Consider the following 144,179-nt stretch of genomic DNA (forward strand, 5'->3'; position numbering starts at 1 on the left):
TTTGTCAAGATGTTTCCTGACGCTTTTCTTAATGTTAAGACAATGTTGATGCCTTGCATTTGTTCTTCTCAAGGGGAATGATGAGATTCTCCATGGGTCTCCCCTTAGAGAGGCGGAGTGAAGGACAATGATTTCCCGACAAAGTTATCCATTCCTCCCCATGGCTGGACCAGCTATAAATTGCGGGGCAACTTCTGAGCAGGCAGGCACGGTCAAGTGTCATGGAAACCACTCCCTGATACTTGGGGGAAGTGCAAGTCCTGCTTGCGTCCCTCTCCACACAGGAGAAGCTGCATGCCCATGTCCTCGATATGGTGTGGGGAAGGCAGTATTGTCCTCCAGCCTGGCACATGCAGGCTCAATATCTGGGGCTGTGCAGGATAGCTCCGCATGGACTGTGCTATGTCAGTGCACTATGCGTTTTCAAAATGGCACTGGTTGCCGGGATGCTGGAGAAGTCCAGGCTCCCAGCTGAGTGGGGAGGTGTTCTGGGAATGGTGTACTGTAAGAAGTTTGGGGAAACCCAACGTGATTCTCACTGTGATGGCTCGTATCCTAATTAATGTGGTGACTTTCGTGAGACCAACTCAGCTTTCGGCTGGGGAGCTATTCCAAACTCAACTTGTTTAGCACTTTGTATTAAAAATGTAAGGTTAATCCATAAGAAGATAAGGAATACAAACAGTAGTATGCAATCTGGCCCCTCAAGCTCGCTCCGACCGTCAATGCAGTCATAACGGATCTTTTCATAGACTCAGATTCACTTCCCTGCCATCGCATCTGAACCTTCATTCCTTTGTCTTCCAAAATCTAACTTTGCCTTCAAAACATAGAGTGAAGTAGCCTCAACTATTTCACTCAGCAGGGAATTCCACACATTCCGGTGAAGATGTTCCTCCTCAAATCAGATCTCAATCTATTCCGCCTCATTTAAGCATATTGTACTTATTTTGATTTTCATCCATCAGTGGTAACATCCTCCCTGTTTCTATCTTCTCTTCATAATTTTATGTTTCTATAAGATCACCAATCATATTTCTAAACTCCAATGAGTATAGTCCCAGTCAAATTCTCATCTTCTCATGATTCCAAGTTCTCAAATCTAGAATCATCACGGTGAAACTCCTCTTCATGCACTACAGTGCCCTTCGATTTTTTCTCAATTAAAGAGACAAAAACTGAACACAGTACTCGAGGGGTGGTCTCACCTGCACCATATACAGCCCCAACATTACCTCCCTGATTTTAAATGCATCCCTTAAGCAATGAAGTATAATATTCCATTTGCCTTCTTAATTACCTGCAATACAACATTGTGTGATTCCTACACAAGGACTGCAGGTCCCTCTGCACAGATGGATGCTGCAATATTTCACCATTTTCACAGAGTGTGACATGAACGCCATACATCGTGAACCATTTACTGCAAAGAAAATGGCTTTGTGTCTGACAGCAGCAACAATGTGTTGGAGTCGCAGTTCGGACAATATGCAATGAGATTTCACCAGGTACAGGTTGGGAGAGGATGACATTGTTGTGTGATTTTACTCGGAGACGAAGAAAATATAATCTCCCGAGAAAGAACCGCCTATTGCACGGTCTCTCCTACCTTGTTCCTCATCACAGCAGTATATGCGAACTAAAAAACAAAATCGTCAGTCAACTTCACTACTCTTGTTTTATGCAATGACTACATGGTTGTGACAAGCTCCTCACCCAATAATCCACACCAACATTCTCAGATCCATTCCTCTACCTTATTCTTACCCCCAACCAATGCACCTAAACTAGGCGTCCCTGAACACTGTGAGCAATTTGGTATGGCACAATCCATCCAAACTACACATCTTTTGCCTGTCTGCGGAAGGTAAGCTGCGAGACTGCGTCTGCACCGTGTGGGGAGGGAACTACCCAGAGGGTGAAATATACTTGACCTCATCCTCACCAACATACCTTCTTCAGACACAAGCGGCTCTTCCTCACCACCAACCTGCTCACTGAACGTCAGTTTGGGCTTTGCCAGGGCCAATCATTCCGTGACCTCATGGAAGCCTTGGTATGAAGATGAACAACACTTTGTTTGATATTCAGCGGACGTCTAGAGGTGACACGAGAGTGACTGCGCTTAACATCATCATAACTTCATTTGACCAAGTGCAGTATCCTGGATTAATAGTAAAACTGGAGTAAATGGGAATCAGGGTAACCTCCACACTGGTTGAAGTTATAACTGGTGGAAAGGAAGATGCTTGGGATTGGTGGAGGGGAGCCTTGCAGCAATTCCCAGGAGTGTTGCTACTGGACAAGCCGATTGATCAGAAAAGCAAAGGTAAGGCACCATACTCCTTCGGGAAGATAGGGTTGGTCTCACGTTTGACAGAGACGGCTGGTGGTGGTTTAATTTCAAGTCATCATGTCTCAATTAAGGGAGAGGTTGAGTTAGACATTCCTTTACAGTCACCTCTTTCAGTGCTGGAATTGAGCCTACACTGTTGGCGTTAATCTGAAAAATAGCAGTTCATCTGAGTGTGTGAACCGAGACCTCGGTGAGTTCTTTCAGGGAAATATTTTAATACCATCCGTTCAGGTATTTTGTTCCATAATTCTGGAGCAGGAGGAAGTTGAAGCAAGCTTCTGAGCTCAGAGGAAATTACGCACGCAGTGAGTTAGAAGAGTGTTCTCTGTCGCAGGTTCAACAGTTTTCAGTCTCTTTGTAAATGGTAATCCCTCGATCGCAAAGTCACAAGTTGGGGTGTTTGCCAATGATTGGACCATGTTCAACACTATTCGTGATTACTCAGGCCTGACTTAATAATGACAACTAACATTTAAATTGCACACATTCCATGCAATGATAACTCGACCAATAGAGAATTGAACCATAATGTGCAACATTCAATGCCATCAACTTCACTGAACCTCGAACAACAAATATCCTGGGGATTGCCATTAAACAGAACTGGACTGACCATATAAATGCCTGTGAATGGAGTATGCCTAAAACGGTGTATCTTTTGTGCTTCGAACATTGCCTGAACTGCTGTGCTTTTCCAGCGCCACACATTTCTACCCATATAAATTCATTGAATAAAAGAATATTCAGGGGCCAGTAATCCTGCAGAAATAACTTACCTCATGATTCTCCGAAAGCATGTCCACCATCATGACGCATATTGAATGTGTGTGTGATGAAGACCCACCCCCACCCCATTTACCTGCCTGAGTGCAGCTTCACCACTCATCCACTGACACTCAGCAGCAGCAATGCCTGGCATGTACATGGTACTCTGCAGAAATTTGTCAAGGCTCATTACAAAGTACATCTGAAACCACAACCATCAAGAAGGAAAATGGCAACAGATACTTGTTCAAGTTCCATTCCAGCCTGAAAGTGGGGTGATTTGAAAAGACATTGCTATTCCTTTAGTTTCACTGTTTCAAGTTCCCTCCCTAATGCTGTTGTAAGTCTATCTACAACACATGGCAGACAGTGGCTCAATGTTTCAGCTCATCACCACCGCATAAAGAGCAACAACGGATGGGCAACAAATAATGACCCAATCACTTAATAAATTGCAACGAAACTTATTGTCCAAACTTGCCCAATGCTTGACTCTGAATTTTGCGCCTTGTGAGATCAGGCTGATTTGGTCCAGTCAGTAGCCTGCTTGCTATGAACAGCTGATGGTATATGCTGTTTCGAAAAATCTATCAGTCCTTCACAGGCATGGCCCACATTCATAGCATCACACTGACACTGACATTCACATTCCACATTACTGAACAGAGATAGACAGAAGCAATGGAAAATGTACTTAAATTTGACTGTAGAATGTTTAGACACGCAGTCGTGTTGGTGCCATGAACATGATTGAGTGTAAATATTAGCACACATTATTAGTACAAGGAAATATATTTGCATGTTTTCAAAGTCCTCACACTTCAAAATATTTGCTCATGGGTGTGGTATGAAGACTAATCATTTCAACGCCGCTTACTGTGATTCGTACGCTGTTTTCATCATATTCTTGTCATAACAGTGAATAAATCAGTGATTTTTATTTTTTTGGACAATCGAAAAGTTGGTATTGTTAAATGGTGTCGGAGCTTCAGTAAGGAGACATTGCTATTAATGTTTAGAACAATGCTGAAAACATTGACAGAGAAATTTCCAGCTGAAGTCACACATAAGGACGTTGTTCTGGGATTATACTGGCCATCTGTGTCACTGCACCATTCTGTTCGGATACTGACGTCGTGCAGTTGCCATAGACTGGATATGGTTTAAAAGGATTGCAATGTAAGGCGCAATGTGCTGGCAGGTTTCCATCACTTTTATAACATCATCATTCAGGATAGAGTCTAAGATGCAGAATTATAGACTTTAGGTGGCATACCAGAAGAGATAAACTTGCAAGACATGGTTGTTGGCAAATCATTTTTACAAATGTTGAGCAGTGCTGGACCAACAACGAGCCCTTGAACCATACATTTCACTGTTAACATATCGAAAACCGAAAAATACAGTGCAGAACATGCTTTTTGCCCTCTACGATTTGCCGACCTGTGACCAAATCTAAGACCATTTCCCTTAACAATTCGATCATCATCCATACGCTTATCTAAGGACTGTTTAAATGGCCCTCATCTGGCTGAGTGAGCTATATTGGCAGACATGGTATTACACGCCGTTATACCTCTTTGAGCAAATTATCTGCCTCGGAAATCTGTCTTAAATCTATCACCCCTCAATTTGCAGTTATGCCCCCTCGTACAAGCCGACGTTATCATCCCAGGAAAAATACTCTCACTGTCCAACCTATCTAATCCTCTGATAATCTTATATGTCTCTGTGCATCCACTCTTAGCCTTCTTCTCTCCAATGAGGACAGACTCACGTCACTCAGCCTTTCATCACAAGACCTTCACTCCAGAACATCCCGATAAATCTCCTCTGCACCTCTTTCAATGCTTCCACATCCTTCCTTTAATGGGGCGACCAGAATTGTACACAATATTCCAAATGAACCCGCACGAAACGTTTGTACAGTTGCTGCATGACATCACGGCTCCAGAACTCAATCCATCTAAGAATAAAACCGAACACAGTTTATGTCTTCTTAACGGCACTACAAATGTGGGAGGAAATTTTCAACGACTAATGCACCTGGACACCAAGATACCTCTGCACATCCACACTGTCAAGATTTTTCCCATTGACTCAGTGTTTTGCCTTCCCGCTATTCTTCCTATTGCAGCACACTTCTGCAATTTATCCAAGTCCTGCTGCAACCAGCAACATGCTTCCACACTGTCCGCCCCTCCAATGGCTTTAGTATCATCTGCAAACTTACTTATCTTTAAGATGTACAACTACGTGATCTTTGTAGTTATGTTCTGAAGTTTTCAAAGTTTAGCAATGTCTAAGAAGATCAATCTGCACCGATGAGTGGCGAGGGCAGGGAGGAGGTGGGTTCAAGTTAGCTAGTAGCGCAATAATTCTGATCCCATGATTTATATACAATGCTACTTCACTCGGTTACTCGGCTACAGAGATAGGAACGTGTGTAATTCCTGGGGATATTATACGAATATGGATTGTTCTCGGGTCTGAAGGAGATTGCAATGACAAGGACGGTTTTAAGTTTTATTTGAAATTAAAATGGACGTGGACCAGCCAGATCAACATTTTGGTGACAAGTGCCTTTTAGAGAGAAATTTTTCCAAAAACCTTGACGAAAATAATACCAAGACAGTTTATCACATTATATAGCCATACATCTCCCTGCACCAGAAAAAAAAACATATAGCAGGGACAGAGACAGGGGAGATGTCCCTGTAGATGGACCAATCAAATCTGTAGATGGAGCCCACACAGTGACAGGGCAAGTGTACTCGATATCTTCACAGATCATGGTCAATGATGCAAAATCAATTCACACCATTTGAAACGTGTTTTCCAATTGTAACATTTCAGGAAGTGAGAATATATTCGGAAATGAGGTTCTGTTGAGCTGAACACTGGTCAATAATTGATATCCAGGACGTGTTGTTGCAGGGAGTAATTTCTCTTGTAACTGTTTCACTTCAGAATCATATTGAGACACAAACACAGAATAGGTAAATATTTTCAGAACTGAAAAGGCACCAGAGTGTTAGCTATTTATATCATCTCACATCCGTTCTGCAAATCAGTTCAACAATGAGATCAGGAAGATCCCAGGCTCGGTATCTTGCCTGAACATGGTCAGCTGCGCATATCTGTCATGGAATTGAAGGCTAGCATCCCATCAGGAAGATGACAGATACTCTCCACAGTCTGTGCAGAGCAAAGGGCTTGTGCCCATTGCAGTCCCGAGTCTCACAGTCAGAACAGACAAATCCCATGTTCGATAATGAGCCTATGCATTTCCATCTCAGTCGCATTTTCTGTTTTGAAACTGACAGCCGATAAGGTAAATCCCAGAATCTTTCCTCTGTGCCGAAAAATTGTCAATCTCGGTAGCATCTTTTATGTTCGATAATCCTTCCCACTTCAGTAAATTCTGTCGTCTCGCCAAACATTAATGAATTTATAACATTCTCAAAACCGCAGAGTTGCCGTTTCAAAACCCCTTCCTCCTCATCCAGAAGGTCACAGCAGCAGGGCTGGGGATTGAGATGTTTGGAAGAGGTTTGAGATAGCAACGAATGTTCTGGGTGGAGTATGCTGAGATCGAGAGCTTGCAGAAAACAGAAAGAAAAGCTTTCATCGGTTCTGTGAAATTAATAAGAGGAGGTTTGCTGAAAAGGATTGGACGTCCGTTGGTCGGTTTTACAGAGGTAGAAAGGGATTAATCAGCTGCTGCAAGTTTCAGAGACTGGGAGATTTGAGGGTTAGAGATGTGTAGAGGGCTTTTTCATCTGGGAGAGATGACAGAGACAGCGAGGGTGGGAATGTTTCCACAGATAGTGAGGGATTTCTTTGGTGTAGTTTGCAGATATACTGAGCTGTGTTTGGGGAGAAGGTGGATATAGAATCTGGAACGCTACAGGGACTAGAGGATGTTAAACAGCTGGTTAGACATTGGAGGACGTGCAGGGGTGGAGAAAGTAAAGAGATGGGCAGAGGTACAGATGCTGGAATAAGTTGCAGACAGAACGAACATTGCAGTGGCAGGAGAATTTTATGCAGGTAACGCGATTTGTCGGAGCAGGTGGGTTTTTAAACACATTGTTGGTTTTGTGGATTGGAGGAGATTGCAAAGATTGGGAGGTTTGTAGAGATCAGAGCAGTTACAGAGAACGGAAGATCTGTAAGGACCCGAGAAAGATTTCTTCGAGATGGAAGATTGTGGGCTTTGGAGGAGATTCCAGAGAAAGAAGGTTTGTTATGTGCCTGGAGGAGTTACAAAGATAATGAAGGCTGCATTTGCCGACGGAGAGTGTCAAGATCGGAATGGATCATTATAGCATATTGCTGCATTCAGAGGACTCTCACGATATTACAGTGAACCACACTGAAGTCTTATGGCACAGAAGGATGCCATTTGTCCAGGCTTATTGACACCAGCTATTCAACTGAATCATTGCAGAGTAATGATCTCCTTCTTCCTCCACATCCTTACACATTATATTTCGTCCCAACAATCATCCAATTCCCTCGTGAATGGTTGCATTGAACATTCATGTACAACACTTCCAAGTGTAACTTACCCACTCACAGAAAACTCTTTCACGGTATAAGACCTCTTTCGTGAATCAAATCAGCTGTCTTCCCCTTTTAACAAGCTTACACTGAGGTGCCCACAGAGGATTCTGGGATTCTCTATGTTGGCTCTCAATTTTGCCATAATTGCCCCCTGCTCTACCACCTCCCCCATGAACTTTTAGCATTCGACCTGGTTCCCAATTCGATTCTGTATCTGACACCGATTCCATTGTTCTTCTCCCTCATACAGGAAGCGTTAGGGTGTTTTTTCTCCTGCCTTACCAATCTGAGGAACGTTGATTTCCTCGACCAAACCATCTCCTCTTTGAATGTAACCCATTGTCCAGTTTCTTGTTTTTCTGATCAACTTGGAGTTCCAGTCAAACCTTGCTCCCTTCATTCTTGCCACATGGACAGCTGATCTGAATCAACTAATTTTTCACACTCTAGATTTTTACATATCATTCTCAGCCATCATCCTGAACTTGAGAGTAAAATAGTCGCCGTGCCGCAAAACGTTCCTGTACTGACACTGGATCCATTTGCCCCACCTCTTTCGCAAGGAGTAGGTCCAACAGTATACGCTCTCTTGGGATGAAGGTATCCTCCTGCAGTAGGCTCTCCTCAATGCAATCCAGAACACTCACCCCTCATGACCTTGCACGACCATTATCCTCGTCTGTATATGAATAATTACAGTTTCTCGACATAATTACTCTGTAGTATTATCATGGCTATCACATGGCATGCATGTTTAATCTCTCCGTCCTTTCCAAGAATTGGTGTCTTACAGACTGTAACTCAGAGTGTAACTGTACACTTATTTTTCTGTAGCTCCCGACACATTCGTGCTGTCGTTGGAGATATCATTTGTTCCATCAGAATCAGGAACTAGCGTTATCCTCAACCAAAATTTCTACGCTTCAAACTTTCCCATCCCTCCTATCATATCGGAATAAGTTATATCCAGCAATATTCGACGCATATGCCTGCCAATGCTTGTATCAGCTGTCGGTTTTCGATGCATCCGCTTTCCACAGACGAATATGCATCTGTAACTGCCCAGAATCTGAGTATTCACGTCCATGCGGATTACCTAAGATTTAGACTTTCTCTCTTCTTCCAGCTTCCACTATTAAAGTTGTTGCTGCAAATTAGGACCAGCTGCATCGCCAAGTATTTTGTGGATCCTGGTCGTCCCCTCCACCATTCATTTTCTATCCTATGCACACGCCAAGTTAGTTTCATACCATCCCAAATACACCACAACGAATTCAGTCTTAGCTCTGTCACTTGGTGCCCGTCCAGCCTGAACAGTTGCAGCCTTCCACAGAACCAATCCTAATGTCTGAGGAATCTGAAGCCCTTTCTGCTGCATCATCGAGTCAGCAACGCTCACATTTACCTAAAACTCCGAGGTCTGTTCTGACTTGTACACTGCGCAGCGAGTTTTGCAGGGATTGCTACATTTGGGGTCCTGCTCTCTGAACATCCACATATCTCCCTATATCCTGATTCTCAGACCACTTCACCCTCCACACCTATGTCATTTGTCCCAACATGGATATGGCCTTTGGCTGCTCACTGGCTCCCAGAAGAATGTCTTGCACACACAGTGAGATTTTTGACCCCAGCATTCCGGAATTAAATTTACAGTCGCAGAAACGCTGAATGTCCTTCAACTTACTGAATCTCCTTGGCTGTTGCTCCTCCTTCTTTCTCCCTCCCCTCCCTCCCCTCCTGGACAGTTAGCCTGTGGGCGGTGACACAAATAAGGTTCTAATTGCATTCCCTGAGGAGGCAGCACCTTCGAAAAGTTACCAATCCCATCCACTTTCCAGGCCTGTATGTCTGATCCTCTCTCAGTATGTGTTATCCACCTGACTAAGCAACACATATGTCCCACAGGGTCTGCAGTCGCTGTCTGAGCTCCAAGACTCGATGTTCGTCTCGATCACCAGCAGGGGTTGTGACGCCCCAATGTAACAGTATAGACTTTCCACTTCACAAACACGTGCTGCCATCTCTTGAAACTGCAACATAACTAGTCTTCCTTAACTAATTCCGTAGTATAACGTTAACAGCCTGGAAATAACATTAATGTTAAGTCCCACATCCAACTGTACCTTCCTGAAATTATTTCATCACAGTGGCACAGACTTTCACTTAATACTTTTTTCTGAGATCAAGCAGTCTTTCAGAAGTTAGAAAGTAAATTTGCTAACTTGTATCAAATAGAGGCAGTGGCTAATAACGATTTGTTATCAGCCCATGAACTTATAACGTTTTCTATGATATCTCTTGCATTACCTTCAATCTCACTGCAGTCAGGTCCCAAGAACAAAAGGCGTACCTGTGATTCCCAGGTACAGAAAATCCTCCAGCTCCCAGTCCACTCTGCTTCGTCACATGGTCACCATCTCTCCAACTCTCAGATACGTGTAATCGCCCAGCTCCCTCACCAATCTGCTCACTCTCCACTCAGTTCCCTCGCAGCTTCATCGTCGCTGTGACTCCCGGGTACTGGTAATCCTCAAGCTTCCACTCCACTCTGAGCCCTCCTGGCGTCACCGTTTCTGTGACTCCCAGGTACGTATAATCTGCCAGCTCCCACACCAGTCTACACCCTCACATGGTCACCATCTGTGTGACTCCCAGGTACCACTAAGCCTAGATCCTCATTACTGATTTCTCTCCTCCCACTTTGCTGCCTTAATAACTCGCAGCTGTGCATTCGCCTTAAGTTCCTGCTACAAGTTGCTCCCTCACATTATCACTCCCTCTGTGACTCGGTACTGATTTAGAGTCTCCGGCTGTGCTACAACTCCAAGTCGGAGTAGGCCTTGATTGTCCTTGCTGATATATATTCTCCAAGTCTCTGTTGGACATTCTCGGTTTCTCTGCATTTGTGACTTCCAGGAAATAGAAGGCCTCGAAACTCAGCTGAGATCTACAACATCGCAATCCTCCTGCTCGCCAACAAGATCTCCTTGTGCCTGGAAGATAGTGGAAAAGAGGGGAATTAGAGGGGAAACGGGGTGTTACTGCGATTGACCGTGCTGTAGGTGATATGCCAGGTTATCTCTAGAGCTAGGCAGACCGGCAATCCCTAAAGCAGGTTTCTGGAAGAAAGAAAGAGAGTTGCAGGCATTGAAGAAGGCAAAGAAAATAGAGTGATGGTGGCGTGTTGGTGCCGGTGCTTTCTGGAGTCGTAAGTGCTTTTTATGAGCTGCTTACAGAGATATGAAGAATCGACAAATGCAAACTGATGTTGAGGAGTTTTGCAGTTACTGGAGACTGTTCGATGTTATAGAGTTGGAGGACGTGCAAGAATTGGGTGAATGTAGTTTTTAATTAGGTCATGTTCAAGGACCCTCAGGACATAAGGAGTTTCAAAGAATGGGAGCATTGCAAAATACTAAGATCGTTGGGCTGAAAGAGCTGAGATGGATAACGAGGGTGAAGTAACCAATTTAACACATCTAGCCTGTGTAATTCATTACATTTAAGGAGGGGAACCAGTGCTTTAATTGGATTAAGCGATATGGAGGTTTCATATACTGAGGGGATACACATTTAGAAAGGAAGAAGTTATAGATAATCAGAGGTTTAATCAAGATCAACTAAAATTCGAGATATTAACACAACAGAAATGAATGGAGGAGGTGAGATTATGTGAGGAACTGTAAGACTTGTAAGTAGAGAAGGATGTCATATATAAAAGGGAGAGTTGGACTCTAATAATGTTGTAGCGACAGCTGGAGGGTACACAGATAATAAAAGTTCAAAGGCTGGTGCAGTGGCTCAAGAAAAGACGTCAGCACGACCTTCTCAGCACAACTCAAATTCAAGAATAAATGCTGGCTCAGTCATTAATGTTCATGTCTATGAATGTTTGAATGAATGAGTGAATTAATGAATAAGTTAATAATCATGAGAAGAGATCACTGAGGTCACTCAGGAAGGCTCGTTCAACAGCACTTCACAAACCTGGAAAATCTATACTCTGGAAGGACAGAAACTTCAGTTGCACTGGAACACCATCATTTCCAAGGTTCCCTCCAAGCCACGCTCATCCTACAGCACTGTGTCTACCGCTACACCCAGATGGTTCAAGTGGGTCAGGAAGGCAGCTCACAACCACCTTCTCCAGGCAATTGCAGATGGGAAATGAATGATGGCCGAGACAGTGATGGCCATATCCAATCGATGAATTTTTCCAAAAATGCTAACTCACGGAATGTTCATATCCTGTTTGCTTACTCCAAACAACCCACATCACCATTTATTTTTGTGACATCAAAACGGGGGAATCGTTAGATTTTGCCCATCCATCTAATTATGTCGAATCCACTTTTGAATCGTTGTGACTCGAGCAGAAATCCATTTATTCCCTTTTAGTTTTCTGTCTGTTAAATAATTCAAAATCCATGCCAGTACATGCCCTTCAATATCATATGTGCCAATCACGCTCATCCCCCTCCTCCGTGGAACCTTGCTGAAAGGTTTCTGAAAATCCCAATATACCATTCCTAAATATTATCTACTCTGCTATTTACAGCCAGGCAAAAATCAAATCTAATATTGATAGTCAAATGAAATATCACTTTCATAACAACATGTTTGATATGAATAGAAGACTGGTTGATGGAGAAGACAGAGAGTTGGCATAAAGGAATCATTTTCATGATGGCAGCTGATGATGAGTTAACCCCAGCAGGGGTCAGTCTTGAGATCATACTGTATGTGGGATACGTGAACAGTCTGGACAAAGGATGGAACAGTGTTCGTGAAGGTTACAAATCTGTAGAAGCCTTCAGTCAGTTGACATCTAGAATGCTGTGAACAGATTTGGTACCATACCTGGAGGGAAATGTTCTTGCACCGCAGACAGTTCAGACAAGATTCACCAGACTGATCCTCAAAATGGAGGGATACATATGAGAAGTGGAGAAGATTGAACGTGAACTCATTAGAATTTAGAAAATGACGCAAATTTATTAATGCAATGAATATTTATTCCATTATTAATACAATGAAGATTTCCGTGTTCAAACAGAGTCACTACAGAGACATTCGTTCCCTGTATAAGGATCCATAAATGGAGAAAAGTGCGTATGAAGGCAGTAGTAAAGATTACAGGGAAAAGCAGGGTTGTAGCAACTGGAGGATATTACAGATTATGAGTAAATTTGAGGTGACCGAAATCGAGAGGGTTGCAGATACTGGAATATATCTCAAAGACAGTGATCTGTAGGGCTTGGGGAGTTACACGGACAGGATGCATCGAGGGACTGGAGGGTACTACAGTTATTGAAAATGCTGCAGGGTATCAATAACCTTATATCAATCAGGAGTATTGAAATGACTGGAGATAGAGAACGAGAAATGCCGTGACTGAAGAATATCACAGAGATGGGGTGTACCATATGAGCGAGAAGAGTTATAACATGAGACGAGTTATAATCAGTGGAGTCAGGGAAAATACAGGGAGGTTTAAAGGAACATCAAGTGATTAAAAAAAAGGGAAAGTCAGACTTCTCAGTGTCAGATGGGGTAATTTACAAAGACCGGATGTATTTTATGGAATTGTGCAATGTAGAGAGACCAAGAGAAATGTTTTGAATTGAGGAACTAACAGAGATATGAACGTCTGTCGTGAATGGAAACATTTTTTAATACTGTATGCTCAAGTTTCCGTCTGACCATTGAACTCACTGTACTGTTGCCGCTTTCATCCCAATTAGAAACTGACATAGATCGGTAGATACAGAGTTAGGGAGGAATGGAATGACTGGATGAGGTAACAGAGATAGGGAAGGATACAGTGACTAGGGAAACTTACAAAGAAAGTGATGGCTGGAGTGACTGGAGGGGTTTAGAGAGAAAGGGACGATTGCAGTGACTGGAAGAGGTTACAGGGATAGGGAGGAAAGGCGAGATAGGCAGAGGCAACAGAGGTAGTGAGACTTAGAGAAACTGGATGAGGTTACAGAGACAGGAAGAGTTGGAATGATTAGAGGAGCTTACAGAGATCGTGATGGTTAGAATGAACTGGGGGACGTTACAGACATAGGGAGGTTTGGTGTGGTTTTAGGAGGTTTCAGAAATCGGGAGAGTTGGAGGAAGTTGAGGAGTTTACAGATGTCTGGAGGGTTGGAGTGACTGGAGGAGGGAAAAGAAATAGATAGTGATGGAGTGACTTGAGGGTTTTGCAGTCACTGGAGGAAGTTACAAAGAAAGGGATGCTTGGAGTAACTGCAGAACAGGGAGGATTGGAACGGTTAGAAGAGGTGATAGAGATAGAGAGGCTTGGAGTGACTGGAGGGTAGTTACAGAGAGAGGGACTGTTCAAGTGACTGGAAGGGTTACAGATATAGGGACAGTTGGAGTGGCTGGAGGAGCTTACTGAGATATGTAGGACTGAAGTGAAGTTGGGAATGTTGCAGAGATTTGGAGGGAAGGGGTGATTGGAATAGGTTACCGAGGTTTGGAGGTTTTGAGTGACTGGGGAGGTTACAGAGAGTGTAAGGCTTAGAGAAACTAGAGGAGGTTGCAGGGATAGTGAAGATTGGCGTGACTGGAAGAGGTCACAGTGGTCGGGAGTGTTAGAGTGACTGGAGTGGGTTACAGAGATAAGGACGGTTGAAATGACTGGTGGACCTTACAGAGATAGCGATGTTTGGAGTGACACGAGGGACGTAACAGAGACAGGGAACGTTGGTATATTTCTAGTAGTTTTCAGAAATCGGGAGAGTTGAAGTAAGTGGATGGTTTTACAGATATTTGGAGGGTTAGAGTGCACGGAGAAGGTTCATGAAACAGAGAGGGATGGATTGACTAGAGATTTCAGAGATAGGGTGTGTTGCAGTGACTGTGGAGGTTCAAGAGGAAGGAAATGATTGGAGGACGTAACAAAGACATGGAGGGCTTAACCGACTGTGGGAGATTATAGAAATGGTGAGGATTTGTGTGATAATGAATGGCCTGGCAGTCAATGAAGATCCACATACATAAATCCCATTGTTCCACTATAAGCACATAATCCTGCAAGTTTCAGCAATGCAAGGGATTATCAAAATACCATACATGTTATATGAACGCTAATGATTCAAACGTTCATCCTATTAGTGAGTGAGTGTGAGGCTTTACATTCTTTTGCGTGTATGGTAGCTGATTGTAAATTGGCCCTCAGCAAGAAATGCAAAGAAGAGACCACTAGACCAAGGACCACAAGGATTTCAAGAGCTTCAAGTGCTGTTGGGAAGAGGCCCCAGCTGCACAAGAACTGCCCAAGGCAGGGGAGAGTGTCCTATGTGTTGTTCAGATGTGGCTCGAAGTGGCAACGTGAGTTGTTCAATTAATAAATTAAATAAAATTTGAGGAATAAACATATTTGTGTGTCTCTCTCTGTGCCTGTCCCTCTTTATTTAACGTCATACAATACCAACATCTGTTGTCCTCCCCATGTCGCTGTTCAAGAAGCAACTTTTCTTAGGGACGCTTTGCTCCTGTCTATGTTCATTACATTATTTGTGACAGTCCCATAATGACCTGAGTGACGCAAAAGCGCAAACGGCTGCGTGGTGACTTCACAAAAAGACGGCTGCGCCCAGAGGGAAGGGACTGACAATGAGGAAGTAGGAAGAGTCAAGAGGTTATCGTGCCCAGGGCCGTGACACGAAGCAGAGTTACTCCCTCTGGCGGACAGGGGAGGAAGCAGCAGTGACTGCGCAAATGAACGCAAATAGCTTTTTTGGAGAACTGGCTCATTTATTCGCCTCTCATTATTCTATAGCAAGGCTGCAGTCTCCCCCTGAAATACTTCAATACTGTAATGCAGGACATGTCTAACTTAGGAAACACAGAACGATGAAAAGGTTTTGCATTATTACTTGGACAACAGTTCAGCAAAGTGTCCTTGTTGTTTCCTGCTTCCTACCTCCCTCCATTTTCAAATAAGAAAGTTACATTAGTTGGTTCCGAGTCCAAAAGAAACTTCGCTGAATTTAATTAATGCAGAAAGCAAAAGACGTGGGATAGCAATAGTGATAAGGGGATTGCAATATAAGAGGATCAGGCAGATGTCTGTGACAGTGTCGATGTGACACCTGTAATATGCTGCCTCCCCAGATGCAGATTATTGGATGTCACTGAGTGGCTGAAGGATAGTCTGAAAGGGATACTATCCCATATAAGATGAGGCAACAAATGGAGCCTTGCAAACAGTATATAGGAAGCGTGAGATCAAGTGACAGCACAGGGTTAATTGCAAAGTAAAGCTCCCTCGATGATGCCTAAACAAACATTTTCAAGAGAGATATATCCTGAGAAGTGACAGAAATTTAACCCACTCTTAACTACCTCCACAGAAACACACACATGCATATACGTACATGCACACAAACACACACATGCACAGGCACAGGCACACACAGTTTTTCTCAATTTTCATCCAAGACGGTTAAAATTTTCAACGAAAATTGAACTATTCCAATCATTCAGCACCAAGTTCTTTATTCAATCGTTTCTACACAGTTTTGATTCCCAATTCGATTCCTGATTCGTAACATCCACATAGACAGTTGTCCTCATTCCATGTGCTATGTCCTGTTCCCAACCATTGCAGTTGATTCCAATATCGTATGTTGTTTGATACAACAACTTCTCAGTGTCTGAAGGGAGGGATTGAGTCTTGAGTCTGACCCAGGTATGTGAATGACCTCTTTATCTGACATCCAGGATTGTTAAATGAAGCTTTGATGTTTGGAAATACCAATTTTTTTGTCTGGAGTCCCTTTGAAGAATTGCATTTGCTTTGAGTACTTCTTTTGAGTACTTCTTTACTCGGGATCTTATTAAGTTATTCAACATCATTGTCTACAACCTTGTACACACATCACAGACAGTTAGTGATTGTGTCACCAAATGTTCGGATTGTTTTACGAATATTACCATGGCTTGGAACGAGGGAGGTGTGGAAGGCTTGCTGTGAACGTACACGGTACATGGATACCATGAAGCAACTCCAAAGGTTAACAGATGAATGTGGCAATTCACAGATATTCTAGGCAAGTAGAGAGAAGCAGGCAGACACACTGACTTAGGGACAGAGATTGAATGAATGATATTGGGATTTCCAATCGGCATCAGTTCAAGTTAGTCTTGATCTAAGAATTGAGTATATTATTGGTTAAACTAGTTTACAAGATAAATTGTGAAGTCGATGTAAGTTGCTCTCACACAGAGAGAGGTAGAGATGGTAAGTGAGTGGTTAAAGCATTGTCTGTTAGAGTATAAAGTGTAGAGTGTGATGATTGTCAGAAGAATCGACAAAGAGACTTTAAATTAAATGGGGAGATGTTGTAGGACTCTGATGTAGAAAGGGATCTGCATGTCCTGGAATATCAAATCACAGTTAGTTACTCGGCAAAGACAGCAAGGTATTAACAATGCTTTCGTTTGTTCGCTGGATGTGAGCATCACTGGCTGGACCCAACATTTATTACCCCATTTCCATCAGCCCTTGGGAAGATGGTAGCGAAATGCCTTATTGATCCACTGTACTACTTAAACTTTATTTTTGGAGAAACTGAATGTATCAGAAATCAAACTGCAGCTTTTTGTATTCCTACACTCAAATTTAAATTTAACCATTTGGTGGTGTGGTGGTTCAGTGGTTAGCACTGTTGCATCAAAGCACCAGGGACTGAGTTTGATTCCATCATTGGGCGACTGCCTGTATGTAGTTCATAAATTCTCTGCGTCGGTGTGCGCTTCCTCTCCATGCTCTGCTTTCCATTGACAGTCCAAAGATGTGCAGGTTAGGTAGTACTGCCCATAGTGTTCAGGGATATGTAGGTTAGGTGCATCAGTCAGGGAAATGTATAGTGATAGGGCATGGGAATGAGTCCTGGTGGGATACTCACTGGAATGTCGGTGCAGACTTGTTAGGCCAAATGGTCTGTTTCAACGCTGGGTATTCAACATGCATTTGCTTTAGACTGAGTTACAGACTGGAATTTCATGTATTCTCGGCATGCTGATATACAGCACAACAAAAACTGTAAGCTAATTAGGGAATCAATTTGTAGAGCAGAGAGAGAATGGGGAAAAATTAGAATTTGCTGAAAAAATCTCGGCAGGTTTGGCAGCATTTGCGAAGTTTCAGGTCTGGTTCTGAGAAAGGTTGACCGGGTCTGAAACATAAACACTGATTTCTTTACACAGATGCTGCCAGACCTGCTGAGATTTTCCAGCAACTTCTGGTTTTGTTTCTGGTTGACAGCATTTGAAGTTCTTTAAGACTGTATTTTGGTAGAGAATACGTTTAGGCGCAGAGTAAAGCTCTCTCTGCATGCAGCTCTTCAAACCCTACATGTTCACCGTGGGGTTATACAGTGACTAAATCAAGCCCTTTCCCCACACTGTCCCTATCAAACACACTTAGAAGAGTTATATCACTGACTTTGAGGCGGAGCGTGTGTCTTTGGACACTTTCTCCACCTAAACAAATGGAAAACAAATTGACTCACTTGTCCATGTCAAATTGAAGCTTTCTCCGTTCCTACACCCAGTTTAACATTGTGCCATTTATTTTTAATTGTATCTCCTCTAACATCCAAAATGTGTCTGTCCACATCTCGCTTTATTCCATCTACAAGAGGCCGAGAGATGATAATATACAAAGTGTAAGGTGTGTTTAATCTGCAAAACCAAGGCAAATGATGCCATAGGTTTCTGTCAAATAGCCATTTTATGTTTGTTCAAGGCAGCCATTTCATGTTAGCACAGCACTGACAGTGACATTGTGAACAGGGAAAGGCAAGAATAAGTGGGGACTTGGGAGTCCGCGTATAAATAACTGCCGTGTAGATTCACAGAATTACATCTGAATAGCACGTGTTCATTGATCAGTGAAATGACACAAGGCAAGGTCGGTGTCCCTGAAATTTAGAAGTATCTAAAATGATGAAATTTTAACAGTCAGACAGAATCTGCTGACTTCGATAGAGAAAAATAGTTTTTTTTTTGCTTCTGAAGTCTGTTACTAGGTTAATTGTGTAATATACCAACAATAGAGTGGAACATTTTGAAACTCTCAGGCCACGTTCAGCGTGAGGTTAGGTTTTGATTAACCTACCTGATACTGTCCCCATCAAATTCTCATAGAAAAGGGCTGCATAGGGTTAGGTACAGACCAAATCTCCCACTTCACTGTCCCCACCAACCACTCCAAGGGTAAGAGCAGCACGGAGTGATATAAAGAGTAAAGCTCCCTTTACATCGTCCCCATTAAACTCTCCCAGGTAAGGACAGCGTCAGATAAAAAAAACCTTCCTCCATATGACAGAAAATGCTTGTCTTCTATCTGCTGCTGACTTGCCTTGTGTGAGTCACTGATTGAGCTCAGAACCATCTCCACGACAATTTCATCCTGGATGCCGAATAATTTCAAAACAGTTCAAATATCTGAAAATATTTTCAGACATCTTCAGGTATAAAACAGAAAGTACTTCATAATTGTCCAGTCCTCCATTTAAAAGAGGATATTCAGTGTATTTTCTCTACATTTATATTGTCCGTAAATTGCAAAGGACATCACAATCCAGGGACCGTGAACAATCTGGAAGTTCCATGAAGTGTCGATCTTTATTGCATGCGGCTGGCCATCAACAGTAAGGAAGTCATCCTGTGACTGTTTCACTGAGACGACATAAGAAATCGTGTGAAAAGATTTGATCCTCGGACTGACTGTTCATCATCTCCACCAAGAAAAATCAAATTTTCTAGATGCAGGAATGTCTGAACGAAACCAGCTACTGATATGCTTCCCCAATGTAACATTGACTGTTTTCAGGGTGAGTTTTTCAGAACAACATTATGGAATGAGAAAGTAAACTGATAGTGGAGTCAATGAGCAGGAGGACTAATGATACATTATCAGTTATTTCCACCAACCCGGATAAGGAAAGCAGGAGGTCATGCTGATAATCTCTGTTGTTAGATTTCCATTTCATTGAAGATATCAATATCCTTTTGGATCCTCCATCACACAATCGCTCATTGACACATGCTACACACAGCATCACTGGTGGTCTCTCGTAATGAGGATGACTCCCTTCCACTCTGAGTGGATCGCTAGGTGGCTGTACAGACCAATGCTCCATATGGGAAAGCATTACTGAAAAAGGGAACGGAAACATGCTGGAGGTATTTACAGAGGTAGACGCTGTGCACACCCATTGATTATTCAGGGAAAGGCTGGGTGAAATCATTCACAGATTTGATACCAAGACCAATTTAAAACACAAATGTTGTTGGAGACAGCACAGTTCAGTTGAAAACCACATGGAGTTACAGAATGGATGGCAGTCATTTCGGCGACACGACACTTAATGACAATAAAATCATGGGAGATATGTTAGTCTGAGTTTGAAATGTCCACTAATGGTGTAAGAATAGGGTATAGGAAGATTTAAACAACATGTGAATTGATGAAGTAATTAAATGCAAGCAAACACACTTCCTGCTGAGAGCTTGTTCGAAGTTATCCAAAAGCTCTGACTTAAAACTAAGATTGGGACCTTTCTGAGACATATCCCGGGAAGGTGTGGAGTATGGGATTTATTGTTAAGTGATGATGTTGACCCCTGTGCTAAATGCAGACTCAGTTCCTGGAACTCTCTTCTGCTTTTCTTCCAATCCATTGGTCAGACGCCTTGGACTGAAATACTGAATGGCAGCAATCATCATGTTTAAAGATATAATCTGTCCAGATAAACAACAGATGTCATGAATGAAAAGAAAAGAGTGGTCTAACTTTTAGTGCATCCTTATCATGTGGAGGTGGCGAATTCTCTGACTGTATTATTCATCTGTGATGACTATTCTTCAGGGAATCATGGCTGCATATGTTGTAATTTCAACGTTGTAAATGTTACATGCTTTGTTGGGTATTTTTTATGACTGGTATCCTGAATTCCATCTGCTGGTGACCAGCTATTTGTTTCCTATTCAACCTGGAAATTGGCTAGTTACGGTTTTGCAACGTATGTCACAATTCTTTCTGAATGGCCTCTCAAATTTTAAACAGAATGTTTGTCTTGATTTTTTGTGCACCTTCATTACAGCTGTAACTTTGAATTCCTCACTCTGCTCGATGTCACTCTGCTTATGTCCTTTGTTGTTTTTCCATGTAACATTCGTTGCAAGGCAAACATTTGTTTTCCACAGTACATAGGTAAATGTGACAATGATAATAAATTAAATTAAATCCAATCAGAAAAAAAGGCAAACAGCAGAGATGATGGAAGAGTCACCCTGTCTGACGGCAGCGCCAGTCGAATACCTTGTGAGGCAAGATGCATTGCATGGTTTATATCGCTGAACTGTGTGAAGTGCCTGAAGTTGACTTGCTAAATGTTGGGGGGTTGCTGCAATTTCAAAGATATTGACAGGGAATGCTGCATCGCAGGATAAGTTGCTGAAATAGCAGATATGCTGCATCAATGGAAAATGCTCCGAAAAGTAACAGTAATTGTGATAGTTGCATTCAGGGTAATTGTTGGAGCCATTGGTCTTGAGGAAGTATTGGTTGAAATGACAATGGGCCAGGTGTAAGTTGGACAAGGTCTGGAAACAGAGAGGAGTAAAACACTGAAGCAAAAATGCACTTTGCCCAATACAATCCATGATGGTCAATTATAATTGCATCAGAATTATCACCCAGTTTTCCAGCATACGGTCCGTTCAACTGATCCATTAAAAGTGTACATTTAAAGCGTTCTATGCTATCAGGGGATCTGCTTTTACTCCCCTTACAGGAAATAAATTCCACATTGTCACAAAACTTCTGGTGGAAAACTGAAACTCATGTTTCTTTCCATCCATGCCCCTGTTAATTATCCTGCCCATACAGGAGAAAATATAGTTCCTTCCCTGCTCTCTATTCCCTTTGTAATAATATATTTTTAAATGATGTCCCCTATCAATGTCCACTGCTCCAAGGAAAATCACTCCAACCATTCAATCTCTCTTCGTTCCTAAAACTTTACAAACTTGGAGCCTTCCTGAAAGGTCTGCACCTTCTTCCGGGCAATCAAAGTACTCCAACATTCTATTTGTAGCCTAGCCAACATTTCATACTATGCCAACATATTTCCCAGATCTTAAACTCTATGTCTTGGCTTCTAAATGCAAAGACGTCCTATTACAATCTTAACATTCTTCAAAGCATCCCACTGCTCTGAAATGGATTTATTTAAATTCTCTGCCCGCTGTTCAATCACAACCAATCTTATTAAAGTCGGCTTTCCAGCAATTTAAATCATTAAGTTCACCGTCATCCCTGTCTTTTTTCCATGTTAATCATGAGTTATGCTTACTGCCTGCAAAATGCTTCCTCACTGAGAGGTCAGCCCAGCTTCATTACGTAAAAATGAATCAAGGATCGCTGTTAAAGCGGGGGAAGATGAAGGAACAGTCGGAGATTAGCCAGATGAAGCTACGGACAATGATGTCGTTAAAAGAGATTTAACAATACACTCCAGTTTATCCAGCAGACATGAACAGAAGGATAGGCGGTTACAACACCTGTTAAGTGGTCCAGAATCAGAGGGGAAAGAAGAATATCCAGAAAAGTGACGGATTATGGAATGGGAGAGCTATACTAATTAGAATGGCGAACAAGTGGAATCTCATAAATAACATCTAACCTGAATATTTGGAGGGAATATGTCGAACATCGTCGAGGATCATTTGATATAAAATGAATTGCTGGTCTCAGTGAAAAGTGTTGACCAAGTGTCCATTCCTGTGCTGCTCGATTAAAGAAGAACATTATTCCTCAAACATTCATCACTCCCATAATTAGAAAATTATTCTACAAATCGTCATCATTCCCATAATTGAAAAGTTAATCCTTGCATCTCAATGCTTACCCAAGCCGGTAGCTGATTCTGAACATCCTTAGATTACTTACACTGTGGATTCAGGCCCTTCGGCCCAACAACTCCACACCCACCCGCCGAAGCGCAACCCACTCAGACCCATTCCCCTATATTTACCCCTTCACCAAACGCTACGGGCAATTTAGGGGTGGGGGGCATTCACCTAACCTGCAAATTTTTGGATTGTGGGAGGAAACCGCAGTACACAGAGAAAACCCACGCAGACACGGAGAGAATGTGCAAAGTCCACATAGAGAATTGCCTAAGGCGAAAATTGAGCTCAGGTCTCTGGCACTGTGAGGCAGCATTGCGAACTACTGTGCCACCGTGTCGCCCACAGCATTCACACCTAACAATATCTGTGTAAAGTAGATTAACCAGTTCTAAACCATTTTACTGCAGTGCTCACTGAAGGGGGAAGGAGGAAATACGCTGCTCTCAATACAGCTGCACTAACATAGATACACTGGGTTTATGAGATCCTCTGCACCGAGTGACCAAGATCTATTGCAGTTCTATACTTGCTGACATTTCGAATCATTCCTTCACTGAAGGTAGCCTCCAGTCTAAGTTGCAATTCGGGAGTTCGTAATATTTGACGAAGTATAACGATATAGTAAATCAGAGAAACAACTTAATTTTGAAATATCTAACTAACTGCATGATGTAGCAACTTGGGAGTTGGTATAAATTTAAATATTGCATCAGAATGCAAATATCTTAATTAACAATGAAAAACAGGGGCGAGCGCATGTAAAAATTGAAAATAACTGTAGAGAATTATCAGGAACACCAATGACGGCAAAAATCATGTAGAAAGCTTTCCTAGCTAACTGAATGGCCAGATGCATTTTCAGTGGAGAGTGGTAATCCTTTCTTGATGCACATAAAAATGCAATCATTAAACTCTCTGGTGTTACATTCTCAGAGTTTTTCTTTTGCATTTTTTGTGATCTCCACTGGGAGAGTGGTGATGCAGGTGTGATGGTGACAAATTCATTATTCTCAGTTAGCAGAAGAAGCTTATCACTAAAATTAGACTGCGACAGGTAACAGATGATGCCTGGCCTGTTGTGTTTGTCCAGCACCACTGGTTCTCCAGCATCTGCAGTCTTCACTTCCTCCTATCAGACTGGAACCATCATGTCACAAACCAGAAGCCGCAAATCAGCCACAGCACAAGGAGAAGCAGATAGCATTGAACCAAATTGTGAGTGTAACAGCATGTAAACGCACTTGGTGCCCAGCACAACAGTGACAAAAATTAACTTGTTTCAGACTGGCAGATAAATCGGAATGTAAGGGTCAGCCTTTGCATGGCTCGGATTGAAAGCAAGTGTGGGCTTTCAAGATAAAGACACTGTCAACGGGGCATGTGTCATTCTGTTGACGTTTTACCTCTCAAACTACGAGACATAATGCACGACAATGTGTGTTCACATCAGCGAGAGACTGAGAACACCATTACATCACTTTTGTGCCAAATCTGTTGAATAGAACACTAACTCTGCTTAATTGGAAGCTGATATTATTATCAACCTGGCCAGAAAAGAACCTCAGCTGGTGGAGAAAATTGTCCTGATGTGGTGTTTTGAAATTGCCCAATTTCCTTCAGTTCCAACTTTGTCTGCAGGAACGGAGAACTTACAGCCCATTACAGCAGTTGAATGGATAGTGACGATTTGGAACAATCTATCATAATTTTGAATCATAGAATGCTACAAATTTATACTACTGAACAAAATAATACACACATTGTACATGTGAGGGCCTTCTGTATTGATAGCCTGTCTAATTTCACCACCTTCCTTTCATTAAATTCGTTCCAATCCCCGGTAATTTCCCACTTCATTTCCTTGAGTTAACTTGACTATACTAAGAAAGGAGAATAAAAAATGTCAGTATTTTACAAATGGAATGCAAATCCTATTTCCTCATTGACAATTTGCTCCATTGCCAGACATCACAACTCCGTCCTTAATTTACACCATGATCAATATAACCTGTCAGTTTCCCTTGTTGAACAAACTGCCAGATAGAGCTTGGGACGAGAAGATAGATGACAGCACGGAGATAATCCACATGGCGTTTCGTGTTTGTTTCGGTAAAATCCAATAAACGTTGTGCTCGAAGATTGCTTGAACCAGTTTAGATTGGAGGAGTAACGCTCTACTAACTGAGTTTCCAAGACAAGCAAATGCAACACGATTCCTATCATCCATTTTATCTCCATCACAAGCACAAGATCCATCATCAACATTTTTACCTTCAAAAGCATTGTCTCAAGTTGAGCAAGGTGCAACTTTCACTGAGCAGTCCATGCTGACTCTCCTGAATTAATCAGACACTGTTGAAATAACCATTTATACAATCTTTCAGAGATTTCCCAGCTTTGGAAATGTAACAGCAGCTAGTATTCCATCCTAAAACATTTGCAAATCCGCTGATAGATGAATCTCAAAGAGTTCAATTTGGGGGTTTCCATTGAAAATCGCTTCAAAAGGTGCCTCTGTGTGATGGCTGCGAACCTAACCGATACCAACTGCTGAGAAATCAGCCATGGTCCCCATTGTACCCCCATCACCCTGCCGGCTGTGTGCTCGCTATTCTCAAACATACTTAACAAGACCGAGAACATCACCAATTGGATTGGACTGAAATAAAAGCAGGTATATCTAACGAAGCTCAGCAAGACTGGCAACGTCAACATCAAAATTCCTCAGTTCTGAAGAGGAATCACTGAAGTTGAAAAGTTCGCTCTGCTTTCTCTCCACAGATATCTTAGGTCCTGCTGAGTTTCCCGGACAATCTCTGTTTTGAGTTTCAGCTGTACAGGATTTTTTGGACTTTATTTGTAATACCGGAGACGTTGACCCACAATAGGGAATATTGGTTCGAGTAATGGTCTACCTCATTCATTGAGGCAGACGTCAAGGAGCATCTTAAACCGAAGAGGAATCTGCAGAATTGGAACCGTTTGGAGAGCAAATGCAGAAGTTAAGACAACTCAGCTAAAAGCACGGCGCATAATTCTACCCCATTTAAAATTTTGAAGATGGCAGAGTAGCAGATGAGCTGAGCCAGTTGGGAGCTGGGCGAAATTGATGATGTGAAAGGACAGTGAGTGCATCTGGATTCACTGAAGCTGAAGGGTCACTGAACAGAGTGGACTGTCCCTGTTATTCTGTTCCGACTATCCAACTCCCACTCTGTTAGTGACCGCTCAGTATCCCGGAAAATGTGCTGTGTTAAATTTTGCTCGGCCTAAGGAATGTCATTCCTACATAACTCTTGTCTGAGGTAATAACTTTTAATTTGTACGTGTACTCTTCTCTATTCCACATCCGCCCTTGTTCAGGCCTGAGGGCACACTTATTGATAGACATTGAGGATGTTATGAAACAAACCAACCACCCTGAATTTATATTTGGAAAATGGCCCAGGCCTTTTTTTGTAAGGTATGGCAATTCAATAGTTCAAACTGTCAGGCTTGAATCAAAACACCCTTTACCCCACATTATCTGTGAATTACAAACATAAGAAAAAATATTGGAATAACTCTATTGGAAATCTTAACTGACTGGCAGAGTATTTAACTAGGAGACAGTGACGTCTGCAGATGCCAGAGATCAGAGTTGAGAATGTGTTGCTGGAAAAGCACAGCAGCTCAGGCCGCATCCGAGGAGCAGGAAAATCGACGTTTCTTGCCAGGGTTCTTCACCAGGAACTCAACAACAACTTTTCCAATTTCGTAACATACCGTAAAACAAGCTGGGCAAAGGTGAATCCAGGAAAGTAGGTTGTTTCACATGTAATTCTGGACAATCATTGTAACAGATAAGCTCAAATCATGTCTACCTTCAGTGTTCTTGTACCCGAACAATATGTTGCTTGAGGGGACCGTTCAAAACTCTCTGTGGTGTCATGTTGACCTGTCTGTAGAAAGGCTGACAAATTGGTAACAGGTAATCTCTTCCTGAATCTCACTATTCTCCATATTTTTGCCAAACTGGCCAGACGATGAACATTTACCCGCATTATACATATAACTCTAAAACTTAAATGATTATTTTTTTAAAGTATGCACTTGCATATAGTTCCTGCAATTCAAGATCAGTGAGATATACAAGGACATCAGGTGATTAAGAATGAAGAATAATTCAATAAAATCCAGAATTCCTTCATTGGACTCGAAACCCTAACTCTACTTTCTTCCCATAAGTGGGATCAGCCTGCTGAGTTTCTCCAGATTTTTCTGTTTTTGTTTGAGTCTTGTGGAAAGATTTTGAAGCCAACTTTCCAATCACACTAACATGAGTCTTCCCAGACCTTTCACTCTGGACCCATTGTACCTCTACCATGTCTCTTTCCCTTGGGTCTCATTGTTGATCATATCGCAACATATAGCCGGGGAAGTGGATCCAGATTACAGCACAGGAATGTGCTGCTTGTCTGGAACAGTGATATCAAGTGAACGCTTTGTAGAAACCACCATATCCAGATTAGATCTTCAGAATGACGGTATACCAACCTCACTACACTAGCCTGGCATTTTGGAGTAATCCTGTCATACAGTCTATCTACATCACAAGCGCTCCTCATATCAGTCATTGCCTTCCTTCAAAGAAAATCTGTACAGATCATCAGACACATATTCCCTTCATAAATCCATGCCAACTCTCTTGGTTAATCAATCAATCTTTAAACAGAAATACATGGTGTCTCAGAGTTTTCTACAATCGTTTTCCCAGCTGTGAGAATGTCATCGCAGGTCTTCCCACTCACAATTTTAACATGTATGGAAAATATCTTGGACTTGAAACTAATTCATTTCATGTTGCCGTTTCGCCCGTTTAACGTTGCTTTAAAATAGCTGCAGTGAGGATTGGAACCTGGATCAACTGCTCTGAAAGAGCTCTATTCAGAACGATGCCACAAGCGCTGTTTCAGAAATTGGCAAAGTATTCCCAAACATACTAAACAAGACCATGACTATAACCAAATGAATGCGGATGAAATAGGAACAGAAATTGCTGGTGAAACTCAGCCCCTCTGACAGCATCAACAACAGATCCCATCAGTTCTGAGAGCCATCACTGGACTCTACAGGTTCACTCGGATATTTCCCCGCAAATAACGTCACTCTTACTAAATTTCGCCAGATATTTCTGTGTTATCTGTCAGCTCTCCAGTATCCGCAGTCGATGTTTTAAATATAGTAGACGTTGACAAATCGAAGGGGATATTGGGACAAGTGATGATCAACCTCATTCATTGAGACAGATGACATGTGCATCTGAAACCGGAGAGGGATCTGGGGAAATTAGAGCCGTGTAGATAGTGATTAGAAACTAAGATAGCTCAGCTCAAAGCACGGCGCTCAATGCCGCCCCGATTAAAATATTGAAGATGGCAGAGGAACTGAGACAGGGATGGAGCTTTGTGATACTGTGTGGAAGGACAGTGTGTGCATCTGATGACAATCTGTCAGTCTGGCTAATAGCAGTCATTCTTGGCACTGGATTCACTGCGGGGTGAAGGGTCAGTGAACACAGTGGACTCTCCCTGTTGTGCTGTTGCCAACACTCCAGCTCCCGCTCTGTTAGTGACCTCTCAGTCTCCCGGGAAATATTTTGATCAAAGTATTCACGCATTCCTGGCCTTTATCCTTGACTGAGCTGACAGTTGATGGTCTGAGTAAGATCATTCCCAAAGGACGTCTGCCCAAGGTAACATTGATCAATTGTGTCTGCGTATTCTCCTCTAATTTGTAAACATCATCGATCAGGACTAAAGGAGCATGCAATGACTAAATTGTGGATGTTATGAACCAGACCAAACCCCTTGCTTTAAGAAGATATTAGAGATCCCGTTATCAAGGCAACGTTAAGACGTTGCAATTCGATTAGTCAAACTGCCAGGGTTGAATCAAAACACACTTTCCACACCTTATCGTTAAAATAAATAAAAGTAACCGAACGAAATATTGGACGAAACTAACTCTATTTGAAAACCTAACTGGTGGAATGATTGTTGGAATAGAAAACGCAACTGTTCCAATAAAGTAACGTTCCATAAAACACACATTTCTGGTCTCCCTGCTATTGGATGGATTATTGCGGAATTTGAAAGGATTCAGAAAGGATTTGTAAAAAGGTTTGTAAAACAAGGAGCTATGATTACTTTCAGACTGGAGTTTATTTTATCCTTGTACAGATTTGACACATCAGTCCTCCCTCGCCACCACTACAGAAGTTGTTGGAACTGTTCAGTTTTTTCCAGTGACTTCTGTCATTTTCTTCGATTCCTGTCGGTAGCAGTCTCTCACTTTTCGAACACCACAAAACCATCCTTATTTAACATTCAAGTAAGAAGTGGGAAGCAGCAGAGGGGAAAGCTTCTTAGATGCCGAACAATGCTGCCCGGTTCCACACGCAATTCAAAGAAACCATTGCCATTCAATGCAAAGATCAATCTGATAGACGCATTTACCTCAGAACGAAACGTTCATGTACTAGTTTTACCTCAGTAGCTTTCCATTACATGTCAGTTAACAAACCACAACATTGCGATGGCCGGGAATCAAACCCGGGACAACTGCTTGTAAGGCAGCTCAGCCCACCACTATACCACCATCACCCTGCTAGCAGCTCCTTCCCCATTCCCAAAAGCACTTAACATGGCCGTGATCATCACCAATAAGGATTGTGGCTAAAATCAAAACAAGGAATTGATTAGATTAGATTACTTACAGTGTGGAAACAGGCCGTTCGGCCCAACAAGTCCACACCGACCCGCGCAACCCACCCATACCCCAACCCCTTACATAACACTACGGGCAATTTAGCATGGCCAATTCACCTGACCCGCACATCTTTGGACTGTGGGAGGAAACCGGAGCACCCGGAGGAAACCCACGCAGACATGGGGAGAACGTGCAAACTCCACACAGTCAGTCGCCTGAGTCGGGAATCGAACCCAGGTCTCTGTCGCTGTGAGGCAGCAGTGCTAACCACTGTGCCACCGTGCCGAATTGCTCGTGAATCTCAGAAGGTGTGACAGCACCATAATCAGAAGCCTTCAGTACTGAAGAACAATCACTACATCTGAAAGGTTCAATCCCCACTGATGCTGCCAGACCTGTTGCAATTTCTGTGCTGTCTCTCAGATCTGCAACATTTGCAGTTCTTTGTTGGAATCAAAACAAAGGTTTACCCACCGAAGTGGATACTGGGTCAGGTGATAATCTACCTCATTCATCGAGGAAGATGGGAAGTACCATCGAAACCTTCCAGTGTGGATACCAGCAATTCGTCCTAAAATATACCCGACTCTATTCCTGTCACACCGCGTTTCCAATGTCGAAACAACCTAACATACACATCCTTGTTCACTATGGGAAATTTAGCATGGCCAATTCACCATAACCTGCAAATCTTTAGACTGTGGGAGGAAACTGGAGCACCCGGCGGAAATCCACACAGACATGGGGAATATGTGCAAACTCCACATAGACAGTCATCTATCATACTAGGAGCTGTGTAATTGGAGAAGTTTATAGAGGAAGTTCCGATGTTTCGACTGGCGTGTGAATGAAGGCCCGAACAGCCTGATTTCAGTGCTGTTAAAACTCGAGATTAACATGACTCCCGACATGCAGTATTCATCACAGTTTGCATTTAGTTTTAATCCTTCCTCTTATTGACCTTATTCTCAATGAAATATCTGGAGAGCGGTTGTTTGAGCATGCAGTCAGACCTCTGTACTGTTTGGTCAGATGCATCATACATAATAACAGCAGGAGGAGGGCGGATTGAATTCCCAACCATACAGATCCTATTGCAAAACGCCATTTCGTCTTGAATTTCAGTTGATGGAAAATGTTTGATTTTTAATAACATAACAATATATTGATGTCCTTCTGAGCATGTTATGAATTTGGACAGAGCGATATCTATTTTCTCTGTGAACGAAGGGAATATCAAGTAGTCGGATTGGAGAATGTATCCTCTCACAGAAACATTTACAGGGAGATGTCATTTCCTCTGAAATAAACGCAGACAATGCTGAGAAATCTGAGAAGGTCAGACAGCATCTATAGAGAGAATGGAAAAGTTAACCCATGCATTATGAGTTTGGGTGAATTCGGCAGAACGGAAGAAATTTAGAAAAGTAATGATTTGTGAGTAATTGGAATGGGGTAATGCTAACAAAAGAGTGAGATGGTTTGGAATACGGTGGAAGCTGCAGAGATTTAATTACAAACGGTTTCAAGGAAGGAAATCCAAACGGATTGGGAATTTGTACGGTAAACATCTATGAGTTCAGGAAATATGAGCATGAGGAGACAATATAGCCTGTTTAATCTGTTCAGTCTGTTCTGGCAGTCAATCCATTAAGAGCTGATTTTACATTTCAAATCCGGTTTCCTGTCCACTCCCCATATCCCGTGACTATCTGTAATACTGGCAATCTGTCTATTCCAACCTGAAATGTACTCTGTGAGTGACCATCTACAATTTTCAGGGAGGGAGAATATTAAAGACTCAGAGGCCTTTGACTCAAGCGCTATCTCTTCATCTCAGTCCCAAATAATCTGCTCGTTTCCTTAAGAGGATGTCAATAAAAACCGAGAGAACTGTGGATGATGTAATATTAATGCGGATTTCTCTTCACAAATGCTTCCAGACCGGGTCAGCTTTTCCAGCAATTCCTGAGACTGTGCTATCGTGTTTCACGTTCCCAGACCACAGGATTAATTTCTCAGCATCTGCACTCTCAATCCTCTTCAGAAGCTGATATATTCCTCTCAACTTGCCTTTCAATTTGGTAGAATATAGATCCAATTTATTCAGATACTTAGCACTGGAGCACGTGACACTAAATACTAAGCTCCTTTTTATGATTCATTAATGCATTTGGTTCATCACTGACTGGATCACCACATATTTCTCAGATATGATTACTCTGGTGAAGTTGAGGATGAGTTATCGTCTTGAACTGCTGGTATTTATTTTTTGCAGATAAACCCACAATGATGTAAGGGAGGAAGTTCCAGGATTTTCAAACAACGGGTACTTGTGGAACTGAGATGTTTTTCCAACCAAAGTGGGGAGTGGTTTGTTATGGAGTTGTCAACTGCTTGTGTTCCCTTGTATCTGCTGTGCTCAGCTTTCCACATATAATGTCGTGGGTCTAGAAGCTGTTCTGTAAGAATCCTTGGGGAATGTCTACAGTGCATCTTGTCTATAGTACACACTACTGCCACCGAATGTGGGTTTTAGAGACAGGGGATGATTGTGGTTGTGGTGCTGAGCAAGCTGCACTGCAAGTTAATTCTACCTAATTGTGGAGAACACAGCTACTCCCCATCATCATCAATGCATCGCACAGATGGACATCCAGCGATTACACGGATCTGTTGTGCGAGTGTGTTAATTGTACAAACGACTGGAGATTTTAAACAGATTCACTTCTTCCCTGACAATAGGCTGAGCGACATCACGCGACTGTTCAGCCTTCTCACCGACATTTCATCTGTAAAAGCTAAGAATGTGCTGATGGGACACAAAGTGTATTACCGATGGTTCAACGCTGGGCAATGCCAGTTACTGCACATTCTCTCAGTTTGCATGTTTCTAGGTGTCTATGTGCGTGTGTTTCTCTGAAAGTGGGTGTGCATATCCCTGTGTGCTTCTGTCTCTTGAAATCTTCGAATAGATTCTAGGTTGTAACTAGGTTGTAACACCCACGTACCTGTTGTTCCATATATAAACCACATTGTACTCATTCTGCGTGGAAAATGGAATGAGAATAAGAGTGAGAGTGCAGAAGTGTGTGTGTTTCTGCTGTGTCAAGGAGAGGGAGAGTCTGTGTGTGAAAATGTATGTGTGAGAGTGTGAACGCATCTGAGTATATCAGAATTTCCATGTGAGTATCTGTGTGTGTATGTGTGTGTGTGTGTGTGCGTGAGAGAGAGAGAGAGAGAGAGAGAGAGAGAGACAGAGAGAGAGAGAGAGTTAGGAATTCCATCATTGATGTTTTGGCACTTAAACTGTTCACTCAGATGGACACGCAAATACAAAGGCCTGGTCTCTCTCATTCACACAGATATACTCGCTCACATTCAAAAACGCAATCAGAGAAGACAGACAGGGAGAAATTTATCTGGGAGCCACACGGTACGCAGCAATATTCTGACACAGAATCTCAGCAATTTTCATCACGATCTGCCCACTCCTCCTGTCAGTGAGTTAAGGGTCAGATACAACAAGAACTGGACCATATCCAGGCTTATGTCGAAACGTAGCAAGTAACAATTCCGCCACAAAAATGCCAGACAATGACCATCACCAGTAAGCAACACTCTACTCACTGCCCCTTGAAATTCAACTGTATTACCATCCCTGAATCCCCCATTGTCAACATCCTTGGGGTATCCATTGACCAGAAACTGAACTGGACGCAACACAAAAATACGATAGCTGCAAGAGCAGGACAGAGACTACGGATACTGTGGCGAGTAACTCACCTCCTAACATCCCAAAGTCTATCACCATCGACAAGGCACAGGTCAGGATAGCGACAGAATACTCCCCACTTGCCTGGTTGTGTGCAACTCCAACAACAGTCAAGAAGCTTGACACCATCCAGGGCAGAGCAACCTTCTTGATTGGCACCACATCTACAAACATTCAAATAATCCACGACTGGTGCACCGTAGCAACAGTATGTCCTATCTACAAGATGCACTGCAGAAATTCACCAAAGGTCCTTGGACAGCACCTTCCAAACTCACAATCACTTCCACCTGGAAAAATAAGGGCAGCTGGTGCTTGGGAACACCATCGGTTGCACGTTCCACTTCAAGCTACTCACCATTCTCATTTGGATATATACTGCAGTTCCTTCACAGTTTTGGGGTCAAAATCATGGAACTGCCTCCCCACCGACATTGTGGGTCAACCCAAAACAAGTGGACTGCAGTAACTCAAGTAGGCATCTCACCACCACCTTCTCAAAAGTACATAGGGATGGCCTATCAATGCTAGCCAACCAAGATAGCCAAATCCGACAAGAAACTTTAAAAGTTTTAAAAAAGGAGAAACTGACATGTAAGTGTGTGACAGATGTTCAATATTTCGGACTGTATTGATGTTGCCAGCCTCTCTTACGTTTCCCTATTAATTAAGTCAATGTCAGTGGTGTGCTAACACAAAAAGGCTACCGGAACACACGTAAATTGTCTGACTGACTCCTTTGGATCTGGAATTCTGTCTGCAAGGGAGAGGGGGATGTTTCAAAAGACGTCTCCATGTGTCTATCCTGTGTAGCTACGCCCAATCCCAAAATGAAGTGTTCATCAAATCCCACTCTGACCGGCTACGAGATCAAATTGTGTGTTGTCTACAAGTAAAAGAAAACAATGCATCTACAAATAAACAAAGCTGTAGGACGTAACTTTGTGTGTTTGTTGGTGTCGTTGTACCTTTACAGGACTGAAGATAAGTGAGACAGTGTAAGGTAGACAACATTTAACCAATATGGTAGCGTCACTATAAAAATGATATTAATACCTTGTTTAAATTGAAAAACGGAGGGAAGAGAGTATTCAAAATAGGCAAGTGGGAAGTCACTAAAGTAGTGTAGTCTATAACTTCAAGACATAAAGGTTTATGCAAGTTTTGGAATTGTTTTCAGTAAAAGGAAACTGATCACAGATCAATTAGAATGTTTCAGTGCAGACAAACAATAACCTGATACCTTTTCCTCACTGTCCCACACCAATCCATGGTTATATCTTGGAACACATCATTGATTCGTCGAACGAGTAGGTTAACTTCCTGTGATTTGTCCTGTCTCCAGTTTCCTTTCCAAGCAGTCTCTGCTCTGTTAATGTTTAATTCTAACACTGTCCTGATCTGATGCCATTTTGAAATCCGAATCTCCTTCTGCCCCTTCTTGCCTGTTGCTCACGGTGTGATTGTCTGCCTGTTTCTCTTCCATATTTGAGAACACATGGAAGCCTTCATATAAAGCAATTGAATCATGTGTGATTCAGTTTATTGTTGTGTTTTTTCATGGTGCGTTGTCCCTCTTTTGATTTCTCCCCTTTCATCTCCAGTTGCTCTATATATAAATAACGCACTTCCCTTAATTCCAGTCTATAACACACTGTCGGGTTTCTGGTATTCTATGTATAAACCACGCTGACCACTTTGGTTAAATCCATTCTGTATCTCATTCTCGGGTCTCTATTATTCTCTGCATCAATCACCTCAAAACACTCAATTAGGTTCCAAATTGTAACTCAATCATGGATTTATGTTGTTCTATATACAAACCACACAGAATTCCTCAATAGGGTTCCAATATGTAACTCAATCTCACGTATCTTTGGCTTTTTACGTAGACCACCTCAAACCCCTTGACAAGATCCTAAAATGTAAATCATTTCTGGCTCTCAGTTATTCTCCATATAACCCACGTCAAAGCACACAATCAGATTTCAGTTTGCAATTCTCATTTGATTATCTGTTCTTTTTTAAAAAATAAATCTCCTGATCCATCAATTCCACTCCAACCTGTACCTCACAAGTGTTTATCTGTTATGCTAAATATAAACCAACCCAAACCCTTTGATTAGATTCTAGTCTGTAACTCACTTTTGAGTATCTGTTATGACTTCCATTAATCTACGACTCTGCACATAAACCACCTCAAACTCACTGTTACTCTGAATAAAAACCACGTTGAAACCTTCAATTCGATTCCAGTCTGTAACACAGTTCTGGGTATTTATCACTCTGTGTATAAACCAGCCGGATGCGCTCGATTGGATTCCTGCTTGCAACTCACTGTCAGGCATCAGTTCGTGTGGGTATAAATCAACCTTATACCGCGATTAGATTCCAGACTTTAACTGACTCCTTGGAATCTGTAATACTGTGTTTAAACCACCCTGATATATTAGCTTAGATTCCTCTCTGCAAACCACTCCAAGGCATCAGTTACTGGGTGTGAAAATTGCCCCCTACGTCTCTATTAGCTTCATGTCTGTAACTCATTCCCTGGTATCTGTTATTCTGTATACAAAGTCTACACCCTGAACCTCTTGATTAGTTTCCTGTGGGTAACTCTCTTCTGATTTTCTGTTAATTCATACATAAATCACCCTGAAATAAGTTAGATTCCTTTCTGTTACTGCATCCCTGGTACCTGTTTGTCTGAATGTAAATCCTCATAGAACCATCGATTAGGATCCATGCTGTAACTCACTCTCTGGTATCTGTTATTTGATACATAAACCTTCTGAACCCAAACTGAGTGGAGGGGTGAGTGAGAAGGAGTGAGAGAGCATAGGTGTGCGTGCATTTGAGTGTCTGAAAAAGTGTGCACATGAGAGCATGTGAGTGTATGAGCATGTACGTGTGAGTGATTCTGTGTTACTGTTTGTTCAGGTATGTGTTAGCATACGTGTGTACTTGTCATCTCGTGTTTGAGATTGCATCTGTGTGTGTGAGAGAGCTAGGGCTTCCATCATAGAATGATTGACACTCAAACTCTTTACACAGATGAGTACACACACGCAGATCTGGTCACTCTCACTCACACAGACATGCTTGCTCACAGTCTGAAATACAATCTCGCTCTCTCTATCTATCTATCTCTTACACACACACGCAGACTAAAATAGACACGTTTGTTCGAAATATAGAAAGAGAAGACAGGCAACGACAGTTACATCTGGGAGTTACACTGACAGCAGGAATACTCTAAGATAGAGCAATTGTCCCCACGATCTGCCCAGTCCTCTGTGTGTCGGTGTGTTCAGTGTCAGAGAATCTTACATGTTAGTGTGGGACCAATATTATATATTTTCAAACTGTATTGATGTTGTCAGTCCCTCTTGCTTTTCGCTATTTGTAAACTCATTGCTTGTGCTGTGCTAAATGAAATGGTGGCCGGAAACATTCCAGTTAGAATGTGTATGGGCGAGAGTGATAGTGACATTGAGTATGAGAGTGAGATTCTGGATATAGTTTTGCTCGTTGAGTTGGAAGGGTCGGTTTCAGAATTACGTCACCATATTAGGTCACATTATCAGTGAGCCACTGTATGAGGCACTAATAGTATGGTCCAAGTTTTATTTATACGTTTATGATTCCTTGGATGTTGCAACCACTTCTTCTGGTGACGCCATTTCGTGTGGTGATGTAATTTCCTGTTCTTTTTCTCAGGGGTTGGTAGATGGGTTCTAACTCGATGCGTTTGTTGATAGAGTTATGGTTGGAATGCCATGCTTAGAGGAGTTCTCACGCGTGTCTCTGTTTAACTTGTCCTAGGATGGATGAGTTGTCCCAGTCAAAGTGGTGTTCTTCGGCATCTGTATGTAAGGATTCTGTGATAGTGGGTCATATCTTGTTGCGGCTAGTTGATGTTCATGTCTCCTGGTGGCTAGTTTTTTTTTTACCTGTTTGTCCAATGTAGAGTTGTTACAGTTCTTGCAAGATATTTAGTGAATGACATTAGTTTTGCTTGTTGACTGTATAGGCTCCTTCAAGTTCATTAGCTGCTGTTTCAGTGGGTTGGTGGGTTTGTGGGCTACCATGATACCAAGGGATCTGAGTGGTCTGACAGTCATTTCCAAGATGCTAGCCTTTCTGGACCTGTTTTGTCTGCTTGTTTGGGTTTGTTGCTGAGAAGTCTGTGGACTGTGTTCATTGGATAACCGTTCTTTTTGAGGACATTGTAGAGGTGACATTTGTCTAATCTGTGTCGTTTCGCTTTGCTGCAGTGCGTGATCGCTCATTGAACTAATGTTCTAATGCAGCTTCCTTTGCAGATGTTGGGAGTATTACTTCTGTTCTTCAGTATTTAGATCATATCTGTTGTTTTCCTGTAGACGCTGGTGAAAATCTTCTCAAAATACGCTAAGAACGTGTGATTCTCTATGACAGATTTGGCAAGTTTGAGAATGAGAGAGAGTGAGTTTGTCTATGATAGTGTGGGCAAGATTGCGTGAGGGAGAGTGACATCGTGATGACAGAGAAATAGTGAGACTGTGCATGAGAGTGAGAAAGATTGTAAGATTGTATGTGAAAGAGTAAGATTGTGTTTGAGAGAGCAAGACATGGTGAGACCGTGTATGAGAGAGGAGAGGGAGACTGTTTCTGAGAGAGGGCGAGAAACTAGAATGATGTATGAGACTGATTATGAGGTTCTACATGACAGAGAGAGGAATACTGAGATTGTGCATGAGAGTGATTCTGGTTATCAGTTATATATATAAAACCACGATAAAGTTCAATCTGTATCTAACTTTCATTTCTCTGTTATTCTAAAAGTAAACTATCCCTATCATTTCCGTAAGATTCCAGTCAGTACCTGACTCCTGGGTAATTGGCATTACGTGATTAAACCTCCTCTAATCCTTCGAGTTGATTCTAGCTTGTCTTTCACTCTCAAGTTAGTGATGCGATATATAAACACCTCAAACTCTTCAATTAGATTGATCCCCCAGTATAGGTTAATCACACAGTATACCCCTCAACGATACTCTGATCTATAACTCATTCACTGGTGCCTGTTACTCCACGTAAAAAGTCCTCCAAACCACTCAATTAGATTTCAGACTGAAACTCACTCCCCATTGTGTGAGGAAATGCATAAGCTCTCTGAGACCACCAATGAAATTCCAGTCTCTAACTCAGTGTAAACGAAACGAATATTAAATTGGGAGCAGGAACAGAGAAAGCTGGAGTTTAATTTCGGATACATTCTCTTTCTCCAGAAACATTAATTTGATGGAGTGCAGCCGTTCAATAAGGCAGCTGACTCCCACCTTCTCAAGGGCTGAAGGGAATGCGGGATATATGCTGGGCCTCACCAGTGATGCTCACATCCAATGAACGGAGGAAAACAATAATCCATTTGCATTCCTGATCCTCAGTTCCCTAGTCCCATGCCCAGGTAATAATTAGCAAACCACATTAATATTTGATTACACCACCCAATTAGCGTTATGTGATTTGTGTACAACGATCCAGAAAATAATGTTTAATAGTTAATAAGCATTGGAGTACAGGAGTACCTGACCCATAAATTCAGGGCCCTGGTCTCCCACTCTCACACGCACACAAAGACACAAACACACACTATACACACGCAAAAACACAAACACATACACACACACACACACACACACACACACACACACACACACACACACACACACACACACACACACACACACACACACACACGTGCAAACACACTGGCAAGGAATGAGCATTTTCTAATATTAACGCTCCGTGAAACAGATCCAGGAGTGGTTGCTGGGGACAGTGTGGAGAGAGAGCTTGACCCTGTGTTTAACCCTGTGCTGGGTTAGAAGCGGTTGATGGAGATACAGTAAAGACAGCTTTGCTCTGTATGGAACTCCATCCTGTTCCCTGCCTGTGAGTGTTTGTTCGGGACAGTTTGTAACATAGGAACAGGAGGAGGCAATTCAGCCCCTCGACCCTCTTCCATCATTCAATGGGAACATGGCTTAGCTGTGGCCATCTCCACATTCCTTCCTGTGGTGCATATCCCTCAATATATTCACTTAACAAAAGGGATCGCTCTCTGACTTAACAACTGATGCTCTATCCACTACTTTTTGTCAAAGAGAGCTCAAAGCCTCTCCCACCCTTTATTTGTCAAAGTGCTTTCTAACATCTCTCCTGGGTCCCCATTCTCAATCTCTGCTCCCTCTTGTTCTCGATTCTCCAACCAGTGGGAATCGTTGATCTTCATCTCGCCCGTCTCATCCTGCTTATACTTCGAACTCTTTGATCAGATTATTCATTAAACTTCTGCATTCCAGAGGAAACATTTGTACAATTATTCCACAGAGTCTAGTCCCTGATGTCCAGGATCATTCTTCTAAACTTCCTTTTTGCTCCTTTTTTGGAGTCCAACCTGATAAACAAACACAGAACTCCTGATAGATTTGCCTATTCACCCAGGGTATCTATATCGCTTTGTAAATTTAATTTACAAATCCACATAGCCTACAATGCTGCCTAAATTTGAACTTATTTTTGTATCGTCCCTTCCTGTGCATGTTTGAGAGGAACAGTGCAGATTGATCTTTACTCTGTATCGAACCCTCTGCTGTGCCTGTCCTGGGAGTATTTGACGTGGACAGTATGGAGGGAGACTTGGACTGTATTTATCCCATAATGTCGCTGTTCGAAGTGGACAGTATGGACAGATCTTGACTCTGTATCTAACACCATTTTTCCAATCTATGGGAGATTCAAATGGAGAAATTGTCGAGAGGCACATAGTCTGTATCTAACCCAGTAACGGTACTGCCGTGAGGGAGTTTGATATAAACAGGATTTTGGGAAGTGGGAGATTTAATCAGTATCTAATGCCACGCTTTTCATGGTAATTTGAAACTCTGCGGTCCAGAGGGATGTTTATCTGTATCTAACTCCATTCCCTACCAACCCTAGAGATTTCAATTGGTTCAGATTAATGAGACCTTTACATTGTATGGAACCGTGCACTCCCTCTGCCCTGGGAGTTTTTTTTTCTGGAAACACTGTTTAACTTCTGCAATATGAATCCTATGCCGATTGATGGGAAACAGAGTTAATGTAATTGTAAGGGTCCAATTCCTTCACTTGGATGTGAAAAAGTCTCCACTTGTAATTGTGAGAAAAATGTACACCCGTGTGACTGAAGGGTCAGCGACAGAATGAAGACACCATTGGCTCAGAGACAGGAGAGAGGACAGAGAATAATGAGGGTTTCAGTCTGGAAGAAGCTACAGGCCACGTGCAAGTTGGAAACTGTTTTCAGTAAAAGTCAATGTATTTCAGTTCACTGTCGAGTGTAATACTTTGATGCTATTCCCTCAATATGTTCCCCCAATCTCTGGTAAGCTTGGTTCCCACACTATGGTCCATCCTAACTGTTGACTGCGTTAGGTACATTGATATGTTGAGGATGAGCGTGGTGCTGCAAACCCTGGGATCTAATTGTGTAGCTTGTCTTAAAAATGCTCTCGCTCTCCCTTTCGACAGTGAGAGAAAGAGATTGAGAGTAATTGAGTGAAAATTTGAGAGAACAGGGGAAAACAGAAGGAGGGAAGAGAGGGAGAGGCATTTTGAGATTGTGCAGTCGCTGTAATGATTGATTTAGTGGTCACAGGAAATAATTAAACTGAAGCAGCAACGCAAAAGGGAAAATGATTTGAGCAATTCGCTGCGCCTTCATTGTTGCATGTGGGATACTGCTGTGCACCAGCTGCCCAAATGCCAACACTGCACTCAGTGAGAATTTTAATCAACTAATCCATCCTTTCATAGATTTTTCCCAGGCTTTCGCATCAAAACTCAGTTGAGCGCCCAAAATATTTGTGTCTTGACCTTACTGAGAGATTGTGTCACTGAGAGAGCAAAACCTGGGATCTTGCTGTGCTCTGTCTCTGCAATGATATTCCTCCTCTACCTTTAAACTAATGCAGTCCCTTTCCTCCGAAGGGAGCTTGCTGCCCACCTACAGTCAGGATACCTTTGAACAAGAGCGTTCTTCAGAGGGGGACGTGGTCCTGAGGCCTGAGGCCTGGTCGACAGGCTGCACCCCATGGAAGCCCATTTGAGTTGTGTAATTATTTAAACCGATTTCTAATCTCATCTGGTGGACTCTGGGTATTAGTTGACTCTGGTAAACTGACTCCTGTCAGATTGTTGTGTGTTGTTTTTAAAACATATTTGAAGTCTAGAATTAAAATAAATGTGGCCCTGGGATTGACAAAAGCACATTCCCGATAAAGGACTCCTGCTCAAAACGTCGATTTTCCTGAAAGACATGAATCACCATGGGGAGAATTAAAACATACCTGGGTCATCAAATGAGATCATCGCACAAGTAAATATCTGGGCGGGATCTCTCTATCTCTCTCGCTCTGTCTCTCTCTGTCCCCTCCCGCTAACACTCATTTTCTTAAAACAAATAAAACTGTCCCACGTGCAACAATTTAACTCTTGGTTATTTGAAGTGTTGAAATATCTTACATTATAAGGTGATGTGTTTTATTTTATCGCTTTGTTTCATAAACAAAGATGCAGACAAAGGGAAATGGTGTGTGTGAGAGAAAAAGAGAACGACAGAGGAATATGATGTGTCTTTGTAACTGGGCTGGGAAAGGGAGACAGGATCTGGGAGAGGGTCTGTCCAATATCCCATCACCGTCCATCTCCAAACACTTTCTTCTGGAAAGTGTCATACACAAAACTAAATCCTGGGATGTACGGGGTGATTTTTCTTAAAAAGGAGCCCGAAAGAAATCCACAGTCTCTTTTTGGATAGTAAAGTGGGATTTGAGCAAATTCTGCAGCAGGAAGGGAGTACCCTGTGAGATCTCCCTGTGAATCAATGACCCACCGCATTGTTGGCAAGAGACTTCAGGGTAATAGTGCCCTGGTTTATAAAATAGAATATTGTCAAATATAAACGCGGCTGTCTTAAAAGTTTGGTAAAGATTACCCTGCACAAGATTAAATCAGAGAGAGAGAAAAAAATATTCGAGATGGAGAAGTGGTTTTTGAGATACACACACACATACTGAGAGAAAGTAAGCATAGAGAATAAAGAAAATGGGAAGTGGTTTGAAATTGTCAAACAGCAGGATCCGTGAACGCTTAACCAACCTCAGTGAAACACATAATCAATCTAAGGGTCAACTGTTACTTTTGAGATATTGCTGTGGCTCAAATCAACTGCAGACTCTCCCACATTGCAACAAGTGGCTCTGTGTCAAAATGTAGTTTTACAGAGGCTTGGATTTTACATTTCTCTCTCTCTCTCTCTCTCTCTCTCTCTCTCTCTCTCTCTCCCTCTCTCTCTTTCTCTTTCTCTCTCTCTCATTCTCTCTCTCTCACTCTCTCCAACACCTGCTCTCTGCATCTCTCCGATCTGGGTCTCTCTCCCTTTCTCGCTGTCCATTGTCTGGGTATTTCTTTGTACCTTCCTCTTTCTGTCTCTCGCTCCCACTCTCCATCATCATTCGTGAATCTGGGTCTGCCCCCTTACCACCTCAATCTCTCCAGACCATCCCATTTTTTTCAAATCTCAAGGCTGCAATGTCACGGGTCAGGTTTATGAAATGACGGGAGCGACCGCATTTCAGAGACAAGGCTGTAATTGGAGAGAGTGCGGGGAAAGCGAGATGGAGAGAGGGACGGGGGCGATCATGGAAAGGGAAGGATGGGAATGGGATCGGAGTACTAGAGCAGGGAGGAGGGTGGGTGTTGTAGGGGCAGTGAATACACATAAGTGCGGGGGCTAGTGAGTTGGGGGTCTCCACTGTTCAGACATAGGATATCGAAAGTGCAGGAGAAGTCGTTCTCAGCTCGTGAGAAAAGATGACAGTCTGGGATAGACAGAACGAGAGATGCAGAGAGATAGACACAGATGTGCAGCATCTCAAGCTTTGCAATCTTTGGGTTCTAACTGTGCATGTGTGATATGTTTCTATTGGAATGTAGTGAGACTGCATGTGGGAACTTGCAGTGCGCTGGTCCTTTCGTAATACGTTGAACACATTGTGGGGGGTTGTGTTGGAGTTGGGAAGGATGGGTAAGTCAGGAATCCTGAGCAAATTTGAGGATTTGTGGTCAGTGGAACGCCATATCTATGTTTGAGACAGGACCACCGGGCAATGAGGGTTTGATGGAAAGTGTAGGCGTCACTCGCTCGTAGCTTATTGAGGAGCTGACGGCGACGGGAGAGGGAAGGGGAGGGATGTATTTCCCTGCCTGTATGTCCATCCTCGAAATTGAAATGGGGGAAGTCAGCATTTATTGGTAACTCAACAAATATTTCCACATTGCAGTCTGTGGAATCTTGCTGTGCAAGCATACTTTGAAAATTCAGGCAGGATGGCGGGGGTGGTTCTGAAGGCGGACGGTGAAGGTACAGACATCCTCACAATTTCCCTCAGCGTGGGCTGATCGGAACGTGCTGTGCAGAATTCCAACGTCAGCCCCTGTCTCAGTGTGAGTAGGTGAGTGGATTGGCGTGCTCTGGAGACAGCGTCGCTCTGTGGACAGGATTCTGCCAGGGTGCACAGGGAATCCCCAGCGTTCCCGCATCTGGCTGCCTGTGGGATGTTGCTGAGCATGTTTTAGCCTGCGGGCTGTCCCTTACACATCACAAGAGTCTTTCTACACGGCCCGGACTCCCATTTGCTAATGGATTATTAGTTGGTGTGCTGTATCATCCCTCCTTTCCGCAGCACAATCTCCCCTACCTCTCCTCAACCTCCCCACACAATGTGATCATGACGGGGCTATTGTCTACAGGACAGGATGGGGAAATAGGAACACTCTTTAAATGGAAGAGAGGTAGGGCATTTCAATCAGAACTTTGAGGAATGGAGAAAGAGAGAGAGAGAGAGAGAGAGGGATAGAGAGAGAGAGAGAGACCAATACATACTCGAGAACAGGAGGAAGCTGAGCAGAGGGATGGAGAGGGAGATAGGGGCAAGGAGAGGAGGATAGGGTGAGATAGGGAGACAGAGAATGAGAGTGACCGAAGGAGACAGACAGTAGGAGACGGACAGAGAGGGAATAATGAGAGAAGGAGACAGAGAGAGAACAACAAGAGACAGAGTCAAAGAAAGAGTGAAAGAGAGAGAGGAGTGCGAGCGAGGGAATGAGTCAGACAGAGGGAAGAAATGCGAGTGAAGGAAGGATTAAACGGCAGAGGTGCCTGGACCAGTGGAATGGTCATTGTGAATATTTCATGGAGAAATTGCCCAAATCTTGTTTAATATTTTTGTTTCCGCTTGGTGTATCAGAAAGCCAGTTGGAGGGGGTGGGTTAATCACAGGGGGGAGAGGGTGGGGCAACAAACTGTATTTGGGAGTAACTCATTCCCATTGATTGACTGACCAGCCCCTCTCTCAGAAAATATACCGGAGAGGGGGAGTCAGAATGAATTTACTCCTGGGCCACAGTGAAATCTGCTCCCATTCTCTGGGTTTAAAACCAGGGCCAAGTACTAATAAAAAGAGGAGGTTTGAGAAGTCAGTCAGTGATGGGAATTTGTTTCCCTTTTTGATTCAAAAGATCATGGATTTGATTGAATTAATATCCATTTCTCTCTGTCTCTGTTCCTCTCTCTCTCTCTCTCTCTCTCTCTCTCTCTCTCTCTCTCTCTCTCTCTCTCTCTTCTCCTGCTGAGGGAAATATTTGAGGGACTGAAGCTTGGACCCAGACAGTGGGAGACACGCAGGCTCTGGGAATGTGAATGGAAAGATTCTAGAGTGTGTTCCAGCCTCTGGAGTGGATATCTAAGCCCCTCCCTCCAACGATAAACACTGGGAGACTTCTGAGGTAGTTTGAAACGTTCCTTTTCCCATCCCCGGGTTTAATGTCAGTGGCTGTGCTGGGAAATTGTGAGGTTGTGGAAGGCTGAGAGTGATGGGATAGTCCTGTGCTTTTCATGGTACAGTTTTGTTCTATTTTAGTTTATTTTTATTTCTCTAGCATTTTGTAACCCCCAGGGAGGAGTTGCAAAGCGGGAGCTGAAAATCCGATTATGTAAAGGTAGACAGAATCCAACAATTATGCTGTGAGGAATCACCAGACAAGAGCTGGAAGCATAGAGAGAGAATAATCGGAAAGCATCCTGTCTCCTGGTTTTTCATTTAGACACACACACACACACACACACACACACACACACACACACACACACACACACACACACACACACACACACACACACACACACACACACTCAGAGACACCCACACGGGGAAAAGAATTGTCGTGTTCATGCCGTCTTTGGGATTTTAATGACAATGGGCGAGTTCTTGGCTGGGTGATGGGGGCATCCATTCGTGTTGGTAGAAAAAGGAGCAAAAAGGATTGAGAGGGAGTAGATGCACATTCTGATCCCACAGACGGTCCTGCCTCACTCTCTCACTGCAGCTCCGATCTTCACTGCCGCATTCTCTCTCCCTCTCTCTCTCCCCCAACATATATTTGCTTCAATCGCCATCTCTCCCCATCCTTCCCATCTCCATCCTGTTCCCATTCCGCTGGCCATACTCTGAACACAATCTTTCCCAATCTCTCAACTCCCCGCACACCTCTCTCCACACCTTTCTCTCTCGAGGCTGTTGGATCTTGTTCCTGCCTGAGGATTATTCTACCCACCTTTAAACATCTCTCTTTCCCTCTCTCTCTCTCGCTCTCTCTCTCTCACACACACACTCAAACTGTGGATTATGGGGGTCAGAGATAAGCCACCTTTCTCATTGAGGTGAGGGAGGTGGGGCAGGGGTACTGGGATCTTGCTGTGCATGAAGACACACGCAGTCGATCAGAATCTGCACATAATTCTCATGCCCGAATCCCTCCAGCCCACGGCCTTAGATTCAGCGGTGGTGAGGTGATTTGCTCGGGAAGGCATTGAAATTGATGGAGACACTGAGGGTATTTTCATGTATCAATGGGAAGCATGATAGAGGGGCAATTTGGTTAGGGTGTAAACGAGGAAGAGCATTTAGATCTGCGGTGTTGGAATAGAGGGACGTTATGCGTGGTCTAGAAAATCCCCTGGAGGAGAATAAAACTCTGGGTCTGCTCACACATTTGCAGGGGAATGTGTTAAATGGGTATGAGGAAGCAAACAAAGGAGGAGCAGAAAATTGGGAAAGGGCCCAATATATTAGTTCTGGAAATCCAGTGGGTTTCTTTGGTGTGGGGATGACATTGAATTTATGGTAGATCGGGAATTTTGGGAAGTAACATAGTGTGGGGGGGCATAATATCCGGACTGGAGGCGGGGGATGAAAGCATTATTGGGGAAATTTGCATAAATCCCCTGCCTAGGGAGGTGAGGAAGGACCTAGGACCAAAGCCTAGGACTTTGTTGTGCAGTATGGCCGCCATTTACATGCTCATGAGTCTCTGTTGGCTCTCTGTGTCGCCTCACGCAGTGGGTTTGATGGGGGTTCGAGTGATATGAAGAAAAGACGTGGGCTGCCAGTTTGAGAAAAGCTGCAATGGTGGAGAGCTGAATACGTGGGAGAAGTACGGCAACATTTATGGTGGCTAAGTACATGGGGGAAAGAGCAAGACTTAAGGTAAGGGGCAAGAATGCGGGGTCAGGAATCGGGGGAATATAAAATCTGGGGTTGGGCCTCAAATTTGTTGATTGGGGAGTCATATAATTGGGGCAGGAGAAACCTTGGGGCGAAAGCGAACGGGATGTCACAAAATGAGGGCAATTATTTATACACACCACACTTTTAACGGTCTCTTCCAAACCCAGACTGCAACAAAATCAGGAGGCATAAGAGTGTAGGGAAGGCGTAAAACGTGCTGGGAGAGTATGATTTTGATGGAGGGTCAAAGTTGCGTGATGCTAAATAGTGGGCAATTTGGGGATGAGTATGGGGAGTTCAAAATGATTTGATAGTAGTCCTTCGGTGGGCAGTTTGTGGAGATGATTAAAGCCACACTGGGCGGTTGCAAGTAGACAGGTGGCCTGCGGGGGGAATTGTGAAGGGAGGGTTGCGACATTGGGGACAGCCATTAAAGTCCAGAGGTGAGCCCAAAACATGGGGTGTGGACATAATTAGGGGGCTTACTAGTGGCAAAAAGTGGAGCGGAGGTACCAGATAAAACCCCTTTCTCAGTGAGATTGGGAGGAGGGTGCTGTGGCAGTGAATGGCTGGAGAGTGGAATCTTACTGTGTCTCACTTCAGTCAGTCAAAAGTCCAGCCCATGTCAGCACATGTTCACTGTGTCGATCCACAGTAGGGTATCAGGAGTGGTCCCTGCCAGATTGGGGATAGAACAAGCGGCTGTACAGGGGAATTTACTGCATTGATGGTGGAGTGGGGGGAGTCACTAAACGTGGATTATATAGGATAAGGCGGGGGATACAGAGCGGCTTTAATGTTCCCGGTGTAAAATCGAGGGGTGGTTCAGGGACAGAAAGGAAACTGCACGGGGTTGGGGGCAAAGATTGGGAGATCAAACATCATGGAGAGAAAGTAGGTGGGCAATTTCTTGTGTGGGGCAAACGCGGGATGTAAAAGGTGGCGGTTAACGTCAGGAAAAAGAACGAGAGGGAGAGAAACGAGAGAGAAAGAAGGAGGGAGAGAAAGCGTAAGGAAGAGAGAGCGAAAGACAGTGACCAAGAGAATGAGAGATAGACTAGAAGCCTATATCCAGCATTTTGATGCAAGGATTGGTGTTGGGTCCACTGATTATTGTCATTGTGACGATGCTGCCCTTTTTACAAGAGTATGCTGTCCTTCCTTTTATTTCCAGAATGGCCATAAATGCAGAAGTGTTACTATAACAGATACTGCGTAATTCAACAATGCTCTTACAAAATCTGACACATATCTGATTCCACCTTCAGAAGACTATTGAAAAGATGGGACAAGCAACACAGACATTTAACTTTATTTGAACGAGTGAAAACAATTTCAGCTTTCATTACACCGAATCGACTGGAAAGTTATGCTACTTGTGTGAAGAATGAGCCAGTCACATTTCAAAGGCATTCATTTCTGGATTACGCAATTGTTTGTTTCACATCGATAGCCTGGTGATTTTTAGTCACACGGGGAAGGAGATTTATAAACTCACGAGGAGCATGGATCGGGTAAATTAGGTAAAGTCTTTTTTCCCTGCGTAGGAGAGTCCAAATTGCGAGGCCATTGTATAAAAGTGAGAAGGGCAAGATTTAAAAGGGACCTGAGGTGTAACCTTTTCTGACAGAGGGTGATACATATTTGGAATGAGCTACCAAATTGGGCTGGTATCTTTACAAGAATTGAACAGTATTTCTATTGGTATATATTTTAAAAATTCTTTGAGAGTTTGGGGCCAAGTGTTAACAGAAGCGTCTAAATTAATTTTGAGTATCTAGTTGGCAAGGTCGAGTACAGACAGAGTGTATGTTTCCATGATGTGAAATTGTACGATTATAAACATACCTTAAATTAACTTTATTGTGACAAATAGAGTTAATATGATATTAGTTGTGCAGACAATGACTTATTTAAAAGTATAAATTTTAAATTGGCTAAGGAACTGGAAAATCAGAACGAATTTGTGAGGGAGTCCATAAGTGGAGAGAACGCGGTGACACAAGACTGTCCCTGTTATGGACCAGACAAAACCCCTAGTAACCTATTAAGAAGGTAGTCCCAATACCACGTTTTTAGAAAGGCAGATGTGAAATGGACATGGCAGGAATCATGCAGGCGATCAAACTACTTGGCATGAAAAGTAAAACAGAATTTATTAAAACAGTACGGTTGAAACACGAACAAAAGATGCCAGAATTAAGAATAACCGAAGTAATAACTGAAATAATATCACAACATAACACAGCTGTTCAAATCCCTGCAACTTCCCATAAGCAAACCACTTGGCAAAGGTAAATTCAAACGCAGATCCTTACAGGCAGGAGATATTTCAGGAGAAAGTTCAGGCAAGATGTCTGCTGTTTTGCAAAAGGAAACAATTCATCATTATGGTGTAAATGTGTTTTTGAATTTGCCACATCTTTAATTATGAGGGCACTATTGAAACAGGGATCATCCAGATTCTGTTCCAACTGAGCTCGAAGAAGTTAATGAAAAGCACTTAATCCTTTCATTGAAATATTGAAGATGTCGGCTCATCTCCCACATCTGACCCAATTTTCGAGAAATCTTGCATTTTATATAACACACTATTTTAAAAAATGAACTTATATTTTCAACTTTTTTCCAGCTTTTGTTTAACAAAGATTTCATTGAGGAAGAATGGAGAACCTCGTGGTTGCTTATGCAATTCCAGCCTGAACTGAAAAGTGATCATTTCCTCGAGGTCATTTGTTGTTCTGTGAGTCCTGTTCACGCAATGCGAACAGATTGCTTCCATTAAAGGCCGTTTCTTGGTTACTTGGAGTGAAGTTTTTTTTTGTGCATGCCAATTCCTTTTCCCAGTGACACTTTTATGGTTCAGCTTTCTGCTGACTCTGGCTTTGTCCACCAGCTCTTTACAATGGCTTTGCTCCTGCATACTCTTTCATTTTTTGCTCTTCAGTTGGTGCCATTCCTTGTCCTTGTGGAAAAGTTAAAAATCACACAACAGCAGGTTATAGTCCAACAGGTTTAATTGGAAGCACACTAGCTTTCGGAGTGACGCTCCTTCATCAGGTGGTAGAGTGTCGCTCCGAAAGCTCGTGTGCTTCAATTAAACCTGTTGGATTCTAATCTGGTGTTGTGTGATTTTTAACTTTGTACACCCCAGTCCAACACCGGCATCTCCAAATCATGACTTTTGGAAAAGGAGTGTTATCACGTTGATATTCCACCTTCTCCTTTCAGTCCATTGCGTAAATGAATTCCTGACTCCTTTATCTGCTACATCCCCTTGTTGGCACTCAGTTACTTGGATTTTCCATCAATTTAATTATTTTTTTAAGTGGATATTTCATGACATATTTTAAATCACCTCTGAACTTTTTCTGTGTTACCACGTAAATAAGTGCATTTGTGCAGCAACTGAGGTTCCGCAGCATATATGCGACTTGTTCAAAGAGAAAAAAATACTCAAAGTAATATCCAACATCAAGCATATATAAAATATACATAAACCAAAGAAGTATGAAACTGGCAGATATGGCAAAGAGTAAAGTCGCAGATTTCTTTCGGCTCTCTATCTCTGGGTCATTGTTTGCTTTTCTTTGGCCGCTCAATCCTTTACGTGCCTTAACTGCCTCGAAGATATGTAAGACAGTCAGTATGTTGAGAAAGACAATAAAAATGAATGGGAGAAGCGGTGTTAAAAATATTTCAATGTATCCGTAACTCACCCAATGAACATGATTATAATACCTGTCGCTGGTATAACAGTACCATGGAATATTGTTAATGATCCTTCCAGCTTCAAATCGCAAATAGTTAGGAATATTCTTTAAAGAAAAGAAAATACAGATCGTTGCTAGAATTCGCGTCGCGTTTTTCTCTGTGCAATACTTAGTTTTCATCTGATGAATACAAATGGCGATAAATCGATCAAAAGAAAACGCAACAGTGAACCAGACAGAACAATCAATGGTCAAGCAGCTCAGGGCAAAGAAAACACTACAAACAGGTGTGATGTTCAGGAAACAATTTGGATAAAAATAGTATGCAAAGTTATAAAGTAAGATATCAAAAATAATGAACAGTAGATCAGTCGTTGCCATAGCCATCAGGTAACGAGTGGTGCATACTGAAAGACCACACTTGCCACAAGATAAAAATGTAATCGCCACTAGACTAACTGTAGAGAGAAAGAAAAACAGAGACTTGAATTTACTGATCAACTATTCTCTATACTTATTGGATTTTAGCTCAAATGTATTTTGGTTGAGATCATGTCATCTGAACCAGGAGTGTAACAGTTCTCAAATGAATTACTTGTATTTTTGAACGACATTGGAAATCACATGATCAGAAAATTAGATTAGATTACTTACAGTGTGGAAACAGGCCCTTCGGCCCAACAAGTCCACACCGACCTGACGAAGCGCAACCCACCCATACCCCTACATTTACCCCTTACCTAACACTAGGTGCAATTTAACATGGTCAATTCACCTGACCCGCACATCTTTGGACTATGGGAGGAAACCGGAGCACCCAGAGAAAACCCACGCAGACAGGGAGAGAACGTGCAAACTCCACACAGTCAGTCGCCTGAGTCGGGAAATGAACCCGGGTCTCAGGCGCTGTGAAGCAGCAGTGCTAACCACTGTGCCACCGTGCCGCCCATAAACGCATGTCATAAACGCAGTTATGTAATCGATACGATTGGACTCGACGGAATTTGGTGTTTTCTGCCTTAAAGGGTGCTCAAACTCGCTAGACCTTTCCATAAGACCACAACATGCACATAAATTCACCCATGACCAGTAAAATAACGAAATTTAAATGGGAAAACCTTTTCAGCCAAACGGGTGCTCATATGTGGAATGAGCTGCCTGAAGAAGTGACAGATGCAGGTACAAATGCAGCATTGAAAAGTCTTTGGACAGTTACTTGAATATGAAACGTTTAAAGGGATATAGGCCAAATCTGGGCAAATTGGGCAAGCTTAGTTTGGGAAAACCTGGTAAGCATTGACTAGTTGGACCGACGAATCGATTTCCATGCTGTAAGACTCTATTTCTCTCTTCAGCATTCAGTGATGTTAATGTCCTTCTAAGTCAATGGGAAATTGTAAGATTCTCCAATGTTGGAGAAGTTTACCTCTCAATTATGAGCTGAAACTGTGTATTACTTTCTGTATATCTAAGGAGTTGTAAATGTACGAAACACAAGCAAACTTCTGCATTTCGTAAATGAAGGGAAGGATATTGTTGAGGTTACTGTAGCTGGTTAGGGCTGAGGACAGATTCCTGAAGAACTCTTGCAGAGATTTACTGTAGCTAATATCTTCAACAGCCATAACCAGCTTCAGCTGCAATCAGTATGAAGCCAAAGAGATTTGCAATCCCACTGGCTCTGGTTATTGAGGGTGCATGTTATGAATATGTTTTCATAATTTATAGGTTTAAGAATTGATCGTTTCTTTTCTGTCATTATCATGTAACTCTAAAATAGAATTTCTGTCAAAGCAAACAAAAAAATTCTGAGTTTGTCACACTTCTGGTTAATATGTCGTTACACTGCAAGGTCAGAGACTGTGGGACAAAAATGGGTATTGTGTGACAGATTTTAGGAAATCGATAGAGTCTGTCTGTTCGTCATTTTCACATGAAAAGAAGATAAAAATTTGCAACATTGGAAATGGATTTAGGAGCTATGTTAGTGATATAAAGCATACAAATGGCAAGCAAAATTGATTCACGATTTCTAAGGTCAAATGCCAAATTCAAGATTTTCTGTATTTAATGTATCATGTTCTTTGTTCTGTATTGTTAATTATCTCTAATGCTTTCCAACTCAATTATCAATGATAATCATAATATTGATTTTACGAAGGTTGTTTGATTGTGGAAACATAGATTTACATTTCTATTACGATTACTTTGTTTTTCTATTGGCTAAAAACTGACAAATGCACGTTCCTCTTACAAACCCCTTCCTCCAAAAGAGAGCAGTCATCGCAAAGTATAGGGCAGCAATAACTGGAAAATTAACTGTGAATAAATTACGAAACACAGGTTCAATAATTGTTCATCAAAATCTAATCAGAAAGACGTGTGAAATATTGGTAACGTTTCTAGCGCTACACCTATGCTTTTTAATGTCCACATAATGAATTAGAGGAGCAATGTCCCACAAATTGTTTTATCGTTGTTGGAAGATTAATCAGACCAAATCATAATATTTAGGTGAACATTATCTGCCCAGAGCACTTTTTTTTTAATAAACACTGTTGCTCTGCTATTTTCACATTACGTTAAAAAGAACCACCCATTAAAGTCAAATACAACATTTCATGTTGTAAATTTACCACCGAATATATTCAAACAACGACAACGATTTTCCACTGGCGATCCATCGCATTTCTAAACTACATTGACAGCTGCATCAGTGAACAGATCAGAAATGGGAAATGTCTTCACTCAAAATGCAGTCCTGATAATGACTTTAATCAGACATTGCCTTTCACTCAGTTCACTAGCAACAGGTACATTACATGGTCAGATATACTCTTCCTTGGCAATGACCAATGGGATAAGTTGCTTTGTCCAGCTGGTGACTGTTACTCTGTATATTTTATTTTTTAAAATTTTACTTTTGCACCCGTGACACTTGAACACTGGGGTAAGTTTTTCCTCTTTGCCTATGAACGCACATTCAGTCAGATTCTAACTGAAAGATCTTTTCGAATGATTGGTAAATGAATCGTCTGCTCCCTTCAGGCTATTTACCCAAATGCAATACCGTTCTCCAGTCAAACATATTTCCGGAAATGAGTGCCTTTGTAGTCATGGATATTCTCTGGCTAGTGACACACACTTGCTACCATTCTGAATTTACAGATACTGACATAACAGGAAGAAATTTATAGTCAAGCGGCTACGCACATTCTGTACAATTCTATATGACACATCCTCCCAGCAACGTGGGACTACAGGAATCAGAATGTCCAGCCTGAGGATCAAAGTCCCTTTTCAGTACAATGATCCATGATAATTAACAGCATCAGTCACAGTGATGCATGAGTTCTGGATCAACAATACGCAACATTCAATCAGTGGATAATTCAGAGTGCCTATGAGCGACATATAAAGTTTTCTTCCCACATTTGTGGAATTATACCACAAAGTGAGTTTGGAAATGTTAACCTCACATATTAATATACCACATTAGATGACCGATGAACCGTCCTCACACATATCCTGTCCCCAGAAATCTGCTGGCTTACGAAAACACAGAGAATTTCCAAAGCCATCTGTGTTGATTTCCCAAATACTTTCGTTGTTTCACAACCCATCTGACAGATAGCAGGCTATGAGCAATCAGGGAGAAAGAGTGGTCGTGTTAAACCCTTTCTAGACCAGCCAGAGACTGTGCTCAGTCACTCTTCATCATTATGGAGTGCAAATCCATTCTGCACATTGTAGAGAAACAGGCAATATTGCATATTGCTGAGGATCCTCCTTAATGGCGAACCATTCACTTCAAACTCGGGAAATGAGGACACGAACGTCTGGCTTAGGTATCTGCATTGCAAATTGGCAATTAAATAATGATAACTCTTTTTTTTGCAAATAAGTATGTTTTAAAGCAGGAATTACACAATTTGTGTTGTAGTAAGACTTACCAGGAATACCAACAATGACAAGAATGATGCTGTATACTTTGTCGACTGTTTCCAACAGAATATACATTTTTTTTGTTTGTTAAACAACCTCAGCCTTTACGCTGCTGGCAATCCAACTCAATTGGAGAATTCACACAGAATTGGAGATAAGACAGCTCCAGAGACAATATTTTAAATACTAATGTATCTCTACTGGGAACTGTAATTTCATTTTCATTTTTAAAAAAACACATTGCCAACCAAACAGATTGCGACAACATGTTTGTTGTAGGTGTGTGATGTCTTTGAGATTTGCGTCTGGAGTTAATACCCTGAAGGATGTATTAACCTGATCCTATGAGGTCTGAATTGTCTATTATGGCTTACATTCAAGCAGCAATTCTTCTGTTACTTCACACAATATCAGACTTTACAGAATTTTGTTGTAAACTTTTCACTGATGACCTTCATTTTACTGAGGCTATTCTGTCATTCAATACCTCATGTTCGACAGGTCCTTGAGAGCTGTTCTGCTGCACACTGTTCTACCACTGGTTTCCTTGTTACTTCAGATTTACAACATAGAACATTACAGCACAGTACAGGCCATTGGGCCCTTGGATGTTGCGCTGACCTGTAGAACCAATCTCAAACCCATCTATCCTCCACGATTCCATTTTCATCCATATGTTTATACAGTGAACAACATATTTGGGTCATTCAGGTTGTGAATGTGCACTCTAAGACTGCATTTGAAATGGGTACTGATCACAACAACGGCATAAGCTTAAACGAGGTACTATGGTCTCAAAATAAAGGGAAAATATGATTTTGAACATAAGTTGCAAAAACAGAATGAAAGCATCATCCAGAACCGATCCTTTGCGATTGTCCCTCCAAAATATCACTAAAGCTACACTTGTACAATTTTGCAGCATTTGGCCCATAGCTATACAATTATGATATTTCAAGTGGTCAATCAAATACGTTCGACAGCTTTAATGGACTACAATCTCGATAACCTCCTGAGAAGGGCAGTGCTGACCTCTACGATCATCTGAGTTGCATGTCCCAGTCAACATTCTGCCTTTCAGCTGAAAATATTGCCTGTTTGTTTGTGGATATTCGACCGGGGGGGAACAGCTGCTTGCTATTCACACTGTCTATCTTCCTCATCAAATTCTATACGCAGATCTCTGTGTTAAAGAAAGCCCGAGCTTGTCCAGCCTCCCTCTTGACGGATAAACTGCGACAAACCAAGCAATATTCGAGCGTATCTCCTTTGCACTCTGTCCAATGCAGTAACATCCTTCCACTAGTGCAGTTACCACAACTGCATACTTCAAATATGAACTTACAAAGTCCTGTACAGCTCCTGAAAAACCTCTCTACTGTCCAAATCTACTTCTCAACTGGTGTCCAGTATGCCTTCATACCTAGCCGATTAACCAGTCGTGTTGCCATCAGGGACGTGTTAACAATCATTTCAAGGTTGATCTGGCACGCTGAGTTTCGTAGTGTTCGAACATTGACTGAGTGCGCCATTGTCCAAACACGTGCATCAACTGACAATCATCAGGGTCAAATTTAGTTTGCCACTGCTCTGCACTTCTGACCAATCTATCAATATCTACCTGTAATCAAAGACTATTGTGTTTTTTTCATTGCGCACCACACAAACAATAAAGAAGCCATCTGCAAACTTACTTATCATCCCAACCGTCCGCCCAACACCTGCCTCCCAACACATACATACACACATTCTAATTGTTAATATTAATGAATATCACAAATAATAAGATACCCAGCACCAATCCTTGTAGTATGCCAAGTGGACAGCAGCCTCCAATTACAGAACCAGCCTTCTGTCAACACCCTCTGCCTCTTCTGACTGAGCCAAATTTGGAGCCACTTTTCTCCTTTACTCTGGAAGCCATGTGCAGTAAACTTAGTGATCATTTTCTTTCAAGTCTTTGCTGAAATCCATATAAATAACATTAATTGCCCTTCCCTCATCATCGATAAAGCATGACTTTCCTCTGAGAAAGGCATGCTCACTGTGCAAGATCGAACCTTACATTTCAAAATTGAGATACATGGAGATATATCTGAAACGGCAGAAGTGTCAGTACGTATCCTTGCGGAGCATTACAAGTGATGGACCTCCAGCCTGTCAGACAGTCTTCCAACGCTACCACCTGCCTCTGTAGGTAAGCCCATTCTGAATCTATGCGGGCAAACCACTATTGATCCCATGCATTCTAGTATTCTGGATGAGCCTACCATGAGGGACCTTGTCGAAAACCTTAGTAAAACCCATGTACACAGCATCCACTGCTCCACCCTCATCTATTACGTTTGTCATGTTCTCGATAAATTCCGTATGTGTTCCTGAGACAGGACCTACCCCGCGCAAAACAAAGCTTATTGACCCTAATTAAACAATGACATTTCCAAATGAGCCTAAATCTTATCCCTAATAATTCTCTTCAGTACCTTCCCAAACACTGATGTGAAACTCACTGGTCTATATTTTCTGAATAATCCCGATTTCCCTTCTAAGCAACTTATCAATACTCCAGGGGCTCTCCAGTGAAAAATAAATACACAAAAATCCTGGGCAAGGCCCCAGAAATCTCCTCTTAAACCTGTAATTAATCTGGGTTGGATAGCATCAGGCTATGTGCATTTATGCACGTTAATACTCTTCAAGAGACCTAACACGACTTCATCTGAATCTCAAAATGCCCGAGCATAATACCATGCTCCACACTAAACTCATTATCCTTCATTTGTCTTAATACTTGCGAAGGATCTCGACCACTTTATCTGTCTCAAAGTAGGACTCTTTGAATTGTCCGACCTTCTCACTAGCCACTCTCTTGTTTTTAGTATATGTATAAAATGCTTTGAGATTTTCTTTAACCCTACATACTAAGGTAATTGCATAGTCTTTTCTTGCACTCCTAACTTCCTGCTTGATTTCCTGCCTTCTGTCTTTATTTGTTCGTGGGCATTGTTCGATTTAGACTGCCATACCCTTTCATATGTTTCCTTACTTCTTTTGGTTGCATTCATAACATCCTTCATTATGCAAGGGTTCCTGACAAAGTTATCCTTACCCATTCTTCTTACGAAAACATGCTAGTTCTGAATGTTCATCAGTTGTTCTATAAACAATTTCTACATGGCAAATATGGACTTGACTGATATCAGCTTCTCCCAAGTAAAGCTCCTTACCTTGTACATAATATTAACGCGATTTGTCCTTCCCCGATTTTGTACCTTGCTTATCCTCCTTTGCAGCTGTATTAATTTACATTAATGTTGACCTGAAAATACTGTCAATTGTCCTGAATACTTTCTGGAAAGACAACTGCTTCCTTACATGATTTGTGCTACAAGTGACTCCAGACCGACAGAATTTGATTTGGTTGTTGGAGATCACTCATCTGAGCTCCAGGAATTCGCAACAGGAGTTCCTCAAACTTGTGTCCTTCGAATAGATACCTTTAGTGATGATATATCAGTCCTTTACTCAATCATAATGTCATAAGTCAGAGTGTGTTTGCACAGTTGGTTGGATGACAAATGTGAGTTGTAGAGAGTGATCCTTCGGTTAAACTCACCGAAGTGAAACTCACCCCGTTAAACTCACCCCCAGATGTCTCTCTCTTTGTATGAGAGAACAGCCCTCTGGAACTAAAGTAAATCCTTCGGCACCACTCTGTTAAAATCCTGGAAATACTCACAGAGCATATCTCAATTGAGATTTCTTCCACAGTAATTCACGCAATAGAGAAAAAGTGTAACAGCACAGGCAATCGGAGCAGTATTGATCATCTGGTCGAACCCGTTACAGAAACCACCTCCAAACCGAAAAAGAATCAGATGTGAACAGTGTCATGAAAGCAGGATTTCTTCCCATTTTTCTGAATACAATTAGGTCATTATATATGAAAGATTGAGACTCGTCATCGCAGACTGTATCTATATTTGAAAGATCCTAGTTTTGACGCAACGTATTCTTGCAGAACGCAGTGCGAAGGTGCACTGAAATATTGAAATCAATAATATTAACATCACAAGATCGATCCTTTTAAAATAACTCAATGGAATTTACAAAAATCGTGGACACAGTGTCCCAACATGTACTCCCAGCAGCTGACTAAGCGATGGCAACTCGTATTCAGAATCTTATTGTACTTAGTGAAATACTTACTTCGAGGCGAGTATCCCATCATCGAGTTAACCTTTATTTATGCACAGAAAGGTTTTGGCACTGCTCCAATTTCCTGAGAACTTGGCATCCCTGAGTATCAGGATGCCTGGTAATTCTTTTATTTCTAGCTGCCTGATAGGGGTCCCCGATTGCACCAGATTAACAGCCCCGAAGAGGGAACTCATATTCAATGAGGTCCACTTGGCTGACGTCACTGTCATCATAACATATGTATTCTCAAAACAAAACGTTCAGTTTTGCAGATGCCGCGCAGGGAAATGTATCGTAGCAGACTTCAGGAGGTTGGAGACAAGCTGTTTACAGTCCGTCTAAGGATAATAATCCACCACATAGTTCTTGGCGTTTTGAGATTTCTGAGAGAGAGAGAGAAACAGAGACAGAGACAGAGACAGAGAGCATGTATGTCCGAAAGGGTGAGAGAAAGGCAGACTCTGAGGCATAGAATTTGCTGTTTGTCGCTTTGTGATCCCCCGAAATGTTTCTGAACATACAAATAGATGGATCAGCAGCGTAACTCAAGAAAGAAGAAAATCATTGGGAACCAACAGGCGATCCTGTTGCACATGTTTGATTGTATGCAGTCAAACTTGATTGGGGAAAAAGTCAATGTTTAAAATTGCCTGGTAAATAATTTCACTTAGATATTCCAAAGTGCTACGTCTAGACAAGGTGTTCCAAATGAGATGCAATACTGGCCATGTGACAGCTTTCTCAAGTATTGTATTGATAGCAGGAAAACATCACCCTCGAAATTTGGTACCGTATCTGCCTTTTCTCAAGATTGCCGAAGTGATAGAAAAGATCATGGTTAAACTGTAGTTGCAAAGTTAGGACATGGTCAAAGGCAATCCGTGTTGTTTTAGACAGGGCGAAGAGCATCCTGACCTCATTATAACTCTGATGCACACTTGACAGAAAGAGAACAATTCCAGAGATGAAGTGAGAGTGACTGACGTTGATGCAAAGGTCACACTTGACTGAGTGTGGCATCGAGGAGCCCTACACTTCATCAGAGTAGTATCCTTCACATGTCAAACCATTTTCAGTTGTTCAGGAGTCACGTTTTTTCCATCATATGGTCAGAGGTACGACACTTACTAATTATTGTAAGATGCACATTTGTGATCGTTCAATTCGTGAAGCAGTCCATGCCCAAATGAAGCAAGATATGCACAATATCCAGACTCTGGCTAACAAATGAGCAGCAATGTTCACTTCACAATCTATCAGTGAATGGTTCAATTTCAGTGGAAATCATTGGAAACTCTCTGCTGACTGGAGTGATCTCTTTCAGAAAATAAGATAGTTGCAGCTGTTGGGGATCAGTTGTCACAGCTTCACGACATCTCTACAGGAGTTCGTCAAGGGAGTGTCTTAAGTTTGACAATCTTCAGCAGTTTCATCAATGGGCTTCCCTCCAACACTGGGTCCTACATAAGATATTAGCTGACATTTATGCAGCGTTCAACAACATTTGTGATTGATCAGACACTGATGTACTCCATATCCAAGAGCAGTGAAATCTTGACAATTACCTGGCTTGGGAAAAAACGTGCCAAATAGCATTCAAGTCACAAAAAATGCTAGACAGTGGCAATCTACAACCACAGAGAATCAAGCCATCATCCTTTGATATTCTGTGGGGACACTATTGATGAATGCTCAACTATCAACATATTGGGGTTACTGTTGACCAAAAACAGATATTGACCTAATCCATATAAATGCAGTGGCACCAACGCAGATCAGAGGCGAGGAATACTGCAGCATTTAGTTTACGTCCTGACGACCCGAAGTCAGTCCATCATCGGGAATGCACAAGTCAGGAGTGTGTTGGAATATTTTTCATTCGCCTTGATGAGTGAAGCTCCAGCAGCACTCACGAAGCTTGATGACATCTGGAATAAATCATTCAACTTGTTTGCCACCACAACTGTTTCACATTCACAACTGACTCTCAGTTGAAGCAATATGGACCAACGACTGGATGAATTGCAGAAATTCAGCAAAGGTCTTCAGACATCAAATTCCAAAGCTACAATCCTCTAGAAGGACATGAGCTACAGATAGATGAGATCACTACACGCTGCAAGATTCCTTCCAAGCCAATTAACACGCTATTTTGGAAATATATGACAATTCCTTAAGTATCTCTGTTTCAGAGTACTCCAAAATGGGATTAAAAGTCTACGTGCGGCATATGAACAGCAAATGTTCAAGGAAGTAGCTGAACAAGACGTTGTCAAAAGCGATTAGGAATACGCAATAAATGCTGGCTCAGCCAGCAATGCCAATGAATGAATTATAATTCAATAAAAATGTTATTCAAACACAACGAAGGGTGGCCAGTGGATTTTCAGTTTTGTGAGTGTAAGCTGGTTGGGTGCAGTCAGTACCTTGCTTGTTGAGAACAGTTGAAGGGATATGCTGTTCGGAGCAATATATCAATCTTTCTGAGAGCACAGATAGCATTACACAGACACTGATATTCATATACTAGATTACTCATACGTGAGATAGTTAGAAGGTAGAAAATACATTAGAAAAAATGCATAGGCTCATATCTGGGCTAAAGAATATTTGGAAACATATCTAAATTATTGACATGTAAACAATTAGCTGTGGAATTTGTGTATTCAGAGGAAAAATATTGAATGTTTTTCAATGTGTTTGTGCTAAGTAATTATTTTGTCTTGACTGCAGTAATCAGATTCATGATTTGTGCATTATGTTCCCATTAGATTTCAGTCTGTAAATTGAAAGAAACACGAGAGTAGATTGTTTAATCAAGTGGCTCTGATTAAAGGAATTGCGACCTTCAATAATGATACTTTACTGTTCATCGTGAATACAATGTTGAAAATGTCTGCCCAAAATGTCAGTCTCAAGTCACAAGGGCGGCACGGTGGCACAGTGGCAAGCACTCCTTTCTCACAGCGCCGGAGACCCGGGTTCAATGTGTGGAGTTTGCACATTCTCCCCATGTCTGCGTGGGTTTCCTCCGGTTGCTCCGGTTTCCTCCCACAGTCCAAAGATGTGCAGGTTAGGTGGATTGGCCATACTAAATTGCCCGTAGTGTTAGGTGTAGGGGTATGTGTTGGTTGCGCTTCGGCGGGCTGGTGTGGACTTGTTGGGCCAAAGGGCCTGTTTCCACACTGTAAGTAATCTAATCTAATCAAGTCACACACAAGGTTGAAAGTTGGGATTATGCAGGACATCATAATAGATGCATAATTTTGTTTGGACACTGATATTGTGAATTTGATATGCACTGGATATGCTTGATGAATTATTCAAAGTAAGACACCATGTGCTACTGTATTCCATCACCTTTGTTGCACATTCATTCAGGATCTGGACAAGGGTGCACAATTACCGACCTTATGTGGCAGAGCTGATTTCATCAACATAGCCAAACCTCTGAGGCGTGCTCATTGGTAGCCATTTGTATAAATGATGATAATTGCATTGAACGTTGTGATATTGCATTGAACAACGCGGGCCATACATTTTTGCCTTATTCAAGAACGCCTGTAAATTGTCTGCTGTGAGGAAGTATTTGACTAACTGCCCAAAACCAGTTTGGCATATGCCTAGATACATTTAAGAATCGGTCACTCTTTACTGGAGGTGCCAGCGTAGGTCAGCAAAAGTATATTTTGATTCGGGTCTTTTCGATCATATTTTTAATGCATGTGGCATTGCAAAAGGTAGTGTGCTCACTCATCTGAACACGAATCAGCATGAGTGTGCTCTTTTAACTGATCAATGATCAGCTGGTCACTATCGCCACTAAATTAATTAGGTATCCACTCTGATTATTGAAGTGAAAAACAATTAAATAATCTTAAATTTCAAAAGAAAAGCTTAGTTTGACTTGATTTAATATGCAAAGAAATAAACCTTGAAAATTTGTTTATTGACTAAAAGTTGCTCAACATTAATACTGAAGCCCATGAACCCTCAAGACATCGGGCTGAACATCCTAATACGAAACATTCTACACATTATTAATTGCTATACCCATTGAATTTCTATATTTGAACACAACATTGAAGGTGGAAAGGACAGGGAATATATTCGTTTTGGGAGGCCTCATTGTCCATCGCTAAGAGATACTCAGCAGCACTAACGGCTGACTGAGTTGAGACAGTTCAAAAAGACAAAACTGAAAGACCGGGAAAGCAGCAGGGCATCAGGAAACCAACAATCAGAACAACATAATTAAATCACTGAAACCTTCACCTATCTGCCTGCCACATTTATAGAGACTGCATTATGTTGTTTAGCAACATCTTGGTACCAAGTATGACAGATTTCAAACAGATTCAACAACTCACGACGAGGGGTCCATTAGCCTCAGCATCAGAATTATACTTTGCATGGGCTATTATCGGTAATCTGCCTGACATACCTGAGTAGAGTGTTTGACAGATGGGAAGACACTGAATCGGCTGGAGCTTTTGTTTCGCTGCAGAGTCAGAGGCTGACAATTGAATTAATAGAGTTTCATAAGATCATGAGAGGCACGGATGCTTTAAATAACTAAACTCTTACCAAGGTAGTGGAATCTAAAACTAGATGGCATAGGCTTAAAGTGAGAGAGAAAATATTTAAAATTGATCTGTGGGAGAAATCCCTTCACGCAGAGTGTGGTGTATGTGTGGAATCAGCTTACAGAGGTGGCTTTTAAAGCCATTACGCAGAATACATGAATAGCGAAATGTTTGGAACGATGTGGGCCAGGAGTAGACAGGTGAGACGAGTTTAATTTGATGTCCAGCATGGACTTGTCTGAACGAATTTTCCCTTTCCGTGACATCTGACTCTATGGTGGAAGGTGAGGCAATTATGACATTATAAAGGCAAATAGGTGTGCAAATGAAAATCAAAGTGGTAGACTGGTTTAATGAGGAGTAAAAACGAACATATATTCAGTAGCACTGGATGTCAGCAGATGAGGTGATAAGCCTATGTGAAGCTTAGAATCAGGACGATTTGTGTACACATGTGGTGGATGGGGCGAAGTGATCGCGCAACCAGTGTTTTGCCAGCAATTTATGTTTTTCTTTTTATCTCTGTCAACCCAAAAACCTGCCGACCTGAGCGATGGAATATTTCGTTAAAAAACCACTCGATGAGAAGGCTGCTCTCCAACAACTAAATCGTCACATATGGGGCGCTCAACACATCAGTACAAAAAGTAAGGCTCAAGCATTTGCAGCAATCTTCAATCAAAAGTACACAGTGGGTGATCCATGTCAGCCCCCGCCTGAAGTTCCCACGTTTACAGGTACCAGTCTACAGCAAATTCAGTTCACTCCATTTGACATTACAGACTGACAGGAGGCACTGGATACTGCAAAGTTTGTGAGTTCTGACAACTTATATATCTAAAAACTATCGCCTGCCAAGAAATGGAATTCCGGTACAGTTGCACCACTGACATGAACATATAATATGAAATATTATCTGGGCATGTTCAACACATAAAAATAAGGGCACATCTGATGTTGTGAATTAACGACTCAACTGCATATTCTTTAACGTGAAAACGGGAATTTGAATATTATCAACTGTAACATCAAGCAATACCTAGTCAGCAATAACCTATTAACTGATGCCAAGTTTGGGTCTGCCAAGATCATTCAGCTGATTTCAGAATTGGTTCAAAGACTTTAAACTGCAGAAGTGACGTTAGAGTAAAGACCCTTAGCATCAAGGCACAATTTGACCAAGTGTGAAATCAGGACCCGAAGTAAAACTACCGTTGATGTTAACACAGAGGAAACTCTCTGCTCGTTGCAGCAGTAACTGATAAGAAGGAAGCCAGTTGTCATTGTCCATGTCAGTAATCTCAGCTTCGGGATGTCTCTCCAATACTTCCTCAGAAGGAGTCTTGTCTCTAACTATTTCATCTGCTTCATATATGAACACTTAGATGTCCATCATCAGTGGTCGTAGTGTTATGACACGGGATAAACTCCCCTGCTTAATTTTAAACAAAGAACAAACCAAACATTTGTCCAGTTTTGTAAGCCATAAAAAATTCGAGTGGTCAAGAACTTTGTAAAGTAAATATTAACAAGTTTATTTCTTAAACTATAACAGGGAATAATTAACTAACCAAAATTTACAATTTATTTTGACTAACCTATCTATTAACTTCCCTTCTATAATACTAGTCTGATATAACTCGCCATTAAGATTTACAGAACAACTCTTCTTATGTGAAGACCTGGGAGCTGCAGTTACTTTTCTTCACAGCTTCCAGTGTTTTATGTTCCTCTTGTTAAGAAGTTCTGCATCACAGCGTTAGTGATTAAAATGAACATTTAAGACAGATTATATTTTCAAACAGTCGATTACGTGCTAGGACCTGGCAGTTCTCATCTCAACTATTCAATTTTCCAAACGTCATATACATCAGAGCATCGGATTGTGCCTTGGCGTTTCAGATTATCAATATACTCAATTGAAACTTGGTTCGTAATTGCTTTTTTTAGGGTATAATTTAAAATAATCGGCCGAATTCGAATTTGTTTTTATCTGTAGGCAATGATCTAATGGAGGTTTTCGATCAAGTCTTACATCGCTGCCTTAAAGATAACATGTAGTACGGTGTCCAGAAATTCTACTGCTTTTAAGACTCTTGAAAGTGCCCCGACATCTTCAGAACACTTTCCACCTTAAGAAAAAAATGATCCATCATAATGAAAGATGGCTACATTTTTTTCTAAATTATAAACATATCACCCTAACATACACATAGCTTTAATATAAGCTCACCATAATTTATTACTATGTATGTATATGCACACAAGACAATAAATAAAGCCAAACCTCTTCTAATATCTAACAGTTAAATTTGCAACAACGCGTCTGTGATTACATTCTTCCGACAAGCAACATGCATGATTTTTAATTTAAATATTTGTAAGACCAACGAATTAGTCTCGTATTCTAATCTTTAAAACGTGTTAAGAATGCAAGTGGAATTTGATCCGTGCATACAATCTGACACATTGATCATAATATACACATTGAAATATCAGTAGGCCAGTACCAAATCCAATAGTTCCCTTCTGATTGGGGAGTATTTCCTCTGGTGGATGTTCATCCTTTTGGAAAAATAACCAACTGTCAATTCAGTCCAATCCTCATGATATTGTAGGCGTAGAGATCCAATTCCAATGTCATTGGCATTATGGTGACTTTAAACTGTTCTGTAAAGTTTAGTGTAGGTCAAACTGGCTGGTTGGTTAATATCGATTTCAAATGGTCGAATGCCTCCTGGCATGGTTCTGTTCAACGAAGCTTTGTGTTCTCCTTCAGCAAATTATGAAATGGTGCCACTATGCGACTAAAGTTTGGAATAAACATCTGGTAGAATCCGCTGAGTTCTGAGAATCGAAGCACATCCTTCTTGGAGGTTGGTCATAGAAATCCCTGGATGGCCTTTGTCATTATGTTCTATGGGGTTACCGTTCCATGACCGACGTTATGTCCCCCGAACCTCACCTCTGCTTTCACAAATTCTGTTTTAATTAAGTTTATCATCACTTTTGCTCCTGGGAGTCGTTCTAAGAGCTCTGCAGACTGTACTGTGCGTTCATGCTCAGACTCACTAACGATCACTATATCGTCCAATTTGACTGCGCAATTTGTAAAGCCGGCCACACGTGCGTTCATGAGTCTTTGGAATGAGACGGGCGCGTCCTTCTTTACAAAGCACATCACAATAAACTGATGTAGCCCATTGGGGGTTACGAACGCAGATATTTCTTTCAACCAAGGATCTTTTACAACATTTTTTTTCGCACACTGACTTTCTTTAACGACTAGCACGGTATCTTTACGTTTCCCTCTTTACCATATTGGAAATTCCCGAGGCCTTTCATATCCTTTCCACAATTTTGGGATTATTTCTTAACACATTGCAAAATCCTTACAGTGTGCTCGTCTCTTAACTTAATAGTATAGAATCTCTGCTTTTCTCAACTTCGATCCATCACAGGAAAAATATCTGACTAGAAGCTTGTCTTATGCACCAACACGCATTTATCTGATATTCCTGCTGCCCTTCTCACTTTCAGAAATTCCTGTTCCTCCACTTGAATTCTTACCATCTCTGGAAGTGGTTTTTAAACTCAGCCAGCATAATAATCTCCCTGAGAGCCTCAAAGGACCTATCTATTTTCAAAGTGCGCATCCAATTTTCAAATTGACTCTGCTTAATTCTTTTGAAATCAACATAAATCTGACCTGGTTATTTCTGTGTGTTTCTGAACAGCTGTCTATATGCTTCTGGTACTAATTAACAACAACTTAAAATATCCTGCATAGCGTGTTTATAATGTTTAGACAACTCATCTGCCAATTCGGCAACAACCGCATCAGCTCTGCCAACCAGTTCAGTCTGAACTAACATTACCCATAAATCCTCGGACCACTCCATCTGCCCAGCCAATTTTTCCAATAAATAAAGAAGGCTTCTACATCTTTCTCATCAAAATGGTACAAAGTTTTCACGTATTTGTATGTGTCTCTACTTCCTCTTTTGATTTCCATCCTGTTAACTTTGTTGCAACTTCTCAGTTGCAAATTCTCCCTCATTCTCCCCTTCTCACTTTAATGAAAAACATTCTCTGCAACTCTGAACTCACCCGAATTGTGAAAAAGAAAACTCATTAACTCTGTGACGAATGCAGAAAAATGTTCAGCAGACTCTGGAAAAGGTGGGTGTTCCTGCTGTCCCACTCCTCCTCAATACGCTGCTAAAGGGAAATTTACATGCCCAATTTTGGTGCTGGTTTATTACTCACAATCGGTCAGCGCGTTTGACGGAACGTTTGGTGGTTTGAGGCCACCCAGACACAGATCCTCAAATATTTCAGATCAAGCATCGATACCGACCACGAACCGACATTGCACCCACGAGAACTCATGATTCACCCCGAATACACACGCAGTGAGACAGGGACACACAGAAGGGTGCAACCACTCTCTGTGCAATCCCCCGCTGCCAGGAGAAAGCAGGCACTGCAAATTCAACCAGCGGCTTTCAACCCAGCCTTGGGACATGGCTTAAAGAAACTTCATCCTCAGGAAAGATTCTTCCCGTACGAAAAGGCCTAATTTTTCAGCAGATGGTTCCTGTTTTTGGAATGTTCTTTAAAACCAAACTCCTGTCGTCAATTTGAGAAGTCGTAAATGTTGTCGGCAAGCAGGAATCTTTTGACATTGAGGATTGTGTGTCTTCAGACAGATGGGATTCCCTTCAGTCTGTAACAGAAATGACGGGGTTTACTGAAGTAATTTCCCAATTGATTCACTTCTGCCAGAGTGACTGGGAATCACAACGCTGGCTTGAAGTTGAGGGCAAAAATATTAAAATACTAATATTGAATCTTAAATGCCGGAACAAGTGCTAAAATAGATTGTAATGTCCTGAAGAAACAACAGCTGAGAAATGGAAGGTGTGAATGATCGTATTTCTAAGTGGGAGGAATGAACTGGATCCGTGCAAATTCAGGTGCCAGTTGAACTGTGCTCAACATGAAGTTGGAAAGTAAGGAGGGGTTGCCAGGCCTGGCTACCTCAGTCGGTAAAGTATGCTACTCATAATCTCACGCTCGTGTGTTTGAGCTCCACACTGGTGCTTTCCCTTTCCAATTGGATCCATTCTCCATTTCACTTTCTGTATTGCACGCCAACACTTGGTGCACTGACTGTTTCCTATTGCTTTTGCTCACACGTCAGTTTCTGAGTGAAAAAGTATCTCCACTTTACTGGAAGTGCCAGAGAGAATTTTATTGGTGCAGCCAAATATACGATTAATAATGTTCTTTCAAAACGTTTGGTTCCACTCCAACCATGCAGCACCAAAATCTCCTGGAATGACGGAATGAGGTTAGTCACTTGCTGGGGGGATTGACAGTGACGGTTCCATATCATATGGTCCTGAACCAGAGTTACCTGATTCAGAAGGTTCTGTTCGAAACCTAAGGGACCTCATCCCTTTCCCAATTAATGCGGAATTGATCTAGTTGTGTGCCTATGTGGGTTTACGGAAAGAAAAATTTTGGCTCGGTATCGGTGGTGGGGGTGGGTCAGGGTTGTGAGTTTTCAGTTTTGTACAGAAGTAATCGGGGGAAGGGTAAAATGATTCCCAGAGCATAAAGAGCTGATTGCTCGAGTATCATTTTTCCATCTTCTGTTTCTGTAACAGAAACAGAAATTGCTGGAAAACCCCAGCAGATCAGGCATAATTTGTGAAAGGAAAGGAGAGTTAGCATTTCTGAACCAGTGACATTTGTTTTTGCATGTACATCTTCCTCTGATTTTCCACACTCCCCCTTTTTATTGTATATCTGCTGACTTCCACCTTTATCCTGAGATTCCCTTCTATTATTTCTCCTCCTAAAATTTCCCAGTCCCGGGATTTGTTTCAGACCTGCTCCATCTCTCACTTTGCCAGTTCTGACGGGGAGTCTTCGAACTGATTCATTTTCTATCTCTTCAGATACCAGATGGCCAGAGAACGGAAGGTATGGGTAAGATTAGCCTTTCAGCCGATCCACTCTACTCCGACATTTGATTAGGGTGATATTGTTCTCTATCCCATTTTCCAGCCTTCTCCCTGGAAGACTTATTCTGACTGAGTTTAGAATCCAGTATCTTTCCGAGCGCTGGTTTGAATCCGCCCACCTCCACATACACTGGCAGCTTGTAACACCGTGACTGTGTGCAACAGAGCTCGGTTTCAGCCCTGCACCACAAACCCGATCTAGTCTGAGCAAAGCAATCTCTGCTGGGGCCAACTCGATTGGGCCTGTGGCTCTGCTGTTTGTCTGTCAGGGAAAGGTTATCACGTTCACCTCCCTCGGGAAGAACCCATGATTCAACAGGCTGGTGTCAAAGAACAATAGCTTTGTGCTTTAAAATGGGCCGAGCATATTAATTGATGCTCTTGTCAGTCAACCTTGCTCTGTATGTCTCTGCACATTCCTGCTGTTGTGGTGAAAGGGAATACGAGCCCTATTAATGGCTGCGTATGATATTATTCCATATCCTGCATTAGTGGTGCTGGAAGAGCACAGCAGTTCAGGTAGCATCCAATGAGCAGCGAAATCGAGGTTTCGGGCAAAAGCCTTGCGTGGATATATCCAGCACAGAAAAATCACTAATTTTAAGAGTGCAGTCGACGGTTTCTTATCCTTTCTGCAGAGTCGAAGTATAATTTCGTGCGAAAGTAGCCCTGTTCAGAGCCGGGCAGAAATATTGTTGTTCCCTGCATACGATCGACAGGTTTCTGGATTGTGATGGATGGGGCTTCAAGCTCGGCTCATCAGCCAACCGCGTAGCGAAATTACTCCCGCAACACTGCTCCAGTGGTGAAAAGTTGCACAATTACCAATAATTGCCGTGAAAATTTCTTTTTAATTTTTCTTTCCACAGTGGTCTTTAACTATGCAGCGAAGCCTACAGCACTGCTGGTCATCCAGTATAAGAGTAAAGTTCCGAAATTCCATCAAGCCCGGCGCTCCAGGGAGAATTGCCCCAGACTATTCAGCCCCACCCTGCAGTACAAACTCTGCACACCGGGCAACTTCGTCATAAATATATTCTGAGTTTTTTCATGTGAAATTCGTTATTATTTTCAATAAGGGTGTAGTTAGTAAATTTGCTGATGACACCCAATTGGAGGTGTTGTGAACAGGGAAACAAGTTACCTCAGATTGCAATGGGATCTTGATCGGATTGGCCAATTGACTGAGAAGTGGCAGATGGAGTTTAATTTAGATAAATGTTAGCTCTGGCATTTTGAGAAAACAAATCTTAGCAGGATGAATACATTTAATGGGAAGGACCTCGGGAATGTTTCTGAAAAAAGAGACCTTGGAGTTGCAGGTACACTTGCAGCTGCAGTGTAATCTCAGATAGATAGGATAGTGAAGAAGGCGTTTGGTATGATTTCCTCTATTGGTTAGAGTATTGAGTAAAATAGTTGGGAGGTCATGCTGTGGCTCTATAGGACATTGGTTCGGCCACTGTTGGAATATTGCCTGCAATTCTAATCTCCTTCCTATCGGAAAGATGTTGTGAAATTTGAAATGGTTCAGAAAAGATTTACAAAGACATTGCTAGGGTTGGAGGTGTTGAGCAACAGGGAGAGGTTGAAGATGGTAGAGCAGTTTTTCCTGGAGCGTTGGAGGATGAGGGGTGACATTATAGATGTTTATAAAATCATGAGGGGCATGGATAGGAGCAATTGGTTTTCTTTTTCCTGGGTTGTGGGAATCCAGAACTGGAGGGCATAGGTATACGTTGTTTGGGGAAAGATTTCAAAAAGACCTAAGGGACAACTTTTTTTAAATCAGAGTATGGTACGTACATGGAATGAGCAGTCTGAAGAAGTGTGGAGGCTAGTAAAATTGCAACAGTTAAAGGGTATATGGATGAGTGTATGAATAGGAAGGGTTTGGAGGGATATGGATCAGCTGCTGGCAGATGGGACTAGATTGGGTTAGAATATCTGGTCAGCATGGAGGAGTTGGTGAGGAGGGTCTGTTTCCATATTGTAAATCTCTGTGAATCTCTGTCGCTATTAATGCCAATACTCTGGACAACATCGATCGATGTGGAACAGCAAGGTAATACATTGAATGGGTACCAATTTCGCTGCTGCACAAAGATAAGCGGGAATGGCTGCACCACAGCAGCATCATTATTCTGTTCATATCAACCAAGAAACGTCCGGGTTGTAATCAAGGCAAAACGGCCTGGTTCCCTTGCTACAGGTGGTAATCCTTTGGATCGATGTGAATACGTTTTTCGTGGTTGTTGATTTCATCAGGACACCTGGCTTTTTATTTGCTCGCACATATTGACTGCTGTGTTGAAAAGAAATACAATTCCGATTCATTGCTGTGTGAAACTTCGTTACGTTTCCCTGCTTGGAGGAAGTGAGGACTGGAGATGATGAAGGAATTATGCTGAAACATCGATTCCTCTGCTGATCGGATGCTGCCTGACCTGGGGTGCGTTTCCAGCACTACACTCTCAACCAAGTTTCTCTCCTCCCTGGTCTGAAATATGCGACAATTCATACACCTTCGATGGCCATCTTGGTTAAGTACATAGTTATTGGGCACTGATCCTTTCTGTACCAGTAATACGATGTTTGTTTTCCACGCGGCGGCAGCCCGGTTCTGTGTCAAGGAGAACTCTCATGTGCTGGTGTTACAGAGAACACTGGATATCTGATGAACGTTCTCTGTCAAATGCTTCCGAAGAAAGCTCTGAAATGACTCACTTGGATGTAGCCTGCCACTTCTCAACCTGTGAAACCTAAAACAGAAATCCACAACCATGTTTTGGAGCAGTTCACATGTTCGAGTTTCTAATGTCCATGTACATTTACGACTCATTCAGTCAACAAAAGCAATGAAAATATTTACAGAGCCAGAAGAACTGCTTGGCTCTCGCTCTCGTACATTTGCAAATTTATAATGTGCTTTGAAATCTAAGCCATGTTGGAACTGGACCTGTGGAAATGGCAAGTTGCCGAATGAAATCGTATATATTTTGTTTCCTTGTTATCACAGAGTTGCAGGAAAGTATGCACAGTGAGGGATACGAAAGGGAGGCACATGTTGCTGTGGTGAAACACCTTCTCTCTGATTCAATCGTCAATAAGATACGTGAAAACGACTCAAGAAGGGGAGCCTTTCACACCTCGAATTGACAGTTAGCAACTATTTGACATCACGGATCGTCGTTTACATTCCGTAAATATGTTTAGAAACTTTTTTTTACATCCCTAAATAAACACTGTGATTTAGTCACAATTCTTGAGTCGTTTCTCCTCGATTCCTACAAAGGTTTCCAACTCAGCTAGCAGTCAGGTACCAGTTGCTCATGGCTCAGCTGGGAAAGGCACCACTAAGGAAAAAGGCAAGAAAAGTTGCAAGTCGTACTCGAACCACGTTTCCAAAAACCTTGTTATGTGTTCTGTCATTCTTGGATTTCACTGCGAACCCAGTAATTCCTTTCAGCAGTTTATTCTGCAGAGCAGGTGCTGTCGCTGGAAGTATGCTGCAGGACATCATCAGGTGCACGGCCTACTACACTTTTCAGGTTTTGTTTGTCTGCTGGTGTGGTTCAGCCGTCCAAAATACTGGTTTGCGATTTCAGTTGGTAAAAATGTTGGGTTTGAATCCCAGTTTGTGTTAACGGATTAGGCTGGCAGCTTTTAACAAGGATTAGCTGCATTAAGATTGTACATACTACAAAATCACTGCTTTCTCGAAACCATGCTGCGATGTGGCACAGCACAGAGCGTTCATCGAGGCTATTTGCCTAATGCTGCACTTACCACACTCGCCTCCAGCTCCAAAGGCCCCAGCATAAGCCGGGATCCAGGCAGACTGCGCTGCGTTTTCATATTCCAGCAAAATTGCGTTGTTTAGCGTTGTCTCGAAAGTGAATGCAGATCGTTGTTTCACCGCTGTTGTGAAATCAGATACTGCAATGAATCTGCTCACCGTTCTTCTGTTTTGGCGAAAAAGGAGGGAATTCAAGACGTGAAACTTACCTACATTTCTCTCATTTCCTTCATTTCTGTTCTTGTGAGTGTGGTCGGTGATTTGACTTCTCGACCTGATGGATACACCAGTGCGTTGTTGACCTCGTCTAAGCGAGTCTCTAATTGACAATCTTCACTTTTCTTCTTTGTCTTATATGCTACTTGAGCATTTTCCCGGAAGTGGCACTGCACAAAGCCTCCAGAATGTTTGGAAGCACTGCTTCCAATTGCCTCGATACCATTTGTGTGTGCAGTTTGTGATCCATATAATTCACAATGTCTCCCAGAGAGCAATCATGCTTCGGTGTGCGTGAAAATGGTTTCTCTTTGTCAGTTTTGCATCTGTTCCACATGAAGCGCTGCCAGTTGTTTGATTTATTGGAGAGCTGAGCGCCTAACACGATTTGTAAGGTATTTTTCTGCAGCCAAAATCTTTCACAGGAAATTGAGAATGTGTCAAGGAGAATAGTCATTGCCAGCAGCACTCCTAAAAACCTTCATTGCTAGTGATTTGGATCTATGTGCCTTCCACGAAAGCTAGCCAAACGAGCTGACTAAGTGACGAGCGCCATGCGTTTCATCAAACAAGCGATTCGAAATGGTGTCAGCCTCTGGAACGTCTAACAGGTGCCCAGCACGGAAACAGACCATCCAATCCAACTGATCCTTGCTGACTAGATATCAAACATCAAGCTAGACCTAATTGCCAACATTTGTCTGCTATCCCTCGACACCTTTCCTGACTATATAAACATCAAGTTGCATTTTAACTGTTGTTAGTTTACCAGACTCTGCCACTACGTATGGCAATTCATTCCACGTATGCAATACCTCCTGTGTGATAAACAATTATCCCTCAGATACCTTATGAATGTTACTGTTCTCACTTTAAGCGTTTGCTCTCTAGTTTTGAACTCGCCTGGCTTGTGAGTAAATATTCCTTCAGTATTTATCCTCTCCATCTCCCTCATAATATTATAAACGTCTCGAAGACCATCTCTCAGCCCAGAAACTCCAGGGAACATTATCCCAGCCTATTCAGATTTGCGCAAAAGTGCAAATCCGGCAAACCTAACAACGTCATCAGAAATCCTTTCTAATTACCTCAAGTTAGTCATTGATCATGTGCATGGTTAATTGCGAGAAGTGAAGCAAAGGCGAATCAACAGCCCTGAAAAAAAGAAGCGGACTGTCTTCGTCTGGTGGGGTGGCCGAGCGGTCCACAGCATTGGATAGAAGTTCTGGTCGATTTTGTATTGTGCGTTCGAATCACAATGCAACCAAAATCACAGGTTAAATACTACAAGCAGTTGCTTGCAAAAGGCCTCCGCAGGTTGTCAAATGTGTGTTTGATGTTTGTGGCTTCTCAGGCCTCTGAAACTCTCAGAGATGAAAGCAGGGATATGAGAGATAAACTCTTGGAACAGTGAGACTTTCTGCTGTCCAAAGCCTTCTCAGATTGTCTGCGTTAGGGGAATGCACATGCCTTATCGTGGTAAAAGTTTCTGTGTCTGAATCATTCAGCGCATTTGGCTGAAAGGGTGGACGTTCGAGCCCACCCAGGTACAACACCTCAAATATTTCACATCAAACATTGAGAATGACCACGTAGCGGCATTGCACCCGCGAAAACTCATCCATAATTCACCCCACATTTGCACGGATTTAAGAGGATGCCATTCTCTACAATCCTCTGCTGCCCGCAGAAAGCGCCCACTGTAGTTTCAATCAGCCTGTTCCTGTCCAGCCCTGGGATACAGGTCACAGAAACTCATTCCACAGGAACGGTTCTTCTCTTGTGAAAGTTGCAAAAAATCTACTTTCATTTGATAACGGTTGCAGAAGATTTTTCTGTTCTTCGAACGCGTTTTAAAGCAAACATCTGCATTCAAAATGAGATGTGATAAAAATTGTAGGGAGGCAGAACAAACAAACCGTTGATAGTAAGGATTACATCTCGTCAGGAAGATGGAATTCTGCATAGTCTGAAACAGGAATGATTGGGTTCACTGAAGTCATTTCCTGATTGATTCCCCGGCTGCGCAAATAATTGGCAATCACATCGATAGATTAAAGATGATCATAAAACTGTTAAAATAAAAATATTGAATCTTAAATGCCGTAAAAAGCGCTAAAATAGATTGTAAGGTTCTGAAGGAATAATACTGAGAAGTAGAACGTGTGAATGATGTTGTTTGTGATGGTAGGACTGAACTGGATCCTTGCAAATTCAGAAGCATATGCTCAGTATGAACGGGAAATCTAAGCAGTTGCTCGCCTGTGCCAGCTAGCTTTAGCGGTAAATCTTGAGACTGTTACGTTTCTGGGTCGTGGGTTTGCGCCTCATGCTGTGTGTTTTCCTTTCCGAATTGGATCCCAGCTGTACATTCAACTTTCTGTATCGCCGCCCAACATGGCTGCTCAAGCCTCCGTTGTTCAGTGCCTAGTGTTGTCACTTTGCTGTAAGAGCCAGAGAGAGGTGCATTGATGCAGTTGTATATATGATGTCAGTTTCAAAGATTTGGGTTCCCAAGTAATGGTACACTAATCAAATTGCTCAGAATGGGAATGATTACTATCTGGGGACAGTGACAGCTCCATGTCAAATGGCCCTGAACAAGAATTAAATGATTCAGAAGATTCTCGTAGAAATTGGAGGGAACTCTCCCTAAACATTTCCCAATTCGCAGCGAAAATGATCTTCTTATGTGTCCATGTGAGTTGACGCAAGGAACATTTTATTCTCGGTAATGCGGGTGTGGTGGGTCAGCATTGTGAGATTTCGCTGTTGGACAGAATTGATCTGGGAGAACAGGGAAATCAGACATTCCCAGAGACTAAATTGGTCCAGGACCAATCTCCCAACTTCTATTTCTGTAGCACAAACAGAAATTGCTTGATCTGAGAGAGGAAAGCAGAGTTAACGTTGTGGGTCCAGTGACACTTTCTTTATCCATGTCCATCTCTCTCTGTCTTTCCTCACCCTACCCTTTTGATTGAATCTGTCCTGTCTTCCACATTCATAGTCATTGTATATTTCATTACGTCCTCTCCTACACTTTTTCCAGTCTCCAGATTTGTTTCAGACCTGCCCCCTCTCTCCCTTTGTTCAGTTCGCACCAGAGTTCATTGACTGAAACCACTAACTCTGTTTCTATCTCCCTAAATACTAGCGTCATACAACGTAAGATATAGTTGTATGGTAAGGCCTTTCGGACCATTTCGCTTGCTCCACCATTTCATCATGACCGGCATGGTTCTCAAACCCATTCCCCAGTATTATCTCTGATACGTCGTCCTCCTAGATTTATGATCAAGTCTCTTTCCCAGCATGGGTCTGAATACGGCCTCCTCCACTTAGTACATAAAACATTACAGTGCAGTACAGGTTCTTCGGCCCTCGATGTTGCACCTACCTGTCATAACAATCTGAATCTCATCTAACCTACACTATTTCATGTACGTCAATATTTTTGTCCAATGACGACTTAAATGCACTTAAGGTTGGCGAATCTACTACCGTTAGAGGCAAAGCATTCCATAACCTCACAACTCTCTGAGTAAAGAAATTACCTCTGACATCTGTCCTAAGTCTATCACCCCTCAATTTAAAGCTATACCCCCTCGTGCTTGCCGTCACCATTCTTAAAAAGAGGCTCTCCCTGTCCACTCTATCTAACTCTCTGATTATCTTAAACGTCTCTATTAAGTCACCACTCAACCTTCTTCTCTACAACGAAAGCTGCCTCAAGTCCCTCAGCCTTTCCTCGTAAAACCTTCCCTCTAGACCAGGCAAAGTCCCAGTAAATCTCGTCTACCCCCTTTCAAAAGCGTCCACATCCTTCTTATAATGCGGTGACCAGAACTGTACACAATACTCCAAGCACAGCCGCACCAGAGTTTTGTAAAGCTGGAGCATAACCTCATGGTTCCGGAACTCGATCCATCTTTTAATAAAAGCTAAAACATTGTATGCCATCTTAACAACCATGTCAACCTGGGTGGCAACTTTCAAGGATCTGTGTACCTGGCCATCGAGAACTCTCTGCTCATCTACACTACCAAGAATCTTACCATTAGCCCAGTACTTTGCATCCCAGTTACTCCGCACATGTCTGCTGTAAACTCCAATCGCCATCTCTCAGCTCAGCTCTGCATCTTATCGAAATACTGGCATTTTTTAAATACTATCTCTGTGTGCGACCGAGCTCGGTTTCAGTCCCAGTTTGAAAACACACTGTGTTTTGACCAAAGCAATCCCGGTGGGTGACAGATTGATTGAGTCTGTGGCCCTGAAGTTTTTCTCTTGGGTCGTGATTATCTTGTTTACCTTCCACGTGAAAGATTTCTGCTTCAAAAAGCTGGGCAGAAACGAGGACATGTTTGCATGTTCACATGGGTGGAGCTTATTGCTTCCTGTTCTTCTCGGCGAACCTTACGTTGTATGTTACTGCCCATTCCTGCTACTGTGCTGAAAGTGAATACAAATCCGATTAATTGTTGTGCGGGATTTTGTTGCAATTCCCTATCTCTTCATCCTGAATATGCATGGATTTTTCCAGCACGGGCTTTCACTATTTTTAAGAGTGCAGTCGGGCGGGCCCTATCCTTTGTGCAGAGTAGAATAATCAGTTCGCCTTCTGTGCGAAAGCAGCACATGTCAGAGCCAGGCAGAAAAATTGGTGTCCACTTATTCCCGATGACAGGTTTTTGGATTGTCGTGCATGGGGCTTTCTTGCAGGTCTCACCAGTAAACATTGTTTTGAATTTGGCCCCTCATCACTGCTGTAGTGTTGAAAAGGAATACAATTCCATCGAATTCCTTTGTGAAATTCTTTTTAATTTACTGTCCTCTCTCGTCCGGAATGAGTGTGAATGTCTATAGCACCGACAGCCGTCCTGTTCTGGAGTGAAGTTATGGGCATTCCTTGGTACCACGGAAAACTATTTCAGCCTATTCAGTGTTTCCCTACAGTCCAAATCTTGCTAAACTGGTACCATTCTTGGAAGTAGTTCCTGAGCAATTTCATGCGATTTTCTTTATTTTACAATAATGCCAATAATTTTGGATGATATTGATGTCTTTGAATTTGTTCGCCCCTATCTGCTGTAAGGATGAAAAGGATGCACAATCCCAATTAAGAGCTGTGTGAAACTTCGTTAAGTTTCTCTCCTCTCTGGTCCCGAATTTCTGCGGATGTGTACAGCACCGAAGAGCATCTTATTTAATGCTGCAGCTGCCATGCACTGACTTTTTCTGTCAAACTAGTACCACATTTGCTGTCTCTGCGAAGCCCTGCCAGTTCAGTGTCAGGAGAACACTCATTTGTTGCTATCACAGGGAACAACGACTTCTTCCTACGCACTCTATGTCAGATGTATGCCAAACTTGGCTCTGAAAGGCCTCATTGGGTTGCTGTTTGTCGTTTCTCAACGTGTCTGAACAGGAATTAGAAATTTTGGATCAATTTTTGGAGTAGTTCGCGTATTCGTGTGTCTCAACACCAGGAGCGTTTGTGGATCATTCAGTCAACATGAATGAATGGGTTTACAAGCTCAGATTAATGTCTACCCTGGCACCCTCATGAACTCACGAAAATTAAAGTGTGCTCTGAGGTCTCAGCCATGTTGGAATTGAAACAGGGAAATTGACACACAGGCTGCCGAATGACATTTTTTCCATTTTGTTCCCTCTGTACCACAGAGGAGCAGGAAATTCTTAGCAAGGAGGGTTAGAAAAGCGTTTCACATGCAGCTCTAATCAAACACCTACTTTATGACTCACTAATCAGTAAGGGAAGTGTGCGCTGACTCAGACGGAGAGCATTTCACACGTCAAACAGAGAACAATGGCATGCAGTAAACAACTTTCACTTCTGGGATCGTTTTTACATTCTCTCAACATGATTCAATACTCCTTTTTCTCAATATCCTCTTTTTAAGCATCTTGGCCTTTAGTAACATTTACTGAATTGCCTCTCTTCAGTTCCCCACTACGTTCTAATTCTTCTGACAGCCAGGTAACAGTTCCTGATGTCCAAGTGTGGAAAACTCGGCAGGAAAATGCCCAGTTCAGGAGAAACACAAGGAAACTAGCAACTCCCTACAGTAGTGACTTTCCACCAAGCTCGCAATGTGGGCTGTCACTCTCAGTTTTCACAGCTAAGTCAACCTTTCAGCTTCAGGAGTTCCTTTGAGCCGCTTATTCTGCAAAACAAGCGCTGTAAGTATATGTTGCTGCAAGTATTCATCTGGTGCACGGCCTGATTAGGTTTGGTTTTGGTTTGATACTGTAGTGTAGTTTAATTTCCAACATCCAAAGACGATGGGGTTTAAATCACACCGCGACCAATTGCGTTGAGAGATTGCTGCGACAAAGTTTGACAGGGATGCTTTACTGTGAGCAAAAAAAAAGCTTTCTCCAAATCACTTCGTGATGTGGGTCAGCACACAGCCTGCATCGGAACAGTGCGCACGCTGAGCTCACCTGGTGCAATCACAATAATCTCCTACGCCAACGGCAGTTCATAAGCCAGACGACAGCAAACTGTCTCAAAGAGAACGTCCATGCTGTCAGTTGCAGACACATCGAAGCCTGACTCCTCTCTGTGAGGGACAGTTTGACTGGTCTGAGTCAAGAACTGCTTTTCGACGGAGAAGTGATAATCCCAGCAAAAGTAGAACAGAACGTGGACATTGACCTAGTGGATGCTCTGTGCTTTCTTGCATCACAAATAGGTTTTGATCAACTGATTGCATTTGATTGCTGAGAACTTCAACATAGTTCATCGGTGCCGAACGTTGCCATAGTAACAAGTCAGCACAAGTTGCCGCAGTGGGATTTGAACCCACATCTCCACCGTGGTAGAACCACAATATCGGGTTTGACAAAGCTCGGGCACGCTACCAAAATGGTAAAACTTGCCAACCAATGTAGGCCATGCACAAGATGATACTGGGCAATATCCATATATTTACATACACTTTGCACTATACATGGATTAAAGGAAATCCTCCAATTGACATCCTGATTTAACAGTTGATTCCAAGAATGACAGATCACATTGTGAGGTTGTTGAAATCTTGGTGCCAGAATGCATTTCTACTTTCTTTATATTTTTTTCCAGAAGCGTGCATTTTGCTGCAGAGCTTTCCTCAGCAGGACATGAACAGCTTTCACATGGCTGCCTGCTGAATTCGAAATCTGTGTGGGAATCGAAGAAAAGCGACTTCATGAATATTACTAAATCTCACAGTTCTTAATTAGAGATGCTCAAAAGACAATTTCTGAACATATTGGCACAACGCAAAAGATTATCAGAAACGTCAGAGTTGCTAATTGTACGTGATTGTTTTTTGTTCCTGATGTCAAAAGCCATCCTACCCGAGTCACCAGGGACCTTTATTGTGTAAAGTGAACGTGTTAACCACTGCTCAACAGATACCGCGTCAGAAAGATTGTGTTTCACCAGAGCTGTATATGCCTCACTTTCATATCCTTTGCTGTTTCGATTTTCCTGTTTCTCTCTGTTATGAAGAAAAAACAATATGGATACAATATCTCTTGGCACCCTATCAGTCATGTCCTCAGTTTGAGTTGAAACATGGCTTAGAGTTCAGCGCACACAGCAATATTACCTACTGTATGCGATCACGAGTCAAGAGGTTAATCTGAGACTGAAAATTCTTCTATTTCTCTTGTTGAATGAATGAACAGGAAACATGTCCAATGCTAAGAAACGCGAGCATATAAATTGCCCCAAAGATTGATTGAGACTTTCTAGTTTCGATTTACACACGTTGAGAAACGTCAGGCATCATCCAAATGAGTCATTTCAGAGCCTACTTTAGGATTCATTTGAAAGAGAACGCACATCAGGAATCCAGTATTCACTGTGACACCAGCAAGTGAGAGGTCTCCATGGCTTTGAACATCGCCGCTTTGGCATGTGGCAAATGCAGTGATACTGAGAAAGAATTAGTGCCCGCTAACTATATTCTTAAACAGGAAGGCTGTCAGTGCTCTACATATCGGAGGATATTCAGCTACATAAAGTTTCAGGTAAAAAATGAGGTCTGCAGATGCTGGAGATCACAGTTGAAAATGTATTGCTGGTTAAAGCACAGCAGGTCAGGCAGCATCCAAGGAATAGGAAATTCGACGTTTCGGGCATAAGCCCTTCATCAGTAATGAGGAGAGGGTGCCAGGCAGGTTAAGATAAAAGGTAGGGAGGAGGGACTTGGGGAGGGGCGATGGAGATCTGATAGGTGGAAGGAGGTCATGGTGAGGGTGATAGGCCGGAGTGGGGTGGGGGCGGAGAGGTTAGGAAGAAGATTGCAGGTTAGGAGGGCGGTGCTGAGTTGAGGGAACCGACTGAGACACGGTGGGGGGAGGGGAAATGAGGAAACTGGAGAAATCCGAGTTCGTCCCTTGTGGTTGGAGGGTTCCCAGGCGGAAGAGGAGGCGTTCTTCCTCCAACCGTCGTGTTGTTATGTTTTGCCGGTGGAGGAGTCCAAGGACCTGCATGTCCTTGGTGGAGTGGAAGGGAGAGTTAAAGTGTTGAGCCACGGGGTGGTTGGGTTGGTTGGTCCGGGCGTCCATGAGGTGTTCTCTGAAGCGTTCCGCGAGTAAGCAGCCCGTCTTCAATGTATAGGAGGCCACATCGGGTGCAGCGGATGCAATAGATGATGTGTGTGGAGGTACAGGTGAACTTGTGGCGGATATGGAAGGATCCCTTGGAGCCTTGGAGGGATGTGAGGGAGGAGGTGTGGGCGCAAGTTTTACATTTCCTGCAGCTGCAGGAGAAGGTGCCGGGAGTGGAGGTTTGGTTGGTGGGGGGGGTGTGGACCTGACGAGGGAGTCACGAAGGGAGTGGTCTTTACGGAACGCTGATAGGGGAGGGGAGGGAAATATATCCCTGGTGGTGGGGTCCGTTTGGAGGTGGCGGAAATGACGGCGGATGATACGCTGTATACGGAGGTTGGTGGGGTGGTAGGTGAGAACCAGTGGGGTTCTGTCTTGGAGGGGCGGGGCTCAAGGGCGGAGGAGCGGGAAGTGGAGGAGATGCGGTGGAGGACATCGTCAACCACGTTTGGGGGGAATCTGCGGTCCTTGAAAAAGGAGGGCATCTGGGCTGTGCGGTGTTGGAAATGGTCCTCCTGGGAGCACATGCGGCGGAGACGAAGGAATTGGGAATATGGGATGGAGTTTTTACAGGGGCCAGGGTGGGAGGAGGTGTAGTCCAGAAAGCTGTGGGAGTCAGTCGGTTTATAGTAGATGTCTGTGTTGAGTCGGTCGCCTGAGATAGAAATGGAAAGGTCGAGGAAGGGGAGGGAGGAGTCTGAGACATTCCAGGTGAATTTGAGGTCTGGATGGAAGGTGTTAGTAAAGTTGATGAACTGTTCAATCTCCTCATGGGAGCACGAGGCATCGCCAATACAGTCATCGATGTAGCGGAGGAAAAGGTGGGGGGTGGTGCCAGTGTAGTTGCGCAAGATGGAATGTTCACCATCAAACCAGCAGACAAGGGAGGTGCGGTAGTAGTTTGGCGCACCGACCTTTATACCGCTGAGGCCAAACGCCAACTCGTGGACACCTCCTCTTATCGTTCCCTCGACCACGACCCCACCTCCCACCACCAAACCATCATCTCCCAGACCATCCATAACCTCATCACCTCAGGGGATCTCACATCCACCGCCTCCAACCTCATAGTCCCACAACCCCGCACCGCCCGTTTGTACCTCCTGCCCAAAATCCACAAACCTGAATGCCCCGGCCCACCCATTGTCTCAGCCTGCTCATGCCCCACCGAACTCATCTCCGCATACCTTGACACAGTTCTATCCCCTTTAGTCCAAGAACTCCCCACCTACGTTCGGGACACCACCCACGCCCTCCACCTCCTCCAGAATTTTCGCTTCCCCGGTCTCCAACGCCTTATTTTCACAATGGACATCCAGTCCCTGTACACCTCCATCCCCCATCACGAAGGACTCAAAGCCCTCCGCTTCTTCCTTTCCCGCCGCACCAACCAGTACCCTTCCACTGACACCCTCCTTCGACTGACTGAACTGGTCCTCACCCTGAATAAGTTCTCTTTTCAATCCCCCCACTTCCTCCAAACTAAAGGAGTTGCCATGGGCACCCGCATGGGCCCCAGCTATGCCTGTCTCTTTGTAGGATATGTGGAACAGTCCATCTTCCGCAACTACACTGGCACCAACCCCCACCTTTTCCTCCGCTACATCGATGACTGTATCGGCGATGCCTCGTGCTCCCATGAGGAGGTTGAACAGTTCATCAACTTTACTAACACCTTCCATCCCGACCTCAAATTCACCTGGACTGTCTCAGACTCCTCCCTCCCCTTCCTAGACCTTTCCATTTCTATCTCAGGCGACCGACTCAACACAGACCTCTACTATAAACCGACTGACTCCCACAGCTTTCTGGACTACATCTCCTCCCACCCTGGCCCCTGTAAAAACTCCATCCCATATTCCCAATTCCTTGATCTCCGCCGCATCTGCTCCCAGGAGGACCAGTTCCAACACCGCACAGCCCAGATGGCCTCCTTCTTCAAGGACCGCAGATTCCCCCCAAACGTGGTCGACGATGCCCTCCACCGCATCTCCTCCACTTCCCGCTCCTCCGCCCTTGAGCCCCACCCCTCCAACACACACCAAGACAGAACCCCACTGGTTCTCACCTACCACCCCACCAACCTCCGTATACAGCGTATCATCCGCCGTCATTTCCGCCACCTCCAAACGGACCCCACCACCAGGGATATATTTCCCTCCCCTCCCCTATCAGCGTTCCGCAAAGACCACTCCCTTCGTGACTCCCTCGTCAGGTCCACATCCCACCCACCAACCCAACCTCCACTCCCGGCACCTTCCTCTGCAACTGCAGGAAATGTAAAACTTGCGCCCACACCTCCTCCCTCACATCCCTCCAAGGCCCCAAGGGATCCTTCCATATCCACCACAAGTTCACCTGTACCTCAACACACATCATCTATTGCATCCGCTGCACCCGATGTAACCTCCTCTACATTGGGGAGACGGGCCGCTTACTTGCGGAATGCTTCAGAGAACACTCATGGACGCCCGGACCAACCAACCCAACCACCCCGTGGCTCAACACTTTAACTCTCCCTTCCACTCCACCGAGGAAATGCAGGTCCTTGGACTCCTCCACCGGCAAAACAGAACAACACGACGGTTGGAGGAAGAACGCCTCCTCTTCCGCCTGGGAACCCTCCAACCACAAGGGATGAACTCGGATTTCACCAGTTTCCTCATTTCCCCTCCCCACAACTTGTCTCGGTCGGTTCCCTCAACTCAGCACCGCCCTCCTAACCTGCAATCTTCTTCCTAACCTCTCCGCCCCCACCCCACTCCGGCCTATCACCCTCACCTTGACCTCCTTCCACCTATCACATCTCCATCGCCCCTCCCCAAGTCCCTCCTCCCTACCTTTTATCTTAACCTGCCTGGCACCCTCTCCTCATTCCTGATGAAGGACTTATGCCCGAAACGTCGTATTTCCTATTCCTTGGATGCTGCCTGACCTGCTGTGCTTTAACCAGCAACACATTTTCAACTCTACATAAAGTTTCAGCCAGCAGTGAATCGGAATTTTATTCCTTTTACCCACTGCAGCAGCCATGTGCAATCAAATTGAATGCAATGTTTGCTGATGAGAATAACCAGCAAGAAACATCCGTTCACGTCTATCTATAAGGCTACCAATGGTAACAACTCCACTTCTATCGTCTTTGAACCAGTGAACTGTGGAAATGTATTTAAGAATGCGCTAAGCAATGCACTACAGAAACAGAATGAATGCAGCTGACGAGAGTTGTATATTCCTCGCTATCCTATCCTTCCCTGTTTCAAATTTCCTGCTCCTGCTTCGAATGCCATTAAACAAATATGGTGCAACTGGGACAGAAAAATCAGAGCCTGGTAACTGCAATTTTAACTGGGATAGACATCGAAGGCATATGCATCCGCGAATTTTCAGCACCGAAGAGGACAGAAAAATAACGTAGTTTCATAGAGCAATTTATCGGAATTGTGTTCCTTTTCTCCTTGACAGCAGTTACGAGCGAGAAAATGTACAACAAGTTTTGCTGATGAGAACAGCAAGCAAGAAAATTCAGTTCATGTCAATCCAGCAGACTGCCACCGCTATCATGCCCGGATTTCAGCTGGACTGCTTTTGCATCTAAAGTAAATGTGATAACCATTGCAGTCCAGAAACACAACAGGATGGCACAGCCTTGCTCACCAACCTTCTTACAGCACTGACATTTAGAGCCGTTTACCAAATTATATTTCTGTTTCAAGTCAATTGACATCATACGAACACTGTTGGCGTTATTGAAACATAAAGACATAACGTGAAATTCCTCAAGAAATATTTACCAAGATTTTGCCAAGCTGGTAGCGTTTGGACTGATTTTTTTTAGCTATCGAGCTATTCCCAAAACAGACAGGACTTAACGCAGAAGAAAAACAAAAACAGCAAGGAAAAGCATTTCACAGACACATGAAAGCTATCTCTGGGACAGTTCGAGTCGTCTGTGTCACGAAGTACCCTTTTCAAGATAGCAACCATAGCGACAGGAGAGCAGAGCGCAGATGACAACACGTTGTAGGCCTATGCCAACGCACATCGCAAAGTGGTTTGTAGAAAAGTCATTGCATTTGATTGTGACCAACTTTAAAACAGCGCTCCCCTGTGAAACCTAGCCATAATAAGCACTCAGCGCAGCTGGCAGCACGACTACCGAACCCCAGAGGCCTGAGAAGCTAACGAGTAAAGCTAGACCATTAAGCTGCTCAACTGCAGATCTAGACATGCAAGCTTGCCAAATCGCGCTGTATACCAGATTATTTCTTGCAGCAATTTGAAATGACAGCACTTGAGCAATTATTCTGAAAAAATAACGGCTCAAAAAAACGCCAGCAGCTAACCGTTTGACTTTGTAGTGCAATCCGAGAATGACAGATCACGTTGCGAGGTTGTTGGCAAACTGTATGCCAGTATGGATTTCTAATTTCTTTATCTGTCCGCTTAACCAGCATTTTCCCGCAGAGCCTTCCACGTGTATATACCCGCAACAGTCACATGGGTGCCAGCTGAATTGAAAACTTGTGGGAGGACCAGAGAGATGACATTCACTAAATCATACTGAAGCCCACTGTGCTTACAAAGAGTAGATACACAAAGAGTGTTTCGAAACATAAGGAGAAGGAAAAAGACGATCCGAGACGTCAAAAGGTGCAAACTGCATATCATGGTTGTTTTTTGGAACGGTCTGTGTCACCATACACTTTTTTTATTACTGAAGCAGAAAGAAAGTGTTTCAAAAGAGCTGCAAGTACCTCGCTTTCCTAACTGTCCCTGCTAAGACTTTCTTGCTCCTCTTTGATATAAAGGATACAAATTGTACACAATGTCATTCAGCAGCCTATCATTTCCTAAGGGTCAGTTCCAACACCAGCTGAGATTTCAAACAACACGTTAATATGATTGATTGCATGCGTCCGCGAGTCAAGTGGTTAATCTGAGTCTGTGAATCCATTTATTGAGGTGTTGACTGAATGAGCTGCAAATGTTTAGACACTCGAATATTTGAAATGTTCCAAGACATGTTAGAGCATGTCTGAAACTTATTCCTGCACATTAGGAACAGCAGGCAACAGCGCAACGAAGCTATTTAGAACCTGCTTTGAGACATACTTGACAGAGCACGCACACCAGGAATGTGATGCACACTCTCACTCCAGCAAACGAGAGACCTCCTTAACACTCAATTAGCCCGCCTTTGCACAGAAAGCAAATGCCTTACTATTTTTAACAGAAACGATCAGTGCACATTAACTGCAATATTAAGCAGGATGGCCATCGATGTTTTATATTTCATCGCATTTTCAGCACCCGGAAGGAGCCAAATTTTAAAAAGTTGTTTACATTAATTAAGTCGGAATTGTATTCATTCTCACCACTGCAGCAGATAGGATCAATCGAATTCAAAGTAACTCGATGTCATTCAGTGTAATTGGCATTTTTGTAAAATAAAGAATATCACGTGAACATGTTCAGGAAGTATTTGCAAGGAAGTTGCCAGGTTTGTAGGGATTGGACTGTAGGGTGACGTTGAACAGGTTGGGACCATTTATGGGCTGAGGGATGCCCATAACTGAACTCTGGAATAGGATGGCCGTCGTTAGAATTGTATGAATTTTCAACAACACACCAGCTATGAGGGGGTAAATTCAAAACAAGGTTTGCTGATGAGAACTGCAAGAAAGCACCATGCACGATAATCCGGAAGCCTGTCGTTGGTAAAACGGGAACACAAATGTTTCGACCTGCATTTGAACCTGGCAACGTTCGCACAGAAAACTACCTGATACCTCCACTCTGCAGAAAGGATCGCACCCGCTGATTGCTCTCTTAACCATAGTGAAAGCCACTGCGGGAAACATCCGTGCATATTCAGGATGAGGAAGAGAGAAACGTGACAACATGGCGCTACAGCAATTATTTGGTAAGTATTTCCTTTCACCACGACCGTAGACATATGAAGGGAAATTCCAGGTAAGGTTTACTGTCAAGAACAGCAAACACGAAGATCCACCCGTGATAACAAACAAGTCTATGTTTCCTCCTGCTGGGCCTCTTGAAGCAGAGATCCTTCCAGTGGGAGGTGAATGGGATAATCACTCCTGCACAGAAACATAACGGAGCCGCAAACCCGGTCAGGCTGTCCCCCAGTGGTGATTGCTTTGCTTAGATTGGATCGGGTTTTTCATGCAGGACTGAAACCAAATTCGGTTATGCACAGAGATTGTGTAACATACTGTCAGTACATGTAGAGGGGGCAAGATTCAGATCTATGGGGGAAAGAGACTCAATCCTAAATCCAGGAACGTTACATCTTAGAACATAGAACATGGAATGATACAACGCAGAACAGGCCCTTCGGCCCTCGATGGTGCGCCGACCTGTGAACTATTCTCAGCTCACCCCCATACACTATCCCAAAATCATCCATGTGCTTACCTAAGGAAAGTTTAAATCTCCTTAATGTGTCTGCGTACACTACATTAGTAATTGTTCATTGCACGCCCTTACCAATCTCTGCATTCAGAGACTTACAGGAAGAATCCTGGAGAATCAGACCGTGACCCATATCAGCCATGACCGAATAGCAGAGCAGGTTGGTGGGCCGAAAGGCCTAACAATTCTCCTATATTTTCCAGTCGAGAGCATCTGGTATCTAAGAAGATAGAAAAACACTGAACTGTTCGACTCCATGACCTCCCGTTAGTACTGGATAAACTCTGTTGTACATGTCCGAGACAAATGTGAAGCCTTGGAAAATGGGTCAGAGAGGAAATAAAAAAGGAAAAGTTCAGTTTGAATGAAGAAAGCAGGACAGTTTCAGTACAATTGGAGGTGTGGAAATGCAGAGGGAGATGGGCACGAAAAAGAAGAAGCGTCACTGACACCACAATGTTAACTCTCCTTTCCTTTCCCTGATGCTGCAGAACATCGGACATTCTTCTGCAATTTATATTTGTATTATTGAAACAGAAGATGAGGGACTGATCCTGGAGCAATCTCAGCTCTGGGAATGTTTGACTTCCCCTTCCCCAGATCACTTCTGCCCTGTCACCCTCACACTGCACCAAAAGAGAATAATGTCTTCATTGCGTAAACCCAAATGGGCTCTCTAGCTGATAAATTTCAGTCGAAAACGGGAAACATTCAGGGACAGTCCCGTCAAGATTCCACAGGAAGCTTCTGAATATGTTAATAGTGTTCAGGACCATTTGACTTGGAGCTGTCACTGTCAGTCCCCCCAGCGAGTGGCCATTTTAATTCCGTGATGCTGAGCAGTTTGGTTGGTGCACGGTTGGAGTAGAACTAACCCATTGAAAGGGTGATCATTCATCTTTAGAAAGTCATTTCAGTAAAGTGAAGGCAGTTTTCACTCAGACACCGACGTGTGAACAAATTCAGTAAGACCAAAAGAGCCCGCCTTAGTGCCGGTTGGTGAACATGAAGGTGGAATGAGAAGCTGAGACCCATTTAGAAAACAAAAGCTACAACCGTGGGTCTCGAGCCCCCGACCGGGACACTAAGGTTCGCATGCTTGACCAACTAAGCTAGCCAGAGATGGATCGGAGCTGGTTAACTTCGCATTTCATTCTAAGCATAATGTTATTGGCACCTCAATTTGCAACGATCCAGTTCATTCCTCCCGATCACAGATAACATCTTCTGTACCTTCCACGTCTCACTGTTATTCCTTCAGCACATTACAAACCATTTTACAACGTGTTCAGGGATTTAAGATTCTATATTAAATTTGGATATTTTATGATCATCTTCCAGACGATGAATCAATACTGAAATTACGTCAGTAAACTCAATTGTGTTGCGGACTGCAGGGAATCCCACTTGGCTGACTAGACGCAATACACACAATCAACACTTCCTTTGATTTACGAGCCTAAATATTTCCACTTCTCTTTTTAGAGACAGGGGTTTGGTTTCTGATAAGTACCAAGAACAAGAAAAATCTTCTGCAACCGTTACCAAATTAAAGTAGAATTTTTGGCCCTTTCACATGGGAAGCGGAGTCCATGACGAATGAGTTTCTATAAGCTATGTCTCAGGGCTGGGCAGCAAACCACTGAATGAAGCTACAGTGGCTGTTTTCTCACTTCATACGGATTCTGGTGAAATCACAGACGAGTTCGTGTGGGTGCAATATCGGTTCGCTATCGGTCACAATACTTGATATGACTTATTTGGGGCTTTGTAACTGCGTGGGCTCGAATCACCAAGCTTTCATAAACATGCGTTTACCAATTGTGACATAGAAACTGGCATCAAAACTGGGCATATAAAATAACCTAAATCAGGGTGTGTGAAGAAGCTTTGGACTGTAGGAACTCTTTCTGAGTTTGGTTTTAATATTCCCGCATTCAACACTTGGAGAGTCAAAGACGTAAGGAGTCAGAACCCCGCATAAACTCACTGCATCTTCTGAGATTTTTCGGAAGACACTGCTGCGAGCATTGCATTTGTACCATTGACATCGTTTGGTTTCAAATACACAAATCATTAGCAACTGCAACTACAACCCTATGCCTTAGGCTGCTCGGCCATGTTCCCACACGGGACCATGCTAGCAAATTTGACATGACTCATGTTTAAGAATTGCTTCACCTCAGAAACGTATCCCTCCATACTATCAATTATTAACTTGGCGTAAGTTAGAAAATACTTATAAGCATGTTCCAGGATTTGGACTGTAGTGCAAAGCTGAATAGGTTGGGACAATATTCGCTGGGGCCTCGCTGTTGTTGGATCATGCACAGAATTTTACAAAATCATGAGTGAGACGGTTAAGTAGTTTGGAATATTTCTTTTTCACAAGGCAGGAGATGTCAAAACAAGAGATCATCGGTTTAAAGTGGCAGCGTTCTGTTCATTTTGCAACTGTCTGACGCCCTACCGTCACGTTTTGCCCTTGCAACGGCCTGTGATGTCCCACATATTTATATATCCTAGCAACAGCCAGCGTTCTCATTCCCCCAGTGTGCTTAGCAGTGGTTTTTGGCTCAAGCCCATGCCGTTACCCAGAAATAGCCTGAAACTCCGCAACATATTTTCTTCCTCCATCAACAAAATATAATACAAAAACCAACTATGTTCCACTAACAATGCAAAGTCACAGGGTTGGGTAAAATGACGTTTGCAGAGAATGAGTTTGAGCTGTAGAGAGAGGGTGCAAGAGGGTAACACTGTGAAGGGGAATGGGGGAGAGTGGGACATTGGAAATGATTGAAAAAAATGGGAGGAGGAAAGAGAGCGAGGGACATTGCCGAGTTGAAGGAAGGTAAGGAGAGAGCGGTAACAAGGAACAGCAATGAGGCCAGGCGTGTGTGTGGTATCCAGAGGTAGAAGCAAAGACAGAGTGATTTAAACAAAAATCCTGACTCAGACTGATCATCTCCTCTATCTTGGGGATCAGAGGTTGGGGTCAAGTCTGTCTCTCTGCAGCTTAGCTTCTTCGACACAGAAACAAACATCATATTTTTCACTGCACTTTTCAGCATTTTTTCATGAAGAAAAATTATTATATGCAAATTGAGAGTTTCGATGCAGGAAATGGAATGGTGTTTTCTCTCATTGGCCATAAGTTGAGAAACATTAAAATGCACTTCTCTAACCTATGGGTAACATAGAACATAGAACATTGAAAAATACAGCGCAGTACAGGCCCTTCGGCCCTCGATGTTGCTCCGACCAAAGTCTACCTAACCTACACTAGCCCAATAACCTCCATATGCTTAAATGACCATAAAGAGGGAGAGTTCACCACTGCTACTGGCAGGGCATTCCACAACTCACAACCCGCTGAGTAAAGAATCTACCCCTAACATCTGTCCTATACCTACCACCCCTTAATTTAAAGCTGTGACCCTAGTAACAGCTGACTCCATTAACAGAAAAAAGGTTCTCAGTGTCTACCCTATCTATATCCCTAATCATCTTGTACACCTCTATCAAATCTCCCTTAAACCTTCTTTTCTCCAATGAGAACAACCCCAAGTGCCTCAGCCTTTACTCATACGATCTTCCTACCATGCCAGGCAACATCCTGGTAAACCTCCTCTGCACTCGTTCCAATGCCTCTACATCCTTCCTATAGTATGGCGACCAAAACTGCACACAATACTCCAGATGAGGCCGCACCAGAGTCTTATACAACTGCAACATGACCTCAGGACTCTGGAACTCAATTCCTTTACCAATAAAGCCCAGTACGCCATATGCCCTTCTTCACAACTCTATTTACCTGGGTGGCAACTTTCAGAGATCTGTGTACATGGACACCAAGATCCCTCTGCTCATCCACACTACCAAGTAGCCTACCATTAGCCCAGTAATCCATCAGTAACGTTGGACAATCCAGCAATACCCAGGTATGATAACATGGACAGGCTACTGAGAGTACCCCGGATTATTTGATTAACGATTGTACTTGATTGATTGATTAATTTGAGTAGAGGGATATTTCATTACATTCTTCAGCTGCTGTCTGAATTGCTTTTGTGTCATTGACTAAATTGTGGTGTTTTTGCAGCAACGAAGGAGGTGCAGCATGAATCTCATTTCCAGCACAAAGCACAAAGCACAAAGCCATTTAGAGGCACTATTTCATTCCTGATCGACCATATCCGGTTCCATGTTGTATACATCATTAACATTGACCATAAAAGGATGAAATTGATCGAGATCACAAACAGTAAAATTCTAGACTTTTTTCGAGTTTGAATTTCTGCGTCACACTGTCTGCACACATCGGTGTGGTTGCGGAGTTACCTGCGGGAACTTCTGTTTATTAAAATGTGCCTCATGATGAAAACCTTAAGCAGCAGAATCAAGAGGAAAGGGAGAGGTGGGGTGAAAATGTGGTGACGAAACTCGACCAGAGAGCTGTTTCACATAGCTCTCTGCTCGACCAGAGAGCTGATACCGATCTTTGAGCATAAATTGACATGAAATGTTCTTAGAACATCTCAGCACCGTTACTGTTCCAAGAACCATAGCCGCTATCTTCTGATTGCAACACTGTTATTTCAGCTTCTGGCAACAAATAGCCACAAATCACTCAAAGGTGAATGTAACGGTGAGCCAGACAGAACAATCAGTGACTACATAAAGCAGGACAGTGTGGATATAACACACTCGGATGGACTTCAAGCAAGAAAACTTTTCATAATAAACAATGCAATCTGTCCCAATATCATATCGAAGATAATGACCAGTAGATACTCCACTATCATGACCACAACCTATCCACTAACAGATGTAGACAAGCCACATCTTTATAAAGTAGATGTAGGTCGTCACAACTTTAACTGATTCATTTCAGTCTTTGTTTCACACAGGTTACGTCGCATAACATGGAACACATGTGCCATGCCATTACTCGGAAATGAGTGGAGTTTGCTGCTGTCATAATTCAGAGTACGAACCACTATATGATCACGTGAATAAAAGATACAGAAAGATTTTAAAAATGCAATGTCAGAGATAGGTGAGGAACAGCACCGCATGCACAACAGGAAAACTTGTAACATAGTGGACTGAGGTGTTAATATTGAGATTGGGTTGAAACTTTTTCTTCGATGTCCCCAGAGACTGTGGATATTCAATCATTGAGAATGTTGAAGACTGAATCCATTAGCTTCCTACAAAAGATGAAATGTACAGGCGATAATGCACGGTATTGTCGAAATGTAGTTTTCATTAATCCCAAAGTTTCACTTATTTTGTCAGTTCCACAAGACAAGGAGATAAATATTGTTTCACACTCACATCACACCGGTTCCCAGGTCTGGAATCAGAGAAACTGAGTGGCGCAGAGGCGTTGCTCTAATCGGAAATGGGGAGTGGAGTGAATGCTTGCATCTACTCTGTAGCCTGGTGAAGAAATACATGAGAACAAAGTACTTCTATGAGAGCATAGATGCGCGTGAAACACTGAGGCTAGAAGCTCCAACCTCAGCTAGAGCAACTACTGTTCACATGGAGAAGGGAGCACTGGGACATCGGGCTTGAAGTGACATGGCGCAGGGAGCACTGGATTGGGGGAGGGGTAAGATCCTGAACTGTTTTAGTCAGAATTGAAATAGTTCCAGGCAGCACACATGATTGTGTATTGAGAGCGGAATTTCCTGAAGTTTAAATGAACATTTTGCAAAGATTGAGCTCGAGTACAGTGAGAAAAATGATTTAATGATATCGCTCTGATATTTCTCGTATGTCTGACTCAACAGTCGGTTACCTTTCTGGAAGGGCTTTTTAAAATTTTTTTTTCAGACGATTCAATTTCCTGCAAACTTGTTCAGGCCATTAAAGTAATCTAAACATCCAAACATTAAAGGAGATATATAATGCTGGGATTCAGCTTGAGTTTCCCTCGAATAAGGAAGGAACAACAGAAGAGAGGAGGTGAAATTTATCAGATCGGCCGTAATCAAATTCAATATCTGGGCAGACAGAGGGTGAAAGGAAGCTTCATGTGGACAAATGTGCTTTTTTTGCCAATGAAACTGACCACGTGACAAGGTGGTGATGTCATCTGTGACAGGATTCCTTTCGAAGCCTCAGTTCAATTAATCACTCCGAGAACATTAGTGTCAATGTGTCGGATTCTGACAGAAGGGGTAGATGTCTGGATAGTCCATTCTTTATCGGTCACTGCAGCCTTTATTCTCCTCCAGTTCCGTTTCTGAAGGAGTTTCTGAGAATTTTGAAACTTGAGATTGGGTATTTGTTTCGTTTCCTTGCCATTCCCTGGAGCTGCAGCAATTGAGCAGCTGGGTTTGGGAAATAGAAAGTAGTCACAACAAACTGTTTCATATTCCACTTCTGTGGTGACCATGGTATACTCAGGGGATTTAAGCAAGGGATTCTTGCACTTGCATATCAGGAAGTAAATCCACATCTTAGCCTCACAGCAACACTTCATCAATTTGGTAAAGCTGACAGGCCTTGCTGTCGAGCCAAACAGGATGCCACCCTATAAAGTCCTGACCCCTAGACAGTTGCATTACCCATTGCGCCATTGGCCAGGACATTACGTCATGTATCCAGGCTGCAAAACAGTGTTGTTAACACGAATATGAAAATCAACGTTCATGTTCACAAATTGAATAACCAGCAAAGATGATCACTGTCACTGCTTCTCTTCAATGCCCCCCACGTTTTGAAGCAACAGACGCAAAGAAAACACATCTGCCCCCATGAAGCTGACATTCACCCAAAATCTGCGCGAACATTCAATGGGATCACTGCTAATCTGATAAATTTCAACTCTAGTTCCCTGCTTTTCGTCCATAAATAGAGGTAAACTCGAGTGTAATCACAATGGCTGTTCCCGTTAATTTTCGGAGCTTTAGATTACTTTAACAAACTGTACGAGTTCGCAGGAAATTCAATAATATGAAACAAACTTAAAACTCGCTTCTGTAAATTTAACTCAGTGCAGAGTCAGCCATATGAGAAAGGTCACAGTGCGTTAAAAATGTAACTGTTTCTCTCTGTACAGATTAGGTTCCCGACAAGCTGGAAACAGGCCATTTGGGCAAACAAGTGCACACTGACTGTTCAAAGAGTACCCACAAGATTCACTCCTCTCTGGGTAATGCACCTAACAGTATCGGCAATTTAACAAGATCAATGCAACTGGCAATTTTATAGTGTGAGCGGAAACCAGAGAACCCGGAGGAAACCCGCAAATATTCAAGGAGCATGTTCAAACTGGAATCCAACCCGATCAATGGTGCTTTGAAAGTGCGGAGATAACCACTGAACTCCTCCACGAGTAGACCCTTTGCAGGATTTCTCTTTTTAAATGAGGCATTTGCCTTTGAAAGCATATTCTCTCAATCCTCAAATACGTGTCCTGCTTAAAAACTATTTCACTTCAGATTAAACTGGCTCAGCATCGTTTCCCTCAGCCAGATGTCCCAATGCTTCCTGATTCATGTCAATAGAAGCTGCTTCAGGTGTGTTTTAATCTCCAAGCTTGATGTCCAAATGCTCCTTGCTCCACGCCAATAAGAACTGCATTTGGTGAGGTTGGAGCTTACAGCCTGACGTCCCAGTCCTTACTTCTCAATATCAATAAAAACTGCAGCAAGTGAGATTGGAGCTCCCGGCCTGATATTCCAATAATTCCTTCTGCTCCATGTCAAAAAGTTGGTCCACGTGCGGTTCAAACCCCCAGCCTAATGTCACAATTCTCCCTGCCCTACAACAACTGAAGGTGCTCCGGGCGAGGTTGGAGATTCCAGTCTCAGCATTTCATGCACCTCTGTACCATCAGAGAAGGAACTTGCCCTCATCGATCTCATCATTGGTTGTCTTTTCCATCCCCATTTCCAGCTGGATCTTCGGTGTGTATCATTCACTCTCGCCTCACACACCCACTCGCCTATTTTTCTGGATGTAGGTTTGCTCACTGAACTGGAATGTTCATTTCCAGCCGATTCGTCAACCTACTAGGTAACATCTTCAGTGGGCCGTCCAGCGAAGGGCTGTTGCTGATTCCTGCTTTGAATTTATATGTTTCTTTGTTCAAGGTGAAAAAAGCGTGATTTTTTTTGTTCTTTGCTCTCTCTCTCTGTCTCTCTTCGGAGTCGTTTTAAGACATCTTGTTGATGACTGAATCAAAGAGGTGTTTCACCGGAGGTGCATGTGCCTCCGTTTCCTATTCCTCCCTGTGCAGACATTGCAGACATGATGGAAATAAATTTGATATGAAGTAAATCGTAAGAAAGTATAAGGTTTCCTCAGTTTCAGTTCCAACATGGCTGAGATTTCAGAGCGACGATATGAGAGCGTGAGTCAAGCAATTCATCTGAGGAAGTAAATCTTTTCATTCCTGTTGCTGACAGAATAACGGCAAATGTGCCCTCTGTTGAAAAAACTCGAAAATGTGAATTGCTGCAAATCGTGATTAAGAATTTCTGGTTTTAGTTCACAAAGGTTGAGAAACAGCAGACAACGTCCTAATCAGGCATTTCATACTCTAGATTTGAATGCAGTTGACAGGAACAATACATCAGAATCCAGTGTTCGCTGTGACATCAGCAATTGAGAGTTCCCCTTGACACTGAACTTCGCATGTAATGCAAATGTGGTATGACTGGTACAGAAAGGATCAATGCCCGGTAACTGGCCTTACACAGCACGGCCATCGAAGGTGCACAATTCGACTTATATTTAGGAACAAGGAGGACAGAAACTTAGAAGAGAAAGTGGTGCTGGAAAAGCACAGCAAGGCGGACGAGCTGGAGAAACGACTATTCTGGCCTAAGCTGTCCATCATCGCCAATATTATTTTCATGGGGAGAAAGCTACATAACAAAGTTTCACACAGTAATTAATCCGGAACAATTATATTCCTTTTCACCAAGGCAACAGATCTGGGCGAGCAAATTCAAAGACAGTTTTGCGATCAAGAACATCAAACACTGTGGCTCTGTTCATGTCAATCTAAAAAGCTATTGCCTGTAACAATGGAACAAGGATGATTCTGCCTCGTTTTGAACTGGGGATGTCCCGTTTCTGATGTAAATTTCGGTTGGGAAAATTTCCTCTGGAGCACCGAGACGAAAGGAACTTCGTAACTTCCCACTTAAACAGGATATCCACAAGTACTGCAGACATCTGCGCATATTCAGGACCGCTGCAGAGAAGAAAATGGAAAAAAGATGTCCATGCAGCAATTTGTTGGAATTACATTCCTTTTCGCCATTGAAGTAGGGCTGGGCGATTAAATTCAAAACGAGGTTTGCTGAAGAGACTGCAATCAGTCCCGATTCATCACAATCCGGCAGCCTGTCGCCCATAAGGAAGGAGCAACAATGTTTCTGCCCGTCTCTGAACATGGCCACTTTCGCAGAAGCTGATGCTTCTTCTCCACAGAAAGGATCAGGTCTCGACGACTACTCTCTTAAAAATACTTACTGTCCGTGGTGGAAAATTCCATGCATACTCACATCATGTAAGAATAGATATCGAACAAAATCGTAAGCAACAATTAATTCGCTTTCACCGCGGCAGCAGGAATTGGCTGGGACATTCAAATGCAAGACCAGCAAGCTATAAGATCCACCCATGTTCAGAAACAAGCCTATCATTCTTTGTGCTCGACAATTGGAACCAGGGATACTTCAGTTTGGAGGTTAACGTGATAGCTGCTCCCCCACAGAAACACAGCGAGGCCAGTGACTCGATCGAACTGACACCGCCCCGCTCACCACACCCCAAGCGGTAATTGCTTTTCTCACGAGAAATCGTGTTTGCTGCGCTGGAATCATGCCAAACTCGGTCAAACACAGAGACATTGCAACAAGCTGCCAGTACAGATGGAGGGTGCGGGGTTCAAACCCACGTTGAAAACCACACTCGATCCACTCGATAAAGGTGGAAGTCAGGAGATATTTAATAGAAAGGGAAGGTGCAGAAAGGCAGAGGGAGAATGACATGAAAAAAGATGCTGACGGACCTCCTGAAATTTGAGGGCAAAATCGATGTTTGTTACAGAAACAGAAAATGGGACAGTTATCCTCGACCAATCAGCTCTGCCTGCTTATGGAATGCTTGACTGTCTCGCTCCCACAGATCACTTTCGACCAGCACTGATGACTCACAACGTTGCTCAACCTCACCCCCATGCCATTTACCAAGAATAAGCTGTTTGTTGCGTCAAGCCACATGGGCACACAAGAAGATCATTTTCCATGTGAGTTGTGAAACATTCAGGGAGAGTTCCTGAAGTTTTCTATCACAACCTTCTGAATCAGTTAAGTTCCTTTCAGCACCATTTGAAATGGAGCCGTTACTTAAATTCCCCACAGCAACTGGCCATTTTAGTGCACGGTTGTAGTGGAACTTATCCCTTTGAAAGGGATATCATGCTTGCACGGATCAACTTGTCTCGGCAACTTCTAGCGAATTGAAGAGTCTTTTCCCTCAGAAACCGACGTGGAAACAAAAGAATGAGAGTGCCCACAATGAAAGTGGAATGTAGAGCTGGGATTCAGTACGAAAATGAAAGCACCCATTGTGCAGTTCAAGTCAACGACCCAGAGATCAACAGTCGCAAACACTCAAATTAAAATCGCCAGAACACACGTAGCCCTTTCGTATACAAGTGCAGACAGTAGTGGAGTTGTGATATCGACAGCAGTGAGGTTTAAACTCACACCTCGATAGAGACTGGTGCTTAGATCCAGCGCCACAGTCCGCTGGGCCATGCTACCCCACAAAAGAAGCCCTCCACATTTGGCATGAGTAGTATTTCAGCATTCTTCTCCCCCCCCCCCCCCCCCCACCACCACCTCCCCCACGTAAAAAAAGTTGTTTGGAAGTGGTTCAGATCAATTGTATGAACGGTTGATTTATGAATCAGAGTGACACGAATACCACGCATTCAGTCCCCACACCAGCTAAGGACATCCTGAATGCCTCAGCTTTTGAATCTTTCCCCGGGCTTGAGGCTCAGTGACTCTTAGGGTAAAGCACCATCAGTCGTCTCTATCTCACAAGTGAGACAGTGGTCCCATTGTCTCTGGGGCTCCGGCAACTGTAATTAGATAACTTTGTGTGTGTAATGAAAAGGGAATAATTGGCAATCTAGCTCTCGGAGGGCTCTTGTGGGAGATCGAAGAATGCAATGACAGAACACTTCATGAAGAGAGAGATTGACGGAGTTGATTCTGAATCAAGGCGATAAAATCTGAATAGAGGAAATCGCGATTGTATAAGAAGTAAAAGGTTTCAATAAATTGGGGAACATAACTTAACTGCATGGCAAACATCTATCGAGCCCTTGGAGGAATTGCAGCACTTCGTGTTTCCTATCTGTCACAAAATAAAACTGAATAGATGACTCTACCATGTCGAAGAGGGCAGATGAGGGATCGCACTGGATCGAAGGGAGAGGCATCCAAAGTGGCTACAAGAGCAGCAGACCTGAAGACAGTGCATTTCATATTTCAGGACGATTAATGGATTGATTAAGTGGGAAAATAACCTTTATAAGTAAGCTAGTGAAATGCTAGCTAATTGTAAATTCTCCTGACGTTAGATGAAGACAAAAGAAGATTAATAGAAATAAATTCCTTACAATCAGAAACAAGGGAAGATATAATGTGGGATCAAGAGATTGCAATTCAAATAACTATATGCTGTATTTTGGCTCTGTCATCACAAAGGATGATAAATAATATCCCTAAATTGCTGAGGAGCACATCAGAGAGAGATCTGAAAAAAATCAGTATCTGTTGCAGAATGGTGTTGGGGAAATTTATAGGATTAAAAGTAAAGATATCACAGGAATGTTACACTCCACCAACGCCCTTGAGCGCCGCCCCTCCAACCGCCAAGAGGACAGAACCCCACTGGTTCTCACCTACCACCCCACCAACCTCTATATACAGCGTATCATCCACCGTCATTATGGCCACCTCCAAACGGACCCCACCACCAGGGATATATTTCCCTCCCCTCCCCTATCAGCGTTCCGAAAAGACCACTCCCTCCGTAACTCTATCGTCAGGTCCACACCCCCCACCAACCCAACCTCCACTCCCGGCACCTTCCCCTGCAACCGCAAGAAATTCAAAACTTGCGCCCACACCTCCTCCCTTACTATTCTCCTAGGCCCCAAGGGATCCTTCCATATCCACCACAAATTCACCTGCACCTCCACACACATCATCTATTGCATCCGCTGCACCCGATGTGGCCTCCTCTATATTGGGGAGACAGGCCGTCTACTTGCGGAACATTTCAGAGAACACCTCTGGGACACCCGGACCAACCAACCCAACCACCCCGTGGCTCAACACTTTAACTCCCCCTCCCACTCCATCAAGGACATGCAGGTCCTTGGACTCCTCCATCGCCAGACCATAACAACACGACTGTTGGAGGAAGAGTGCCTCATCTTCCGCCGAGGAACCCTCCAACCACAAGGGATGAACTCAGATTTCTCCAGTTTCCTCATTTCCCCTCCCCCACCTTGTCTCAGTCAAATCCCTCGAACTCAGCACCTCATTCCAAACCTGCAATCTTCTTCCTGACCTCTCCGCCCCCACCCCACTACGGCCTTTCACCCTCACCTTGACCTCCTTCCACCTATCACATCTCCATCGCCCCTCCCCCAAGTCCCTCCTCCCTACCTTTTACCTTAGCCTGATTGGACACACTTTCCTCAATCCTGAAGAAGGACTTATGCTCAAAACGTCGAATCTCCTGTTCCTTGGATGCTGCCTGACCTGCTGCGCTTTTCCAGCAACACATTTTCAGCTAATAATATTCTTCCTCAAGAATACGACTGGTAATGCCTCACAAACGCTCTGTGCAACCACAAAATGACGTACAAACTCCTATACTCAACGGACTGAGCATCATAAACATTTCCTTTCCCACCCGATCTACATGTCATGCAAACATCAAATAATTATGCGCCTGAACTCTTTGGTGTTCTATTGGACAACATCACCCAAACGCACACTATTAATTGTCTAAGTATTGATCATCGAATTTATCCTAATTAAAAACATCCTGCTAATACTTCGTCGAGTCACATATTGATCTTTGTAATCTCAGATATCTTTCTTCACTCTCGACTCTGCCACCAATTTTGCTGACATCTACAAAATTAATTCCCATGCTTGGCATATTTTCATTTAAATAACTTATATAAAATCGACGAAGAGAAGTGGACCCAGCACCGATCCATGTCATTGATTGTTGCGAACAATCCTCCATTCTGAAAAAGAATCAACTCTCACATTCCGTGTCTGTCTCATACTATCAGAACAATTTTATATCCAAGGGAAAGCTCACACTGATTCACCTGTGACATAACTGGAAGAATAAATCTACCATTTGGAACCTTGTTAAAGCAATTACCAATGTCCAAGTGAACAATGTCTTACTGCTCTGCATTCATCAATCTTCTCAGTTATTTTCGCATAAATACAATCATGTTTGTGAGACTCAATTTCCCTCACAAAACCATGCTGAATATGTTTCTTTTAACTCAGAATGTGAACAAGTCCTGTCTTTTAGAATCGCTTCCGATAACTTACGTACCACCAAAGCCAGACTCAGTCCTGTAGTTCACGGATTTCTATGTGCATCCTTTCTTACATAAATGCACAACATTCGGTAACCCTCAGGTTATTGCCACTTCACCTGTGGTTATAGATGATAAAAGTATTTCTGAAAGGTGCCCCATATTTTGCTCACAGCCTCCCACAAAGTCCTGGGATAAAATAAGTCTGATTCCAGACAAATATCCAAACGTTTATTTTCAAATAAATCCAACATTTCCTCTTTAGAATTGTGAACTGTTTTTAAAATATCAATTTGAGTTCTCAAACATCGAAAGTAAAAACTGCCAGACAGTCATTTTGTATCTCTTTCATCTACTGCGATTCGATACAATGATAAATAATTACACCTCCAAAAGGCACTAATTATTATTTTGCTTGTAATGCCTTTGTAGAATCTCTTTTGATTATCGTGATTGAGCAAACGTATCGTACATCAACTCTCAAATAACCTTCATGTCAACATTAAGAGAATACTGAACTAAATCTCACAAATGCTTTAGCATTTCCGATTTTAGAAGCCTTTTTCCCTTTCAGAAAATATGCTATGTCTCTACTCTTCAGCCCAATACGTCTGACCACGCACTGTTTCATGGAGTATTCCACATGCTAAATCTTTACACACTGTCTGAGATTGTCCAGGTCATTCTGCAGCCTCCCCCCTTCTAAATACGAATTATCCGTCCCCGTATCATTGTTTCATCTGAAAACGTAATAATAACGCCCTCTATTCCTTTAACCAGATCATTCATGCATAACATGAACAGTTATAGTTTCAACACAAACACCTGATGAACAGTCACCGACTGCCATCCTGAAAGAACCCCGCTATCCCAACTCCATGTTTTCTGCCAGTCAGCCACTCCTCAATCCATGACAGTACCTTGCCACTAACACAATGTATTCTTATTTAACACCTTCCCCAAATGCACATTGTGAAATGCCTTTTAGAAATACAAACAAGTCACATCCAGTGGCTCTTCTTTGTTTCACTTGCACTTCGATTCCTCAAAGAATTCTACCCGAATTTATGAAGCACTGCCGTCTCTTCATTTACTCTGTGAACACATCCTTACAACGTCATTCCACGTTGTGTTTAACACGTGAATATGTTAGTAGGATATTAGTTCCAGCGAACTTGAATAGCACTTCGCAAGACTAGACACTCGTAAGGTGTATCCTCAATGTGAACAAGGTGATGACAAAACAGTCCCCAGTAACTTATATCGTGATTCCCATAGTAAGAGCCTTGAGAAAATCTCTCCTCAGTGTGAACACGTTGGAGGGACTTTTGTTGCATTGACTTTCTAAAGGACGTCCCACTGTCTTAGCATTTGAAATGACTCTTCTCAGTGCGCGCACGTTGAGGCCAATTCAGTACCCGGCAGCTTGTGCAGCACTTCTTGCAGTCGAAGCGTAGAAAAGGTATCTCTACAGTGTGCACTTGCAAGTGACTCAGTAGATTGGACAGAAAAGTGAAACCCGTCCCACTCTGGGAGAAGCAGAACGGTCTCTTCTCAGTGTGAACCAGCTGTTACTCCATGAGGTCAGATAATCACCTGGACGCATTTCCACAGAGAGAGCACCTGGATGCTCTCTCCTCAGAGTGAACATGCTGGTGATAGAAAAAGTCCTTAGAGGCTTTGTAGCAATTCCCACAGGCGGGGCATTTGAAAGTCTCACTAATGTAAACACAGGTAGGAGACGTTAGTTCCCTAGGACTTTTATAGCAGTCCCAACATCATGGCATTAAAAACAGGGACATTAATGTCCGCAGGCATCTTATGGTACTTTACACAGGTTGGGCATATTAAATCTCTCTCATTAGTATGAGCCTGTTGATGGTCCGTCAAGTCCCTGGATCTTTTACAGAATTTTCCGCATTCTGGGTATTGGAATGGTCTGTGTCTGCGTGAACGACCCGCTGATGCAGCAAGTCAGATGCTTGAATAGATCCCTTCCCACACACTGGGCAGTTGTGACTCCATCAATGAGGTACCAGTTCATTTGCGAAAATGAATCTTTCCCCACATTCCCTACACTTGCACAGTTTCCTCCCGAGAGTAACAGCATTTGTGGTTTGTGAGCTCTGATGATTGGCTAAAGCTTTGCCCAAACATACAAACGCATCCGCTTTCTCTCCCACTGTAAATGGGATGTCTCCTTCCATGTTCAATATCTGATCACGTATCATTAGTGATGAAATTGAGAAATGTATCATATCATGTTTTGTAAGTCTTTCCCTTCTAATATCCCTTGGAATTAATGTCAAATAAAAGAAGAGATTGAGAGATAATGTCTCTCAAGACTCTGTCTTCTCTGTGAAGGTAGCGACTGAAGGAGAGGGAGTACAAACACCCACAACTTGACCAGAGCGTCGTCAAAAGCTTCCAAACATTCTGTCTCCACCACCGAGAAACAACAGCGCAGCAGATTGATGTGAACACCATCATTTTTAGTTTGATTCGATCAAGTGAGATTCACTGAAGTGTGGAAACACGCACTTCAGCACAACAATTTCACACCCACCCTACAAAGAAAACACACCAAGGCCCATTTGCATCTGACTAATGCAGAATGAACTATCGGCAATTTACTGGATTGCACATTTCTGCCCTGTGGGAGCAAACCGGAGCAACTGGAGAAAAGCCACACAGGCAGGGAGAAAATCTGAAAACTTCCTACAGACAGACACTCGAGGCTAGAATCACATCTGGGCTTCTACTACTTTGAGGCAGCAGCATTAACCACTGAGCAACTGTGCCGCTCAGTGATCTGCAGATTTATCTCCAGTTTGCACACTATCCTGACTTGTCAGACGTCCACTCTGGTCAATTAAAACACTCGTCAACAAAGAGACCTTGAAGTGCAGCTTCATAGCTCCTTGAAAGTGGAATCGCCGGTAGATAGGATAGTGAAGAAGGCGTTTGGTATGCTTTCCTTTATTGGACATAGGATTGAGTACAGGAGTTGGGAGGTCATGTTGCAGCTGTACAGTACATTGATTAGACCACTGTTGAAAAATTGCGGGCAATTAGTGTCTCCTTCCTATCGGAAAGATGTTGTGAAATTTGACAGCGTTCCGAAAAGATTTACAAGGATGTTGCCAGGGTTGGAGAATTTGTGGTATGGGGAGGGGCTGAACTGGCTGCGGAAGCTTTCCTAGAGCGTCGGTAGTTGAGGGATGACCTTGTGAAGGTTTACAAAATTATGAGGGGCATGGATAGGATAAATAGACAAAGACTTCTCGCTGGGATCGGGGAGTCCAGAACTGGAGGGCATAGGTTTTGGTTGACAGGGGAACGATATAAAAGAGACCTCAGGGACAACGTTATCACGCAGAGGGTGGTGCGTGTATGGAGTGACGTGCCAGAGGATGTGGTGGAGGCTGGTACAATTGCAACATTTATGAGGCATTTGCACTGGAATTGAATAGGAAGGGGTTGGAGGGCTTTGGACCAGGTGCTGGCAGATGGGACTAGATTGGGTTGGGATATCTGGTCGGCGTGGACGGATGCACCGAAATGTCTGTTTCCATGCAGTACATTTCTATGAAACTAGACTCTGGCAAAATTGTGCCTTTTCTTCAGACTCCAACACAAACGCTAATGCCTCGACATTGCATTTTAACTTCACCTCCTTCTATTCAAATTTCTTAGTCATTTGCTCTCGACCCAAACATGTAATATCTTCGGGCCTCCAGCTTTCTCAAGTGCAATAAGGCCAGGTCAATAATTGCTAACGCAGCTAGCGATTCGCACATTCAGATAATGATTTCCTTTTACAAATGCCCTTCCATTTATCTGCGTTGCATGTAATTCTAACATCCTGAGAATTCCCGATTTTAACTGTTACACATTTGGTGCATTAAACCTTCGGCTGTGAAGGCCATGAATTGTGACACACATTCACTCACCTTCCCTCTGTCTCAACCTTAGATTTACAATGCAAAATATGCTTTGAAAATTGCATCTTTGGCCAGACAATATTTTGTAAACTCCCTATTATCTCATAATTAGATTGGTGCGGAAATTTGTTTTAAGTACCATAATGATGTCATTTAATTATTATTGTTTTGGACACAAATCGCAGGCGCTCCTCCATTTCTTGGTGAATACCTACTTACATTATATCTACTACGTTCATCTGTAAAAAAACTAATCTAGGTAGTCAATGGATTGAATAATAAAACATCTGAGACAGTTGAACGCATTCTCGGAGGTAATAGAAGAAAGATCTTGACAGAGAGTTGATCAAGGACAGCAGAGGTGAAAAGGAGCAATTGATGGATATTGATTCAGATTCAGATTAAATGCATCACATCAGCCATATCGCCATGTAATGATTTCACAAATATCAGAGCACAGCACCAGAAGCTGAACTCCGTTGATTACACAGCAGGTCTGGTTGCATCTTTGAAGAAAACTCTGTGTCAACATTTTGCTTCCATAGTTCAGCAAAACGGAAACATTAACGCTGATTTCTCTTCATAAATACTTCCAGACCTGCTGTGTCTTTACCACAACTTGTGGTTTTATTTCCATTTGCCACATTCGCTCTTTATTTGATTTTTGTTTGGTGCTAATCATTAAATCGCTGTGCTGGGTTAGGTGCCACCATTGTAGAAACACAATTTATTGGTATTATAAATGCAACGATTTTTTTTATCGGCGACGAGCATAATTGACCTCTATAATGCATGTAATAGGGAATAAAATGTCCTTTGTGTTCTCCAGGTCTATAATATCACACATTCTGACAGTGAGTCTCACATTTAACGGTAAAGTCGCCATTTTATTTCTGGACTTTGATGAGAGACAGACAACTTCTGTTGGTTTCCTTTGAGGGACAGGAGACGACAGATGAGCAGAGAGAATGCAAAGGCGAGACATTTGTGGTAGCCTGGCGAATGTAATCCAAAACTGATGGCATCATTAGGAAAAATCGAAAACTTCTCCGAGAAATGTCTTCAGGGAGGGAAATTTCGCGTTCCTTTTCCAACAAACAGCAACGTTTCCTGTCAGTGATTAAGTGAACTCTGTTAGTCGCATGGAATCCCACAAGTCATAGAATACTTATTTAGATGAGGAATACAACGTTTGAACACACAAGGCCAAGTGCTGGAAACTGTGTTCAGAAGTGTGATTTTAGATGACTGGCACTGATAAAGTGCGCCAAAGAGATTGTCCGATTGCTCTTAAAACTCAGTGATTCGTCATCATGTTGCATTTGAACAAGAAAACAATAACAATGTCAAGAAGTTGCAGGCATTTCACGAGCCTTCACTGGTACTCCATTTGTTAGGAATCAACACCCTCACTGCTATTTTCTGGTTTTAATTCCGAGTTAGTGAATGAGAATAAATTGTTCCTGTACAAAATCTGAAAAATAAACATGAATTCCTGTCATAAAAGACAGTAAAGGGAAGAGCTCGGTCGGAGTCAGTGAGAGTTTCACAACAGAGATGAACGCCAATGGTGGAAAGGCTGGTGCCCATTTCCTTGCACTGCACATACACAGTACTACAACAAACAAAACAAACTTTTTATTGAAACATCCAAATGTGTTGAAGATTGAACTTTTTGAATGCAAAAAGTTGGTTCCCTTGTAGGGCAGCCTACTACCAGGGTGTTTAAATCAGAATGGTGGTTGCACATTTCAGACAGAGGTGAGAAATAATTCAGGAGCAAATTCCTGCAGATGCTGCAATCCGTATTGAAAATAATAAATGATGGAAATCACAACGGGTTAACCAGCATACACGGAGAGAAAGCAAGTTCACGTTTTGAGTCTAGATGACGCTCCATCACATGTGAAGTGTGATGTCAAGTGTGATGCCAAGTGTGGAGGATGTAGTATTTATGCAATCGTGAGGAAAGAGGTTGGTCTGTTGCGAGCGAAATGATGTAAATTATATAGATTAAGTGACTGCAATGTGAGCAGCGCCGAATAAAAGTGTGACTGTGAACGCACTTCCACGCCCTCGCATGCTTATCTTAATATGTTGCATTTTCTGTCCCAATTCCTCTCGTTCCTCCACCTCTTGGAGTGGACCACCCCATTCTTTCTAATCTGGCAGATGGACACCCGATTACTCTACCATTCTCTCGTTCCGTGGAATTCTATACAACATGGGCTGTAGGGTCTGGCGCATTACATATATTCAAGGCTGAGAGCGACACATGTTTACTCAGTAAAGTGATGAAGGGTTATGAAGAAATGCATTAATGTGCAGTTCAGTATTATCAGATCCGGTATGAGTTCGCTAAATCGCGGAACAGACTTGAGCTGAATGTTCTGTTTCTGCTTCTAAAATCAATAGTGATAAAATATGAATCTGCAAAACTGACTTGGTTAAATTTTGCCAAGTTAAACCGAGGTGAGATATACAAAGGTCGTGTCACAATGTACAGCCATTGTAGGTGCTTGATCCGTGTGATCAGTGTAACAGGGAAAGCAGGACAACCAGCCTTCAGCAACCACACTGAGCTTGGCTCCACGAAGTCAACACTCACCTCTCACAAACGGCCAGTGAACATGCCGTTTGCTGCCATCCCCCTGTTCTTGTTTTAAGCCGAGTGAACGTGGCAATAGCAGCCGACATTGCTGTTGTTGGACTGTCACATGCAGGGAGATAATCCTGATGGGCCCACAGCATAATTCGTCTTCGAAACCTCAGGGGTTATTTGCTATTGATTATTATAAATGCTGACTAATAATAGACCGTATCAGTGAGAGCATTGAATCCTAAAGAACGGATTATCCGGGAATATCATCTTGTACACCATCTAAATTAGCATTGCATTCTCACGTTTTTCGTTCGATCCCTTCGACACTGTCTTGGTTTTATTACATTTGCTTGGTCAATGACACATAGGCTATCGATGCATGTATTACCTTGCAATTTATCACGCATGAGATCATCTCTCTCACATGGTAATGCACTGGTACTGTAGCTCAGTGGTTAGAACACTGGCCTTGTAAACACAAAATTCTCTTGAAGTACCCCATTCCTGTTTGTCTTCAGAAGAAATTGTGGAAGATCATTCAGAAGGACAGGAAGCAGCTGACGTAATAAATGTACCAGTTTCACATGATGAGAGAGTTCAGTCAGTATAAACGGCAGAGTGACGGGAATCTCCAATGAAGAACAAAAGCCAAACACTGTGTCAGTATAAAAACGATGCAAGTTCCCAGCAGTCATCCCTGGTGGCACAGCAGCCTGAGTTCCGAAAGCCCAGGCAGATAAAACCATTATGAAACACGGGCGGTTGAATTGGAAAATCACTGGAATCGATCACAGAGACAGAAACACACATAGCCTTCAGAAGTATTCAGATGTTAATTTCTAATGCTCAGGCATACAGGCCAGGTGATGGAAAATGCGATAAGGATCGTCAAGCGGTTGTTTTAAGGAGCTTGAAGGCTGTCGACCAACCCGGGCATCGAACTCCAACATTCATCACTGGTGGTCTAAGACTTACGATTCCGAGTCTTCAGCTCGGCGTCCCAGTTTCGATTCCCCATCGGGAAATGACCGCTTTTTCGTTCCTGACACAGACAAAAATGAATATAGAGCATCTGTGACAGGAGTCCTTTCAATGTCCCGAATCAACTAATGTCGCCAAGAACATCATAGTCAATTTCCAAGGTTCTTCAAGGAATGAAGGTGCCTCGATAGTCCCTCATCAGCCGGACACTTCATCTTTCATTAAACTACTTCCGCTTAAAATGACTTTCTGAAGATTTTGAAAGCTAAACCAGTTATTTTTTTGTTTCCTTCCTATTTCTATAAGCCGCAGCAATTGGGGAGTTGGGTTTGGTAACGGTACGGTGCCCACGAGTTGCTTGTCGGACCATTTCATCTTCCCCTTCTCTTTCGTCACGGGTGAACACTGCTGCTTAATTTAAACCAGCTACAATGAATAAATTTATCCCTTACAGTAATCCGTAAGAAAATCCGATTGGCCAAGAACTATTTAAAATTAAAAGTAACAACTTTATTTCTCAAAGCGTAACAGAATAATGAATGAATGATGATTTACAAATTCGTCCTGAAGCCTAACTTTTACCTTCAATTCTATGTTGCTCGTCTGATGAAAGTCCCAATTCACATTTAGAAAACCAAACTTCTTATCTCGAAAGCAGGCAGCTTTCCTGCTTCTATTTGGATAATCCTTCGTCATCTTGTCTTCTTCTTAGGAATTTCTGCATCATAGATTACTGATCGAAAAGGTACCTTTTAAGAGAGGCATTTTTCAAGCGATGTATTTCTATGCTTCTCTTGGTAGTTCTCTACCGAACAGTTCAATTTTGCCCCAGGCTTCTATGCCCAAAGCGATAGATTGTGTCATTTGCCTTTCAGAATTTCTATATAACTCAATACAATTAGGATTTGAGTTTGATATTTTTCGAGGTATACTTAAAGTAAATTGCAGAATTCGATTTAGTGTTTGTATCTCATACCAACTCAGGGGGTGTTGTTTATTCTGAAACAAATCTTACTTTATAAATTCTACAGCAATAGTGTACTTGCAAATCCATCACTGTCTAAATATGCACCAAAATCTACATGGCACTTCGATGATTGAGCAAGGAAAAGGATTGCGTTGTTTTCGGAGTCAGCGACCGAATAGACTCCTACTCCTGCATATCAGGATTTCAAACATCCTCCCAGCGTCAGAACAACTTTTCGTAAATGGGTATGAAGGTTGCCAGTCTTACTGTCGCCCCATTTAAGAATTATACCTGCAATTTCCTAATCCGGAATCAGACACAATATCCATTGCATCACTGCCCTCGTGGTTGCTTTGTTGTTGAATGCCTCAGAGTTGTGATGTTCACACGGACATGCACAATAGCAGCCATGTTCACAAGTTGAACAACCTGTCAACATAATCAATGTTGCTTCTTCACTATAATAGCTCCGAAGATGTGAATTGGCAAGATTTGCAAAGATAACTTGTCGCTACACATGAAACTTCCATTCATCCGTTGTCTGCTCAGTCAGTGAGTGCGAACATTGCTGATCTGAAAATCAATCATTTCCATTTCCTGCATTTTCCCAAACATCGCGAAGAAAACCAGAGCCAAATCACAGCATTGGGTAATTCCGTGAATTTTTGGTGTGTTCATTACTTTAACGAACTGAACGAATTCGTAGGAAACTGAAAAATATGCAAGAAGCTAAAAATCCCTTCCAAAGATTTAACTCAGAGAGAAAACATTGTCTCCGTTCCACTTCACACCGAATAGATTTTTCACAGTTTGGAAACAGGACATTTGGCTCAACACGTGATATCGAACTCCCAAAGGGTAAACCACAGGACACATTTCTCTCTGACTAATGCGCCTAAACCTCTGGAAAATACACCATGTCCAAACAATCTGATAATTTATGGATTGGAGAAGGAAACCAGTGACCCAAGAGGAAACCCACGCAAGCACCATGAGAAAGTACAATCTCCACACGGACGGTCAGCCGAGGCTAGACGGTCAGATCCTCGCACTGTGAGACTGCAGTGAGAAGCACTGAGCTCATGAAAGATTTGACCATTTGCACGTTAATTCTTTATAACTGAGTCATTCCCCTCAGGCAGATATGCCCTCAATCCACAAAAATGTGTCCTGCCAGAAATTATTCCACCTCAGATTAAAATCTTGCCCTCAGCCTGACGTCCAAATGCTCCCTTTTCTGTATCAATAGGAGCTGCTTTGGGTGAGGTTGGAGCTCCTAGCCTGATGTCCAATACACCCTTCTCCATGTCAATGTAACTGGTACAATTGAGTTTGGAGCTTCCAACCTCATTTACCTGGAGGAAGGACGTGCAGTATCCATTTCTTCCTTTCCCAAAAGCTCCACATCTTTCCATTTCTCGCATAAAAGATGTTCAGAAAAATCCACAATCAAACTTGCTCATTTACTACCGTGTAACTGATTCCACCCACCGTGATTGACACTGGGCAGAAAAGTGAACGGGCTGCACCCTCTCCCAGCACAGCTTGCAAGTAGAAACAAAATGGTTTCATTGTCCGCCAGTGGAGACAATCTGGTTCCTTAATACGGGACAAACAGCAACGTCAGTGTGCAGGGAGACCAAATGGGAAGCAGATACTATGGAAACACTTTGTTGCTTGAAATTCCAGGAGCGATGAGGAATGAATTTCAACCAGGAATGTAATCAGCCGCTGGCACAGTGTGTAACATGGCCAGTCTGTATCGCACTGCTCCTTGAACATCACTTTGTTTTCCTTTTAGGCTTTCAGTGATTTAGATATGTGGTTCAAAAACAGGACGGACCCATATATCCTTTCTCCACTTACGCAAAAATGATCAATAAATTTTCTCAAAAACTAGTTCCTGTAAATGAGGTCGGACGGCCTGACGTCGGGATGGGAGGTGCTAATATTGCAGCAAACACGACAAAGCGGAGCACGTTTTTAATGGGAAAGCGTATTTCAGCCGGATCACTTCGCCAATCCGACTCTGAATGAAACCACCAGCGTCATTATTGCTCAATTCAGCTCGTGAAACTTCAGGAAGTGAGGAAATTAAGTGATTTTACACAGCAATGAACAGGGTAATGTAAATAGAGCAGAGTATGTACACTGCCGGCTGTGAGGGTAGATAGGAAAGTTGGGGCAGTTCTCCTTAGAGAATAGAAGGCTGAAAGCTGGTCTTCCCTTGCCAGCTCAAGAGGTGAAAAACCTTCTCCGTAACGACAACCACCTGATCTCTTTCTACCGACCCAAAGGATCATGGAACATTACAGCGCAGTACAGGACGTTCGGCCCTCGATGTTGCCCCGCCCTGTCATGCTAATCTGAAACCCATCCCACCTACACTATTCCATGTACATCCGTATGCCTGTCCAATGACTACCTAAATGCACTTAAACTTGACTAGTCTACCACCATTGCAGGCAAAGCATTCCAGTAAGGAAACTACCTCTGACATCTGTCTTATACTTATCTGCATTCTCTTTAATGTTCTGTCCCCTCGTGTTGGCCATTCCCATACTTGGAAAAAGGCTATGCATGTCCATCCTATCTAACACTCTGATTATCTTGTATGTCTCTATTATGTCACGTCACAACCTTCTTCTCTCTAACGAGAACAGCCTCAAGTCTCTCAGCCTTTCCTAGTAGGGCCTCCCTTCCATACCAGTCAACTTCCTAGTAAATCTCCTCTGCACCCTTTCTAAAGGTTCCAAATCTTTCTAATAATGAGGTGGCCAGAACTGTGCACAATACTCCAAGCTTGGCTGTACCAGAGCTTTGTACAGCGGCAGCATAACCTCCTGGTTCTGGAACTTGATCACTCTATTAATAAAGATCAAAACACTGCATGCCTTCTTAACAACCCTGTCAATCTGGGTGGCAACTTTGAGGGATCTCTGCACATGAACACTGAGATCTCTCTGTTCATCGGGACTCCCAAGAATCTTATCATGCACCCAGTACTTTGCATTCCGATTACCCTGGCCAAAGTGTACCACCTCACGCTTGTCCACATTAAACTCCATTTTCCACATCTCAGTCCAGATCTGCATCCTATCTATATCCCTCTGCAACCTACTACATCCATCGTCACTATCCACAACACCAGCGACCTTAGTGTCGCCCGCAAATTTACTAACCCACCCTTCTCAGCCCTCATCCAGGTCATTTATAAAAATGATGAACAGCAGTGGACCCAACATCGATTCTTGGGGTACGCCGCTAGTAACTGGACACCAAGGTGAATATGTCCCATCAACTACAACCCTCAGTTTTATTTCAGCAAGGCAATTACTGATCCAAACTGCTATGTCTCCCACAATCCCATTCCTCCGCATTTTGTATAATAGCCGACTGTGGGGAACCTTATCGAACGCCTTTCTTAAATCCATATACACCGCATCAACCGGTTTACTATCATCTATCTGTTTGGTCACTGGTCTGTAATTACGAGGGTTGTCCTTACTAACATTTTTGAACAAGGGAACCGCATTTGCTACCCTCCAGTCCTCAGGCACGATTCCTGCTAACAATGCTGATGTGAAGATCACTTCCCTTGCTTCCCAGAGGATCCTAGGATAGATCCCATCTGGCCCAGGGGACTTGTCAATTTTCACACTCTGCAGTATTTCTAATACCTTTTCCTTGTGAACCTAAATCTGTTCTAGTCTAGATGCAAGTATATCTGTATCTTCCTCGCCAACATTTTCATTTTCTGAAGTGAACACTGTCGAAAGGTATTTACTTAGTGATTCCCCTATCTCCTCTCACTCCGCACACAACTTCCCACTACTATCCTTGATTGGCCCTATTTTAACTCTCGTCATTCTTTTATTCCTGACATACCTATGGAAAGCCGCAGGGTTAACCCTGATCCTATCCGCCAACAACTTCTCGTGTCTCCTCCTGGCTCCTCTGAGCTCTCTTTGTATGTCTTTCCTAACTTCCTTGTAACCATCAAGCGCCCTAACTGAGTTTTCACATTTTGTCCTAACTTTTAAGCCTTCATCTTCTTTTTCTTGACCAGGGATTCCACTTCCATAATAAACCACTGCCCACGCGTTCTATATCATCCTCCCTGCCTGGCACGTACATATTAATCTAGAACACAAAGGAGCTTTTCCTTGCATAAATTCTACATTTTTAATGTGCCCATCCTCTGCAGTTTCCTTCACCATTCTGCGCTTCCTATATCTTTTTTAATTGCATCGTAATTTCCCTTCACCCAGCTGTGACTCTTGCACGGTGGAGTACACCTTTCCCTTTCCATCACGAAAGTAAACCTGAGAGAATTGTGATCGCTGTCTCCAAAGTGCTCACCTACTTCCAAATCTAACATCCGGCCAGGCTCGTTGCCCAGTACTAAATCTAAAGTGCCTTCACCCCTTGTATGCCTGTCTACATACTGTATCAGGATTCCCTCCTGCACGCACTGGACAAAAGCTGACCCTACTATATTACTCGCACTGTAGTGACCCCATTCAATATTTGGATAGTTGAAGACCCCCTGACAACTACCCTACCTATCTCACTCGTATCGAGAATCATCTTTGCTATCATTTCCTCCCGGACTATTCGGAGGCTTATAGAAAATTCCCAGCATGGTGCCTTCACCTTTCCTGTTTCTAACCTCAGCCCATGCTACCTCAGTTAAGGAGTCCCCAAGCATCCTTTCTACAACTTTAATATTGCCTCTGATCAACAATGCCAGAGCCCGCCCTCTTTGATCTTCTTCTCTGTTCTTCATGAAACATCTGAATTCTGGGACCTGCAACAGCCTTTCCTGTCCCTGCTCTATCCAGGTCTAAGGAATGGCCACAACATCGAAGTCCCAGGTACCAACCCACGCTGCCAGTTCACACACTTTATTTCGGATGCTCCTCGCGTTGAAGTACACACACTTCTCATCCAGCAGAGATGTTCTGGCACATGCAACCACCTGATCAACCAACCCTGCTTTAGATCAGTTGACAAGTTCAATGCTGGTTCTGCTTTTGTATCTCAGTTCCTCAGCGCGGTTGTCTGAAATATTGGTAGGCCTACCCCAAACAGACGAACAGACTGAAATATTTCAGATCATGCATTGAGACCGACCATTTTACGACACTGCATCCACGGAGACCTATCCATGATTCACCCCGAATCCGCGCACAGGGAGACAGGGACACGCAGCAGGATGCAGTCCCACTCTTCAATATCTGTAGAATACGTCAATTGCAGCTTAAAACAGTGGCTTGCAGCCCAGCCTTTTGGCACAAGTTACAGAAATGCCTTGCTCAGGAGCGGCTCTGACGGTGCAAAAGGGTCAAAACATTTCTATTTAATTCGGTGAAGTCTGCGGAGGTTTAATCCTGTTCTTGGAGCTTTTTTTGAACAAAAATAATATCTCGAAAATGAGGACAGTTAAAAGTTGTAAGCCGGCAGAAAAGACAAAATGTTGATAGTGGAGGTTGTTTCTGCCTGACAGGGACAAACTTCTCAAGGACACGCAATCTTAAACAATCTCCACATTTCCATTGTTTGCATCCCCTGCATTTAGCTACTCTGTTCTATGCATCATAATTATTGATTTATCACATTATAATTGCCCTGCCCCATCGATTAATCTGGACCTGTGGCATGTATCCATCCCTTTCCATCGATAATCTAAACGTTACTGCATTATGGTCATTCCTTCGAAAGTGCTCAGCAGTAACTAAATCAAACACCTGGCCTGGTTCATTTCCAAGCACCAGATCCAATGTGGCCTCGTCACTTGTCAGAGCTTCGACATACTGTGTCAGAAATACCACCGATATACATTGGACAAAAATTGTTCCGTCCGATGTACTAGAGCTACAGCATTTTCAGGGGAAGTTAAAATCTCCCATAATGACCACCTTTTTCCTTTCACTCCTACCCGGAATTATTTTGCCAATCCTTTCTTCCACCTCCCCGGAACTCTGTGGAGGCATATAAAACAAAATTCAACCTCCCCTCCCCTGTTTCTAACCTCACCCCACGCTACCTCATTCGTGCTTGTTGTTCTCATCAGCAAATCTGGCACAGAATTTGTTCAACCATATCTGTTGCCGTGGTGAAAAGGAACAAAATTCAGATTATTTGTCAAAGTTTGTTGTTATTCATTCTCCACGGAGGAATTGAGGATGGGAGATGATGGAGGATTTATGCCAGAATCGAGGAATCTCCTGCCACTCGAATGCTGCCCGAACTGCTGTGCTTTTCCAGCAGCGCACTCCCAACCAAAGTTCACTCCTTCTAGTTCCGGTTTATGCATCGAATTGTACACCTTCGTTAGCTCTGCTGTGTAAGGGCGCCATCACAGGGCTTGATCATTTCTGCAACAATCATACCATATTTGCTGAACACTTGGAGGCGGCCTGCTTCAGTGTCAAAGAGAGCTCGCACTTGCTGGTGTCACAACGAACACTGGATTCTGATGCACGGTCTCTGTCAAATGTTTCACAAAGTAGGGTGTGAAATGGCACATTTGGATGCTTCCTGCCGTTTTTTTAACCTGTGTGAACCAAAACCAGAAATTCTCAATCACATTTTTCACGGTTCCATTATTTGTTGAAGGAGGCTGGTCATTGGCCCTCACGATCCGATGTAAGTTCGAGCACATTGTTGTCCGAATCTCATGGAGACTCTCATTGATAATCTTCACTTTCTTCCGTTCCATTGTTGTCCGGTTCTATTTTATGTCACTTGAGCACTTTACGGAAGTGGAGATGCGCTAAGGTTCCACTATATTTGGAAGCACCATTTAGAATTGCCTCAATGCCTTTTGTTGAAGCAGTTCGTGACCCAGACGACTCGCAGTGGCACACAAACAGCCATCATTCTTCGGTGTGCCTGAAAATTGGTTCTCCTCTTAAGATTGGATTCTGCACCACGTTAAAAGCTGTCAGTCTTTGGTTTTCTTGCAGATTTGAGGTGCTAACTCCATTTGGGAGGCACTGTTCTGCAGCAAAATTCTTTCTCGGAGAACTCGGGAATGGATGAAGAACAAATGTCAGTTGCATAGAAAGTTGGGTCAGATTTCATTGTTGGTGGTTTCGCAACATATATTTCCAGAAAACTAGCCAAACGCGCTGACCAAGCAAGGAGCGCCATGATCTTTGCAAATGATCTATTACACAGGTGTCAATTACTGGAGCATCTCAGAGAGACCGAGCACTGCAACAGACCTCTGATCCAACTCCTACCTGCTGAATTGATAACCGATTTTAATCTAGCCATATTTGCCAACATCTGTCTCTTATATACCGATCCAGATGCATTTGAAATGTTGTGAGAGGATCAGATTCCGCCATTACATCAGGAAATTCATTCCACACACGCAGAACTGTCTGCGTGAATACCGTTTACCTCAGATCTCACTTTAATCTAACCACGCTCACTTTAAACCTTCCCTCTCCAGCTTTTAATTCGTCTGCCTTGAGAAAAACATACACCTTGGCATTCCTCATCCCTGGAGCTCCAGTGAACTTCTTCCAGCCTGTTCAGTTTCTCGTTACATACCATGCAGCATCCTCTTAACAGTCATGGAAAATGCAGTGCACTAGCTTTGTTTAGCAGCATGGCCTAGTGGACTAAAGCACTGGAATCAAGTTTCAGTCTTTATCCAGGCTTTGTGGGTTTGAATCCCATTGCTACCGCAACCTTTCTCTTCCGTGCTGCATTTGTACACACGTCCATTTCTTAGTGAAATGTATCAACACTTTTCAGGAATTGCCAGAGACAAGGTTGTCGCTGAAGCCAAATATGCATGAATGATATCCCTTTCAACATGCAAGGTTGCAATCCAACCATGCAACAATCAAACTGCTCAGAGGAACGAAATTAAAAATGACATTTTTTAGGATCAGTGAAGGATCCATGTCAAATGAATTTGAACAAGGAGTAAATGATTCAGAAGGTTCTGATTGAAACCGAAGGGAATTTTGCCCAAACGTTTCCCAATTCACTGGGAACATTATTTTCTTGTGTGCCAATGTGTGTTTACGAAAAGTTTGAAATCGGTAGCAGGGCTGGGGTTTGGGAGAATTGTCAGGTTTCAGTTCTGGAAAGATGTGATCTGGGCTAACGGGAAGTCAAACATCTCCGCAGGTGAGACGGATCCAGGATCACATCTTCTGCTTCTGTAGCAAAAACGCAAATTCCTGGAAACTTTCAGAAGGTCTGCAGCATCTGGGAATGAGACCAGAGTTAATATAGCAGAGCCAGTGACGCTACAGTTTTTCCCGTTCCATCTCCACCTGCCTATCCTATCCCCACCCTCTTATTTGAATCTCTCCTCTCCTCCACCTTCATCCTCAGCTTCTCTTTTATTATTTCCTCTCCTACCATCATCCCAGTGTCTAGATTTGTTTCAGACTTGTGCCATCTGTCAAACTGCCAAGTTCTGACTGGAGGTCATTGAGTCAAACAATTAACTCTGTTTCTATCTCCCGAAATAGCAGAGGCCACAGACAGTACGATATTGTCGCATGGTTAAGTCTTTCAGCCACTGTACCTTGCTTTGCCAATCGACCATGGTTGATGTGGTTCTCAAACCCATTCTCAAGTATTCTCACTGCAACTTGAGATGATCCATCTCATTCACAGCGACGATCTGAATTCCGCTCCATCCACAATACGTACAACTGTTCCACCGTTTCTGTGTTTGACCGAGCTCCATTTCAGTCCCCTCGTCATTGCTGTCGTGTTGAAAAACATTACAGTTCCAACTAATTGCTCTGTGAATAGAGAATTTTTAAAAACATTTCTGTCCTATCTGGTCCTGAATAAATGCTGATGTCTGCCGTATAGATGGCCATCCTATTCCAGAGTGCAGTTACGAACTTTCCTCTGCCCCGAAGTTTCAGGGAAACTTGTTGCACAGTATTCAGCCTCAACCGACAGTCCAACTCTTGCAAACATAGCAACACCCATGTAAATATTTCCTCAGCAATTTCATGTGATTGTCTTCGTATTTCATTAATGTCAATAATCCCGGACAACACTGATCTACTTTCAACTTGCTCACCCGTATCTGCTGTAGTGGTGCAAAGGAATAGAATTTCGATTAAGTGCTCTAGATTTCTCTCCTCCCTGGTCCTCAATATCCACAAATGTGTACAGCATTGATGACCATTCTGTTTGAGAGTGCAGTTACCGTGCACCTATGCTTTCTGTAAAAGTAGTACCACATTTGCATTCTGTGTGAAGGCGGACCTATTCAGTGTCAAGGGGATCACACATTTACTGGTATCACAGTGAACATCGAATTGCTTCTCTATGCTCTCTGCTAAATATATCGCAAAGTAGCCTCTGACAGGCCTCATTGGGATGCTGTATTCCATTTCTATGCCGGAATAAGATTCAAAAACCCTCAATCATATTTTGGAGCAGTTCACATATTCAAGTGCCTAAGCACTGTGAGAATGTCCGGCTCATTCAGTTAACAACCTGAATGAATGGATTTATACACTCAGATGAAATCCTCTGGACTCGTGGCCTCATAAACTCACTGATATTAATGTGTGCTCTGAAATCTCTGCCATGTTGGAAATGAAACTGAGGAAATGACAGACGGGCTGCCGAATGATATTGCATCCATCATCTTTCTTTTATATCACAGAGGACCTGGCAAGTATAAACGGTGGGGGGTGGGGGTGGGGTTGGGGTGGGGGGGAGGGGCGATAGGCAAGCTAAGCACATGCGGCTCTCGTGATCACTTACTATGATAGCTTATTCCATGCACGCATCTCCATCTGTGTGAAAACGTTCCTATATCCCTTTTAAATCTTTCCCATATCAACGTACACATGCGCCCTGAAGTCTTGGACTCCCCCAAGTCCGAGAAAATATCTACTCTATTTATCCTACCCATTCCTCATGACCACAAAAACTTCAACAAGGTCACCTCTCAGCATCACATTTTTCGGGGAAATTGCCTGAACCTATTCAGCCTCTACCTGTAGCTCACATCTTATAGTCGGTGCGCCATTCTTGCAAAGCTCACATGAGAAATTTCAATATTCACAACATCCAATAGGTTGCAGGGTCACCAGAAATGCATGCAGTATTCGAAAACTAGTCGTATCTATGTCTTGTACAGCCGCAACTTGACCTCCGAATTTCAAAGCACAATGGACTGATCAATGCAGACAAGCATAATGATTGCCTTCTCACTGTTCTAGGTACCTGCAACTCCATTTCTAATGTGCTATGAATCTGCACTTGTCCGAAGATCTCTTTGTGCTACAATGCACCAATTCTCCCACTTAGTACTGCACGCCTCCAACTCCTCCATTTAGTACTGCACTGCCCCAATTCTACTATTGTTCTACACCGCTAGAGATCCCCCGTTCCTACTGTACAGTCCCAATTCTCTAATTTAGAGCTGTACCGTCCCAGCTCTCCCTTTCAGATATATACTCCCCCAAATTTCGCATTTGGTGCAACACTATAATATCTCCAATTTAGTGTGACACATCACCAAATCTCCTTTTAAGATGTACACCGCCACAAATCTCCCGTTCACTGCTACTCTGCCCCAAAGCTCCCGTTTAGTGCAATACTGCCTCAAATATACCAATTATTTCTACCCTGCCCCGATTGTCCCATTTAGTTCTATTCTGCCCTAAGCCTCCCGTTTAATGCTACAATGCGCCAACTCTCCCAGTTTGTGAAACATTGCCCAATTCCACCGTTTCGAGCTACATTACCCGAAAGTCAGTCTGCTTTTCGCAATCCAGGAACTACAACTCTAGCGGTTTCTTGTCAGTACCTCCGTGCTAAGGATTTGAGGAGTTAACAAAAGTAACTTGTCCCCAACATCTGTGGGGTAATTAGTAATGGGCAGTGAATCTTATCGCAATGAAAGACAACTATGTCCCAGAAATGCATTTCTCATAATTGCATGTTCTAATTCGACACCTGCAAGCGGTCGGGAATAACTTGAGAAGAGGTGCAGGGTAGAAAAATTAAAGTCAAATGCCTCGGAGATATGACTCGAGATGTGAGTGTGGAGCTGGTGGTGGAAGGCTTAGTGTCAGTACTATTGGTTCAGCATTTACTGTCCACTGTTTGCCTTGACTCACACGCCACTGCTGTCAATTCACCACAATGAGACTGTTCATCTTGGTTTGAAAATCCCTGCATTTGTATTAACGTAATTAAGAAGACGCAAGAGGAGATGACCACATCCTCTTTATTCTGTCATTTTGAACAGTTGAAAACATCTGTTGGATGCCAATGCAAGAGGATGTGGTCTTTTTCTGTGCCTTTTCAGTGGGGAATGCTCTACTTGAAATGTCTGTGTTTGCAAAAGCAGTGTTTGATTGCCATTCGTACTGAGTAACGATAATACAGAAAACGCATTTTCGAATTCCTGTGATCAAGTGGTTCAGGAAATGAACATATGGACGAGAAATCTGGCTTTTTAACGTGGCGCCGTGGCTTAGCTGGTTAAAGCACCTCCCATGACACTGGTGCCTGCTCATTGTATTGAAAGCTCGTTATTTCTCGCAGGTATGTGTTGCTGATCGAAAAACTCAGTGTCCAGTTTGAATTGCTGTATGTTCTGATTTCACGTTCCAGCTTCATTTTCCTGGTTTGAACCCAGTAGTGTATGTTGCTCTTTTTAACTACTATTTTGACCTGGAGATTCTTCCCGCAGTTCCACAAGCACTAATGCTTCCCATCGTCTTATTCTCATTCCTTCATTCCCAGTTTGGTGGAAATTAAGTGGTGAGGCAGGAGACACTGCAGCATTCCCGGGGAATGTTGTGGTAATGGCACTGACACCACGACATGATCACACTCATTCTCTGCTGTCCCCATTCATTCGTTGTACACTGACAGTAAATGCATCCTTGTTCTTCTTCAGCTCTCATGTAATTACTTTCTTTTTCTGTTGGATAAGGAATTCAACTTTAACCTCAAAAGGGTATTTAGATTTTGAGGAAGAAATGTCTCCTTTCCTCAGATTGAAGTGACAGATGCATTTCCAGAGAATGTGAGACTACTTCTACCGACTCCAGACAGGCGCCAGAAAGCCTCTCAGCAGTTCAAATCTCAAACTGTCTCTGAAATAGGAAATGAGGATATGGACAGCCAGAGAGTCGGAGAATGTGAAAAAGGCCCAGGAGGATACAGAGACATATAGAAATATAGAAAAACAAAGACACATATTGAGGTAGAAACTGAAAGAAACAATTATCCATTCGACAAGACTGCTAAATAACTGAAAGCAAAAGGAAATGTAGATATTAAAACATAGCCTTCCACCAGCTCAGGAAAATGAAAGCAGCATGACAGCTGATTAAGTCCTTTTAAGATTGTAAATTCGACGTTTGTAAGCTCAAGAATGATTTTGATAAATATCCTGATTCGAAAGGTAAGATTATCATTTTCCCAACAGTATAATCTAGAAATATATAACTAACCTGTTTCTGTCCATCTTTAAAAAACTGTTTCGCTCCACAGTTGTTGCCAGGTATAATGGGTTTCTCTATCAATTCTCGTTTTAAGTTCAGATTTCCAAAACCTGCATCTTTTTGAGTTTTGGTAACCTGCCACAAAACCAAGCATTACCAGGTTCGGACCAGTGGTCAGAAATACTGGTACCACGATATATTTACGCAATAAAACATTCATTCTCTGTCTGAGAATAGAACCAACACAATGGTGGTTGAGTTACAAATCCTAACTACGAGATTACATGGAATGAAGACAGACGCTCTTGCACTTATTCACAACGAAATCGCTTTTCCCTTTCATTTCTGATCTGTTTCACTGCAGATTGGTTTCTACTCGTCTTCAAGTTTTGCAGAATAGAAAAGCCTATTTGGCCAATGGTGCAGTCTGGTTAAAAGACACTCATCTATTCTATTCCCAGTTTCCAGCTTTGGTCCATCACCTCATGTGTTCTGATGTTTCCAGTGCAAATGGCAGTGAGGTTCTCGCTTTGATCTTAGATGACACAACAATGGGATTGAAGTTTGACATAGTCACACTCTGTTATTATCCATGTCGTGTCTCCCACAGAGAGAGACACGCAGACACATACCCAGAGATTAGCAGAGTACTCAGGATTTGACCAGCTCCTTGTGCTTCACTTCAGCTGTCCGCTCCAACATGCAAATTCAACCATCAAAAGGCAGCTTTTGGTTAAACCAAAGCCAGTTCTACAGACAATGAGACACGTTGCTCTGAGCTAGAATTTAAAGTGGACAAAAGAAACTGTAAACTCGAAAACCCAATCCCTTCCGTTCCTGACAGACAACAGGAATGGACGAGCACGCTGCATCCTCGCGATTTTAAATGCAAACCGACAATCCCCTAACTCGACATCAGGCGTGTTACCAATTCCATCACTGACCCAAAGACCAGGTTTGGCTGTGACAGTTTGTCTATACGTAATGTAAACGTCCACATCAGGGAAACAGTATTCACAATGTGAAAAATCAGCAAACATAATCACCGCCACGGTTTCTCTTGGAATTCCTCACTCTGTGAAACATTACCTTTCACTGTACTTTTGTATTTGAAGTTTTTTTTACATTCCCGAGACTGAACTAATTCAGTGAGAAACTACTGGTCATTTCGAGCCCGTCATCCGGAATGAGGCGAGTTGAACGATGCCTTTCTTGCTGCCGACACATCAGCACAGCTCAAAACGAGCTCGTGTTAGCATCAGTCTTTACTTAACTTCCTGACGTATATCTCCTGAACAACATCAGATTATCACAAGATTGCCTTCTTCACATTGAAACCCAGGGTGATAATATGAACCGACTTGGAAACTTGGAAAGAGAAACACTGCTGATGAAGACGATTCTGACGTGAAGAGCACGCACAAGAGTTTGTGCAGGTCATGTCCCAAAGGCTACTGCAGTATCAATGGTCATCCTTGAATACGAGTCTGAGTTTGCGTTGCGCAGAACAGGCATTAATTCCCAGTCAGGAAGTGAAGATTTAATTCTCTTCTTGTGAATTATTCAAATGAAAACTAAATCCTGGTTGCACACAGAACACAAACACGGATACTGACAGAACAATTCAGTGATCGATCAGCCTCTGTCTGGAAGGACAATGGCAGCAAATACAAGCGAAAGCTATCGCTGCAATTACCCCTCCAAGGATCTTGCATTTCCCAGTTGAAAATATCTCGCTGTTATTTCAATGTCACGAGGTCTAAATCCTTGCCTCATGGCATCATGTCTGTACACCGCTGCTGAGGGCATCCAGTGTTCTGCGGAGTAACTCAAAATCTCAATCACTTGGGTAATTAGGGATTGACCGTGTATCCCATCCAATGGAGAAATCACTTTATCCCAGTAATACGCTTCCTAAAGCTGCTGATTCTAAGGGTAAACTTGCAAGCGATCGGGAATAAGTCGCGAAGTGGAATGGATGAGGTGAAATTGTGAAAGGCAATGATGACTGAGAGGCATGAGACAGCAAGTGAGTGAGGAGCTGGTGTTGCAATGTTCAATGTCAGTGTCAATAGTTACTGATCACTATTCACTCTGACGCACACACCACTCCTTAACAATTCACCACAATGAACCCATTCCTCTTAGTGTGAGTTTCCCTTTGCGGATATTAACGCGGTTAAATGTGCCCAAGAGGATGGTCGGATCCTCGATATCCTGTCAGTTTAAACAGGCTGAGTTATCAGTTTGAAACAAATGCAATAAAAGATTGCCTCTTCCTGTGCATTTTCAGTGGAGAATATCCAGCTTTGAACTCTTCTGCATAACTGGAGGTTGTTTTAATTTTTCACCGAGTAACTGCGAAACACACAAAAATGAGTCCGAGTTCCTGGGTTCGAATAGTCAAGTAAATGTACGCATGGTTTTAAATCGTTGAGCATGGGCAATCCCTCTGCCATAGTGAATGTTCCTGTCAAAAAACAGCCAAATATAGGATCAAATCCTGACAACTCAATGTTTATTTGTCATTCAAGAAAAAGAGAGTATCCTATTTCACCTGTGGTTCTGGTCGTGGTGGGAATTCAAATCAATGACTGGATCGTGGTTATAGTTTAAAGACAGCTCCTTCGACACCTCTGCCACGCTACCACACAAACCCCCACAACCACTTTTTTCATGATTAGTGTTTCAGCATCGCCTCACTACAGACGCTTACCCACACGCACTTTCGATGACGAACTTAGTGCGATAATATTTATGAGGATGTTGCAAGGCTGACAGTGTTTGGACTGTAGCGTAAAGCTGAATAGGAAGTGAAAAATTTCCCTGGAGCTTGAGGGCTGAGGGATGGGTTTACAGAGGTTTATATAAATATGAGGGAGACGGTAGAGTAAATGGTCAATGAATATTTATTCCCAAGGCAGGCAAAACAAGGGAACACAGGTTTTAGGGGAGAGTGGCAAAACTTAAAAGGGATCAGAAGGACATTGTTTTTATCACACAGAAAGTTTTGCGTGTTTGGATTGAATTGTCAGATTTAGTGGTGGAGTCTGGTACCCTCTCAAAATTTCAAAGGCATATGGATTTGTATACAGACAGGAATGTTGAAAAAGAATAAACGTGAAAATCTGGCAAATAGAGCGGTTCTTGACGGGCTCAGACCCTCTGATAAACTGCAGTGCCGATCACAAGTTTAATTAGGCATCATCACTTGGTCAGTGCGTTGGTCTAGTTTTCTGGAAGATGGGTAGATTAGATTCCTATGGTATGGAAACAGGCCCTTCCGCGCAACTAGTCCACACTGACCCTCCAAAGAGTTACCCATCCAGACCCATTTCCCTCGAACTAACGCACCGATCATTATGGGCAAATTAGCATGACAAATTCACCTTCCCTGCACATCTTGGAGTGTGGGAAGAAACCCACGCAGACTGAGGGAGAATGTGCAAACTACGCTCAGGAATCAAACGTGGAACACTGGTGCCTTGAGGCAGCAGTGCTAACCACTGAGATACGTTGCTGCCCTAAAATGGGATGGAGAATGCAGCATCAAACCCGCAACCTCTCTCATGCAAAGCGAGAACTCTCCCATTTGCGATAACTCCCAAAGGCTGGTTCGATTCGAACCAGCAACGAATCAAGTTTTTCTGGTTTTAGGCAGCCAATGACCATTCTTCTCGACACATTCCCAACTTCTCAGTGGGAGATTTTGGCTGCAGAAAATACCTCACAAATCATGATTCCCGTGCAGCTCTGCAGCGAAACCAAAAACTGACAACTCATCAACAGAAGCAGAACTAACAAAGAGTACCTATTTTCAGACACATGGCCTCATGAATGCTGTCTGTGAGTTAGTGCGAGTCGTCTGACTCATGAGCTGCTCACACAAATGGCAGCGAGGCAATTTGAAATGGTGCTGTCAACGTCGTGGCGCCTTAGTGCGCCAGTACTTCCAGGAAAGTGCTCAAGTAATGAAACAGAACTGCCTAACAATGAACCATGAAAAGTGAAGATTATCAATTACAATCTAGATTAGATGAGGTTAACAATTGGGCTGATGTCTCCAACGGATCGAGAGGGCGGATCACCTGCCTCCATCATCAGGACAGAAATTAAGGAAATTAGGGAAAAGTAACCAAGTTTCATATCGCAATTTCTCTGCTTTTCGCAACAACAACAGAATCTGCCAGCAGATTCAATGTAGAACCTAATTTCACATCAACAGGGAAATAAATATCTCCATTTACCTTCAGAGAAAACGGTGAAAAGTGCAAATTATCTGGAATATGAAAGCCTGGCGCAGCCTGCTCTTGGGTCCTGTATTATGCTGGTGGCCTTTCGAACTGGAGGGGAAGGTGACAACTAGAGCAGAAGGCGAAAACAGCGTGAGCACTGACATGTTGGTTGCTTTGTGCTGTGCCACATCACAGCCGGGTTAGAAAAAATGAGTGCTTTCTTTTCTGTTCAACTTTAACAAACCTCATCCCTGCAAAACCTTGCCATCTTAATCCATTAGCACAGGTGGCCGCGCAGGGATGCAAGCACAAGCCTTCTTAAGAAGTGGAATCTGAAATCAAAGTCACTGATTGCTCAGCGACGCGAGCACACAGGCCAAAACCGGAAACCCAAGAGCATGTGCCTGATGATATCTTGCAGCATACTCATAACAACTGCACTAGTTCTGCAGAATAAGCGGTGGAAGGAATTGCTCCATCTGAGCGTTCGTGCTTGTTGTTCTCATCAGCAAATCTGGATTTGAATTTGCCACCCTGTATCTGTTGCCATGCTGAAAAAAAATGCAATTCCGATTAGTCGCTGTGTGAAACTTTGTTCAGTTTCTCTCCTCAGATAGAGTGATCACTGGAGATGATGAATTCGCCTCCTGCCAGAAACGTCGACTCTCTTGCTGCTTGGATGAGCTGAAAAACTGGTTTAACACTGGAATACGAGAATGGCTGAACACATGGCGAGATTATTCGAAACCCAGAGCCAATAAGAGTTCCAACTTTCCTTTCCTTTCTCCGTAATTGTACATTATCCAGCAGAGCCATGAGCAACCGCCACCTGGCTCCAAGCTGAGGTGGAAACCTATGTGGGAATGAAGGACATGCGACTCACTTTTTGTCACTAAATCAAGCAGTTCCCACTTTGAGGTGTACAAAAAATAGTTTCTATACATATTCAGGGAAGGTCAAAGGCGCTCTGAGATGTCAAAGAAGTGGTCACTGTTCGTGACTGTTCTTTGTTCGAGATGTGAAAAGGTTTCCCGCTTTAGTCTCATTCACGATACTTGTTGATGACTGACTCAGACATTAGGTGTTTCACCAGAGCTGCACTTGACTTGTATTCCTCTCCTTCACTGTTATACTTTACTGTAACTCTGTGAGAACAAGAAAACAAAATACATATTGAGTCATTCGGCAGCCTGTCAGTGATTTCCTCATTTACAATTACAGCATGACTTAGACTTCAGGCCACACAGTAATATGAGTAACAGTATGAGGGCAAGGGTCAATAGTTCATCTGTGCCTGTAAATCTTTTCATTCCTGTTGTTGACTGAATGAGCTGGATTCGTGTCTGCTGCTTCGAAACTCAAATATGTGAACAGCTCCAAACTGTGATTGAGGATTTCTGGTTTTGGTGGACACAGGTTGAGAAATGCCACCAGCGTTCAAATGAAGCTTTCAGAGCACATTTTCGGATGCATTTGATAGAGACTAACGTGATGAATCCCGTGTTTGCTGTGACAGAAGGACATGAATGCTCTCCTTGCAACTGATCCAGGCCATCTTCGCATGAAAGGCAAATGCGATACTGTTTTTGCAGAAAAGATCAGTGCCCGGTAACTGTGTTCTTAAAGTGGACAAGGTTGAAAAAATAAAGAATACCACGTTGAAATATTCAGGAAATATTGGCTGAAAAGGCGCAGACACTTTCTCCTGCAGCGCTGAGGCAGAGGAAAATCTGTGACAGCACTCTTACACAGGATGGCCAGCGCTGATATAGACATCGTCACATATGCAGGACCACTGCGAATAGAAAGTTGAAAAGAAATTCACGCAGCAGGTATTCGGAATTATACTTCTTTTCACCACTAGAGTAGTATTGGGCGAATAAATTCAAAGCAAGGTTTGCTGATGAGAATGCAATAAAGCCCCATTGATCACGATATGAAAGACGGTCGTCCGAAAAGAGGGAACAACAATGTTTCTTCTCAGCTTTGAACTGGGCCACTTTTGCACAAACTGATCCTGCTACTCTCCAGAAAAGATCAGGGCCCGCGGCATGCACTCTCAGAAATGCTGACCATTAGTGTTGGAAACATCCATGCATATTCAGAACAAGGAATAATACATATCGAATAACAGCGTAGATGGCAATTAACTGGACTTGTATTCCCTTTCACCACAACAGCTAGAATGGGCGGGGATATACAGAGTAAGGTTTACTGACCAGGTCAGAAAGCAATTACCTCCACATACCTTGACACACAAACTGTCTTTCTTGCCATTTTTTTTTAAGCGCCGATCCTTCCCCAAGAAGATGAAGATGAATACTGCTCCCCCACAGGATCACAGTGGGGTCAGTGACGGGATCGAGCTGTCCCCCATCGGGGATTGCTTTGCTCAGAACAGTTCATGTTTGCTGAGAATCACTGAAACTGAAATTGGTGACACGTAGATACAGTATAATACATGTGGAGGGTTTTGTGGCGGATTCGGACCAACTCTGGGAAAAAAAGACTGCATACTAAATTCATGGGGAGTAAGTGTTACAGGGAGAGGACTGGAGAATGGGGTTAAGAACGGTATTAGCCATGGCGGAGCAGACTAGATATTCTGAAAGCTCTAACCGTCAACCTATGTCTTCCAGTCTCTGGCCATCTGGTATCTAAGGAAACAGAAACAGAGTTATTCGTTAAGTTCGAAGTCCTGGGCAAAGTGAGAGATAGAACAAGCATGATACAATTTTAGAGACTGGGAAAATAGTTGGAGAGGAAACAATAAAAGAGGAGCTGAATATAAAGTTTGAAGTCAGGACATATTCAATAAAAAGGAATTTTGTAGAATTGCAGAGCGACATGGAGATGGAAGAAGAAGTGTTATCAGTTCCAAAATCTAATTCGATTTTCCTTTTCAAGATGCGACCGGACCTGCTGAGATTTTCCAGCAATTTCATTTGTTGATTCTGAAATAGAAGATGGGCGTGATCCTGACCAATCAGCTCTCCAATGTTCTGTGAATATTTGACTTACCCGTTCGATCATATTACGTCTGTCCCACCCTGAAACCACACAATCATTCCCCACCCTCACCCTCGTTACTGACAATAAACTGTTCATAACATAACCTTACGTGAGCACACAATAAGAACAATTGCAAAACGTTCAGGAAGAGCTCCGTTCGTTTTCCATCAGCAAATTCTGAATCAGTTAATTTTTGTTCAGGATCCATGAGACATTGAGCCGTCTCTGTCAGACCACTAACAAATGTCCATTCGTATTCTGTGTCTTTGAACACTTTGGTTGGTGCACGGATGCAGTGGAATCTCACGTTTTGTAATGGACATCATTCATAGTATTTTCAGCTGTACTGATAAAGTTGTCTTTGGAGCTCCCAGTAAAGTGCAGACAGTTTTCACTCAGAAACCGCCATGTGATCAAAGCAGGAGGACATACGTGAAAACAAAAGCAGCAAAAACGCTCCCCAGCATTGGGTTACAACACTGCATGTGTCACGAAGAACTGGAATTCTATTAAACAGTGAAAACGACTATTATGGAGCTTGAACGCGCGACTCTCTGATTAATCATCTCACGCTGCACCGAAGTGAGATAGGCAGGCTGGCGCAAGATGAATTTACTTTGCTATTTCATTCTGAGCATAATTCACCTGGCACAGCAATTTGCAAGGATCCAGATCATTCCTTCCAATCAGAAATAACATGATTCACATCTTTCACTTTTGCAATTTCATCAAATCATTACAATCTACTTAACACTTGTCCCCGCATTTAAGATTCAACCCCAATATTTTCATATGAAGTGATTTCCAGTCACTCTGGCAGACAGGAAATCAGTCGGAAAATAACCTAAGGAAACCCAATCATTGCTGTTTACAGTATTTGGAATTTCCCATCTGTTGACGAGACAGTGTCCTCACAATCAACATTTTCTTTGTTCTTACTGCCGAAAACGTTTACCACTTCTTATTTTCAAGACTGGAGTTTTGTTTATAACACGTTCCAAGAACAGGAATAACCTTCCAATCTCCTGAAGCCGTTTCTAATTTAAAATGGAAGTTTTGCTCCTTTCACACGGAAAGAGCATTTACTGAGGAAGGAGTTTCCACGAGTTGTGTCCCAGGGTTTGGCAGGAAGCCGCTGATTGAAGCTGCAGTGACCGCTTTCAGTTGGCATCGGGGGATTGGAGAACGTGGTATCGTATTCGGCTGCGTGTAAACGTCTTGCTCCGTGCGGACTCGGGGTGAATCATGGATGAGTTGTCGGAACAACACTGCCTTCCCGTCTCTGGCCATCTGCTATCTAAGGAAATAGAAACAGAGTTATTTGTTCAGTTAGAAGTCCTGGGCAACGTGAAAGTTGGAACAGGTCTGATACAAAATTGGAGACTGGGAAAATGGTTGGAGAGGAAGACATAAAAGAGAAGCTAAACATAAATTTGGAAGTCAGGAGACATTCAATAAAAAGGAAGAGTTTGCAAAAGCAGGGGGAGATGGACATGGAAAAGAAGGGTCACGAGTCCTGAAGTCTTAAATCAGTTTTTTTTTTATTTTCCAAGATGCTACCAGACATGCTGAGATTTTCCAGTAATTTCATTTGTTGGTTCAGAAAAAGAAGATGGCAGTGATCCTGGACTAATCAGCTCTCCCATGTTCTGGGGATATTTGACTTACCGTGTCTATGTCCCACACTGAAACCTCACAATCCTGCCTCGCACCCACCTTCGTTCCTGACAATATACTGTTCATTACGTTAAACACAAGAAGAACAATTGCAAAACGTTGAGGGAGAGTTCCCTTTGGTTTCCATCAGAACAATCTGAATCAGTTAAAATTGGTTCAGGACCCATGTGACATTGATCCGTCTCTGTCAGACCCCGAGCAAGTGGCGATTCGCTTTCCGTGTCTTTGAACACTTTGGCTGGTGCACGGTTAGTTTGGAACCTCACGTTTTGAAACGAGCATCATTCATAGTATTTTCGGCTGCACTGATAAAGTTGTATCTGGCGCTTCCAGTAAAATGGAAACAGTGTTCACTCAGAAGTCGATCAAAATCTGGTGTACAGATGTGTCAATGAAAGCAGCAAGAACATTCCCGTATGTAGGGTTGCAAAGCTGCACGTGGAACGAAGAGCCGGAATTCTATTAAGCAGTGAAAGCGCCCATTGTGGGGCTTGCACCCACGACCCTCAGATTAAGCATCCCACACTGCACCGACTGAGCTAACCAAGCACGGTGCACTGTAGATTTGTTTGCTATTACATTGCGAGCATAATGCATCAGCAGTTTGTAAGGATACAGTTCATTCCTCCTAATCACAAAAACATCATTCACACATTTCACTTCAGTTATTCCTTCAAAGCATTACAATCTATTCAGCACTTGACCCGGGATTTAAGGTTCAACCTTAATATCTTCATTTCTTTGCCCTCACCTTTAGGTCGCTGAAGTGATTTCCAGTCACTTTGGCAGACAATAAATCAGTCGGGAAATTACCTAAGGAAACCCAACCATTTCCGTTTACAGTGTTGGGCATTTCCCATCTGCTGACGAGACAGAGTCCTCACAGTCAACACTTTATTTGTTCTTTCTACTTAAAACCTTTACCACTTCTTAGTTTGAAGACAGGAGTTTTATTTATAACACGTTCCAAGAACTGGAACAACATTCCAAAGTCTTGAAGCCGTTTCCAATTTAAAATGAAAGTTCTGCTCCTTTCACACCGAAAGAGCTGTTACTAAGGAAGGAATTTCCACGAGTTGCTTCCCATGGTTTGGCAGGAAGCCGCTGATTGAAGCTGCAGTGTTCGCTTTCTGTTGGCATCTGGAGCTTGGAGAAAGTCATGTCGTATTCTGCTGCTTGTAAACGCCTCACTCCCTGTGGACTTGGGGTAAATAATGTATGAGTTTTCGCGGTTACAATGTCTTTACATGGTCGGTGTAAATGCCTGTGCTGAAATATTTGAGGCTTTATGCCCTGGATGGGCTCCAAACAGCAATATTTCAGTCAACTGCGCTGACCATTTGAGACACAGAAACTGGCAATTCAGATATCCAAAAGCAAAGTTATCGACGGGATATCAGGATACGTTGGACAACAGGAATTTTCGTTGTTTTCAGAGACGGTTGCTGATTTTACTGCTTTTATCACCGAGAGGGTCAGCACCCTGAGGAGCTGCAAACACTCAAATGAGAAGGCATACAAACATGCGCAGTTCTCTCACATACGTCTCCACATCGTAGCTCACTTACGATGCTGCTATTTGAAGCAACGATTCGATGGAGACTGAAGCTTAAATCCAGCACATTAGACCGCTCGATCACGCGACTACACAAAAAGCCAAAGCTCAGATAATGTTATGACTAGTGTTTCAGCATCGAATCACTTCAGGCACTTAGACCTCGCACATTTTGGAATGAACTTGGCGTAATTTAAGAACAAATACCAAAGAAAATATACAGTCAAGGAACAGGCCCTTCATCCATTTAAGCCTGAACCAATCCAAATCTGCTGTTTAAACCTGTCACCCAATCTACCGTGAATGCCTCTCCCGTGTCTGCTGGGAACGCGTTCAAGACACCCATCACCCGCTGTTTTTGCCGCGTGTATCCCTCTTAAACTTTTCAGCTCTCACCTTGAAAGCGTGACCTCTTAGTATTTAATCCTTCAACCTGGGAAATAAAACTTTTCTCTATCTACCCTGTCTTGTGCCCTTCATGATTTTGTAAACCTCAAAAAGGTCCCACTGAAACTCTTTCCTCATGACAACAAACCTAAATTACTCAACCTCTCTTCCTAGATTGCACCTTCCATACAAGGCAACAACCGTTTAAAACTTCTACGCACCCTCTCCAAAGAATCCACATCCTTTTGCTAATGTGGCGACCGGAAATTTACACAGTATTCCAAGTGCAGCCAGACCAATGTCTTGTTCAATTTTAACATGACTTGCCAGCCATTTTACTCAATACCCATCCAGTGATAGCAAGCATACTATATGTCTGCTTGACCACTCTATCCACCTGTGCAGCAACCTTCAGTGTACAATGGACCTGCACTTACAGATCTCTTTGACCATCAACTTATTTCCCAAAGCTCTTCAGTTCATTGTATAACTCGATCTAGAATTAGACTGGCCGAAATGCTTCACCTCATATTTGTCTGTGTTGAACTCCAGCTGTCACTTTTCCGTCCAACTTTCCAATATATCTATATCCTCCTGCATTCTTTAACAGTCCATTATACTTTCTGCTAGTCCAGAAATCTTCGTGTCATCTGCAACCTTTCTGAACGTTCCAACAGTGCTCTCTTCAAGATCATTTATGCATATCACAAACAACGGTGGCCACAACACTGACACCTGTGGATCACTACTGGTCATCATTCTCCATTTCCAGAAACACCTTTCAACAGCTAATCTCTGTCTCTCATTGCTCAACGAATTCTTTATCCACCTATCCAGAACAGCATGCACACCATGTTAGATTACGTTCTATTTTCCGTTACCATGTGGAATCTTATCTAATTCCTTACTGCAGTGCATGTGTATGACGTAAACAGCCTTTCCTTCATCTATCAACTGGTCACTTCCACGAAAAACTCAATTAATTTGGAAAATCACGAACTCCCTCGCACAAAACCATTTTGCCTCTCACTGATATGCCCATTCTTTTCTAAATATGAACAGATCCTATCCCTCAGTACCTTCTCCAGCAACTTACCCAATACTGATGTCAGGCCCATTGCTCTGTAGTTATCCGGAATATCCCTATTATCCTTCTTGTACAGGGGACAATATGAGCAACGTTCCAGTCGGCCAGGACCTCACCTGCGCTTAAGGATGCCACGAAGATATCTGTCAGGGCCCCAGTTATTTCCTCTATCGCCTCACTCAGGAAACAGGGATAGATCCCATCCGTTCCTGGGGATTTGTCAACTTTAATTAACCCTATCCAGCCCAACACAGCTTCCCGACTTGTGGCCTCATGATCCAGATTAATCAAATGTCTAAGTCTAGACTCAACATTCATCGTGTTCCTCTCCTCAGTGAACACTGATGCGAAATAATCATTCAGAATCTTTCCCACTCTCTCAGATTCGAAATACAGCCTTCCTTCATCTTCCTTTAGTGGACCAATCCTTTCACTAATTACCCGCTTGCTTCATATATATGAATAATCGGCTTTAGAATTCTCCATAATTCTGCTCGTGTGAAGTTGTTTCATGACTCCTTTTAACCTCCGTGATTCCTCATTTAAAACTTGTCCTACTCTTCTAATGTTTCTCCAGGGACCACTCTGTTCTTAGCTGCCGAGGCGTTATGTATGTTTCCCTTTTCCTATTGGTGAGTCGTACAATTCTCCTGGCATCAGCGGTTCGCGAAGATTGCCTTTCAAATCCTTTGCCTTCAATGGGACATGCCTATCCAGAAATATATTTAACCTATCTTTGAAAGCCTGCTTCATATAAACTGTGGACTTTCCTACAAATAGCTGTGTCCAATCCACATTCCCGACCTCCTGCATAGTTTTGATATAATTAGCTTTGACCCAGTTTAGTCCTCTTTCCTCAGTACCACTCTCATCTTTGTCAATGAGTATTCTAAAACTTACAGAATATTGAACACTTCCCAAAGAAATCACCCATAGCAACTATTATCACCAGCCCTGGCTTATTCCCCAATACCATTTTCAATATGGCCTATTCCCGCGTTGCACCATTGATATACCACTCCAGAAAACTCACCTGGAGGCTTTTTGCAAATGGTATCCCATCCAGACCTCTGATGCTAAGAGTATCCCGGTCAATGTTGGGAAAACGGAAATCTCCGATCACAACTACCCTATTGCCTCTATATCTTTCCATGATCTGTTTTATCTTCCACCTCACACTCACTGTAATACAGCCCCAAAAATCTAACCTCACCCTTCTTATTTCACTGCTCCATTCATAGTGTCTCACGACCTAAGCCCTATATAGTGTCCTACTTTCGCACAGGCATGACATCATCCTTGACCAGAAATGCAATTCCTTCCTCTTTTAGTTCCCTCCCTGTCCCGTCTGAAGCGTCGATATCCGAGAACATTTGGTTGCCAACCTTTCCCTTCCTTCAACTAAATCTCTGTGATCGCAGTAACGTCTTACTCCCAGGCACCAACCTAAGCCCTAAGTTCATCTGTCTATACTTCATGCATTATAGTAGATGCATTTCAGGCCACCAGTACTTTTCCATTCATCTGCTCTCTGCCTATCCTTCCCATTATTAATGCTACCTTCCTGATTCTTACAGTTTCCAGTTTCCACCTTACTGCCGACTTGTTTTCTCTTGTGGTTCCCAGCCCCCTGCCACGTTAGCATAAAACCTACCCAACAGCAGTAGCAATAACTCCCGAAAGGACATTCGTTCCCGTTTGGTTCAGATCTAGATCATCAATTTTCTTATCGTCCCACCTTCCCCAGAAGCCGTCGCAAAATCCAACAAATCAGAAACCCGCCCTGCACCATCATTCCTCAAGTCACGTGTTCATCGTGCCTTTTTTTCCACTTCTACGCTGGCAGTCTCGTGGCACAGGCAGTAATCCCAAGATTATTACCTTTGAGGTCCCCCTCTTTAATTTCTCACTTAGCTCCCTGAATTCTCCCTGCAGGTCCTCATCTCGTTTTTTTTCCTCGTTGGTGCCTGTATGCACCAAGAAACCTGGCTGTCCACGATCCCCTTTTCGAATGCTCTTCAGCCGATGGGTGACATTCCTGACCTGAGCACCTGGGAGGCAACTTAACTCTTCAGAATTGCGGATGCTCCACAGTGAGTCCACCCGCAGCTCATGAGTGGTCACGCGGTCAAACAAATGCTTCAGCTGGACACACTTCTTGGAAGTGTACGTTGAGAAAACCTTTAGAAGGTTTTGCAAGGTTTGCACTGCTTGGACATGAGCATGAAGCTGAATAGGCTTCGTTAGATTCCCAGGAGCTTCAGGGCTTAGAGATGGCCTCACAGAAGCTTATAAAATCACGAGGAAGACAGACAGAGTAAATAGTCACGGAGCACTTTTTTCACAAGGCACGTCAGTTCAAACCAACATAGCATACGTTTAATGTGAGAGATGAAAAATTTAAAAGGGATGTGAGGGACACATGTTTTTCACACAGAACTTTTGTGTGTGTGGAATGAATTGCCACACTTAGTGGCAGAGTTTGGTGCATTCACAACATTTCAAAAGGAATCTAAATGGGTGTATCGACAGGAAGACCTAGGACAGATGAGGCAAACATATTGGCAGATATGTAGGAATTAATTTCGGTTATCTGTTCAGCAGAGGCAAGTTGGATCGCGGGATTTTTTCCATGCTCGACAACTCTGAGATGCTCCAGCCGCCGGCAACGGTTTGAATACATCATTTTCAAAACAAATAATGTTGTTTGTTGCTCAGCCAGCGAGTTTGGCTATTTTGTTTGGAGGTTGGATGGGCCCAACCGATCCAGAGACGAAGGTTTTCCAGATATTTGCTGCCAATGACCATTCTTCTCGACACTTTCCCAACTTCGCCGACAAAGATTTCCCTTAAGAAAAATACCTCACATATCGTATTACCCACTCAGCTCTCTAGCGAATCCAAACACTGACAGCTCTGAACCTGGAACAGAATCAAAACTGAAAATGCAGTACCATGATCAGACGCACCGAAGCTTAAGTGCTGTCTGTGAGGCACGGTGAGTCGTGAACTGACATGAACTGGTCGCACAAATAACAGCGAGGCAATTCCAAACCTACTGGAGATTTAGTGTATTGCCAAGTCCCAGGAAGTGCTCAAGTATCATAAAACAATGAACCATTGAAAGTGAACATTTCCAATTATATCCGTGATTAAATTAGGCCATCAATGCGCTGGTGCCTCCATCTGAACGAGAGAGCCAATCACCTTTCTCTCTTACCAGGACAGTAATGAAGAAAATGAAACAAGTATAACAACGTTTCACATCGCGTTTGCCCACCTTTTCGCCACAGCATCAAATACGGCGAACCGACTCAATGCAGGATATTCTTTCGAAATAACGGTGAAATAACTATGCCTATTCGTTTTTAGTGTAATCGGGGAACAATGCAAGTTGTCTAAATATGAATAGCCAACCGAGACTACTTTGGTCCCGGATTCTACTGATGCACAAACATTCATACGAAAGATACCTTGGATGATTGCCCGGAATCCAGAAATTTTCTGGCTGCCTTCTGTTTGCCCTGTCACTTTAACCTTGTGCTGCTCTAATCGAATTTGTAGTTCTTGTCATTTGTCCGTATTGATACAAGGGATCCTGGCAATTAGTGATTGCCACACAAATTCCTGATGAAGGGCTTATGCCCGAAACATCGACTTTCCTGTTCCTTGGATGCTGCCTGACCTGCTGCGCTTTTCCAGCAACACATTTTCAACACAAATTCTTTGCCAAAAATGGATAGTTCCGCAACGTGATTCGCAGTGCACGAACTTCGCAAAGAGGACATGCCATGCGCCAAGTTAGAAAGTACGATTCCATTTATTAAAGTAAGTGTCTGGGAACTGACAACCATGTTCCTCCGTACACTCGGAATTATGGCAACACAAAAACCAACAACCTTTCTCAGAGACAATTGACTAATGCCTATCTTGTGCCGGACAAACGTAGTTGACTAGATTGCGCACAGGGACTGCACAGAAAACAATACAGAAGAAGCAAGCAGACAACCATCGAGCTGTATTCATGCAGTTCCGTTACCCTGTAAACCCCATGCATAGCTGTACCTTGTAGGTACACACAGGGCACTGACTGTCTCTGATTCCTGGACTTGGAATTCGAATGACATGACCATCTGCAGCACTGGTTACTTCCTTATGTGAGCTAACTCCCGATGGAACATATGTAAAACACGATAGCTCATTGAGAAATACATGCAAAAATGTAGCCAAGATAAGTATTTCTGTTGTGTTTCTGATCCTGTTCCTGACATGACCTCCATCATTGTAGTTATTGTGTGCTTCCTGACGGTTCAGTGCGTGCTTCTGTGATCGTATAGTGTGCAGTAATCTGTGTTTTAGCTGCAATTACGTGCGTTTGAAACCCAGGACCACCTGCCCTTATTTTGTTTTCTTCTCCTCATGTGCAATTGCAACACAGTAAACAGTCAATTAATATCGGACAATGACATACACAGGCATGTGAAAAGTTCAGTTTCCGTGACAATTATGCAATGGTTAGAAATTACTTTGATTCAGGAGATAAAGGTGTAAAATGTGTTTGGGTAGGCATGAGCAGCAGTGAGGAAAGAGAACACCAACCGGTGTAGCTTACAAGACGACGTACAGTAACCACAGTGTAAAATAAAACGACCAAGAAAAAAATACTGCCTGTGAGTGATAAAAGATGGCAAGAATTATGGGAGACATTCATTTCCTTTCTTCCACTCCCGTTTGAATTGTAAAGAAACGTTGGAGAATAATAATCGAAAAGTCATGCATACCCCATCGAACAACTGGCGCTGAATCTTGGCCATTAATTACTGTAGATTAGAATATTTACAATGTGGAAAAAGGCCCTTCGGCCCACCAAATCCACATCGACCCGCCCCAGCCCAAATGCATTCCTCTCCATTAACTCGCCAATTTAGCAAGGCCAATTCACCAAATCGGTACATTTTTGGACTGTGGGAGCAAACCAGAGCAAGCGCACGCAGCCACAGGGAGAATATGCAAACTCCACTGATTCAATTGTTTGTGGCGCGAATTGAACCTGACTCTCTGGCATTGCAAAACAGCAGCGTTCACGATGGTGTCAGCGTTAGATGGGCTTCAATTGCCGTCTTTTACTGGGAAATATCTCTTTCATTGTGAGCATCTGGAAAGACCATTTCGTTCTCCAGAAAACGAAAAGAATATTTCACTAACCTTTGTTTCATGTCCCAGAACACTCAGATCAATACCTCCCTTGATCAGCTCTGTTGGTCATGTTTGCAAAGAGATCTAACAAATTGCCAAGTGTGATGTTCCTTTCAATCAATAATTTTGACTCAGTTTGGCTGCAAATATCTTTTCCTAAATTTGTGCTTTTCATCTTTTACATTGGTGTCTAGCATCTTACAAATGACAGCAGAGTTATGAGAGGAGATGGAAGCATTTAGCCCATCATATCAGCGACAGCTTTCAATGAGATCACGGCTGATTTGGTTAATGCTCAAATCTGCCTTTTAGTCAGTCGTCATGGCCGAGTGGTGAAGGTGATAGGTAAAAAGTCCATTTCGGTTTCCCCACGTAGGTCCGAATCTTGCTGTCGACACTATGAATGAGTTGCTGCTGGACGAAATTAAGCTCAAAAAATCTATTTTGCAAACCAGGCCGGTAATTTGATTAGACTTGGGAAACTCGAGTTCTTCATCAGAAATGTACTATACTTAAAACATTATCTCTGTTTCTCTTTCCAGATACACTGCTCGTCACATCGGGTTTTTGCAGTTGTTATTGAACATCCTGAGCAGAAGTGCTGCTTTACATTAGATTCCTTTAATCCCTATCCCCTGTTCACGGACTCTGGCCAGTGGCAACACTTCATCCTGCTCGTCAAAGTGCTCATTCCGCACCGCTCCCTCTCTCATCATTACAATCAATCGCAGGAAATTCGCAGTTAACCATTTTTGTTCCAATGTGAAACTCACCATCCTCGGCTATCTCTCCACAAAACGGGACTTCTCATCTCTGGACATGGTGAAAGCCAGAGGTTTGTGAAGAGATACTCTGAAAATACTGTCAATTGGCAGTTGGGAAAATGTTAAGGAGCCAACCCAATCCAGGCTCCAGCTTCGGGAAATGTGAGAAATTATTTGGGAAGTGGAATCAGAGGAGACTGGAGAAGGGTGAACTGTCGGACCGACCAGAAGCTGAGACATTGACTCTGATGTTCTTTGTATAGGAACTGGTCTGAGACATTGAAAGAATTCTCGCTCCTGAACACGAGGAATAGAAATTTCATCTGGACTCTGCGACAATGAATATCTCTGGAACACACAAGACACTGAGAGGCAAAAAGTTAGATTATAACTGTTGGAGGTGAGATGGTTCCCAATGACATGGGTGTGTCACTGTGATTGAGATGATGAGCTACTTTACAGAAGTTTGAGAGAACCTAACACAGAGGTACAGCCATGATGCTGTTAGCGAGGGAGTTCCAAGATTTAGGAATAGCCAGATGCTTCCAACTCAGCAAGGCGAGATCCCTAATAGGTGACTTGCGGTCACAATTTTCTCTTGTTTCTGCTGCTATTATCCTTCAAGATAGATGTAAACAATCACAGGTTGATTCTGACAACGAAAATAAAAACCCTGCGTCTACTGTCGTTTGTGGAAGTGAGTTCCAAACCTCTCCCAACTATTGTGTTTCGAAGTGCTCACTAACGTCTGTCCTGAATACTCTGAACCTCATTTTCAGACTCTGTTCCCTCACTCAGGATCCTCAACGAACTGAAACGGTTTATTGCTTCATTTAAGTGTTTTGTATTTCTTCACTCAGGTCAACATTTGACAATCAAAGTGGTCGCAAAAACAGGCTTCATTTGTATATCAGAAACAGAAATGGATCAGCGTGTCTTACATCATCTGGGGGATAGCAAGAGTTAATATTTCACTTCCGTTGACCATACTTTGCAACTGACTTGCCTGATCGCTTATCATACTTACAAATTGTATGAAACCGGAACGGATGACAAAGCACAAATATTCGGAAGTGCTGCATTTGCAGTGACATCGGGAGTCTCTATCAGTGGAGAATTGTAAGGAGGCTACTGCTCACTGAACTGATATCGCTCTTCCTGTGTCTAAATAAGTAAATCAGCCAGTGAATTGGAGACTTTATTGTTCAAAAGTTAAAACCAAAGAGCAGTTCAGCAGCAGACTGAAAACAAGCGAAATTGTCATAATGCCTTACCAGGAATGCCAATGAAGAGCGCGATGGTGGAGATCACCTTCTCCACATGTTGAATTGTTTGATGCAGTTTTCGGTGCGAAGTTATCTCTCCCTTCAGGCATCTGACAAGCTCCTTGTTTGAGAATCTGAGCTGATGCATCACCAAAGATGTTGCCTTATACTGTGTGGAAACAGCTTGTGGAGACTGAGACTGCAGCATTGCTCAGATTTGTTGTTTTTTTGAAATTTCCGAGAAATGAAGATGCTTAATAACAAGCTTAATCCCAGTTTTGGAGAAACATTGCTCGTCAATACATGTTAATCAGCTCATGGGAAGATATTCCAAAATTGATATCAGAGAACTAATTCAAACCCTGCAATGACAGGTGCCATGATTTCTAAGTTGAAATTCTATGTCTAATGCCTATCAATCCATTACCACTTAACATGGAAAATTCCTTCCAATTCGCCTCTACCCGTTAGGAAAGTAAAGCTGCTTTTCTTATTTGCTCCAAGACACATGTGACTGCAGACACACAGAAACTTGTTTATTTTGTTGCAGGTTAGTAATCTAATCTCGACGACCTCACTTCAGGAACTGTTCAAGGTTCTGTTCGTTAATAAATGCCCAGAGTTCAGCAGCATTCTTAACTCCTCAACTCGAGAAATATTCCATTTCACTCTGCAGCAGAATTCTGGCAATGTGAAGGCCTGGGCAGACAAGTGAAATGAATTTAACACATCCTGATTAAGATCATCTAATCAACACCTCTGGAAATTCAATGGTGTTGCCATTACCTAGTCTTCATCGATCTACAATCTGGTCATTACTATTAAGCCCAAAATGAACTGTCCTCACTACATAAATAATGTGGCTACCAGAACAGACCATATGGCAAGTATACTGCTATCACTAATGGGCTTCCTGACTCCAAACCCTTCTCTAATACTCCCCGCTTGAGTGAACAAATGTTTCTACAACATACCTCAAGTTGTTGGACAGCGCCATTGTGAAACATTCATAAAAAAGGACAATGGTGCGGATATTTAATAACCAAAATGAAAACAGAAAGTGCTGGAGACGTTCCGAAACTCTAACAGCATAATTGGAGAGAAATACAGTTCACTTTTTGAAGCCGAAATGACTCTTCTTCAGAACAGTACTGATGAGCAGACATGAAGGACAAGAAACATCACTTGTCTGACACTTTTCACAGTTGCTACCAAGCCGGCTGAGTTTCTTCAGAACGTTCCATTCCATGGCAATTGAGCCAGTTCGATTGTCACTTTATGTATAATTTCAATCCATTCACCACTGTCGCTGCTATTTGTGTCATCAACAATTTCCATTAGACAGCACACTCCAAATCCGGTCATATTCTCGTCCTGAAGACCAAAGAAATAAAAGGATGGGAATATCATTATCTGCGTGTTTCCTTCCAAGCTTCTAGCCATCACAATTGGATAGGTATTCGTTCACTCAGGCCTTCACTGTCCCAGTGGCTCAAAGGGTTGCGCTCCTCCCCCACTTCAAAACATCCAAATAGTTTAATGAACTGTTCAAATAAACTTTATCAAACTCAATTGTTAGAAGGCCAACACTTACTGGGAGGTGAGAAAAACCTCATAAAAATGTAACGCTTAAGCTACAGAGTTAAGAGGAGCAGTTTGGAAAAAATGCACCCGTGTGTTCTTGCAGCAGATTCATGTAATCAGACATTTGAGATAAACTGACTCTGCAACTTGCCATGAGTAGAAATGTTGAATTTGATGATGCATTTTCACTGGAGGTATTATCCAGCTATGATTCTGTTTCAATGAAATTCGCATTGTCGTCAATTCCAATTGAGATGAACACTTGCCATTTAAGTTTGATACAGATAATCAGCGTGAATCCACCATTCACCATTTTAGTAGCAAGCTGCTGCGTTGTGCCATACCTTACTCTGTTAAAATACCGACGTTAGGAAATAGAATCATACAATCCCTACAGAATGGATACAGGTCATTAGGCACACCAAGTTCACATGCAACCTCTAAGGA

The sequence above is a fragment of the Hemiscyllium ocellatum genome, chromosome 18 (assembly GCF_020745735.1).
Source record: "Hemiscyllium ocellatum isolate sHemOce1 chromosome 18, sHemOce1.pat.X.cur, whole genome shotgun sequence".
Lineage (NCBI taxonomy): Eukaryota > Metazoa > Chordata > Chondrichthyes > Orectolobiformes > Hemiscylliidae > Hemiscyllium > Hemiscyllium ocellatum.